The 144,179-nt window shown below is 37.7% G+C and overlaps 2 protein-coding genes across 3 annotated transcripts; both read right to left on the bottom strand.

Annotated features, from left to right (window-relative positions):
- Positions 1–22,668: 22,668 nt before the first annotated feature.
- Positions 22,669–50,140, bottom strand: LOC120539058. Its single transcript, XM_039768772.1, has 5 exons — positions 50,072–50,140; positions 42,626–42,934; positions 33,510–33,794; positions 23,865–24,005; positions 22,669–23,011 (listed from the first exon to the last, which is right to left on the bottom strand). The coding sequence occupies exons 1-4, from the start codon at positions 50,130–50,132 to the stop codon at positions 23,893–23,895; spliced, it is 768 nt and encodes a 255-aa protein (XP_039624706.1). The 5' UTR covers positions 50,133–50,140; the 3' UTR covers positions 22,669–23,011; positions 23,865–23,892.
- A 13,968-nt stretch (positions 50,141–64,108) lies between these two features.
- Positions 64,109–103,994, bottom strand: LOC120539057. 2 transcript variants are annotated; one of them, XM_039768770.1, is made up of 7 exons: positions 103,758–103,994; positions 88,762–89,076; positions 79,835–80,122; positions 76,944–77,069; positions 67,429–67,578; positions 67,263–67,330; positions 64,109–64,511 (listed from the first exon to the last, which is right to left on the bottom strand). In XM_039768770.1, the coding sequence occupies exons 1-7, from the start codon at positions 103,828–103,830 to the stop codon at positions 64,374–64,376; spliced, it is 1,158 nt and encodes a 385-aa protein (XP_039624704.1). In that variant the 5' UTR covers positions 103,831–103,994; the 3' UTR covers positions 64,109–64,373. The 2 variants fall into 2 exon arrangements, with proteins under 2 accessions (XP_039624704.1, XP_039624705.1); XM_039768771.1 differs by lacking the exon at positions 76,944–77,069.
- Between the last annotated feature and the right edge of the window lie 40,185 nt (positions 103,995–144,179).

Consider the following 144,179-nt stretch of genomic DNA (forward strand, 5'->3'; position numbering starts at 1 on the left):
ACAGTACACACATACATTTGGTTTGCGTCTGTAACAGTCCATGTACATTTATAGTACTGTACTTGTAAAAGTTACCTTTTTTTTCACTTTTATTCTCTCACTCAGGATCACCATACATACACCGCCCTAGGGATCTGACGCAGTTAATTTTTATTTGAAACTGGAAATAACTCTAGATGTGAGTGGTGTTTTGAGGCAATGGAACTGGACATTCTCTGATCTGGATGGATAAAAGCTGACACAAAAACGCTGGTGAATCTGCCTTCTTCATATTTCATCGTTTTTTATTCAGTTTTATTGAGTGTTCCTGCTGCACTGAATAAGCTCATGCCTTCTGGTGCACGATGTCAATGCAGCACAGAGAAAAAAAAAGAAAGAGACAAATATATGGGACATTGAGTATAAATTAATCAGAAAACATCATCACACTAATGCAATATTATTTGAAAACGAACAGCGTAAGATCGGGTGTGAATTTACGCTGGTGCTGTTACTTAGAGTCAGATCAGGAGAGGCTGTGTCGACATAGTGCACCAGAAGGCGTGAGCTTATTCAGTGCAGCAAGATCAACGCACATGTACTGTGCAAGGCATGCACGGAGGCCACTGTGAAAAGAAGAGTGTTCATGGCTCATATTGCAGAGGAACTACATTGCTGCATCTTACTAGAAAAGGCGATGGAAAAAGAAAAGGAGGATGCAACATCGACAAGCTTCTGTTCCAAGACTGCCGCTTCCCCAGGAAAGTAAACTGAGTCAGTGTCAGTTGCCCTTTCAATGTAATAGAAACCAAAGCATAAAGAGAAGTGCAACAGGTATACACGTCATAAATGTAGGAAAGATGGTTCTTGCAGCACGGAGAAAAAAAAAGAAGACAAATATATGGGACATTGGATATAAATTTAAGGTACTTGTAAAAGTTAGCTTTTTTCAGTTTTATTCTCTCAATGACGATCACGCTGTAACACCCCCTATAGCCACCCCGCCTTTCCTGATCCAACTCTAAGTAACATCGCTAGTGTAAATTCACACCCGATCTGACGCTGTTTGTCTTCAAATAATATTGCATTAGTGCGATGATGTTTTCTGATTGGTACTATTTAGGTCATAAAATGATTTCCTAAAAATATCATATATACCTACGTCTGTGTTTTTTTTTTTGACATCATACACCATAAGGTGCATACTAATTCTGCGTGAGCAGGAACACTCAATAAAACTGAATAAAAAAAATAAAGTGACGATGAGATACAAATAAGGCAGATTCACCAGCGTGTGTGTGTCAGCTTTTATTCCTCCAGATCAGAGAATGTCCAGTTCCAATACCTCAAAACACCACTCACATCTACAGTTATTCCCAGTTTCAAATAAAAACTAACAGTGTCAGACCCCTGGGTGGGGGAGCGGTAGTATGTATCGTGATTGTGACTGAGAGAATAAAAGTGAAAAAAAAAGGTAACTTTTACAAGTACAGTACCATAAATGTACACGGTCTGTTACAGATGCAAACCAAATGTATGTGTGTACTGTATAATATTAACAGTAAGAGCAGCTCACTACTGAAAATGGCAGATATACAGTAGGAGGCAACAACAACAACAACAACAACAACATTTATTTATATAGCACATTTTCATACAAACAGTAGCTTAAAGTGCTTTACATATTAAAGAATAGAACAATGAAAGACACAATTATAAAACAAAATAAATCAACATTAACATCGAATAAGAGTAAGGTTCAATGGCCAGGGGGGACAAAAAAAACTCCAGACAGCTGGAGAAAAAAATAAAATCTGTAGGGATTCCAGACCATGAGACCGCCCAGTCCCCTCTGGGCATTCTACCTAATATAAATGAAACAGTCCTCTTTGGATTTAGGATTCTCATGGAAGGGCTTGATGATGATGATGGTCACGTAGACTTCTGCCTTTTAATCCGTCCATCATTGTTAAAGCATCATGAAGCTTTGAGTAGGTGGAGGTGGCGCAGGCCACCACCACAAAGAAACTGGAAAAAGAAACAGAAGAGAGAGTAGGGGTCAGTATGGATTTTAGAGCCACCATGAATAGTTATTTTGAGGAGATTGAACATACAGAGTATCAGGATTAAGTTAAATTAAGTTAAATTGAAGTTATAAAAAGGCCATGTTAAAGTGATGTGTTTTCAGCAGTGTTTTAAAGTGCTCTACTGTATTAGCCTGGCGAATTCCTATTGGCAGGCTATTCCAGATTTTAGGTGCATAACAACAGAAGGCAGCCTCACCACTTCTTTTAAGTTTTGTTCTTGGAATTCTAAGGAGACACTCATTTGAGGATCTGAGGTTACGATTTGGAATATAAGGTGTCAGACATTCCGATATATACAGTAAGATGGAGCGAGATTATTTAAGGCTTTATAAACCATAAGCAGAATTTTAAAGTCAATCCTGAATGACACAGGTAACCAGTGTAGTGACATTAAAACTGGAGAAATGTGCTCGGATTTTCTTTTCCTAGTTAGGATTCTAGCAGCTGCATTCTGCACTCGTTGCAAACGATTTATATCTTTTTTTGGGTAGTTCTGAGAGGAGTGCATTACAGTAATCTAGGCAGTGGGGATCGAACCGGTGGCACCTTAATTACAAGTCAGCAAATCTTACCAGTACACCACAGAAGCTATTGTATCATCCTTGAACCTTTTGTGAAAGTGTTTATTTGATCTTTGGACTTCGGGCTTCACACATTCTATAGTTTATGCCTACATTTTGTAACATTTATTAGTAAAATATGCAAAAGTTTATGTTTTAACAATGTGTTTACACAGATTACTGTATAAACGGAACATACATGAAAAGCATGTGTTCCAAATAACGATCTGTTATTTCCACTCCACCAAAATGGTTGTAGAGTGTAGAGTATTCATCAAGAATGAGGCTTTGTGAGGTGGACACCTAATGGCACCATTCACAATTTGGATTTTGTCAGAATGCATTTTAGACAGTCTTAATTATGATATACTTGTAGAATATAAAATTTAGGCTGAAATATTATGCCTATCAACAATTTAAGAATAATATATTCCTGGAATGTTGAATTCCATTCCTTATGTGAAATTCTGATTGAAAGTCCCCTTTATCATCACTCCTTTGATATCATCTAGAGGTAAATTCCTTGAAATTTGCTGGTATCGTCATCACAGCTAGCCGATATCACTTCAGGAGTAGACACTGATGGAAGATGAGGAAAGTTAGGCAGTTTTGCTAAAACAGATTAAATGTCTAGTTTGCATATAGAAAAATAAGTAAGTTACTAGAAGATTGTACTGTATTTATGTTTCCCATGTTTCTTCATGGTCTACTTTACAACTCCTTTGGAAAGCTGAAATTCACAGTACTTGAAAATACAATCAAGTATTGACTCTAGTTCAAAGGAGTGATATAAATTCTGTAAGTGATGCAGCAAGTAAAAGTAAAAAGAATCATTTTAGCCTGAACTATAAGATAATAGATACTGTGTGATATTTCAAATGTATATATCAATATTTTGAATTGCTTCATTCAGTTCAGAATCACACAGAACCAATACCTATCCCACTAACATCGGGTAGATGGCAGGAACCAACCCTGGATATACGGCCACTCCATCACAAGGCACACTTGCACACACAGTTTCATGGCGTCACTTTGGATTCACTAGTCAATCTAACATACATATTTTGTATGTGTGGAGTACCCAGAAAAAAAAAATCATTTATGCTAGCTTCAAACTTGTGAGGCAGCAACACTGAAGCACAGGAGCTGACAATGTGAGGGAACAAAACATGAAATTCAGAAAGGGGGAAATTCAAATGGTGTATTTTACATTTCTTTACAGTGGAACTATACTTTTGAAATGTATCAGAACAGCTGTCAAATGTTGTAAGGATTACTCCAAAAGTGCATAACCATGACAATATTTACTATCCCTTAGGAAAAATGTTGCCATTATTGAACAAGTGAAACAACCTTTGTAATACAACTTACTCTTTATAATGTTTTCATATTTAGTTGGTTACAAATCTGTTTTTTTTTCTATTAAATGATCAAAAGACATTGTTTGAGGCTTTTCAAGTAGGCAATACAAATCTTTTTTTCCTCTAAAGCATTTTGGCATTCCTGGTTTATAAAGTGATGCACACAAGGAAGCCTGTTTCTGCTGGAGCTTTGGAACATGATGCATATTTATTTGTCTGTATACCTCTTTTCTCCATTTATTTCTCAGTTAAATAAACTTCAGTTAAACTGTTGAATGGCAGGTTATCTCTCTAGTTATAGAAGAAATCATCTCAATGGATGAGATTGCACCCTGACTGTAGAGTTTCATGTGTCCTGTCCCTTCACATTTCCTCTTCACAATTGTGAAATCTTTTAGTAAAACAAGATCTGACTGGTAAGCTGGTCAAGTTCTGCTTTACTCGGGTTATGCAATAATTGTAAATCTACAGTGTCATGTCCTGCACTGGATCTTGATGGAGAAAAAGATTACAAATAAGAAAATGCAACACTCAACAAGAGAATTGGCCCTTAATTGAAGATAGTATGGTCACAGTGGGCTGGAGGTGGTGTCTCACAAGTAGGAGGCAGAAAATGTGTGTTTGTGAGAGACATAAAAGAAGCACAGAGAAGGGTTCTTATTATGATAATAAAATATATTTTTCACTACTTAAAGCGATTTACATAGACAGAGGGGAAACACTTCAACTGCCACCAACCTCTGGATCCACCTGGATGATGTTATGGCAGCCATTCTTATGCCAGTATGCTTGCCACACATTAACTGTTTGGTGATGAAGTGGTGAGAGAGATAGTTAGCCAATTAGAGACAGCGGATGATTAAGAGGGTGAGAATGACCAAGCCATGGTGGGCAGTTTAACCAGGACATTGGGACCACAGAGAGTCAGGGCCCAGTTTGTATGTCTCATCTGAAGGACTGCACCATTTTGTACAACACAGAACATAGGGTAAGCTGCCCTGATGGCCTCACCAAACACCTCTTCCAGCAGCAACCCACGCTTTTCCTAGATGGTCTTCAATCTAAGTACTGGCCAAGCCCAAACAGTCTTAGCTTCAGGTGGATTACCTGTTCTGAAGTAGATGTGGTATGACTGCTGGCACTGGAGAAGTTGTCAAGTGGTAGACAAAGTTCAAGACAATGAAGAAATACTTAGTGAGGTGGCATGGTTGTGCTTTCTATTGCTTATTTGTAGTTTGTATGCTTGTTTTCATCATCCCTCCACTGTTCTGTACTTTAATGAAGACACTATTCTGTATATTTTGGCTTCTAGGATTACTAAAGGTTCACAACTAGTGAAGTTGGCACGATAAAGAACTTATTTGGTAGGCTAACCCAAAAAAACAAGAATCATTTTTCATTTGTGCTATTTTTTTTTTTAGGTTAAAGTACTTTTCAGTTGCCTTTAATGTTGAGAAAAATGTGAAAAGCTACAGCTATTAAGGAGTCGCACTGCATCAGATCTAGAATGGTGTGCATCATAACAGGAATGAATAACTTGAACACATTTTTGTATCGCGGGATGCCGCTATTGGTTTATTTTCTTTAGCACCCATTCAGCATATGGAGAGAATTTATTTAAAAAAAAAAAGATGCAATTTCTACCTCCTATGTGTATTTTTGGTGCGGAGTGCTGCCTTGGTTTCCCCTTCCTACCATACCAAGCAATTGTGTTTATTTATGTTGTATTTGAGCCTATTTAAACATATTAGACTTACTATGTAAGCAAGTGTTTAGTCTGTGCACATGCATGGGTTATTTCTGAGTTTTATTCTGCTGTTAGTTCCCATTATTTTTCTGTAATAACTCTTTACTTTTGCCGTTTGACTTTGACTACTTCCCATTTTTGTGCCTAGTCCTTAATTCAGCCTGCTCCTTCACATTCATCCAGGTGTCACATTTTCTAATTATCTGACTACGCCTCTGTATTCTCTTGTGGTCCAGTCTATAATATTAAATGCATCCATCTGTATTTGACTCATCCAATTCATCTATATTTGTAAAATATTGCTGTTCAGTGGGGTGTAAACAGTGGTGTGAAAAACTATTTGCCCCCTTCCTGATTTCTTATTCTTCTGCATGTTTGTCACACAAAATGTTTCTGATCATCAAACACATTTAACCATTAGTCAAATATAACACAAATAAACACAAAATGCAGTTTTTAAATGATGTTTTTTATTATTTAGGGAGAAAAAATCCAAACCTACATGGCCCTGTGTGAAAAGTAATTGCCCCCTGAACCTAATAACTGGTTGGGCCACCCTTAGCAGCAATAACTGCAATCAAGCGTTTGCGATAACTTGCAATGAGTCTTTACAGCTCTGGAGGAATTTTGGCCCACTCATCTTTGCAGAATTGTTGTAATTCAGCTTTATTTGAGGGTTTTCTAGCATGAACCGCCTTTTTAAGGTCATGCCATAGCATCTCAATTGGATTCAGGTCAGGACTTTGACTAGGCCACTCCAAAGTCTTCATTTTGTTTTTCTTCAGCCATTCAGAGGTGGATTTGCTGGTGTGTTTTGGGTCATTGTCCTGTTGCAGCACCCAAGATCGCTTCAGCTTGAGTTGACGAACAGATGGCGGACATTCTCCTTCAGGATTTTTGGTAGACAGTAGAATTCATGGTTCCATCTATCACAGCAAGCCTTCCAGGTCCTGAAGCAGCAAAACACCCCCAGACCATCACACTACCACCACCATATTTTACTGTTGGTATGATGTTCTTTTTCTGAAATGCTGTGTTCCTTTTACGCCAGATGTAACGGGACATTTGCCTTCCAAAAGTTCAACTTTTGTCTCATCAGTCCACAAGGTATTTTCCCAAAAGTCTTGGCAATCATTGAGATGTTTCTTAGCAAAATTGAGACGAGCCCTAATGTTCTTTTGCTTAACAGTGGTTTGCGTCTTGGAAATCTGCCATGCAGGCCGTTTTTGCCCAGTCTCTTTCTTATGGTGGAGTCGTGAACACTGACCTTAATTGAGGCAAGTGAGGCCTGCAGTTCTTTAGACGTTGTCCTGGGGTCTTTTGTGACCTCTCGGATGAGTCGTCTCTGCGCTCTTGGGGTAATTTTGGTGGCCGGCCACTCCTGGGAAGGTTCACCACTGTTCCATGTTTTTGCCATTTGTGGATAATGGCTCTCACTGTGGTTCGCTGGAGTCCCAAAGCTTTAGAAATGGCTTTATAACCTTTACCAGACTGATAGATCTCAATTACTTCTGTTCTCATTTGTTCCTGAATTTCTTTGGATCTTGGCATGATGTCTAGCTTTTGAGGTGCTTTTGGTCTACTTCTCTGTGTCAGGCAGCTCCTATTTAAGTGATTTCTTGATTGAAACAGGTGTGGCAGTAATCAGGCCTGGGGGTGGCTACGGAAATTGAACTCAGGTGTGATACACCACAGTTAGGTTATTTTTGAACAAGGGGGCAAATACTTTTTCACACAGGGCCATGTAAGTTTGGATTTTTTTCTCCCTAAATAATAAAAACCATCATTTAAAAACTGCATTTTGTGTTTACTTGTGTTATATTTGACTAATGGTTAAATGTGTTTGATGATCAGAAACATTTTGTGTGACAAACATGCAAAAGAATAAGAAATCAGGAAGGGGGCAAATAGTTTTTCACACCACTGTATACAAGAACATGAAGATCTGTCGTTTGTCATCTGCAGAACAATATAATATTCTCCTTTCAGTGTTAAAAGAGTCTCTCCGCTTGTCTCAAAAGCATAATCCAAATGAAACTTATTATCGTCTTCCTTCTATGATGTGCTCATAAGAATTACTTATAAACGCTTCGAAATGAGTTTTATACATGACTCAAAATGATTTAAGTATTTATTTTTTATGTCTGGCATGTCCAGATTCAGCACTATGAGTAAAACCCACATATGATATCATGTTCAATGTATCTTCTTGTCAGGTGCAAAATGGTGTGTGTGTTTAAAAAACTTCTACTTCCCCTAGTCATATTGATTTTTGTTGTGTGGGTACATATAAATATATTTGTTTTTTCCTGTTTCAGGCTAGCAACATATTTACTTCTCCATTTATCTGAGTAACATCAAAATGATAGATAACATGAAATGATAAGAGTAGTATAATGTCAGGCGGCTTCTGTCAAAATTTAATCCAAATTTGATTGATGAGATTAAACCACGCCCCTTTTTAATCGAAGACCGGAAGTCCCGCCCCCACCCACCATCTGTTGTTTGTTGACCTTTGTTGACCTTTCAGGAAGTCCCCTCCCCACACCCCCGGATGTTTTGTTGACCTTGGATGACCTTGATCAGGGTCCCTGTTGATTGATGACAGGAAGTCCCCTCCCCCAACCACCTGTTGTTTGTTGACCTTTAGCCCAGCCATCTGTTTTCCCCAGGAAGCTGTCAAGGGCAATTTGATGGATGCCCCCACCCCTTGAACCCCCACCACCCCGCCCCTGCTTGGCCACCGCCTAGCCCCATCTCACTAGGGCAAGTTCAGACATGCCCAAGGGCTGCCTAGGCCCCCTTGAACCCATCACCACCCCACCACTTCCCATCCCCCACCCCTCTTCCAAAGACAAGTTCAGGCATGTTCAGGCATGCTGCAGCCGGACCCTGGACAAGTTCAGGCATGTTCCTATCCATACCCAGACTGAATGGCCTGCCTAAGCCTCACCGATAGGCTGCACATGATGTCTGACCCCTCCACTTCCTGGGCCATTTTTCCGAGGACATACACACACACATGCTCCGGTCGGGCCGGTCTAACTTGTCACCGTTCCTGCCAATATTGCTTTGGGTAAGAATCCTGGTATCTATGTAACAATTATTTTTAAAATATCTATCTATTTAATCGATGCTATATCATTTGTATGCCACTTTTTATTTTTTACCTAAGCCCACTTACAGATCCAGCCTTTTCAATCTCACAGAAAGACAAGCAGTCAGCTTTTAGCAGGCTTGTGTGTGTAGTTCAAAGCACACTGAAATACAAGCTGCCCGGCTCTCTCTGTCTACACAGAGCGGACATCCCCCTGCGCGCGACCGTGAGTTGCCCAGGGCCAAAGCTCTACGCGGCTCCGAACAGACACGTAGATGTAAACTGCAGCCTGTAGGTCCCTGCAGCGCTGACGAGGATTGATTGAGACCCTACTGAAGCGTGCGCGATTGTCTTAACACAGCTGCCAAAACCCCACCTCCCCCGCCCGCTCAGCGCTGATTCAGTCCAGGAGCGTACAGGTTTGTCATCAGCTGAACGTAAGCCCCCCATCCCCATGCGCTTAGCACGCAGATACACCCCGACGCATGTTTCTTAAAAAGTTAAAGGCTTTCATGATAACGTGTAAAACACGTGATAACTAGTTCGCTATAAGCCCTTTAAAAATCACACAGTTAAATAAGATGCAGCAGTTCCCTTTTAAAGCACATTGGAGACGTCTAAATGCTAAATGAATTAATATATTTATAATTTGTATTAAAATCGATCTAAAACCAACCCTTTTTCTACCCCTGTTAATCCTCCCTCATGAAGAAAGGCGTTTAGTTTTTCTAAAAGTTTGAATGCCTTAATCAGAGCGGATATCTCGGGCTGTGGTCTTTGGGGAATCGGTGGCACTTCCGCATCATAAACGGCCTGAGCCGCTGATGACCTTTAGCCTCGGCGAAACAGAATGCGTCTGTTTAATCAAATCTACCAGTTACAACGGAATCTATTAATCAAATTCGGATAACCCTTAACTTTGTGACCGGATCAAAATTTTTGCAAAGGTGAAAAGGTCTTGCGGAGATACGTACAGATGTTTAAACAAATCTATTAACCAAATTCCTGACTTTTTTAGCGTCCGCGAAAGTGGTGCCTAGACACCGGACAAAGGCCATTATACGGATGTCCGATTAAAATGATTGGGGCACATTCCAAAACACCCAGCTTTTTGGGTCTATAAAAGTGTTCAGACTGGTCCATTACTCAGCAGGCCGTTAATACTGAAAGAGGACACCGAATCTCGTCGGAAACATCAAGGATCACGGTATGGCATATTTTTGATTATTATATGCGCCAAACAAGTATGTTTTTAGAAAACGGATGGATGAACCCTTATATTTTATTCTTACTATGAATAATTTCCAAGTTTATTCTCAAGTGCGTGCGTGCGTGCGCGCACTCGTGTAGACGCATGAGCGCGTATAATATAAGATGTAGCATTTATATCCATCTATCTGCGTGTACGACGATTAATGTACAAATTCATAGGACTGAAGCAAACAATATTAGCTTTTTCATACCGAAAAGGGCTTTACAATCAAGTAGTTTTGTCTCGGCGTCTGAAAATTCAAACAGAGCCTCTTCTCTGAGAATACTCAGGCATGGTTTAAAAGCGCAGGCCGGTTGTGTATCAGCGCTGGCGTAGTAAGAGGTCAGTATTCTGAACTACGTACAGAAGGGTCCCGTTTGTGAAATGCGTACTCTTTCGAATCGGGCTTACTGTAGCAGGGGAATGTCTGCACCAGGGTCCGCATGTTTTAAAAGTCTGGGATATTGAAACATTTTAACTTTATAAACTCTCATTTGTTACAACCGGTTGGAGACAGCCTCCAATGATGAACGGGATCCAGGAGCATATATCGAACGAATGCTTAATAGACATAAGGCAACTGTGTTTTCATTCATTTCGCTAAATGAAAAGTAATTATTTTAATACGGAATAGTAGCCCCACAAAGGCCGGGTGATTTTAGACGTGCGAGTAATATAATTAAGTTATTTTTAAAAGTAATCCCACACTGCACAAGAGACAGATTCCACGTGTGTTTTAGGATTTGCTGCGGTCAGTGATGATTTTAATTTTTTCTTAGCTCATTTCTATAACATAGGAGCCTTTTGACAAAGGAAAACTCTGTAAATACACTTGTGCATTAAAACGGAGATTTAAGAAAGCAGGTTTCTACCTTAAGACAGATTACTCACCTTAACCCAGTTTTGTACGTGCATGTAAAAGCACTCACTGTTGTTACACTAGCACAAAATTGATATTTTCTGTCTACTCAAAAAACTAAAATTATTTCTATTAACACAGGTGATAACTGGAAAGCATTTTCACTATTTTTAATTAAAAGTTAAACAGAAAAGCTCAATTATGATTTTTGTTTTGTCATGCTAGGGTCCTAGGGTGACACTTGTGCCCTTTATACTCTCTTATGTAGACCTTAACACATATTCTTACCAAAATAGTTCATCACTTCCCAATTCCTGTAACTTCAGGTAATTAGACAGAGTGAGCTCCATAACAGGCAAGAGAAAAGTATTATAGGTCAGATACACAGAGCCATAAAACAAAAGCACTGAACGCCACACAACCTGGTATTGCTAGATGTATTTTGTTACCTGGAGAAAGAAGAAAAAAAAAAAAAAAGAAAAAAAAACATTTTTAGTAGTCACGTAAAATGACCAGTTGCTTTAACATGAAAATAAAACATCTTTAGAAAATAAAGCATCTAAAAGCATCTTTGTAAAGGACCGATTTTAAAACATAAGAAAAATCCTTGTTTCCAAAAGAGTTCTGCCCATTTTTTCCAGCAGTTTTCTTGACTGATCTCATTTTAAATGATAATAGCCAGTATAAAGTCCGTAAAGGAACTGGGTAGGAACTGGAGACATCTGATATCTTCTAGCATATCTTTTTTGCGAACAGAGTTTTCATAACAGTTTTAATCGAGCCCTTAACGTTTTTTTGAAAGTAGACCACTATTACCAATATGTCCTTTTTTAAAATTAATGATATACCATAGATGCATATTTTATTATAATTACTTAACTTTTATCAACTTTTATCTAACTCAATATTTATTTTTCTAGTATCAGAATGTAGTTCAAGTTATTTTGTTTTCGGTTCAATAGATGTATTTTTCATATTTGATTCTTTGTTTTTCACATCTTTGCCCCTTTTTGTTACTTAGCCCCTAGGGGCCATCCCACAGTTTGAGAACTACGGTTGTAGGGGATTATTTGTAAAACGCTCTGTGGCACTTCAAGCTAAATTAGATTTCCTTGGTTATTCAGCCGTTCATCGGTGTTCCATTTTTGTTATAAATTGTATTTAGTCTCTCTTTATTTACTAAACATTTTATATTTTGAATAGAAAACAGTTATTTTGTTCAGGCTTTAATTTAAAACCGCATTTTCATCAACAGGCTATAATCACTTTGGTACTTAGGATGCTTTGTATAATACAAAGTTTTAGAAATTCTGTTAATGCTTGGTAATAGCCTTCCATTTTACATCAGTTATGAACCCCTGAAAATAAGAATGGTTATAGTAGGTTATAGGAGCCTGTACACTACAGGGCCGATGATTAGGCTTATACTGGACACGTTAGGCAAATCAGGATGGACATTTTTTAGTAAATAGTTACATAATATTATATGTGTTTTACAAGGATTAAAATTTTACTAAAACTTTGTGGTTTATTCTTTCTTTTAGTTAGTCCAGGTTACATAGGACAGCTATCATTGAAAACTGCTTTTCCCTCTGTTTGTGAAAAAGCACCCTTGGTTTTGGTAGCATTCAGGGTGAAGGGAATGTAAGTTTAAACTGTGATTCCAAGAGTCAACAAGTGTCTGCAAACGTCTTGAATACGAGTCAAAGGACCAGGGTTTGTGCAGGGATCATAGTCAGGGGCAGAGTTACGCTAGACATTATTATTCCAAAATGTAACATTGACTCGCCCATATCACAAATATAAGATAGTAAAACTAAAATTTACAAATACTAAGTCACAGAGGAGATTAAAAACATAATTAAGACCGGATCAACAAGGGATCACCCCAAAATCACAGCACACTACAACAGAACCTACGTTTTCTGAGGTATATTATCAGCTAAACTGTCATCTGTTTACCAGTTCCACGGGTTGCAAAGAGTTAGGGAAAAACGTTATTTAACATCTGCTAGTATGAGGCTGATTAACATGAGCGGTTATTGTTAGAATCTTATCTGGAACTAAAAGTCAGGTTTGTGTTCCTCCTGATTCAGGAAGAATATTAAATATTGGAGTTTAGAATATGAACTAGACTGGTAAGGACATTTATGCCTAAATAAATAAATAAAGTTAATTATGAAATAAATAATTACATGAAAAAGTGGATTTATAAAGGAGTTATTACAATTTGAAAAACTGCTGTGATGTATAAAAAACATTGATAGGTGACAAAACCAGCACGAAAAGAAACCTTTTGAAATAAATAAGCTTTTTTGACATGCGTAGTCTGGAATAGTCTGAATATGTCTTAAAGAGTTCATTTTTTAATAAAACAAAAGGCAAATTAAAAATAATAAATAGTAAACCCGAATAAAACACAGAAGTATCATTTAATGATATCAATTAGTGTTAAGTATTATCAAGCACCGGGATCTATTTATAAGGATTATTTAATTTAGTTATAAACAAAATGATTGGTTGCATTTTGCTTTGAAATTAACAATAGTTTGATACCGCTTTAAGAATTAGAATGCAAGACAAACCTATACACTTAATAACAAATATTGCGGATGCAATAGGAGTATCTCGGATCTCTGTTTTATTTTAACCTTTTGACAGGGAAGTATACCACCTATATTGAAAATGAACAGCGCCGACATGCTAACGAAATAGATATAATCGAAGATGTTTTAGAATATGGACCTGGGCACTAACCCATGATTCTGACCAACTAAAGGGTCTTTACTTAATTGTCGAACTTCCTGTGGGTGCTATGGATCTCGTAATGGAGAGTGCAAAAGATTCTAGAATCTTTACTCTGTAATGGTCCATATGACGGAGATCTAGCGCCTGTGTCCACAGTGTTAACCAGTCATAGGACATGATGTTCAAAATTCACCTAGGGTTTTTCAGAAGAGATAGGACAAGTGCGGTGTGTTTCTGTATTCTCTTTTCTGTATTAACTATTCACAATGACCATACTCCCGAGACCTTAGGTTTTTATGCAGAAGTACATTTCACAGACCCGAATAAGAGACATCCATCAAAATGTTCTTGACACAAAGGAGGCCCAATCAGGCCGGTGGGGTGGGAGTCTCTTTTCAAAGAGTCTTTGCCCCCAAGCGGCCTGGATTTGTTGGGCTATAAAAAAATTTTTCAACGACCCTCCATCCTTGACGTGAAAGAAATTAGGGTTAGAATTTAAAAATCAAATGGTACTTTATTGGTCATTTTTAAAAATATTAAAATTGAAAGAGGTTTTACCAACCACTTCAAAACATATTACAACTTAACAGCGTGATTAAAAGCAGACAAAAACTGGTGATCTCACCGGTACATTCAGTTCAGACACTTCATCTGATTTTCCAGGCTGTATACCCATAAAACCTTAAAGGTCCATCAGACCTATTAGGTCCATAAAATGGCGTTTAGAGAAAGTCTCAGCTATTTCAGGTATTTTTGAGTAAGAGTCAGCATCCATGTTATGAAAGGCTTGTACAATCAACTCCTGAATAGACTGTTCATTTTTCCAATCATCGACAGCACTTTGTACAAAGGCGTGAATCTGGTGAAAAAGTAGAAAGATGTTGAAGCAGCACAGAGTCTTTATGACTAGGCTCCTGAGCCACGGTTTGTGGAAAACAGACAGCAGCTGTTGCTGAGCGGTCAGTGTCAAACAGACACGTAGGCCGTGTCTGGCTGGGTTGGTCTATTAAACATCCCTGCCCGGTACTTTTTAGGTGCCTATGCGTTATTATATCCGGCAGAACTGTAATCAAACTCTTGAACAGCTATTGAGCCTTTCGAAATGTCTCAATCAGGGTCCGTCAGTTTGTTCAGGGGCCAGGTCTGCATAATCCCATCCTTGGGTGATATGTTCCAAACGGCTGGTGCCTGTACCAGGTCATCCACGGCCTGAATGGCTATCTCCTCACTCCCTGCTAGGAGCCCTGGAACATCATTAGCAGATACAAAAATGTCAGGTACTGCGCGGTTCTCCAGGAAACGATCCGACCAATACATATCACCATGGGTAGGTACCTGAGGCTCAGGATCCTAGATCTGGTCAGTTCAAGGCATAAGAAGGTCTGGCCAAGAAGATTGGTCTGGAGGTTAGCTGTTAGTCGTAGAGTACTCGGAGTCGGGCACGATAGCCTCAGGTCAAAACAGGCCATCGTAGGTGGCCGTCTGGTCCTTAGACCATCATGCCTGATCAGGAGCATAGCCGGAGAGATGTTGATTGTTAACCGTTCAAAAACACGTTGTTGAAAAATTTTTTTATAGCCCAACAAATCCAGGCCGCTTGGGGCAAAGACTCTTTGAAAAGAGACTCCCACCCCACCGGCCTGATTGGGCCTCCTTTGTGTCAAGAACATTTTGATGGATGTCTCTTATTCGGGTCTGTGAAATGTACTTCTGCATAAAAAAACCTAAGGTCTCGGGAGTATGGTCATTGTGAATAGTTAATACAGAAAAGAGAATACAGAACACACACGCGCACTTGTCCTATCTCTTCTGAAAAACCCTAGGTGAATTTTGAACATCATGTCCTATGACTGGTTAACACTGTGGACACAGGTGCTAGATCTCCGTCATATGGACCATTACAGAGTAAAGATTCTAGAATCTTTTGCACTCTCCATTACGAGATCCATAGCACCCACAGGAAGTTCGACAATTAAGTAAAGACCCTTTAGTTGGTCAGAATCATGGGTTAGTGCCCAGGTCCATATTCTAAAACATCTTCATTATATCTATTTAGTTAGCATGTCGGCTGTTCATTTTCAATATAGGTGGTATACTTCCCTGTCAAAAGGTTAAAATAAAACAGAGATCCGAGATACTCCTATTGCATCCGCAATATTTGTTATTAAGTGTATAGGTTTGTCTTGCATTCTAATTCTTAAAGCGGTATCAAACTATTGTTAATTTCAAAGCAAAATGCAACCAATCATTTTGTTTATAACTAAATTAAATAATCCTTATAAATAGATCCCGGTGCTTGATAATACTTAACACTAATTGATATCATTAAATGATACTTCTGTGTTTTATTCGGTTTACTATTTATTATTTTTAATTTGCCTTTTGTTTTATTAAAAAATGAACTCTTTAAGACATATTCAGACTATTCCAGACTACGCATGTCAAAAAAGCTTATTTATTTCAAAAGGTTTCTTTTCGTGCTGGTTTTGTCACCTATCAATGTTTTTATACATCACAGCAGTTTTCAAATTGTAATAACTCCTTTATAAATCCACTTTTTCATGTAATTATTTATTTCATAATTAACTTTATTTATTTATTTAGGCATAAATGTCCTTACCAGTCTAGTTCATATTCTAAACTCCAATATTTAATATTCTTCCTGAATCAGGAGGAACACAAACCTGACTTTTAGTTCCAGATAAGATTCTAACAATAACCGGCTCATGTTAATCAGCCTCATACTAGCAGATGTTAAATAACGTTTTTCCCTAACTCTTTGCAACCCCGTGGAACTGGTAAACAGATGACAGTTTAGCTGATAATATACCTCAGAAAACGTAGGTTCTGTTGTAGTGTGCTGTGATTTTGGGGTGATCCCTTGTTGATCCGGTCTTAATTATGTTTTTAATCTCCTCTGTGACTTAGTATTTGTAAATTTTAGTTTTACTATCTTATATTTGTGATATGGGCGAGTCAATGTTACATTTTGGAATAATAATGTCTAGCGTAACTCTGCCCCTGACTATGATCCCTGCACAAACCCTGGTCCTTTGACTCGTATTCAAGACGTTTGCAGACACTTGTTGACTCTTGGAATCACAGTTTAAACTTACATTCCCTTCACCCTGAATGCTACCAAAACCAAGGGTGCTTTTTCACAAACAGAGGGAAAAGCAGTTTTCAATGATAGCTGTCCTATGTAACCTGGACTAACTAAAAGAAAGAATAAACCACAAAGTTTTAGTAAAATTTTAATCCTTGTAAAACACATATAATATTATGTAACTATTTACTAAAAAATGTCCATCCTGATTTGCCTAACGTGTCCAGTATAAGCCTAATCATCGCCCTGTAGTGTACAGGCTCCTATAACCTACTATAACCATTCTTATTTTCAGGGGTTCATAACTGATGTAAAATGGAAGGCTATTACCAAGCATTAACAGAATTTCTAAAACTTTGTATTATACAAAGCATCCTAAGTACCAAAGTGATTATAGCCTGTTGATGAAAATGCGGTTTTAAATTAAAGCCTGAACAAAATAACTGTTTTCTATTCAAAATATAAAATGTTTAGTAAATAAAGAGAGACTAAATACAATTTATAACAAAATGGAACACCGATGAACGGCTGAATAACCAAGGAAATCTAATTTAGCTTGAAGTGCCACAGAGCGTTTTACAAATAATCCCCTACAACCGTAGTTCTCAAACTGTGGGATGGCCCCTAGGGGCTAAGTAACAAAAAGGGGCAAAGATGTGAAAAAACAAAGAATCAAATATGAAAAATACATCTATTGAACCGAAAACAAAATAACTTGAACTACATTCTGATACTAGAAAAATAAATATTGAGTTAGATAAAAGTTGATAAAAGTTAAGTAATTATAATAAAATATGCATCTATGGTATATCATTAATTTTAAAAAGGACATATTGGTAATAGTGGTCTACTTTCAAAAAAACGTTAAGGGCTCGATTAAAACTGTTATGAAAACTCTGTTCGCAAAAAAGATATGCTAGAAGATATCAGATGTCTCCAGTTCCTACCCAGTTCCTTTACGGACTTTATACTGGCTATTATCATTTAAAATGAGATCAGTCAAGAAAACTGCTGGAAAAATGGGCAGAACTCTTTTGGAAACAAGGATTTTTCTTATGTTTTAAAATCGGTCCTTTACAAAGATGCTTTTAGATGCTTTATTTTCTAAAGATGTTTTATTTTCATGTTAAAGCAACTGGTCATTTTACGTGACTACTAAAAATGTTTTTTTTTCTTTTTTTTCTTCTTTCTCCAGGTAACAAAATACATCTAGCAATACCAGGTTGTGTGGCGTTCAGTGCTTTTGTTTTATGGCTCTGTGTATCTGACCTATAATACTTTTCTCTTGCCTGTTATGGAGCTCACTCTGTCTAATTACCTGAAGTTACAGGAATTGGGAAGTGATGAACTATTTTGGTAAGAATATGTGTTAAGGTCTACATAAGAGAGTATAAAGGGCACAAGTGTCACCCTAGGACCCTAGCATGACAAAACAAAAATCATAATTGAGCTTTTCTGTTTAACTTTTAATTAAAAATAGTGAAAATGCTTTCCAGTTATCACCTGTGTTAATAGAAATAATTTTAGTTTTTGAGTAGACAGAAAATATCAATTTTGTGCTAGTGTAACAACAGTGAGTGCTTTTACATGCACGTACAAAACTGGGTTAAGGTGAGTAATCTGTCTTAAGGTAGAAACCTGCTTTCTTAAATCTCCGTTTTAATGCACAAGTGTATTTACAGAGTTTTCCTTTGTCAAAAGGCTCCTATGTTATAGAAATGAGCTAAGGAAAAATTAAAATCATCACTGACCGCAGCAAATCCTAAAACACACGTGGAATCTGTCTCTTGTGCAGTGTGGGATTACTTTTAAAAATAACTTAATTATATTACTCGCACGTCTAAAATCACCCGGCCTTTGGGGGGCTACTATTCCGTATTAAAATAATTACTTTTCATTTAGCGAAATGAATGAAAACACAGTTGCCTTATGTCTATTAAGCATTCACTTCGATATATGCTCCTGGATCCCGTTCATCATTGGAGGCTGTCTCCAACCGGTTGTAACAAATGAGAGTTTATAAAGTTAAAATGTTTCGATATCCCAGACTTTTAAAACATGCGGACCCTGGTGCAGACATTCCCCTGCTACAGTAAGCCCGATTCGAAAGAGTACGCATTTCACAAACGGGACCCTTCTGTACGTAGTTCAGAATACTGACCTCTTACTACGCCAGCGCTGATACACAACCGGCCTGCGCTTTTAAACCATGCCTGAGTATTCTCAGAGAAGAGGCTCTGTTTGAATTTTCAGACGCCGAGACAAAACTACTTGATTGTAAAGCCCTTTTCGGTATGAAAAAGCTAATATTGTTTGCTTCAGTCCTATGAATTTGTACATTAATCGTCGTACACGCAGATAGATGGATATAAATGCTACATCTTATATTATACGCGCTCATGCGTCTACACACAGTGCGCACGCACGCACGCACTTGAGAATAAACTTGGAAATTATTCATAGTAAGAATAAAATATAAGGGTTCATCCATCCGTTTTCTAAAAACATACTTGTTTGGCGCATATAATAATCAAAAATATGCCATACCGTGATCCTTGATGTTTCCGACGAGATTCGTGTCCTCTTTCAGTATTAACGGCCTGCTGAGTAATGGACCAGTCTGAACACTTTTATAGACCCAAAAAGCTGGGTGTTTTGGAATGTGCCCCAATCATTTTAATCGGACATCCGTATAATGGCCTTTGTCCGGTGTCTAGGCACCACTTTCGGCGGACGCTAAAAAAGTCAGGAATTTGGTTAATAGATTTGTTTAAACATCTGTACGTATCTCCGCAAGACCTTTTCACCTTTGCAAAAATTTTGATCCGGTCACAAAGTTAAGGGTTATCCGGAATTTGATTAATAGATTCCGTTGTAACTGGTAGATTTGATTAAACAGACGCATTCTGTTTTGCTCCGAGGTTAAAGGTCATCAGCGGCTCAGGCCGTTTATGATGCGGAAGTGCCACCGATTCCCCAAAGACCACAGCCCGAGATATCCGCTCTGATTAAGGCATTCAAACTTTTAGAAAAAACTAAACGCCTTTCTTCATGAGGGGAGGATTAACAGGGGTAGAAAAAGGGTTGGTTTTAGATCGATTTTAATACAAATTATAAATATATTAATTCATTTAGCATTTAGACGTCTCCAATGTGCTTTAAAAGGGAACTGCTGCATCTTATTTAACTGTGTGATTTTTAAAGGGCTTATAGCGAACTAGTTATCACGTGTTTTACACGTTATCATGAAAGCCTTTAACTTTTTAAGAAACATGCGTCGGGGTGTATCTGCGTGCTAAGCGCATGGGGATGGGGGGCTTACGTTCAGCTGATGACAAACCTGTACGCTCCTGGACTGAATCAGCGCTGAGCGGGCGGGGGAGGTGGGGTTTTGGCAGCTGTGTTAAGACAATCGCGCACGCTTCAGTAGGGTCTCAATCAATCCTCGTTAGCGCTGCAGGGACCTACAGGCTGCAGTTTACATCTACGTGTCTGTTCGAGCCGCGTAGAGCTTTGGCCCTGGGCAACTCACGGTCGCGCGCAGGGGGATGTCCGCTCTGTGTAGACAGAGAGAGCCGGGCACCTTGTATTTCAGTGTGCTTTGAACTACACACACAAGCCTGCTAAAAGCTGACTGCTTGTCTTTCTGTGAGATTGAAAAGGCTGGATCTGTAAGTGGGCTTAGGTAAAAATAAAAAGTGGCATACAAATGATATAGCATCGATTAAATAGATAGATATTTTAAAAATAATTGTTACATAGATACCAGGATTCTTACCCAAAGCAATATTGGCAGGAACGGTGACAAGTTAGACCGCCCGACGAGCATGTGTGTGTGTATGTCCTCGGAAAAATGGCCCAGGAAGTGGAGGGTCAGACATCATGTGCAGCCTATCGGTGAGGCTTAGGCAGGCCATTCAGTCTGGGTATGGATAGGAACATGCCTGAACTTGTCCAGGGTCCGGCTGCAGCATGCCTGAACATGCCTGAACTTGTCTTTGGAAGAGGGGTGGGGTGGGAAGTGGTGGGGGTGGTGATGGGTTCAAGGGGGGCCTAGGCAGCCCTTGGGCATGTCTGAACTTGCCCTAGTGAGATGGGGCTAGGCGGTGGCCAAGCAGGGGCGGGGTGGTGGGGGTTCAAGGGGTGGGGGCATCCATCAAATTGCCCTTGACAGCTTCCTGGGGAAAACAGATGGCTGGGCTAAAGGTCAACAAACAACAGGTGGTTGGGGGAGGGGACTTCCTGTCATCAATCAACAGGGACCCTGATCAAGGTCATCCAAGGTCAACAAAACATCCGGGGTGTGGGGAGGGACTTCCTGAAAGGTCAACAAAGGTCAACAAACAACAGATGGTGGGTGGGGGCGGGACTTCCGGTCTTCGATTAAAAAGGGGCGTGGTTTAATCTCATCAATCAAATTTGGATTAAATTTTGACAGAAGCCGCCTGACATTATACTACTGATAAGAAAGATGGTTTATACAGAGCTGCTGTGTGCTGAGAGGGTTGCTGTGGTTATAATATGTGATTTCTGACTCCTGGAAGTGCAATGAGCAGACTGTTGAATGCAGATAAAGTTAGACAAAAATAAAAGCTGTGCCACACCAAACACCTGCCATTCTCCTGTGTGTGCCCATTCAATACAGTACATCATTAAGGATTTTGCTTTGTTGAAGAGTCAATACTGGGTGGTGTGAGCCTCCCTTCGCAGCCTAATTGATTTTGAACAAATTTTGACCCTTTAAACCTGGAAGTTTCAGATGTTTTCAGCTCATCAAGGTTTGTCTTATAAAGACCCTCTGTGGGGGATTTACTCCAGGCACTCTAGTTTATCTATGTGGCAGCCTGGGCAGTGGCAAAGAGAGCAGCAGACTACACACTGGGCATCTCATAATTCAGGACCAATAGAGATCAGAAATAGACATGGAGGCACAGACACAAAAAGGTTGAATTTCAAAACAAAAGTGTCTGTACTACTAGGGTGTTGACCCATGTTAGCCATTATGAATATAGTGAGAAGTCAAGCAAAATGACACCAATAAAAGGCTAACTAAAAAGATTACAATTTGCAAACTTTCAAGGCAACTCGGGCCCCTTCTTCAGGAAAGATGTAAGCAAGTTTTTCTTTTATTTCTTCTAAAGCACTTTGAGGTACAGTTTTTGTATGAACAAAATGGGATATACAGTATGTAAATGTTATTATTGTTGCTTCTTCATACAAATGTTCTTTGGTAAGTTTGAAAAAAATCCAGTCATCCTTTAAAAGATCTGTGCACAGTAAATTTAAACAAATGTCAACACCCTAATAAGCAAAAAAAAAGAAAACAGGAAGACCACTTCAAAGAAAGGAGGAACTTAGATGAGATGTTTACTGATTACAGTCATTTTGTTGAACATACAAGGAATCGCTGTAGCCCTTCCACACTAACCCTAAAGCACAAATGGGAGTCTGTATCACTGAAGCAACTGGTCTTTCAACATGAAATTCACAAGGTAATGGTAAAGGCAGCATGCTCAGGAAAGTCACTTTATGGCCAAAATAAAGCTAACAATGCTCTTGAGCACATCCTCAGTGGTTTTCCTGGGGTGAGTACATCTCTTGGATTTTACAGCATTGAACGCACTCACCCACGTATCTCAACCATGGTTGGTCATGCCATGACCTGTTTTCAAGTGACATTATGGTAGAAGCACTGGTCTGACCTTGGTCATACAGTTGAATTCCAAGGTATTTTACCCTAAACTGTATTTATAATGACCAGAATAGTGATGTGATTTATAAAATTGGCCTTCAATGTAAGTAAAAGATGTATTTCAAATTGAAAGCACATCTTTCTAGGATTCAGAGGGTGTGCAATGAAACAAGATAATTGTTTGCAAAGGCTTATTTTTATTTATTTGTACCAAAATCTGTTTGAACGCCTTGTGCAAGTTTGATTACAATATGAAGAACAATGAAAATCATTGACAAGATGTACTGTATAATCATTTACCTACATAAAAAAAAAGAAAAAGAAAAGCAGTATTCATTACACATTAGAAGTCATATGTCCTAATTAATCAGATTACCAGCTTCAGAGGACAGGGAAGTCTTAATTATATAACAAGACAGTTCCTCCATTGTTTCACAGCCCAGTATGTCAATGCTTTTATTGTTCATAGAATTTTTCTACTATGCTACTTCTAGAGCATTCAAGCCCTGGATGTGTCGTCCTGAAACAGAGAAACAGAATTAGACACACTTAACATTAAATCTGCAACTCTAGTCTAAGATGATGAAAATACAGCCTTTCATGCAGCGCTCTTTTGCTCCTGTCCATAACAAAGGTCATTCCCACTGGAAATATTTACTACTCAAAGCTTGATCTTTGATGGTTTGTGACACTTAAAAGAGATTGTCATTTACCTTTCATTTAAGAATAAACTTTGTCACAGATGTATCTCCTAAAATTCCTTAGAAGAAATAGCCAATGACAGAAAAGAGACATGAGATACAACAGAGGTCAAACGTGCGAATTTGGTTTGAAAAGCATGTTAAATTTTGTGAGATCTCTTTCTAGACTTGTTTTCATCCCATTCAAGACTTCAACTCGTTTATTTTCTTTTATCCGAGATGACTTATAACATTTGAGATACAATTGGTTACATTTCTTTTGTTTTTCCAATGGGAGTACAGACAGGTGAAGTGACCTGCTGAAAGGCACAGTGTGTCAGCAGAGAGATTTGAACTCATCACTTCAGGCTTTGAAGTCCAACATCTTAACTACTAATCCACACTGCCTACCTTTACTTCCAGCCTGAGTATGATCCAATTGGAGCATAGCAATATAACTTAGATCAACTAATAATATTATTCTGAAGCAAGGACCACAGTAGAGTGATTGTTGTACACTTTACTACAATCATAGTAAAGTGTTTTATTACCACAACAAACTGTCCACACATTCCTTCATACATTACCACACAATTGTATAGATTTGTGTACCAAGGAAAGTTTTGTTTTTGAAAAGCAACAGCTTATAAAATGATCTCTTCACTGTATGGTGACATTTTTATTTTCTCATACCGTATTTTCAAACAGATCCTCCCATCTTTCACACCTGGCTTTTTCTTGTCTTCATCTCAACACAGATGACAGCGGAGACTAAAATTAGAATTCCACAAATCCTCATAGCGTTAAGTATCACTTGACTCATAGTGTGTTCATCTAGAAACACAAACATAGTAAAATTATTACAGATATACTCATAAACAATAAGGAATACATTAAATTCTTTCAGTCCCCAAATAATGTGATTTCTACAAAGTAACATCCCAGATATCCCATACAGATAACAGATCCAATAAGGACAAATGGGAAAAAATTAAAAATATGTTGTGTGCAATTTAAAATTTTACTTTTAAAATTTATCTTTCACAAATTTGACTTTATTATGTTTTAATTCTTTCTACAGTATGTGACTTTTGTTTCAAACAGTTTTTATATATATATATATATATAGAGCAGATTCTTACCTTAATCAGGGTGGTATTGTCAAGAAGAAATACCACACATACAGTACATTAGAATAAATGTATTTCTTTAGACAGCAGGCAATGTCCTGTTTTTAACTCGATGCTGTTAACGTTGGGTCATTTCTTAATATGTTATTTGACCCATTGTTTTATATATGAGTTGGCTCAAAACAAGGCATTGTATGACATAATTGAGACAGAATCTCTGCAAATATTCTGTTACCTATCCCTCTAATTACAAATAATTTTGGTGTAATTAAAAAAAAATCGTATCCTACTTTTTTCGCATATTCTGGGTAGTCAGCTAAAAGCTTTTGAACCTTGTATGAAAAAGGAGATTGATATGGTAGATTTGGGGGAAGGTGGAAAGCTGTAGAAAGGCCTTATTCAGATTTCAGTAAAAAGAATTGTAATGATACTTGTAAAAACTGTAATAAAGACCTCCTTTGTGATAATTGATTAATGTGGATCATTTTTCTTCCACTGTCAGAAGTGAGATCAGACTGCTCTGATAATTCTTTAAAGCAGCATGGGATGTGGGACTGCACTGTGAGAAGGAACAGCCGGTACCCCATAAGGTAGGCATGCCTTTTCAAATATGTCCCTTTTCGCAGGCCTGACTCAGTTCTGTCTGTAGGGTATTATCAGAGAGCTCTGAAACCAAACAGGTAGAGAGTTTGGTAGTTTTCTGTTTTTGCTCACGTACAGTGCCCTCCATAATGTTGGGACAAAAACACATTTTTCCTTAAAGTGCATATTGCAGACATCCATTTAAAGGGATCTGCATACATTTCATTCATGCCATGTAGAAATAGCACCACTTTTGATGCTTCTGATTTCAGGGCACCATAATGTTTTGGACATACGAATAGCAGGTTCAAATTACTCCATAGTCCCTTCAGCCTTCATTGGCCCAAATTTCACACTGTCCATCTCGTGTCAAAAAAGGGAATGTTTTCCCTTATTAAGCAAACTTGATTTGCCCCTGGTTTTGCTACACAGGCCCACAACACTCCTTGTCAGTGTATGATCTGCCAATTATACAACATTGGTAAAATCATGGAGAGAATGACAGGAGATTGGAAGCTGGAGACTGCGACATACTGGCGTGCTAACATCATCCTTGTGAGTGGAAGTGCAGAGAGTTTTGGGTTCTGAGAAATAATTAAAGGATACCTTTTGCTTCTTAAAAGTTCCTGGTGGGTATAGGTTTATGTTGCATTGGGACTTCTTTTGGAAGAGATCAGACTTGTTCTGCTGTGACAGGTTACATCTGAACCAGAGATGCACCAATGTGTCGTGTTTTACAACAGTGTAAAAATAAATATGCACAGCAATGTAAATTCAGACTGAAAGTTTAAGTGCAAAATGTAATGTAACACATTAAAAATAGCTTGCCTTATTGCTAGAGATATAAAAAACAAGTGAGATGGAGTTGTATGTACTGTAGTTGAGCATAATTGTGATATTATTGCAATAACAGAAACCTGGCTAAATAACAAAGACTGGGATGAGTATAACATAGAGGGATACACATTTTTAGAAAGGATAGACAGAACAGAAAAGGAGGTGGGATTGCTGTCAATATAACAGAATTTAAATGAAAGTTTTCTTCAATTGGACAACGAGTCCCGTCATAGTGAGGACATTTGGATTTTTCTTGAAAGCATTAGGGAAAAGCAACTTTATTTTAGGAATGTGTTATAGACACACACACACACACATACACTGCAGACAGTAATTTCAATGTACAGTACATCTTTTTAGTAATATTAAAAAGGCATATGTACAGGGGGGCAATATAGTCATGGGAGACTTTAACTACCTGAATATTAACTGGGCTAACCTTGCAGGTAGCGGAGCACAAATGCAGGAGATTTTATTTGTAATCAGTAATTGTTTTTTAGCACAGTATGTTAAAGCAACAACATAGGGTAAAGCCTGTCTGGATTTAGTACTTTCTAAATATCTGGGTAGAACTGAGGATGTAGACATGATTGAACTGCTAGGGTCAAGTGACCATAATATACTGTAGTACAATTTTCAGTGTTTTGGAAGAACAAGAATACAAAGACCGGAACAGCTCAGTTTGGTAGGGCAAATTATGAGCAGAAGCATTAAAGTCTAAGGAGGATGGATTGGGGTAAGCTTTTAAGTGTGGAGACAGTCAAGGAACAGTGGAACAGGTTTAAAAACATTTTACATATAATCCAGTAGAGGTACATATTAACATTTGGAATTATTAGTACATTTAAAAAAGCTCTATAGTGGGTTAATAAAGAATTGAAAAAGAAACTGCACAGGAAAAAACAGCTGTATAATGTTAATAACTCCAATGTGAACCGTAGGGCATATGACAACATGAGGGTAACCATTAAGAAGGATATTAGGGAAGCTAAAAAGGCAGATAGAGAGAAACATAGCAGATAAGGTGAAAGATGACCAAAAGAAATGAGGTGAAGTGCTTCAGTAACGGAACAGAATAGAATAGAGCAGAATGCCCTTTATTGTCATTGCACAAATGTACAATCAAATTTTAGTGTGTCCCCTGAATAGTACTGTACATACAATATAATAAAAATAGAATCTTCGAAAGATTCAGCACATACTCTGCATTTTAAAGTACACACATGCATTAATATAAACCAATAAAACTAATAAAATATTGAGTGCCTCTATATGCATATGTATATACAAGGTGGAAAATGAGTAAATAGTGGATTAGTTCCATTTTGCAGTGATTGCAATGAGTCTCTGAGATATTTCATTTTTGTCCAATTGATGTCATGGGTGACAGTGAAAGACATAATATCACACCCTTCCACTTGCAGTTAACAGTTTTTTAACGAAAATTTAGTTTTCTAAGGCCGGGGATGTACATCATGCATGCACTTGTGGATACTGCAGCTACACAAGTGGTGTACTGACTATACTTGTTCACATACTTTAAGTAAATCTGGAGAATTCTACCAGGTGGCAGAGGGAGAAATCATCACAGTAAGAAAACATCTGCTTTCACTGTGTTATGAACTGAGGAAAGAAAAATGTTAAAAATGAAAATTCTTTGCATTCTAATGCTGTTGCGAGGGTGCAAAAAAAAAAAAAAATGACAGCAACAGCAACACAGAATGCTGAGACAGTATGTGAACACTTTAAATGTATCGCGTCGTTGTGATGGGGAATGCATGACACTTGTATTGCTTATGCAAGAAATGGGTGAAGAAAAGCACCATAAAGACATTCATATGTCAGCATTTAAGTTTTATGGTTTACTTCACTGCATCGAACCATAAGTTGAACATCAAATACTCACATTGATCCTGATGGAGCTGCAGGCCTTCTTTCCCACGTTAATAGTAAACAACGATGCTGACATCTCAAACCAAAACTTGAATACACATGCCACTGTTATTTTTGCTGGTACTGCAACTTGCACAAGCGTTGTGTTAATTTCTGACCATGTGCTTAGAGGACACGTTAAAAGAACGCTGGGAAAGCATGACAGCCATGATATATACACATATGTGTTTTGAGTGTGAAGTATAAACCAGCCCTAATAGCACTCTGGTAGCAGCATTTCAGCATAATAGAACTATAATGCTTTCCAGAAGGCAGCAGATTGAAAAAGTGGTGGCCTGGGTGAGATGAGTCCCTAATGATTTTTTTGGCCTGTTGTAAACATTGAGTTCTATATATATATCCTCTAGTGAAGGTAACTGGCTGTTGGTAATGTTTTTATCTAATTCGATGACACCCTGAAGAGCCTTCTTGTCAGTCATGGAGCAGCCAGCATACCATACCAGAATGTCACAGGTAAGTATTCTTTCCACTGAGCAGTGATAGAAGGACAACAAGAGCTGCTTAGACAGGAGGATAGCCTTCCTCAGCATCCTTAAGAAATATACTGTATATATAAACCCTGGACACTAGGAAAATTCAAAGGAATGGGGAATGTCAAATACTATTATTATTGACCAGGTAGAACCAAGCAACTATAGGCCAGTAAGCTTAATGTGCATCACAAGTAATGAAAGGAATTACTGAATAGTCAGTCAGTCAGTCAGTCAGAAGAGGGAGGTCGTTTTTCACTAACATGCTGGAATTCTACGAGGAAGCAACAAAAGGATATGATCAAAGCATATGATTCAGAAAGAATGTGATAAGGTCCCACATGAGAGGTTGGGTATCAAACTAAAAGAAGTGGAAGTTCAGGGTGTAGTGTGTAGATGGGTGCAAAATTGGCTCAAACACAGGAAGCAAAGGGCTATATTGAGAGGAACCTTATCAGGATTGGCTGATGTTAAAAGTGTGTCCCACAGGGGTCAGGGCTAGGGTTGCTACTATGTTTAATATATAAATTATTTGGATAGGTATATAGATAATGGTTAAATTTGCAGATGATACCAAGCTAGGAGGATTGGCAGATAATCTAGAATCTGTTGAAACTATACATAAGGACTTGGATAGCATACAGGCTTTGGCAGATTTGTGGCAGATGAAATTTAATGTAAGTATAGGTAAAGTATTGTAAATAGGAAATACAAATGTTAGATTTGAATACATAATGGGAGGTCTGAGAATTGAAAGTTATGCCTTATGAGAACAATGTAGGACTCATAATGGACTCAATACTATCAGGTTCCAGACAGTGTTCAGAAGCCATTAAGAAGGCTAAGAAAATGTGAGGTTATATAGTATGGTGTGTAGAGTTCAAGTCCATGGAGGTTATGCTCAAGCTTTACAACACACTGGTGAGGCCTCATCTGGAGTTCAGTGAACCATTTTGATCTCCAGGCTACAAAAAAGACATAGCAGTGCTTTATCCAGAGAAGAGCGACTAGGCTGATTAAAAGAGCTAAGCCTTTTCGGTTTGAGCAGTGTCTAGATTTTTCTAACATTCTAATGTTTTAAACTTCTATTTAATAAAAACATTTTCCAGCAACACAAGATTTTTGCTATATACAAGTAAGACATTTTATAAAAAACAATATGCCTAATTTTCCTCACCTTCCACCAAACGTTATTCCATAAGCAATATTGGCTAGTTTTGATAAATATATAGACAGTATTTAGGTTAAATCAACAAAAAACAGAAAATGAAAAAAATTATTAAGTAATTTCAGATAGGCAATGCAATTATTCTTTACAGAGCATACATTCTTTTTCAATTTATGTAAAGTTTACTATGTATATTTCACCTGCAAATTGTACATGGGGCACAGATATCTTATTTAATATTTTTGAAAATGTATCCAGGACTTGACAACAGATGCCTGTCCTACTAAATTGTGTGTTCTTGGAAGCACTCCAAATTAAAATTTTTGTGTGTCTGAGACTGCACTAGATTTATAATTCCTCTGAACCCTTTGAAACAGAATTTAGAGTAACCTGCTTAATTGGAAGAATCCTAATCAGACTCTCATAACTGCTGGTGTAGCGAAATATTTTAGGGACCCTAACAGTAAAGGAAGTTATTTTTTAACACCTAAAAAAGCATTTGCTGTAACCCCCCCTGCCTCTCTACTGAAGTCATAAACATTTTAAAAACAATTTTTTTAGAATGCAAAATAAATTTAACCCATGCCGTTCCTGGTCAATTTGTTGCAATTTGAGGGAAAACTGGCATTAACATAATAATAATAATAAAACATTTTAAGACTTATATTTTTATTTACTTGTACCATGTTCAAATACTCCAGATTATTAGTTTTACCATGATGCTGGTGGGCTTCTTGGATCACCTTTGTTAATAGACCCGTTGCTGTCTGTAATTTGATATGTAGGTCCTGGCAATCTTGCCACTGTGGTTTGCTTTGTTGTTGCCACTACTCCATCTGATGATTTAAACAAAGATGTTAACTTTAATAGTTTTGGTTTGTTCTGGCAATTTCTTGGTAGCGCATTTTGAATGCCACTTGGATATTGTACTTTTCATATCATGATGGAAATCTTCATTAACTCTTTGAGGGCTGAATATTTTTTCGAAAATATTCCACACTATTTCCACAAAGCAACAATTTCACACATAAATCAACCACATGTTCACCATCTCTGACGCAGGGGCGGCTCGAAAGCCTGCAGGGATGAGCGGCTGCCTGGCTGGTGGCGGGTGGGCGATGATAAGAAGTCACAATGCGCCACAATCACATTTGTTCCTCTTTTCATTGTTAAGTGGCGAACGTTCCTGTAAGTGCATCAGCTACAAGAATGTTTTCAGTACCACAATCAGCTAAGGACCGATCAGCCGGTGCCGGTACCTCACTTTCGTTTTTGATGTCCAGATCACTTGCATTAAAATCAAAGTCCGGCAAGTCAATAGTCCGATTCAGGGATGATACACAAAACGATGCCCACAGAGTCTTTTGCTTTGGTCTTCTGCGGGATGTCGATACTGTGTTAGGCTACTGTTTGCTCTTTGCTACTCATGCACGCACAAGGAAGGTCAAATCAGCAAAGCTAACTTTACTTCTAGCAAAGAGAGTCAAACTAAAATGTAGCGGCGAGTTTAGTGGCCGTTTACACGCGGATTGCCATCCTCTACCCCGAATTTCAACAAAAGTCGACATCCACCCTAGAAGAGTTAATTTATACAGTTTTAAAGAATTATCACGCCTACCTGTCTGTTGCCTGTGCCATCACACAATTTGACACATCAAGTTCTAACTGATTTCTTTAGCCTAAAAATGTACAAAGCATTTCTATTTTCAAAAATTGAATACAAATTGATGTGTCTGTCTTTGTGGAAATCTGACGAGGGGAGCACTTTATACTTCAGTGCCTCACATGAGATATGTGGGCATCCTCTGTGCCTCAGTGCTCATAACGTAATGCAAAATAAATATCTTTCAATAATCAAAATCGGAAAAAAATAAATTCTCTTTCCAAAAAATAAATCAAGATTTTTATTTTATTTTATAATGTATTTATTAATGTCATTTTCAAATAATGATATGCAGCATATTGAGGGATCAAATTTGGCCTTCTTTTTGTTATACACCACTCTGAGATGTGGTTAAGGGAAAGAGGTTGTTTAATGGATTTTTTGTTTGATGGATCTTTTTTCATGTTAGTTTTCTTCTTTATTTCTCTCCTCTCTTCGAATCACAATGGTTGCAGTGCTATATTGCTCATATGAGTGTATATTTGACTGTATTGTGTGTTTTTAAGTGTTTTTATGTCATAAATAAAGTAACAGCTGCCATGGTTTTCACCTGGATCTGTTTTCTGACAATGGCTATGCCTATTTCTTTTTAAATATTTCTCTAAATAATAATACATTTCATTTTATTTTGGATTGCTGATTACTGTAGTTAAAACATATGTGCAAACCAAATTAAAGCCACATTTAAGAAAGATCTATAATAATTATTAAATACCCTACTCTGAACAGTAATGGGACCAGTCAGGCTAGCATATCCATTATATTATGGAATTATTATCTGGAGAGGCAACACACATGATGCTGTTGTAAATGGATTGAATGAAGGCACCCAGCCACCTGTTAGTGTGAATAATTCAGGAACCAGCAACAGATATTGTTATTTAGGGCAAGTTTAAGAAGGAAAACAAGTTATGAGAAAGTCACATCACTTCCAATAACCCAAAGTGGAGTAAAAACCTTGAAAAGAGCAGATCATTGGCTGGGAGTCAGCAGTGCATGAAATTATTGAGATACAAATTTACTGATGAATATGTACTTTATAGAATGAACACTTAAACAAGACATTCCATCTACTGTGGGAAGGTGACACAAGATTTGTTTTTCTTCATTTTATTTATGCTGTAGTATTTTAGTTAAACAACTGTTCATTGAGGAGCATGCCCTACTCTGACTAGGAACTTCATTCCCATAATCTGAAACGGAGAAGGCAGTGAGGAAACCTAATTCAGGTCTTGCAAATTTGCAATTGATTGATAAAGTTGGTCTAGAAGCAATACATCATGAATTTAAGAATATAGACAGAAACTAATGGGGAATAGTATGTAACAGAAAACTACATCAAAGTTACAAAGCTGAATCATGTATTTAAATTTGACACCTTGATAAATTTTTGAAAAACATATATAACATTTTGGGTTAAACTAGTTTTGTGTTCCATTATGAAAATGTACTTATTTTTATGTAATATAAATGACTTTTTTCTCCCATATTTTTCTAGAGACACACTGAATGATATGATTACTCACTTATTTAACATTATTGTGAATTTAATATGACCTTGCAGGTTTTAATTTCATCTAACTAGTCATTATGTTTACTGACCTGATTTATTAAACGTTACCTTAGCTATTAGAGAGGCTTCACTTCTGCCTTGGTTTATTTTATAGAGAAGCCTTTTTTCTAATGTGTAAAATTAAACAGCTTTATAGCTTTGAGACTTCTGAAAGCCCAATGCTGTGCTCAGATCTCTCAGGTATTTGATTTGAATAAAGACTGACACGCTGTGCTCAATCTGAGATTAGTTAGGTGCCTCCGCTTTATGTATTTGTTAACCAAACTAATCTGATGGTCTGAATGGTCTCCTCTCCTTTAAAAATCTTAATAAACCACACATTGTCTGTAATTGTATAGAAATAACTCAAGCAATTTCAATTTTTATGCAGACTTGGAAGAAATTTCTGTGATATGACAAAACTCTAGCAAGTCCCAAAGATAAACTTTTAAGTTTTTTAATGATTTCTCTCACCGAGGAGGCTATATTGATGTTTGATGTGGTAATTGCACTCTGTTCTAGGTATTTTTGTTTTATCACTCTTTTAAAATTTGGGGTTGATCTAACCTGTCCTATTAATTGTTCTGAGACTATACAGATAGAAGGCCTGGTTCTTTTGTCATTGTTCAGATAATGTCAGTTTATAGGACAAGGGTCATTTTAAAATAAGAAGGAGCCCAAAGTACTACAAATGTTGATATTTTGTTGGGTTGTGTTTTTAGAAATATTTAAGTATTGTCAATCTTATTCATTAGACCATTAGCATAATTGGTGATGTATTTCAGTTTAGAATGCATTATCTGCATATTTAGTGTGTATTATAGCTATAAAATAAACGCAAGGACTGTTTTTGTAGACCTGAATGCTTTGCTTTTTTTTGCTCTTCATAGCAATGCTAATAAATGTGAAGTGTGTTCCTTCTACACATTCTAGAAACCTTGACAAAGTACATAAGACATCTTATAGTGTAGATCTACAGATACCTTCCAGTGTGGACAGGTAGATCGCAGATCGTTCAGTCTTCCCATTTACAGTGATGTCACATCTCCAGCTTCTCTTGTGATCAGAGTTCAGTAGTTTTGTAGACAGTTGCAGGCAGCACTGAGGTTGAGCTGAGATCCAGTATCTGTCTCTTGTTAGAGGAGCTCCCTGTTCATCAGTCCATGAAAGCTGGTGATATCTTAAAGATGTGCATTCGTAGGTGGACAGACAGCAGGTCAGTATCGGCCGGGACTCTGTGTGCAGATGAGTATCAGGCGAGGCTGTAACTAAAAGTCAAAGTAAATAGAAAGGTGATAGTCACTTTATTGTTTCAACTGAAAAAGTCTTTTTTTTAATGGGCTTTATGAAAATGGATCATTTACACTGCAGTAGGTATATTTATGAATTTATATTTGTCTTTTAAACAATTTTAAAATCATAATTAAGCATTGATAATGTTTTATATTATATTTTGATAATCCTGGTTAAAAATGTACAAGTATTATTAAAAAGACAATAAAAATGATATCATAAATTTCAGCAAGTAAAATACAACCTAAAATCAAATTGGGAAAAAACAGTTTTTAAGGTGATTGAAGAAAACACCGAAACTACAAGTAAGAGTAACAATTCATGTTGTTATATGCAATATTTTATATAGCATAACATAACATTCTTGGACCTGCTTAACCCAGCAGCGATGAGTGCAAGAAGGAGCCAAACTAGAAAGGGTGCAAGTCCTGGACAGGGCCGACTCACACACACATTGACACTCACAATTGCACAGAGCCAAATTAGAATTGGCAATTAAACTAACATGCATGTTTTATAATGTGGAATTAAAATGAGAGTATTAAGGGGAAATACACATAAACACAGGAAAACATGTAAACTCCACATAAATAATGAGCAGGCATGGGAATCATATCCAAAGTGCTGCATCCTCAGCACTGTACCACTTTACTACCATGTTTTGCATAAACGTTATTCTATCCCCATTACTTTTGTTAAAAGTGTATCAATGCCAATGTTTGAATTAAAAAGCTATTATTTATTATATAAAGGTAGCCATGAAAAGTCATTCACTCGTCCATTTTTAAAATGTCCTCTTTGATGTAAATGCTTTTCACTTGTTTCATGTACGTGCTGTTTCTTGCTCAATCTATGCGTATACGATATAAAAAGGAGTTTTCAGGCCGGATGCCCTCCCAGACACTAACATTCATTACTGGTGACTGGCTGGGCCTTTGGCACAGAAGCCAACCTGCAAGAAAAAGGGCCCAGCCTTTTTTAATGGCTGTACTCTCTGTGTCACCAGGTCACCTTAGGGTTATTGGTATATTTTAGCAAGCCATAAGTGTACACTATTATCACAACCTAGAAATCTGATAACATTTGGTCCACAGTTCCTTGTTCATCACTTTCCCTTTTATTTGGAATGTATTACAAGTTATAGTTCTGCCTCACAAGAATGATGAATGATGTATTTATTGGTAGAAGGTTACAAAAATGACTAAGGAAGAGTTGCAGGGACCAGATTGAAAAGAAACTGAAAGTACTGGGACTGTGATCAGAGATTATAGAAGACAAGACTCTCTGGCAAAGGATAATCATTATAGCCGACTCTGAAAAGGAAATAACAGCCTGAAGGAGGGAGAGAGAAAGATCTGTATGCTGCCCCATTCATGTTTAATATGCTAAATGAAACTTTATGCTATCTTATATAAAGAACACGCATTAAAAATAAATTAAACACACTTTCTATGATTCTTTATATGTAAGGTGAATCAAAGTTACATAAGAGATAGATTCATATTGATATGTTTCACAAACTTTAGCCTTACCTGAGATGTCCTAGCAGGAAGGTATTCTATTACTTACAAGATGCTGGTCTAACATGAAATAACAGATGGAGTGGGAAATTAGTACCTGAGTAAAAGAACCAACTGGAAAGTTCTGCTAACTGCCATATCCAATGAGGAAATACGAAACACTGTCACACCTTTATTAGCACTGAGAATCTGCACATCATTTCTCGGGGGGGAAATCGTGATTTCCATATTTTGAATCAATGTCTATTTAGAACTAAGTGCCTCATACTATATGGTAATACATCCCCCTTCTGTACCTGATCACATCTCTACACAACCTTTAAAGGGACTTTTCATCAATTTATGCTTTTAATTGAACTCAAAGCTTAATCCACTGTTTTGCTTCTACGCTTAGTCTGTAAAGTCAGAAATTGAATATACTGTAGCTCTTTTTAAATGTGTGTTTTGTATGGAGTCACTTCATGATCATGCATAGAGGAAAATTACATAAAGTGAAATGCTTGCCATTATTATAAATGCTTTTTTGACATGTGACTGCTTATTTTTAATTGTTGTTATTACAAGGCACTGAAATGGGGGCCATTGCTCAGGTTCAACATGCAGACAACTGAACCAAAACAAATTAAAAATATTAGGTATTTATAAAGTAGTTGTTTAGAAATGTGGAAGACAAAGAATCACAGCCTTAGCTAAATTAGAATGTCTAAATAAATAAAATTCAGTAATAGGCTGGAGCAGGAATACAATTAAATTATCAGCAAATTAAAAACACACAAGGTACTGAGGACACCAATCTTTCGCCCGGCAGAACCACGCAATTCACAGATGATAGCCATTCTAACATTTGTAGCATGGTGTGATGGACAGCCATGACCTCTACCTGTCCGGGTTGCCAGCAGGGAGGAAGGACCAGGGGAAAGGGCATCGATGAGGCAATTCCTCCCCTGGGACACTAGAGGGCAGCCCTTCTGGGTGGCTGTGGCACCACGGATTCCTGCAGGGCATGTTGGGAACTGGAGTTTGGTGGAGCCCTGTTGGGTTTTGTGGGGGCCGCCAGGGGGAGCCGCAGAGCCCTGTAGGGAACCTCTTTATTCCAGGTAATAGTGATGAGCCACCTGGAACACTCCCAGGACCTGAATAAGAGGAGCCGCCTCACTCCATTGAGTCAGGAGGAAGGAGACAAAGCCTGAGGAGGAGTGGAGGTGGATGGACTGGCAGCAAGGAAGGGAATGGACTGTATATTGGTGTGCTGTTGGTGGTTTGTGTACTTTTAATTGTAAATAAACACGGGTGTTGAGTGCACCTGTGTCCTGCCTGTCTGTGTCAGGGGGTTAGGGTGGCAGTACACCCCATAGTGGCTTACACATGGATGTAGGAGAAAGCCAGTGTACCCAGGAAAAAAACTCCATGTGGACAAAAGAAAACATACAGATAATGAATGAGCAAGGATTTAGACTAAGGATTCTGGAGCGATAAGTCTACAGTGAGGCTAACCTATGCAAAAACGTGCAACTTTAAATAAACTATTAATTAAACATATATAGTAAAAATGAAAGTAGTTGAGCATTTTTTATTGACAATATTCCTCAGCTGACAAGGAATATGAAAGATTAAAACTTAGTCATCACAGTAAACATAATTTAATATTCTGTAGGACAAAGTTAGCATTGCCTGCTCTGTTAGGCTTTTAGTGGCACACCAGGCCTTTTAAGAAAGCAGATTTAACAGATATGCAAGCATCCAGCTCCACAAAATCCCTACTTGCATTTCAAACAAAGTAACTGAACTCCAGCTTGTACCAGGATCTGCCTGGACTTTATCTTATAAGAAAGATGTAAATCAGAGTTGCACTGACAGCTATCTAGAGACCCCTCTGCAGACCTTTTGAGCCAGAAGGCACAAAATGGACTCAAACAAGGAAAAAAAACTGTAATTCAAGGGATAACAACTAAGACGGATAGAAGAACCTGCCTATTAAAAGACACTGATTTGTTACTGGAAGGGACTTTAATCCAATCACATTCACCCCATCTCTCAAATTAAGTGAAAAGAGAGGAGAGAATGGACAATCGCTGAACTCCCTATGGAATCACTCAGGGTTCCCTTTCTTGGATTCTCTGAGGGAAGGGAAACTCTCCAAAATGACTTTCTAAAATCTGCTCTCAAACTAAACGCTACAAGTCTCTTGCTTGGAGAGCCAAATTCAACAAATTCTTATCTTTGTGGGCCAAAGCTGAGACCCAGTCTGTCAAGCCAAAGCTGTGTGGCATTAGTCTGATGAGGCTGGGAAGCCATGACTTCAAGAAGGGAACTAAACCCTTGAGGCAGAATGAGTAATGCATTCCCTATGAAATGGCAAAGACAGCAGAAGGCAAGCTGAGAAAGAAGCAGCACAGCACTGAGAAGGACCATGCAGCAAAGAGACAGTGCACATCAATGCATGAAAAATCTTCCACCTAAGCAGAGAGCAGCAACAAAGCAGCAACTCCACACAACATCTGACATCATCCATGAAGACTTGATATCATAAAACTGTTGATCTGAGCCAAGATAAAGCAGAACTCTAAATACCAATAAACAGCCAGCCTATATGTTTGTTTGTCTAGTCTGTCTGTGTCCAGTTGTATACAGTAGGTCAATATATATGCAGTTACTATATTTCTATAATCTTTGACTTTATCCAAAAATTGTAATATTCTGTTTCTTAAAACAAGTGTGCCTCAGTTACCTTGATATAAGTCTAAAGGCTGGACACCTGCCTCCTATAAAAGAGAAAGGTAAGATAAATAAAGTAGGACCCTTGCCAAATTATTGGATTAATTACTGGTATTGCCAAAGGCAAAACTGATGATTAATTAAAGATGTTACAGACTTCTTTTTCAAATCTCACATTATTATGGCATCCTCCTGGGTGTCCATCTTATTGATTATTAATCAGTTAAAATTCCTACAGTTCTTAAAACATACTTTATCTCCCAATTCAAGGTTATGTGGGGAAGTTATCAAAGTGGATTTAAATTTGTGTGTCAATTTAAAGGTGCATCAGCCTTGAATGATGCAGGTGCTTTATATAGTAAAAGAATTAGTGTGATGTATAACTTTTATCCAATTATATGATTACACAGGGCACGCAAGAATTTATTCCTTAATAAAATGCAGTGATAAATATAATTATATGACAAGGGGCTCAAATTTGAAGGCACACCCTATGAGAAAGACAATAGTCACAGAAGACTCACCACTGCCCACATCCAGATCATGAACAGAAACGATAAAGAAGTGTAATAAGATGTTGGTTTACATTGCACAGGTGTTGAGGACAATTCAAGTGAGGCTTTTCTTAAACTGTACAACCAATGTATGATGCCTCACCTGGAATACTGGCAGCATTTTAGATGTCCATATTACAGTATATACTCGAGTACAAGCCAACCCGAATATAAGCCGAGGTGCCTAATTTTACCTACAAAGACTTATTGACTCGAGTATAAGCCTAAGGTGGGAAATGCAGCAGCTACTGGTAAGTTTCAATAATCAAAATAAATACCAATAAAATTACTGTACTTTGATTGAGGCATCAGCTCATTAATTGACCACACAGCCCAGAATGAGTCTCACAGAGGCTGCACAGCATCACACAGAGCCCGCAGCAGCAGGATTGTATGTAAATACAATTAATCCATTACAGATCGTACGAACTGTATATAAATATATATCTTTAAAGATTTTTAAGCATAAATATAGTTAATTATACCATAGAATGCACAGCGTAATAGTAAACTAAACGTAAAAACATTGAACAACACTGAGAAAACCTTGAACAACATTGCGCTATAGCTCTATGAACCACTTGCTAAAAACTTTTTTTTAATGAGTTTTAAGCACAGGGACAAAAATGAACATTTGAAAAATGTGTAATTTAATAAAACCACCAAGAAAAGTAACATTGCAACAATGCATGCTACAAACCAATCACTATAAAGAGAAGTGAAATGGAGGTAAAATCCAATATTAAAAAGTCTTCATTAAATACAACGAGGTTAAAACAATGCTCGAATCTGTTTCTTTAAAAACAAGCCCGGTGCATTCTTTAACTGCCTTCTCGGCCTTATGCGGCCAGCTCTCTCTCTCTCTCGCTCTCTCGCGTGCGTGTGTGTTTGTGTCTGTGTCTCACGCACGCATGTGTGTGTCTCTGTGTGCCTCTCACTCTCTCGCGTGTGTCTGTGTGTGTCGCTCGCTGCACAGGGAATGCACAGGGAGAGACTGAACACATGCGGAAATCATCGGCGTGCACAAACCAAAAGGGAAACAGGCTTGTTTGTATACCGAGTGTGTGGTCGTGAACAGATGCAAAAGTTTGGCAAACGTTTTGGTCATAACCCGATTTGTATGTGTTCAGAGACGTTCGTGAACTGAGGTTCCACTGTACTGTACACTCCAGCTTTCTGTCTGGTTGGCGGGGGCAGCAGGACCTGACTCAAATATAAGCTGAGGATGACGTTTTTCAGCATATTTTAGGTGCTGAAAAACTCGGCTTATATTCGAATATATATGGTAATAGAAAAATTCCAGAGAAGAGCTAGCAGCCAATTCCATTAGACTTCAGAGTCCTGGTGCTCCCTGTTTTGCTATATGATTGTGAGACATGGATGCTATTCAATGACCTGAGACAGAGACTGGACTCCTTCAGTACTGTGTCTCTTCGGAGAATCCTTGGGTACCACTGACTTTGTGTTGAATCAGCAGTTGCTCACAGAGTCCCAAATGAGGCACAATACCTGCACTGTGAGGGAGCGTCAGTTACAGCACTACGGCTATGTGGCGTGATTCTCTGAGGATGATCCAGCTTGTAGGACCCTCATTGTTGAGCATCCGAGTGGCTGGACCATGCCAAGAGGACACCTATGTAACACCTGGCTGTGGCAGATAGATGGTAATTTCCAGAGACTGAGACTGGACTGTATGTCTGCCAGGGGTTACCAAATGATATCCCAAGCTGTTCTGTCGTGTGGTGGGTAATTCAATGGGCTGTACCAATTTATGCTTCCCAAACTGACCTGTTTGTTAAGAGAAAAACTGAAGGAGTTAAATCTTTTTGGTTCAAGTAAATGAAGAAGGAAAGGTTTGTGTTACAGTTGTTGAAGGCGTAGGTGGAGGGAGGGATGGGAGGTTTATGGTGTGGATGCCAGGTGTTAACAATGAGTTCTTCATCATAAAGATAAATGCACAGGAAGAAACTGATTATGAGAACATTTCACCCAAACATCACAAAATATTTATTTTATCAATAACTATTAAATTGCCAAGCAGACAGTAGTAGTTTATTGATCTTTTTATGTTAACTTAATCATATTTTGCAAACATTATATGAATATAGACAAATGAACAATTTAAAACAGAATGGCTATTACCATTAGAACATTTCTTATTAGCTTACAATAATTAAATAATCAGTGTAGTGTTTAAGCTTTACAATGCATTTATTAAGACTTAACTGTTTAATATTTTATATACTGCATAGTTAATTTGCCTATTTTTGCTAACTTGCTGTTTCATATTTTATCTGTATATTTCTGGTGATATTATTAAGTTATTTAAACTCTTCTGCTTGTAATGCCTCATCTTAATTTTTTTTTGCCCAGTGTCATTTTCTGTACATAATTGTTATTCTGTTTTATAAAGTACCTTGAGTAAGTGATTATCCATTCATCTATTATCCAACCCGCTATATCCTAAATGCAGGGTCACAGGGCTGTGCTGGAGCCAATCCCAGCCAACACAGGGCGCAAGGCAGGAAACAAACCCCGAGCAAGGCACCAGCTTACCACAGGGCGCACACACATGCACACACATACAGACCAAGCACACACTAGGGACAATGGAGGATCGCCAATGCACCTAACCTGCATTTCTTTGGACTGTGGGAGGAAAACGGAGTGCCCGAAGGAAACCCACGCAGACACGGGGAGAACATGCAAACTCCATGCAGGGAGGACCCGGGAAGCAGACCGGGTCTCCTAACTGCGAGGCAGCAGCGCTATCTACTGTGCCACTGTGCCACGTATGTGATTATGCATTCTATAAATATAACATTATTATTATTATTATTATTATTAAGCAGTATTAAAATCAGCTGTTTTTGACAGCTCTCTTTCTATAGCAGAAAATAGACACTATGATTAGAAATATTGGGAGTGGCTAAGGAAATAGAAATTGTTAAAGCAAAAATTCCAAGGATTGTGTGGTAGCACATTAGAACATGTGAAAAGAATGGGCCATTCAGCCCAAGAAGCCCATTCTTTCCTATTCATCCACATTTTCTAAAATAGCTTCAAGTTGAGATTTGAATGTCCATAAGTCCTGCTCTCTACCTCTCTGCCATGTCTTTTTTGTAGTTAGGAGAAAAAAATTGAATACACTAGTGCATATACAGTAAAACTAATGTCTGCATTATGGAATATATAACACGCTTGATCCCTAATACTGTCTAGTCAAATCCAAACATCCTCACTAAGCCATGGCTCACCATCTAATTGAAGACGACTTGCATTTAAATTTTGTTTTATATACAAGACGACTTACCCACCTTTTTAGTTTTTAGTTTTGCCTGTCTTTTTTAACAAAGAGTTTCAAAATCATTGTGGCTATGCTGTATAGATGTAACGTAAACATTACATAAAAACAGAAAACACATATAAAGTATAATTATCAATTATACACAGCACTTGTAGAAGAAACAAAAGTAGGAAGGTGCAACACATCTTACATTCCTCTTGTATAAGCAATATAAGCAAAGATATTATCTGTACAAAAGCTCACAAATAAAACAATTTTTTAGCTGTGTAGAAAATATATAGTTTCTTCTACTAAAATGAAGGATGACTGCAGTTCCTGCTACGTCTTGTCTACTGATGTGTGCTGTTGGAGGTATAAAATTTAAATTAAATAACCTGAATGTGTAAAAATGGTTAAAAACATCAATTTTCAGGATCATATGGACAATATTGGGCACAAGGCAGGAAACAACCCAAGAAGGGACACCATTACATTATAGGCAAAGTTAAGCACTGACCTAAAACAGGAACCAGCCTCATCAGTCCATCAAAATATTAGTAGTATAGTTGTGCTGAATAGGCATTCAAGCAGTCATTAGCAGAAAGAAAGAAAGAAAGAAAGAAAGAAAGAAAGAAAGAAAGAAAGAAAGAAAGCGAAATGCCAACCTTACCAGTCCATCAAATTATTACTAATGTACAGTAGAAACACTTTAGCTCAATGGAACAACTTACTTCTCAGGAGGATAAGAGAAATACTTGTTGTTTTAATGGGTTGACCTTGGTCATTTTCAAACATCAGACAAGTGTAGAGGCCCACATCCTCAGGCTGTGCATTTTGTATCTTCAGAGTTGAATTTTGAAGCAGCTCCAGTCTCTTTGCTCTCTCAGGCTCATCCTGTCTTATTTTTCCTCCATCTACTATGGTAACTGAGGATGCTGTTGATCTCTGAGCTAAAATCCAGGTGAAAGTAGGATTCTGGACTGTGGGCACAATTCTACAGGGCAGAGTCAATGTCATCCCAGGAGTGTAGTACTGCAATACTGCAAAGGACAGAAATACAACACAATATAACATTGCATTCTCACTAAAACAGATATAAATAATAAACAATCCAGACAACTTTCAGAAAATAATTTTTGTTTGTTTTCTCCCTTACAAACAGAGGTACATTTTTTTATATATATTTAACCAGAAGTGGGACATCATCTCTTTCTAATGTTTTTACCAATGGTGACTTTTAGAAACAGGCTAAAATAATCAAAACTTTTGTTTACCTCATTTATCATTATAAATAGAATGCAAACTTTAAAACATCTAACACATTCACATCAATAGTGGAGACATCTGTTCAGGAATTGTTCAGTCATGAGGTAGAAAGAGGCAATACTTGTAAATTAATTAAATCAGCATAAGCAACTGCTTTTGTTTGTATAGCTATGTGGTGTATGGGGTATGGAAATCTTTGTCTTAGTTATTGCCTGACTCTTTTATATTCTATAATCCTCTTTGTTTAAAGGCATTCTCATTAAAGATTCAGGTTTGTTAATTTTGTTGACCACTGTCACCAGCCCAAACTACAATAAGTTTTTGTAATTTGCTTGTGGACCAGTCTATTTGTGACTCCATTACACAAACAAGCAACTGAATAACTGTTTAAAAACATCCATTTAAAAGAGAATACATATAAAATGGTAATGCAACATAGGTTAAAAGGTATTTTCCATTAAACTAAGAATCAGTAAATATCAAGCAATATGTAGAATGAAAGTGTTTATAGTAATCTAATGTACCAGAAAATAATGCCACACTTTAAAGTAGTTTTAAGACCAGCCATGACATTCCACTCCTTAAAATTCTGATGGATGTGGGAGCTCCGATTGTTCATTAGGCTTTTACACCACCAGTACCAAAGTTGTTAAAGGACAGCACAGACCACTTAGCATTGCCAAGTCAGCTTGCACTGACCAGTGTGCAGACAGTTTGCATCAGTTGTCACTTCTTTTAATCAGACACATTTCCGTACAGTTGGTGACAGAGAGATTCTTGAAAAGGCGTTTCAGGAGGTATACCTTATGTTAAAGCTATTTCTTAATATTTTTGTGGTGTTTTCTGTCCACCTTGACATTCATATAGTGAAACTATGTCAAATGCATTTACCCTTTTATTAAACTTCTATCAGAGATGGTAAATACTAATCTTTAGGATCCTTAATGTCATAAATACGTTACACTGTGCTTAAGTGCAAACAGCAGCACCACCAGAGCCCACAGGGACTGACTATGGAAACTGTAAAATTTTCCGTAAAGTTTAAAGATAAGTCCTTTTAGTGAGTATGTGCAGTTGTATTGTGACATCAGTCATTCTGATCAAGACAAACTGCTCAGCCCAAGTGAGGTCTTACCATCAGTGACAACAGCTGAGGTTATCATTTTAGTAGCTAACAGGACAAGATATGTTTACATATAAATGTCTACTGTAGTCATTCTAAAGAATGTCCTTGTAATTAAATTTCACTTGTTGCCAAGTGTGCTTCACACCACTCATGTTGGTATTGCATAATGCCAACGATGCGTTAAGGATGACATTCACAAACTAGTAAATTTACATTTGAAATCGTCAATTCAAATTAAACTTTTAAATTTTTAATAATACCATTAAAATGTAATCATGCAATAAACAACGTCAAAACTGTAATGTACAGTATGTAGGTATTTAATCAGTCTGCTAGAGATTGTCACTCATTTTTTAAAAGTAGACCGTTTCCATTTGTGTTATTGCATATTTGCCCCTTTTGTACAACTCAAATGTTACTACTTGTTCAGTTGCTCAAGGCACTCTCTCTATTATATGTATGTCTATTTTATATCAAGTAAAAAATAAAATGTTAATAAATAAAAAAAAATACTCCAAACAATATGGTGGTCTGCTGCTTGTCTTCTTTGCTTATTAAAATAGGTTATTTTTTAACAAGGGGCAATTACTTTTTCACACAGGGCCATGTAGGTTTGGATTTTTTTCTCCCTAAATAATAAACACCATCATTTAAAAACTGCATTTTGTGTTTACTTGTGTTATATTTGACTAATGGTTAAATGTGTTTGATGATCAGAAACATTTTGTGTGACAAACATGCAAAAAGAATAAGAAATCAGGAAGGGGGCAAATAGTTTTTCACACCACTGTAGTTCTACTACTACAATTACTTCTAAAGTAACACTAGTCTCTTCTCAATTTTTTAACATACCCACTTGAAATCTTGAATTCCATTTTACAGTTCAATTTAGTACTGGAGTTTTATCCATTAGTCTTGTTACCTACGGGTATCTATTTTTCTTAAACTGCAATTTTCTTTATAACTTTTATACTTGTGCTGTTATCATTGGTATTTCTCTTTTTGATATTTTCCATTTAAAATGCCTCCAACCTCTTTTGATGTTTCCAGTTCTTCATTTCTTTTATTTGGTGCATTTTTATTTTACTTTAAGCTTGTTGATGTTTCATTTTAATTTTGTTTGGCCTATTAAACAACTTGCAAAGTTGCATGCTGATAAAGGTACTATATGAATAACTTTTAACTGATTCAGGTTTTAGCAATGGCAATGCAGTGATATCTTGCTGTCTCCTAGTTTATCCTCCATGCTTTTGAGACCTTATTGCGACAGTATGTATGGATGTGCCAACTTGGAAGAGCTGGACTACCTGTGCAACCTGAATCAGCAATAGGTACTGCCTCATAGTACCGGTACAAAGACACTAGCAAAACACAAAACTAGAGAAAAATCAGTCAGGAAGGTTTAGGAGAGAGTAATTGTCTGTGGGCACCATCTACAAAACCATTCTCTTTTGGGAAGTTATCTACCTGTTGCCACTCCAGTGCACCTCTTGTTACTTTCATTTGCAGCAAAGCAGGTGAAGTTGACTCACACTTGCTTATGCTAACTAACTGGACAAAGTAATATCCATGAAGTTTAACTGACTTGATGATGATCAAGTGTTCCCTTAATTTTTGAGCAGTGTGTTAAGCTTTAAATCGCCAAGGTCCTGCTTGCTTATCTGAACTTAACATTACTTACAATCCAGAGCTCACATTAAGATTTCAATATGCTGGTGACTCCAAAGATTAATAAAATAAAGTGGGTGGTGGAGCTTTGAGTTACAGAGCCCTGAAGCCATGGAATGGTCTGCCTGCTATTGTAAGAGGTGTACATTTAGTCTCAGTTTTTATATACTGTCTGAAGACTCACTACTTCAGTCTAGCATACCCTGAGTAGAGCTGCTGATTAGCTGTGCGTATTGCATCTCTATTGTTAGTCATTAGTACTAAAATATAAGTAATATAATTGAAATTGAATTTGAAGAAATTGTTACTAATTCTGATTCTCTTCTCAGTATTCTCACTGCTCTATGTATTGCCAAATTGTTTGCCTGCCTATGGAAAAGTCATCTCACATAAAGGAGCACTGAAATCATTGGACAGAACGTGTCCTTTCACGAGACTGGCTGGCTCATAACTGACTCAGCTGTATAATGACCAATACGGGGCAGCTTGTTGGTCTTTAGTACATTGACTGTATCTGGCTTGTGAATGAATGAATGCCTTTTTATTGTCACTATACACATGTACAATGAGATTAAAAGTAGCTCCTCCAGAGCAGACTTATATGTAGAACACAACAAATAAATAAACAAATGGTGCAAAAAAGTTGCAAAAAAAGTTCTGTGACGCTATATACATATGGAAAGAATAATTAACTATTGCACTATTGGGTTATTGCACATTATTTAAATAATATAAAAAATATATTGCACAATAATGATGATCATGTGCAGTGAGTAGTGGATGTTGGACCCTGAGAGTAATGATGTTGTGCAGTATACAGATATTGCACAGTTATTATCAATACCATTTAGATACAGGATATTGCATAGTTGATGGATAGAAGGAAGTCCACTGGTTGGGGGGTTAGACTGTTTAGTCAGTGCATGTGTGACTTTAGAGTGGTTATGGCTTTTGGGAAAAACTGTTCTTGAGTCTGTTTGTACTTGTTGTGATGCTCCTGTAGCGCCTCCCTAAAGGCAACAGGTCAAACAGATCAGAGCCAGGGTGGGAGTTGACCTTGAAGATGTTTTTTGCTCTGCTGAGGCAGCGGGAGGTGTAAATGTCCATCAGAGAGGGGAGAGGGCAGCTGATGATCTTTTGTGCTGCCTTTACTACTCTTTGAAGCCCCTCCCTGTCTGCCATGGTGCAGCTGCCATACCATACTGTGATACAGTACATCAGCAGGCTCTCGATGGACGAGCGGTAGAAGGTCAGTAGCAGGTTGGAGTCCAGGTTGTGCTTTCTGAGGACCCTCAGGAAGTGTAACCGCTGCTGAGCCTTCTTGATGACTGCTGTGATGTTGTCTTTCCAGGAAATGTCAGTGGAGATAACGATGCAGAGAAACTGGAAGGTATGGACCCTCTCCACACACTCGCTGTTGATGTAAAGGGGGTCTAAATCGGTGCTGTGCCTCCTGAAGTCGACAATGATCTCCTTGGTTTTCCTGGTGTTCAGAGCCAGATTGCTCTTTGGATACCAGGCTGCCAACTTTAGGACCTCCTCTCTGATTCCTTTTCTACAAGCTGGCAGTTGGTCTACAATTAGCAGGTTTTTTGATATATTTAAACTAATCGGTATCCTCATGTGTTATAGTTCTGTATTTAGTGAGTGGTATAATCTATTCTTGCATTTTGTCTTGTAGTTTGTACTAATGTATTGTTGTACTTCTGTTGGCAATGATAAATCTAGCTCTGTGAAGAGGATTACTTGTGCTCAGTTTTGTGTATTGTATTTACTCAATTTTTTTGACCCATTGCACGCCCAACCTACCTGGAAGGTGATCCCACTCTAAATTGCCTTTCCCAAGATTTCTGTCATTTTTTTCTCAACAAGGATCTTTTTTTGGGAGGTTTTTTCTCATCTTCTCAGGGAGACAAGGCTAAGGGGCTATCAGAAAACTGGGCCTGTAAAAGCCCATTGTAGGATTCCTTGTGTGATTTTGGGCTATAAAAGACATACATTGTTGTTGTTGATGTTATTCTGGCAGCATTAGGTGTAACATAAATGCCAACCCTGTACACGGTGCCCATCCATCCCAGAGCCTCCTTTTGCAGGTAACTACAAGGCCAAGTTAGAATGATTAATTAAGGAGATGCACAGTACCCATGGAAAACATACAGACATTGGGAAAATATACAGACTCCAAACAGGCAACAAATGGGTGAGGGAATTGAGTTGTAGGGCTATTCATGAAGCCATAGTGACGTTCAGATGATATAATATATTGTAATACAATATTTGATATGTACTAAGAGTACCTGATGTAGCATGTTATGGTTTACTTTAGCATGTTAAGGACTTTATGCCTCAAGAAGTGTTTTTGCACAGCTGCTACACAACTGACCAAACTGTTGTTTTTTTTAAAATAGTTGTTCATTTTCAGTGGTGACCTAAACAGCAGTCCTGCTGAATTTACAATAATAAAACAGGCTTTTAACTTGCCGTGGTTTAAAAATATCTATGCGGTATCTGCTCCCAGCTCTTTGTAGTCTCATGTTGGTAAACCTACATAATGTTTCTGCCGAATGAAGTCTTTTTTGTTCAATACTAATTCTTTAGTCAGCTTAGATAAGATGTCTCTTTTGTTATAATGACAAATGGAATTGATTTAATATCTGTTTGAATAAATTAATGTAAAGGTCAACAATTCCTTAAAGATTGTGTTCAAAGCCATCCTTAGGTTGGTTAGTTCTTTTAAAAAATTTAAAATGGAATTTAATATCACATTTTCCCAATTTCACCACCACCACCAGATGACATAATATTTTAAAAATGTGATATTTAAAAATGATTGGTGCACATTATTTGAATTAAATTCCCTTCTGCCACACCATGACAAACAATAACCTTCACTAAAACACTACTTTAGCTATGCAGGCAACACTCAAAGCAAACACAACCTAACTTCACTAAATACCACAGCCTCTCTGATGTCATTTTAAAGTGTGATCTTTTCTTTTTCTTTCTATTCTATTGTCACTTAGTTCAAGGTTTTTAATTGAAAACCAAATATGTAGACCTGGGATTTTGTACTTTTGAAATGGTCCAGCCAATGTCCTACATAAAAATAGCAGCTTTAAATACACCATTGAAGCAATTTGAGTATAGATTCATACATAAAGATGGAATAAACAAACCATCAGCACTTTTCTAGGGATGAACCCCCCCATCATACACCATATTGTAGCCTGGTGTTTACTGTATAGCAAGACATTAATGTCTTTTTTATTTGATCTATTTTGAAAAATTTTAAGGTTAGTTTATTTAGTTTGTTTATAACTTTTATTAGTCTGTGCCTCATATTCATGATTTAGTTATTTCTTTATATGTATTATTTATCTTTTACATTTGGTGCCACTATTTTCTTTAATGGTTATATTTAATGTTACTAAATAATACTAGACTAATTCTAGTTAGGGGTTCTGACTAAAACTACCCGAGTTATGATGGAGTATTTAATAATTAATCTGACACACATCTTTGAAATGTAAAAGTAAAGCTGGAATATCCTAAGAAAAAAATACTATGAAGACAGAGGGTGGCCACGCAAACTCCAGACAGACTGCAGTTATACACAGGATTCCAACTCAGGACCAAGGATCAGCAAGACAACAATGTTAATAACTGTTTCACCATGCTGACCCTATATTAATTTATTTAAGAATAAAAATATGTATAATTATATAAAACATTTACAAAATATTGCCCCTGTTATAGCAGCAAGAATGCATAAAATTTTGAAAAAATAAATATTTAATCAGTTCAGTTTGTAATAATTACTGTTGGTGTATGTATAATGTAATTAGCAATATTCCACATATTGTTTTTTTCTTATTTTTGAATGTTTAAAAGATAGATAGATAGATACTGTATGCTGTATATCTAGATATGTAGAAAGCTTCAGTAAAATTTAGTTTAATTTGGTATTACAAGTCTTCATTCCACTTGTGTTTCAGAATTAGATTAAAAAAGTTAATCTAATAAATCTTGTTTTTAAGCTTTGTCATCTTTACATGTGCAAACACAATTCCATGTTTATTTTAAATGGAAAGTAAAACTGTTTAAAATATTTACTCACCATATGCCGTGGTGTCCACAGACAACCAAATAACAAAGAAATAAAGATTCCAACAACACATTATGGTGTTCATTTGATGTCACTTGTGCTTCAGTTTTTGTGATGATTTTCTTCAGTTAACAACTTCTAAAATGTGGAAGTAATATGCAGATGGCTCTATTTCCTACTAAGCAATGCAGGGTAAAAGAGGATCTTCATAGATATAAGTGTTTGCCATTCAGTGTAGGAGCATTTTGGTTGACATTGAAGCCAATACCACAAAATGGACGTTTTGGGTCTCACTATTTACTTTCTTGTTAGAATTTGCAACTCCTCCTTCAAAATGGCTACAGGAAATAACTCTTCAGGATGGCCTTTAAACAGTTTATGAAGTGTATTCTGAATGGGATTGGTGTTCTGTCCAGATCTGATTTCTGCTTTTGTGCCATGTGCTTATTGCAGCTAAATTAAGTGGGCTCAATAATGAGTGGAAGGATTCTACCAGAGGCATGTGCCACATAAGAAATCATTCTGTTTATCACACACACATTTGAAAACCACACTGTCTTACCCATACCCAAAATAGCACTGGGAGAAACTGTATCTAGTTTTGTTATAGGTTATATTCAATGTATTGCTATTGTGCTTTATTTTATAATGAAATGTACAGTTCATGCACGATGACACTATGGACTCTGATTACAGCAATACACATCAGTAAAATTACTGAAGTATCAAACTAAAAATAGTTACATTTCAGATATAGTAACAACCAGAATAAGCAGCAATTAGACATTTAAGTAACTGAGCTACAGAAAGTCAATAAAATTGAATTGCTAGTATAAACCTATTGGCTGTGCAACTGCTTGCATAGTGAAGTCTCAGTCACAGATCAGGCAGACAACAATATATGAAGTAAGAGTTTAATGACTTGGAGTCTGGTAGTACAATATTGAATTTTTCCATGATGATTGCTGGATGACAAAGCAAGAAAAGTTTAGTTGTTGCAGTGTGTTAGGTCTGTGCCAATGGAAAGTTTTATAAATATTCTGTCAGAATGGAAGTACTGCTCCAGTGAAAATCTGCTCTGTTTAACCACCCACTGCAGAAGCTTACAGTCCTCGCTTAAGAAAGAAGTTCTCATACTTGATGATGATTCAGTTGTCTCTCCACTGTGCACCCATGGGATTCAGTTTGGATCTGGTGGGACAGACTGTCCTCAAAAGGTGAAGGTGCTGTTGTTGTGATGTAGGATTTTGCATATAACTTGATAAATGTTTTGTATGTCTTTATTTATAATTTAGGCAAACCAAGTGGTGAGAGGTATTCATGTTTGCCTTCCCCCATCCCCCTTTTTACGACTGTCTCTTTGTAATTTTATGACAGGATTTGGGGGGATGTGTCTTAAACCAGTTTGATCTCCCACACAAAGCCAGGTTAGTGTAATAGATGGTCTTGCAGGAGATAAGATATTCTATTTCACCCATTGGTCTGAGGTATGGCTGTTTGGAATTGGCTTGTCTCAGAGGCCTTCAAGTACCATGATATCCTATTGGTTCTAGGAATTGGAGAGAACATCTATAAATGTACTTGCTCAACCACATTCTCTCTCTCTCTGACTGACTCACATATGATGAAGAAGCATCTCTCTTGCTAACCTGTGAGGATGAAGACAACACAATGAAGAGCACAGCTCAGCAGCCATATTGAACAGACATGTGGCTGAAAGCTGAGCACCAACGATGCCTTAACTAGAGACATTTTAAGTAACTGCAAGTCTGTGTGCCACCTGAATTACACATCACCATTTTATCAGGTTGTATGGTTGCCAATATTCAAATGTACTTTGCATTTTGTTATTATTTATGAATATTATCAGTAATACATTATTTTATGTGTAACTTAACTCCTGCTTGTCTTTTTACTACATCTAATTGCCTGAGGTTATAGATATAGAAGGGAAGGTGGGGATTAGTTATATACAGTGGTAAGTCTGTGAGATTAGGTATTCTAAGGCTACATATTATTAATACAATAGGGACAGTAGAGCAATATATATTACTCTACCAAGATAAAACAATTGGCGTAGTCGGCAGGATTTGGGGTAACCAAGTTTTGCACCCTGTTTGCAAATACTGTTTTGATGTATGTGTTTGTTTATGCATGTGAATTTTAGGGCACCCAGTGTACAAATGCGGTGGAAGTAAAACATTGTTTGGTTGCTGAATGGAATATAACCAACAAAGTGTAGAGACTTCATGTGTGTCACAAGGACACCCGCATGTTTGTTAGTGCTGGTGTAGTGAGTCCCTAATTAAAGTGCTAGGGAGTGGTGAAAGATGCATGCGTCATTCATACGGCATTTAAGTGGTTAAAGTGCTAGGGAGTGATGGGACATGCATTCGTCATTCATACGGTACTTATTCGTTTAGGATCTTTGTGTATGTATGTGTATGTTTGCTTACAGGGGCAAAAGTAGGCCAACCCATAAAGAATTTGGCAAATTGTATTAGAGTAAATTGTAGACTCAGAAATGCCTAAGTTCATTTTAAAGTCAGCCATCTTCCAGTGGAGTGGCAGAGGGAAGCAGGCTAAAGCTAGGAAACCTGTAGTTCAGGTAGAGAAAGCAGAAGCTGAGCTGAGTGTGCCACAAAATGGAAGGGGCTGGAAGGATTAAAAGCAAGAAAACAGAGATCAGGTTTAAAGAAGACAGCTGCTGTTATAAGAGGTTTACTAGCTTGTATTATTGGTAATAAGGAAGATCATGATAAGGAAGAAAATAGCAAAGTGAATGAAAGTGAAAGTTACGGAATGTTGAGTGAGAGTTTTGAAAGATGTAACAGTTGGTGTGATAATTGTGAAGTGTTAGCATGTAGAACACCCGCTGCTAAAGTAGAAAGCAGTGAAAGAAGTGGAAACAATGAGAGAAAACCACCCATGGTAAAAGTTAGGGCAACAGTAACCAGATCAGACTGGAACCCTAAAACATGGGTGGGTGACTTACATGAGACAGATGAGTGCTCAGATAAAAGTGGGAATGTGAGTGTGAGGAAAAGGAGAGGGATGAAAGGAAGGGAAAACAGCAAGGGTGTTTTCTTCCTTTATTCTCCACTGCACCACAATCTCCAAGTAATTCTGAGGCCTGTCCAGTATTTAAAGAACATGCTACACTGATAGATATTTCACCACTGTTAGGAAAGGTAACCAGTGCTGCACTGAAATTTGATTTAGGACAAAGAGATCAGATAGAAGGCAGAGGAGCTGGTGAGTGTGAATGGCAATTGTTGACTAGAGGGCATGAACTGGATATTGGCATATTGGTACTGAGTAAAGAAAGTGTGGAATTAAAACAAAGAACAATGGAAATGAAAGGAATTCAAGTGCTTGTGTGTGAAAGGTCTGAATGTGCTAGTGCAAGAATGGCTGAGTTGGAAAGAAAGTGCACCAGTTTAGGAGTTGGTTTGAATGAAACAGGACAAGCCAAAGAACAAAGGATGGGGGATGGTGCAGCAGGAAGCTCAGCTAGCAAGTCAGGAATGCACAGGGGTGTGAGGGTCCTAACAGCTGTGCTGGGGCCAGCAGTAATTAAAAAGCACACACACTTAGGTTCAGTAATTCGAAACCTGACTGACCAGTTGTTCAAAAAGACAGCCTATGACTCTCCATGCAATAAAATGGAGAAAAGTGAGCTGGTCTTTAATAAAAAGCACAGGTCAGTTTTAGAAGCGATGCTGGATTTAGCACTTGGATTCTGGAGAGGCTTCAGTCCACACTTTCAGGTAGTAGTTACCATACAATAAAAAAAGGACACACAGGCAATGAAAAAATAGAAGGGTAGCGCAGGAAGACAGGAAAGGGAAAACAGTTATTTCTGTTTCAATTTTCTGGCCTTTTGCAATAGTGCTACTTCTATTGTAAGGTTTTTATGGACTTTGGTTTGGTGCAGGTAATAAATAGTGAAGGCAATTAGCAGAGTAAAATCCATGCAGGAGATCGGGTTACCATTGGCACATTGGAGTGGCGTGGCACTAGTGCCAAGCTGTTCCAATGAATGCCTGGAAGCAAAGTTTGAGTTTTGGCACCAGGTCGACAGCCAAGAAAATGAGATGGACAGAAACTGCTTTGTCACCTTCCATTTTGCAGACCTGCCTACATAGCAGAATGAAAGAAGAAAACATTAAAGACTAAAGACAAAGAAAAGACAAAGACATGAAGAAGAACTGAAGAGACATCAAGAAAAGACACTTACTGGGGTTTAAGTGAGTAACAAGTCCACAAGTCATGCAATAATAATAGGACTAGTCACAATAGCTATAGTTTAAAAGGAAAGGTTTGTTCATTACTGCAGCAAATTTATATTCCAAGGGGTGGAAACTGAACAAACCAGTTAGGAATGCCAAAATAAGGGGATTAATTTTGGGCTCATAAAGTATACATTCTGGGTATTAATTAATTAAGTGGGATAATTAATATAATTAATACTATTAAGGAAAATGTATACTAAGAAAATTGGTGAACTTTTCAGGAAAGCAGGTGCAGCTGATACATTTGCAAGACATATGGGCTCCGATGTTTAGGTATAGTCTAATTGGGAAAATACGGAAGCCCTGCTGAGATTGTCGGCTGTGGTACAGGCACAGGACCAGTGGGCCAATTCTAACCTGAGGTGTTTAGCACAATGAGTATGCATATGGTGAGCAAACAACTCTAGGGGTGGCCTACGGGGGGAATGATGAGAGTTGCAAAGCTTTGATGTCTCATGGTGGTGATGCCAGCCTATACTGGTAAAGGCTGATGGCAGTCAAGAGTTGCACCATGGGTAGGAAAGCACAAGAGGCAACTAAGTCAACCCCAAATGTGTGCAGAGGGCCACAGATGTTGGTTTGTGAACAGTTTATGCAGTGGCACATGTGCTCTCACTTGGGCAGAAGTGGTTGTACTGGCACCTGTGGCATGTTACCTTTCAAATTTTGATGTTAATTGTACAGCTGCATATGCTTAAACAGATAGTTTGGGACAGGGGTCTAATTAGCAGTTAGACAGAGAACAAGTACAGATTAAAAATTCACACAATAGACTCAATTGTAGTGGGCTAGTTTAGTGGAAGGTGTGGACTTGTCTCATTTTGAACCACCAGATCTGATGACATATGGAGACTGCAGAAAGAGTTGACGCAAGCTGGAGCAGATACAAGTCATCAGGAGCGCTTCCAAGTTCTTCAGATTGTCTTTGAAATAAAGAAGATATGTAATGGACAAATGGTCACGGACAACTTTTAACACTGGGAGAGCAAATACTGCAAATCAATGCACAAGTTATGCATCAGACTCTTGAAACAATTTAAAGACATTGTGTATAAAGACACTGTACAAAACATTCATCGGGGTGGAGTGTTGTGATGTAGGATTTTGCATATAACTTGATAAATGTTTTGTATGTCTTTATTTATAATTTAGGCAAACCAAGTGGTGAGAGGTATTCATGTTTGCCTTCCCCCATCCCCCTTTTTACGACTGTCTCTTTGTAATTTTATGACAGGATTTGGGGATGTGTCTTAAACCAGTTTGATCTCCCACACAAAGCCAGGTTAGTGTAATAGATGGTCTTGCAGGAGATAAGATATTCTATTTCACCCATTGGTCTGAGGTATGGCTGTTTGGAATTGGCTTGTCTCAGAGGCCTTCAAGTACCATGATATCCTATTGGTTCTAGGAATTGGAGAGAACATCTATAAATGTACTTGCTCAACCACATTCTCTCTCTCTCTCTGACTGACTCACATATGATGAAGAAGCATCTCTCTTGCTAACCTGTGAGGATGAAGACAACACAATGAAGAGCACAGCTCAGCAGCCATATTGAACAGACATGTGGCTGAAAGCTGAGCACCAATGATGCCTTAACTAGAGACATTTTAAGTAACTGCAAGTCTGTGTGCCACCTGAATTACACATCACCATTTTATCAGGTTGTATGGTTGCCAATATTCAAATGTACTTTGCATTTTGTTATTATTTATGAATATTATCAGTAATACATTATTTTATGTGTAACTTAACTCCTGCTTGTCTTTTTACTACATCTAATTGCCTGAGGTTATAGATATAGAAGGGAAGGTGGGGATTAGTTATATACAGTGGTAAGTCTGTGAGATTAGGTATTCTAAGGCTACATATTATTAATACAATAGGGGACAGTAGAGCAATATATATTACTCTACCAAGATAAAACAGCTGTTGATAATTTTTTAACAAGATATTGTTATGATTAGAGCTTTCATTCATTTTTATGACATTTCCTAAAGTGTTTTAAACCTACAATGAACACTCTCATAAGACACACTCATTATTTGTATCTATCCACTTGGCCTTTCTGTAACTTCTGGGAGTTTGTTCTACTGCACATCTGGCAGATTTCAGAGCAAGAGTGAAATGGTGAGTCTTTAAGTGATTGTTTATGTAGAAAAGTGACAACTTAAAAATGCAAAATTATACATTTTGAGCACATGTTAACACCCTATATAAACAGCAATTATACAGATTTATCTAAAATTATCTGAGCAGCTTTGTGGTTTATAAAATTAGGCTACAACCATGTTATTTAAATAGAAGACCTACCTCAACTACTGAGCAGATCTTCAGAAGGCAATTATTTACAAAGTTTTAATTTTTAAATACAGTGTACCACAAGCTTTACTTAACAATATAAAAAAACAGCTGGAATGGCCAGTAATAAAACCATCGACAACCATCAGAATTGACTCTTTATAAGTGAAGATCGAGTAAGGAGACAACTGTGGAAGCTACACACAGGAAGTGCTGCAGTACCAGACAGAATAGTCCTTGATGCCTTATGGACTGTGCTGACCAACTTTGTCGTATCCTCTGTCACCTGTTCAGTCACTCCCTTGGGCTCCAGAAAGTGCTGCTGCTGTGGAAAACATCCTGCATTGTTCCTGTTCCAAAGAAGGTAGATGCCTTGTCACCTAATGACTACAGACCAGCGGCACTTATGTCTCACATCAAGAAGACTTGAGGTAGACCACCTGGACCAACTTCAGTTTGCTTATCAGACAAAGATTGGAGTGGAGGATGCAATTATCATTCTGCTATATAAGGCTTATTCTCACCTGGACAAAGCTGGCAGCCCTCTGAGGATTATGTGCCTCAATTTCTCCAGTGCCTTCAGCACCATCCAGACATCATTATTAAGTGGTAAACTCAGAGATATGCAGGTGTATGAGCCTATGGAGTCCTACATAATTTACTATCTGTCTGGCAGACTGGAGTTTGTGAGGCTCAAGGACTGTGTTTCTGATACAGATGTGAGCAACACTGGGGCATCACAAAGAACAGTCCTGTTTCCTTTTCTTTTCACTCGGTACACCTCAGACTATAAATATAACACCAGGTCATTTCACTTGCAGAAATTATTATTATAATTAATGCTGCATTAATGTGGTGTATTGATAAGGGGGATGACACAGAGTATGGGAGTCAGATGGAGGACTTTGTTTTTTGGTGCAGATAGAATTGTCTTCAACTTGACATCAGCAAAAACAGAGGAACTGGTTATTAACTTTCATTACACCAGAGAGGCGTTATATCCAGTTACTATTCATGGAGTGGACGTAGAGGTGGGAAACTCCTACAGATACTAGGGGGTCCACATCAATGGGATTTAATACTGGTCTCATATCACAGAAGCACTATATACGAAAAGGCAAAGCAGGCTCTTTTTTCCTTAGGAGACTGTGTTCATTTAATGTGAGTAGGGACATCTTTCACATCTTTTGCAACTCTGTGGTATCCAGTTCAGTTTTGTGTGCTGTGGTGTGCTGGGTTGGTAACATCACTTCAAGAGAGGCCCACCGAATCAAAAAGCTAATTAAAAGGACAAGCTCAATTATGGGATGAACTCTTGACCTGCTGGAGGTATTAGTAAAGGAGAGAAAGAAAATAAAACAAAATGTTATTATGAACAATGATGCCTGAGGACTTTCAGGAAAAGAATTATTGAGCAGAAATGTGTCAAGAAACACTACTGGGGCTTCTTTATACCAAAACCAATATGTCTGCATAATACCTCACTGTGACTATGACAAGCAATATTTCTTTTTCAGTTTTCTTCCTTTTGACTTATTCTGGCGAGTGTCCAGACCATAGTGTGTGTTTATTTATTTATTTAATGAGCTTATGTAAGGAGAAAAATGACCCCATGAAGTAATAAAATTCAACCTAATAAAGTTCTGTCTAATAGAAAAAAACATTAAAACTGAAGATCATTAAAAAGTATACATAATCCTTTAACTCCATTAAAGAAAGAGGTAAGAAAAAGTGATATACATTGTTCGAATTAATCAAATTATCAGCTTCAGGGAGCAGGGAAGAGTTAACTCTATGATAAGACAGCGCATCCATTGTTTAACAAACAAGTGTGCCAATGCTTTTGATGTCAATAGAATTCTTCTAATGTGCTACTTGTAGAGCATTAAAGCCCTAGATTGTCATTCTGAAACGGACAAACAAAATTAGATACAACTGATATTAAATCTGCATTCTAACCAAAGATTTATGAATACAGTCTTGCATTCAGTACACTGTTGCTTCTGTCCATAACAAACATCATTTTGAAACACAACATTAATTATGCAATAGTAATGGGCTGTCACACATGTGCATTTAGGAGGCCATCAAAAAGCCTAAAGGTGAGTGAAACATCACGAGACAAGAGGTTGTCACACGGTACTAACCTGAATCTCTCATTCTTCGCACCAGGAAAACCAAGGAAAAATAAATAACTTACTTCCGGGTTCCAAAATGGCATCTGGGACGTCACTTTCGGTGCCAGAAAAGACAACACTTCCGACACTCCCTCATTACATCACTTCCGGTTTTCTATTAAATGACATTGCTTCCATCCCACAGCATCGTGGTTTTTTCCTTGTCTTTTGAAAATATATGGGGATGGTCCCCAAAACTTTGTTTTATGTGATGCTTCTTTTTATTTTTAAAGAAGAGTATCACATGACTTCATCTCAGCAAATAAAAAACACTGTTGCACATGTGGTAGAAATTTAACATCTTTTTAAAGAAAGAAAAATCCTCTAACAGGACAAATCAGTTATCAGGCAGGAGAAAAGCTGTTCATTGTATCTATTAATTACTCCACTGTTACAGCATGGTCAGAATGATCCAAGAAACAAAGAATAGAGGTTCATTTTATAAACTACTGAATTTGCATACAGTGTAATCAATGTAAACATTTACTCTGGTTAGTTCATTGGTTTACACCCAAATGATTTATATAAAATAAAAGTCTAATATATTATATTCTGGTTCTTCTTATACCTTTGAGTTGAGCCACCAACCTTGCAATTTCTGTGCATATAGCAACTGTCCATTCTGCTTGTTTACAGGACATCTACTGATTTCTTAGTTATCTTTCAGTACATTTAGTTGTCCACTCAACCTTTATCTGGGTTCCAACATTTATTAACCCTTTATACTATTTCTTTAAGATGAATGCTATTTTTCCCTAAAATTATTCTTCCACACACACTATGATCACTAGGGAGTGCATGTAAGTTCTGATTACAAGTACACAACTGTACACAGTAACAACATTACATGATATCCTTAAACCCACCTAAAGTGTTTCAGGAGCCAGTCCTTGTAAGATTAGGTACATGGCAGGAACTAAATCCGGACATGTGTCAGTCCAGCACATAACCAACACATGGCTGATTTAAAATCACCAATTAATCTGTGAAGAAGCAGTCTGTTGCTACTGTCCTGCCTTTGTCCAGTCTGATAGCGGTCATGGGACATCGTATCTTTGATTGCCGGTACAACAAACATTTCTGAGCAGGCATCAACCACAACATAGCTCTTGTGAAAAGAATCGAGATAAATGCCATCAGCTCAAAGAGGGAATGGCAAGTTCGTTGAACGTCACTGAGAGAATATAACTGAATAATAAAAAAACAAGCACTAACTTTAACAAGTAGCCAAAATTTACATCGGGTGCTACAGACTCAAATCAAATATATGTTTTTATTATATTGTAGAAATAATAATAATAATAGAAGTTCACTACTCAAAAGACAAAACTCCCAGTCTTGAATCCGGGACCTTCGGGTTATAAGGCAGCAGTTCTTACCTCTGCACCATTCAAGAATACGTGTAAACTCCCTGTCACACGTGTAAACTTCCTTTCATGCTACACTTACTCAGATCTTTGTAGATATGGAACACACATGAAATTCATGTATTCCAATTAATGATGTACTGTATTATTTACCCAATACAACTCCAGGAACTTCACATGCAGATAAGGAGCCTTGGCTTGAGCTGGGAGAACTTTTAGCCCACGAACTGAGCTCCATCAAGGTGGGGATGAGACAGCAGGCTGCTTGTGCTGATTGACGCATTTACATCGACGCATCTCACTGGTGAAGAGGTACAAAGGAATTTAAGGTGGACCAGGATTACAAGTTTTTTCATAGGCCTCAGGAATTCTAGTGTTAAAGGTTATATACAGTGTGTTTTGCTATGAAATGCCTTATGCCCGTTATTGCTTATGCTCTGGTAGTGCAAATGAATGAAGACTTGAAGATTTCTGTTGAGGTGGTAATTCCTGGCAAATGTTTTTTCACTTATTACTATAAAAGAAAACAAAATTCACATTACTTTTGTTTTACTGGAAGAGAAGTACAAATGGGACCCATCATATAGTATGAACATGCATAGTAGCAGAATTAATATAAAACCAAGAAATAGCAAAGAGCTATGAAAGTGTGCATGAGATTTGTTTATAATATTCACACAACAAATTCAAATTGTACTGTGGTGGGAAATGGACAGGTTAAAATAAAACAGGTTGCCAAACATGATATAAAAATTTAATATAGTAACACTTTTTATGACAACACACCATTCAGCTTCCCAACCCCTATTCATGTAAATGTTTCTTATTTTTGCAAAATACATATAAGTACCATTAAGTGAGATCTTTATCGAATCTTGTTTTAACTTGTTTCAAGACTTCATATAATTTACTTTACCCAAAGTGACTTATGAGATACAATTGGTTAAATTTTGTTTGTTGTTCCAATTTCCCATTGGCATCTGAAGTGACTTATTTGTGGACACACAGTGGTGTTAGAAGTGAGATTTGAACACACAGCTTCAGGGTTTGAGGTCCAAAGTCTTAACCACTATGCCACATAGTCTGTCTTTTCTTTCAGAATGAGTATGATCTAATTGGAGCACAGCAATATAAATTACAGCAACTAATAGTTGTAGTTTCCAACAGGGCATGTTGGGTATTGGAGTTTGGTGGCTCAGCTCTGTTGGGGTCCAAGTGTGCTGCCAGGGGAATGCTGCAGGAACTCCTGAGCACTACGCCATAGGGCTACCCCCTTACACGGAAGTGCTTCAGGACCAATTCTACAGGACAACAAAAGTGCTCCCAGGGATTATCTAAAAGGAACCAGATGCCACTGCTCCAGAAGCCATATTTGGGAGGAAGGTGATGAAGTTTGCTGGAGAAAGAGAGGCAGAGAAAGAAAGCGAAGAGTGTTACCTTTGCTGTAGTACTGTGTTTTAGTACTGTGATGTGGAAAATGATTTGTTTCCCATGAATAAAATCACTTGTGTGCTGTGCTGAACTTATGCCTGTGTCTGTCTGTGTTGAGTTTGGGGAGCTGGTGCACCTCCTGGAGGCCATATAGTATTATTCAGAAACAAGGACAACAGTTTTGTAATCACTGTAAAGCGTTTTATTACTCATAAATTTCACCATATATTACTGAGCACACAATGTAAATACTTTCAAATTACAAAAAAAAAACCAAAACAATAATGTCAAGACACTACCTGGAAGATCTGAGACTATTGTGTGACTTTTGTAAGATCTGTATTGAAACTCAAGAGGAGACACTAGGGTATTTTGTCTCAGGAGAAAAGTACAAAAAATATAAGAGAACATTCTCCATTTTATTTCTTTTTCATCTCATTGTTGTCTAGGAGAAACCAAAAAAAAATATGAGAGAATAATTTTGAGGTAAAAATATTTAAGAATTTCAGTTTGCAGTACACATTGGAATATATAAAAAATGTTTTAGAAATGTCACAAAGACAACTACTGAAATCTTAATATAAGTGAAAACAAGAATGTATTAGGGGAATGGCTGATATAATGCACAAAATGTACTAGAAGATGATTAAGAGATCAGCAGATATCCTGTGAATAAGAAGACAGGACAGTTATCACGTACACAGAGATTTCAAGGGTAATAACTAAACATAAGAGATATGAGACAAGCAAGAGTGTAGTAGGATAGACTTTTATTTGGATGTAAGCCAATGAATTAATCAGAGTAAATGTATGCCTTAGTCAGCACTGTTATGTAAATTCAGTTGTTTTTAAAATGGAACTCTGCCCTTTTTTTTTTTTACCATTCTGTAATGGGCTTCTGTGATGAGTGCTCCCTCTTCAGCATTTGCTGTAGAGTAAATAAAGAACACAATGGACAAGTTTTCCTCCTGCCCAGTTTTTGTCTAAATCCTGCCTGTGGAGGTTGGGGCCCATTATCAAATTGGATAGTTTTAGGGGGAACTAGATACAGCTAGACATAGGTTTGAACTGAGGAAAAAGGACAGAAACAAATGAATGCAAGGGTTGAAGTGGAAGACGGAAAGAAAGTGGGAAATCACCTGCAAATGAAAATAGAAGGAGATGGAAGGAATAGGATACATAGACCAGAAAGAGAGAAATGAACTTTTTAAGCTCTAAAATATTGAAAAGAAAAAAAGGGTGGTGATACCTGACTGACACAAAGTGTTGCTGGGGAGTGAGATAACCTACAATATTTAGGGCAGAGGATTGTGGTATGCCATTTGAGAAGTGGCATATTTTTTTTAACTTATCTCCAAGTGTTAAGGGCATAAAGTATAATAGACCAACAATACAAGGGAGAGATTGTAGTTAATTAGGAAGAAAATGAAAAAAGACTGGATAATGGAGGAACCCTATTTATTTTTATGCAAAGGCAGTAAGCAAGGATGTCATTTAATGCAAAGTCAGGGAAGGAGACTGTGTTCAATCTAGCCCATCATGGAATGGAGTAGAAATGTTTGATGAACAGTCTCTTGTGATTTAAGAGGAAAAACTTTTAATGAGATTAGTGAGCCAAGCCACTGCTAAAATCAACAGTAGTATCAAAATTATTAACAATAGTAGAACTAAAATATTAATGGATATCCTTTATAAGCCAAATCCTTGTGTTGACCTAACAATAAAAGAAATAAACTACTCAAGTTTAGTGAGATAAGCGACACATTTAGGTTTATAGAGCAAGAACATGTTGGATTTCTACTTGATGCACAATAAATTAATGTGCATTAGCATGTGTTAGCATGTGAAGCAGAGCACGCTTATAATCTGACAGGGAGGTGGAAAGGTAAAAGGTAAAAAAATGTAATCTATATAGAATTATGACTTTAAGTAAGAAGAAAAAGGAGTATTCTCAGGCTTTCAACAAGATTAAGACTGTCCATACTGGGATCAAGTAAAAGAGAAGTCCCAACACACCAGGGGCCTCATGTATAATGCAGTGCGTAGAATTCACACTAAAACATGGCGCACGGACAAAGCTGGAAATGTGTGTACACACAAAAATTCAGATGCACTTAACTGTGCATAAGAACAATTCCATGCACTTTTTCTTTATAAATCCCAATCAACATGAATTTTAGCGTACATGCACAAGACTGCAGCCCCCCCCAACTCCTCGCTGAATTTTGCATATTTGAATATGCAAATCAACATAAATAGCCCCTTCCATTCAGTATTTTGTTAAAAGACAAAGGCAAAAGCACACGGGGAAAAAAGAAGAAGAAAACATACTTCTTGTTGACTTAAGCAGCAGTGGTATAAGCAGCAAAAGGAAATTAACGGAGTGATTCAGTGTGGTGGAGATACTCAAAAGTTCAAGTTCAGAAAGTCACACAGTGCCCGAAATAAAAAAGAACTGGTCAGATATCAAAGTCGACATTAAAAGGCAAGTCACAGACCATTTATTCTGTTTCAGACAATGTTACAAAAGCTGACCCCCGTGCCAAGGACACACCTCCAGGTGGTGATGGCACTGTGCACACACCTCTGTCTCTGAAACTGCTGGGCAACCATCTGGCTGTGTGCTGACGGACGCTGTTCTGGAGTCACAAAATGCAATAATGGATACTGTAAGAGATGTGGCCAACGAACTAAGGAATATATACAATCCTGTTTGCCAAGATGGTTGAGGTTCTCTCTTTTTTTATCTGGCAGTCCGGACATCAGAATAGATAGTACTTTCTTCATTCTCTATTTGTGGTTTTACAGCTTTAGGGGTTTTCTTTGAGTGAAATTGTAAGACGGCATAACTGTCTCCAGGGAAATCCTGAGTGTCCATTGCCTAGAAATTTAATAAATGTTAGTTTAACAATTTATATTTACTCATTTAGAAAATGCTTTATTCCAAAGAAACTAACAAAGGAGTTTAACATAATGAAGCAAACATCAGTCTGGGTGCTGTTTTGAAACAAGTAGTACAGAATAAGGTTACGAAATTGACCATCAGAAGTGAAGAGTGCTAAACCAAACAGAACAACACAAGACTGGCTACTCTTTCCTTAGCAGCTTAGAACCTAGAATCAATACTCTTATTATTTAGACAGAAAAAAAGAATTCTTCAAACACTTCTCAAAGCAGTGAAGGAGTGTGACATTTTAGACAAAGGTAGGCAACTTGTTCCACCATATATGAGCTACACATGAAAAGGTTCTGGATTGAGATTTGATGCCATTCATTAGCAGACCCGAGTGGGCAAGGAGGAGCATAGGGTCTTATGAGTGCCTTCTTATAGATTGCCTAGCTGCCTTATGCTTCAAGTCATGGATAGATGGCCTGACATTGTTCAGGAAATTTTCATTCATGGTATTGCCTTTGAAAAGTTGGCTCAGATTGGACGGTTGGGAGACAAAGTCAGAGAGGCAAGATTGCATGGGTTTGGACCTGTGCAGAGGAGAGATGCTGAGTATATTGGGAGAAGGATTTTAAAGATTGAGCTGCCAGGCAAGAGGAAAAGAGGAAGGCCTAAGAGAAGGTTTATGGATATGGTGAGGGAAGACATGCAGGTGATGGGTGTAACAGAGCAAGATGTAGAGGACAGAAAGATATGGAACAAGATGATCCATTGTGACTCCCTTAATGGGAGCAGCCGAAAGAAGAAGGTATTGTCTTTGAAAAGCCACGCAGGTTCTAATTCAGCAAGGCATCATCAAATCAGCTGGCGCCCTGCCAGGGGTTTGTTTCCTGCCTTGCGCCCTGTGTTGGCTGGGATTGGCTCCAGCAGACTCCCGTGACCCTGTAATTAGGATATAACGGGTTGGATAATGGATGGATGGATGGATCATCAAATCATGACCCTTCAATTACAATGCTTGACCTTTGGTATGAGGGTCTTACTGCAGAATGCAATGTTACATTTGCGCATTTCCACTTTAAAACTGTCATGAGTGGTCTTTGTTTTTAATCTTTCTACATAAATCCCACGTATCTAAAAATAATGTATTTTTATAGTTTTATAGACCAAGAAATCTAATGGTTGCATTTATTTTAATTTCAGTACATTTTTATGTACGTTAAAAATTAATTATGTTTTATGATGCGACATTTAGCTTTTCCATGGGCATAACCATTTTGAGGCACTTTGTATGTATGTTTCCATGCCAAAGGAAAGGTCAACTGGAAGTGTATGGTGCATGAAATCAGCAGATAAAAGGTGTAAAGGTCAACATTTTACACTTCCTGGAAGTCTAAGATTGTGGATACAACTTAAATAGCCTTGAATACATTTTTTAATCTAATATAGATTTCTGGCTACAAACTCTTTTCTGTCTCTTTGTCCGCAGTCTTCAGTTTAAGTTTTGTTTCAGTTTGCATGTCAATTCCTGGTTTTGACTCTCTCATTTTGAATCTAAACTTTAATTATTGTTTCCTATTCTAGGCTCTGTTACTTGATTCACACTCTCCCAGTTTTGAACTTGACTAGTTTTCATATACAGTAAACATGACAGTCTACTGATTCAATTATCTGTCCAAACTGCTGCCATCCATTGAAGTCAGTACATGAACAATTTCACCATTAATCATTGATCCAATGCATTTAGGAATCAGCTTGGTACATTTTGGGACACTTGAAGTGTGTCATCAGTGATCTGTAGTGTCCATCTTGCTACAGTACTCTATCATGGAACCCTGTTTTATCCAGTGTCTACCTGTTAGTGGAAGCATGAACACAGAGTTTAGTTCAGATGAGATGGCTAGATGTTAATACTGAGTTCTTTGTGATTGCATGTTTTGTTTTTGGTAGACTTTTCCAGACATACACATCACCATTTTTTTCTTGAGATTTAGAGTCATATACTGTACTTTGATTATTATATGGTCTTCCTCTAGAATCTTTGTTCTCACAACTTCATGTTGATGTTAAGGACCAGAGATAGTCAGATTTATGTTGTGCAGTGCTGATTGGTAAGCAAAGAATTTAAAGTACCTGATCACAATTCCTTTCATTTAGTGCAGTTCACAGGAAAGTGAGATTAAAGGTTACAAGATTGATTACCTTCTTCTCCGAAAAATAAAAGAATAATAACCAAGCTTTGGTGTCATTTTTATCTCTTAAACCTTTTTTTCCCTGTTTATGCTGATATCCATTTTCATCCTCTCCTTTTTCAAATCAGGCTGGTGTAGGGTGGGAGCTTCTCCTAGCACCACTGAGTTCAAAGCAGGGATTAAATATGTACAGGTGCCAGTCCATGAAAGGATACATTCACTCATATACCCTCACTCTCTCGAATCAAGCTAATTTAGAGTCACCTAACTTAACCCTAAACATTTACTGGATCAAGTTTAGCAACTAGCCACTATTCAATTAAACAATACAAATACAGGTTAACTCCTAGGCTTCCCCAGGGGAGCTCAAGAGGATGCAGTTTTATCTTAACCTAAACTAACCTAAGATTCAATTCTCAGGGATTACTCCTAGAATTAAAGCACTGAAATAGATGGAGAACATCTTTTGAACACCTGTATAGCACTGAAAATAAATCAAAGGTCCATGTGTGATCCATTTTTCATACCAAATTATTCCATTGGGTCTTACCTGCTTGGATGATACATCTGGTCTTTCTTGCTGGTTGGACTCAAATGTTTGCTCTTGATCATTAACATCTGAAACAAAAGAAATGTAAGAAAGGTTTCAAGTTTAAAGGGAAACATGCTAAACTACTTAAAATAAATTAAATCAAAATGGATGAGGGCCATCTTACCACAGCCATGGATGGATAAATCATGGTGATTGGTTGTGTTCAGCGTCTGCCCTTTTCTTTTTTTCAGGTACACAATGAGAATGACCAAGGCCATTATGACCAGAACTGATACAGATGATGCAACTATTGCTATATATTTTGAGTTCTGACCTGAAAGAAAATGTATTTTAGTCACTTCAGGGATAATATGAGTCTTTAAAATGTAGATTATCCTTAAACATATTACATTAAAAAGAAACAAAAAGTTAACATAAATTAATAAAATCAATTTTTATTTTTTTTTATAAACTTCAGTAAATGGCAGTGCTGGGGCAATTCATGACTTGAAGTAAGAATGCATGGTAAACTGCAAGTCAATTTCTGGAACTGGAATTGGAATTTGTAATGCGGTTTAAAATTTGTAGCTTTATAATTGGTTAAATAAAATGTGTAATATTTAATTTGTGTCTCTTATGTTAGATAAGATATAGCTTTTAAGTGAATAAACCATGTGACCAAGATGATAGCTATACTATAGAGCTTATACGTAAGGGGAAAAAGCATTACTTTTAATTGTATGCATTTAACCAGGAGTTTAGTAAAAAAAACCTACTGTATGGAGAACATTAAATATTAAATGCAGGCACAGCACAAGACATGCTGATAAGCAGGTGATATAGCTCAAATATGACATTAAACTGCCAGGGATAACCCAGGGAAGACGGCAGCAGATACAGGTGAATGAAGACAATTGTTTGAACTGCTAGCGAGAAAGGTAAAAATTTCAGAAGACATTGTGGGTTAGGTTTATAAGTGGTCTGCTAGATCTGTTATTCTTTTGAACCAAGGGAATAAAACTGTATTTTAACATAGCATTGAATTCTGGAATACAAATAAACAGGCTGATACAAAGAACTACGCAAATGTTCAGCAAACAATAGGACATGGGGTTATTTGCTAGGTTTAAGCTAGTGTGTGTATGCCTGTAAGAAAATGTGGAATGGAGACTTTGTTATTCAACTTGTACCTCATAATCAGTTTGAAGTGACGTAAAGTTGACAAATAAGCAAGACCAAGAGTAAATTCTCAGTTGTCCTATTTTGGCTAATGTCAGTTACTAAGAATAGCCATCAGGCCATTGATTGGTGTGACACAGATGTATAATCAGCTCTGGGGGTAGACAGATGTAAGGCAACTTACCTGCTTTCAAAATAGAGGAACGACGTAGATTTTTAATATGAAGGACACAGTGTCTGCCATTATGGAAAGGTAAGTTTCGAGGAAGTACCGAAAACTACATGTTGTATAAAAATGAAAATGCAATGCAAGCTACAAAATAAAAATGCAAGTGGACACCAAGCCTGCTTCATTATGGCATATTTTTTTAATAAATGCCTTAGTTGGACTAAGATGAATGGACTCTTTTAACTTACACAGACATCTCTCTCTCTATTAGTTATATTGAAGCAAATCTTGCTGTTTCTGACACTGATTTAAATCATTCAGGTTGTATACTTTCTTCTTCTTTTGACTTCTAGCATTCAATGCCTGGTTTCTCTACACATAACCATGAGTAATGATTAAATTAAAGGTTGGATATTTCCTTCCTGAAACTTGCCTCATTTATTGATATTATCTGCCCCCCAGTGTGCTTGTTCGAGTGATTTGTTATTTGTTTTAGGTATTTCAAAGGTAGTGAACTGGCCTTTGTTGGAATATCTTTTATGTTTGCTCAGGTGTGAGCCATGCTCATTCTTTTAGAAATGTGCAGTCCTTTCAGGGGATGAAAGAGCTGAAGAATATAGTCCTGTGTTTGGACCCAGGTAAAGTATTCTGAAGCCGAGGTCTCCAGTCTCAATTGCTCTGACTTGTGCAACTTTTTCAAAGGTAATCTATTTGGTATGTTCCAGCAGGAGCATAGCTCTGAAAAAATTGTCACCAATCAGCTTCACTCTCACCTTACGCATCACAATTTATTTTAGAAATTCCAGTTTGGCTTCCCTACCATTCATAGTACAAAAATGGCACCAACAGGCTTTATTACATTTTAATCCTGCTGAAGGAAGTTCCACTGTAAATATGGGGTTAGACGTTAGCCCAGCTTTTGACTCCATTTAACATTCAATTTTACTACATAGGCTGAAAAATGACATTGAGCTCTTAGGCTCTGTACTTGCCTGGTTTAGTTCTTATTTATCAAATCAATTCCAGTACAGTGCTCCATAATTATGCACAGAAGTGAGATGTGGTGTCCCACAGGTCTCAGTACTGGGACTTTTACTGGTTTCACTTTACATGCTTCCATTGGGATGTGTCATTAGAAAATATTATGTTACTTTTCACTGTATGTTGATGATGCCTAACTATACCTTTCTTTTAGACAAAGTGACGTTACTCCAATGTTGTCCTATGTGTTAGTAAGTTAAAGGAGTGGATGGGTGAGAACTACTTGTCTTTAAACAAAGATAAACAGAAATGTTAAACATTGGAGGGAATGATGCTGATCGCAATAATATTTTGTCATTATTTAACTCAATTTGAATCACCATTAGTTTTAGTGAATCCTCCTACAATCTAGAGTAGGCATTATCTTTAACACTAGCATGTCATTTAAAGCACAGATTACAAAACTATCCAAAAGGTGTTTTTCTCATCCTAAAAATGTTGGAAAATTAAGGTATATTCTAAATATGCAGGATACTGATAAATTAATTCAGGTATTTATTTCTAGAAGGATTGACTACTGCCATGTTGTCTTTACTGGCTGCTCAAATTGTACTTTATACAGCTTTCAATTAATTCAAAATGCCGCTGCAAGAATTATTAAAAGAACAAGAAAATATGAACACATAATTCCAGTTCTTAAATCCTTACACTGGCTCTCAGTTAAGTTTAGCGCAGAATTCAAAATCCTACTTTTGGCCTTAGATGGCCAAGGCCCCGCTTACTTATCTGAACTTACCACTGCTTACAAACCAGGGTGCACATTAGGATCTGAATATGAAGGTCTGCTTATCAGTCCAAGGATTAATAAAATAACAGTGGGAGGGCAAGCTTTTAATTACAGGGTCCTGAAGCTGAGGAATGGTCTGCCTGCTACTATAAGAGATGCTCCTTCATTCCCAGCTTTTAAATCCAAGTGCAAAGGCTCACTACTTCAGTTTAGCATACCTAGAGCTACTGGTTAGCTGTTCACCTCTGTTGTTAGTCATTAGTTCTAAAATATAAGTAATACGATATTTACAAACTGTTACTAATGCTCGCCTATTCTGTTTTTCTTCTCCGTGTCCTGATGTGTGTTACTGCCAAGTTGTTTTCCTGCCATCACTGGAATCATGGGGTAGAAGGGTCCTTTCATCAGATTGTCTGGCCCAGCACTGACTCAACTGTGGAATGGCCAGTAGGGGGAAGGCGGCTTATTGGCCGAGGTCTCCAGGACTCTGTGCCTGGTTGGTGTGACTCATTTTCTACAATTAGCAGATTTTTTTGATGTATTTGAGCAAATCTGTAACTGTGCATGTGATAGTTCTGCATTTAGTGTGTGGTATAATCTATTGTTGCATTTTGCCTTGTAGTTTTTAATATTGTATTGTATTTCTTTGGTAGTAATGATAGACTGTCCATCTAGCTGTGTAAACAAAATTACTTGTGTTCTGTGTTGTTTATTGTATTTACCCCATTTTATGACTCCCATTGCATGCCCAACCTACCTGGAAGCGGGGGTCTCTCTGAAATGCCTTTTGGGAGGCTGTCAAGAAACAGAGTCTGTTAAAGCCCATTGTGGCACTCCTTGTGTGATTTTGGGCTATTTGTGAAATTAATTTTGGGACAGGAAACTCATTTGTTTGGGGCCTAAGAAATCGCTGTTGGTTTCTGGAGGTTGTCACTTCTTTGATTATTTCTACCAGAACACACTGGGATCATTGTTACCTGGTGTGTTGGTTGTACAGGATGTGTTATGGGAAAGGATTTGTGACATCTAAGGACAGGATTCTGCACTCAAATCAGTGTCCAGTTTTATTGTTTTTAATTTCATAGATTTTAATTGCTGGATATGTTAGTTAATCAGAAACGGCACTAGACCCTCACTCCTCGTACATACTGTATTTTCTTAATATCACACATCCTAAGAAGATGAAACGGTACTGTATATAAAACAATTTTAATCTAGTTACATACATTACCAGATGCAGTTTCTTTTAATCTTAGCAGTATAACATAGCACATCAAATAAAAACATTTTTAAACTACTTATTGTGCTTCAAAAATTCAAGACGCCACTAAAACTGAACATCTGGTGCCACTGATCACCATTAGACGTTTAGCAAGGAAAAGTAAAATTATAATGATCCCAGCACTATGAATTTCAATGTAAACCTATGTTATATGTCCATCCATTATCCAACCTGCTATATCCTAACTACAGGGTCACGGGGGTATGCTGGAGCCAATCCCTGCCAACACAGGGCGTAAGACAGGAAACAAACCCCGGGCAGGGCACCAGCCCACTGCAGGGCACACACACACCCACCCACTAGGGACAATTTAGGATCGCCAGTGCACCTAACCTGCATGCCTTTGGACTGTGGGAGGAAACCCACACAGTCACGGGGAGAACATGCAAACTAATAAGAACCTGGGTGTTCTAACTGTGAGGCAGCAGCGCTACCCACTGCACCATCGTGCCACCCTATATTATATGTAGCCTACTATATGTATTAACATCTCTCAGTATCAAAAACCAAAACTAATCTGCAGTCTCTCAGAGCCAGACTGAAGACAACCCAACCATGAGTTAAACTGTACTCTGTACCTCAGATTCATCCTGTTAAACTATGTGAAACATCGTAGTTTGTGCACATGTGTTTGTTTGCAAGTGACTTAGCACAGACTTCCACAGTGAGAATCACAAGTTAATTTTCAATTAAATTTCCTTGTACATCACTTACAGCAACATTTATTGATAATCTTGTCATTGCTCCTTTTAGTTGATTTTTCAGAATTCTTTAATTATTAAATATAACCTTGATGAGTGTAATAAGCAACTACTACCGCTGTTGCTGTCTTATAACAGTATTAAATAAAATGAAGGTGCTGAAGCATATTGGCTTACATACTGTATAGGCCAGCTACCTGAACACTAAAGTCCTCCAGTAATTACACAAAAGACTGCATTGCCATGATTAGAGTCACAGGTAGCACCTGCCCCTTCAGCGGCCCCAAAAACCCTATAGAGATAGCAAAGTTACATTGGGGACCCACAGAGCTTTTCTGTGAAGTAAGATAAAAACAAAAATATTCAATATGTACAATATACCAAGCAATTAGACTAAAACAAGTTGTGTGAACACATCATGGAAAAAACAAAGATAATAATGTGTCAATTTCACTATACAGACATTTGAAAATAAACATTGTATTGATCCAAAGAAAAACTGACTGCTGCAACCTCCAAACATGAAATAAATGCCATCTCGGCCCTTACACAGAAGTCAATGTGTGAAGTTTATCAGTTTAATTTTAACGCTTAGTTTGCACAGAGAGAAATAGGTTACTTCTTATTAAATGTAAGCACTTAAAATTTTTGCCCATGTATGGTCAATGTCAGTGGTATTTTGGCAGAAGTTGTGCTGATGCAAATTACTGTTGACAAGTGGTTTGCAGAAGAGCGGAAATTGGTGTTAAAGTGGGAACATCCAAAAATGGTCATCAATCCCCCAAACTACATGTCATTGTGTTTGAACCTTTTTATAACAGCAAATAACTGGCATTGTCCCATTTGTTTGCTTCTTACCAAGCAAGAAAACTCCATTTGGGTCTGGATGTAACCGTGCTGTCTTTGTAGTTCTTTTCTGGAACCACTAAAGAGATGTGTGTTAGCTGTGACTCTTCATTTGACAGATTGTAATTTGTGTCATTACTAGAGAACTGCAGTGTTCATGTGCCTGATTCAGATGTAGGCCAACATGCCTAAGCGCTTATACTTTATTTAGCACCATTGACGGACAGTAACAAAAGTCATTGTGGCCTTCAATGCTCACCAAGTTTACATTTGATAACAGATGAATTCTAAAAAATTAATTAAACAGAAGCAATGAAAATGTTATCAGTAAATACCCTTTGACTTATTTACAAGGAAATTATTTTGAAATTAACTTTTAATTCTAACAGTGAATCCTGGTATTGTCACTTGAATACAAATACAGGTCCACATACTGCAATGTGGCATGCAGGTTAGCATGATGACGTTTTGGACTGGTGCAAAGATTCTGTTTTGCAATTAGTATATTTAAATATATATATACTGTATATCCAGAAGAATATAAAAATCCTTTATCACTTTGATTAACCCATGCTTTCATATGGCTTTCTGTATGGTAAAATAACCTGTGAGGTTTGGATTTGTACTCACATAATAGAAAAATGTTGAATAAACATTCTTTATTGCAGTAGTTCACACCATCATAGGTGGTGCCACCCAAATGACTGTCTAAATGAACAAAAATGGTAACGTAACACATGAACAAAACAAACAAATGTAACAAATTGGGGTGGGGGGAATACGAATACTGTGATGTCCGTGAAATATGGAGGGGATTAAATGCTTAAATCCTCACACATTTAGCCTTTGCCCGTTCCAACAGCTGCAATGAGGATTACTTGGTTGACTGTGTCAGAACAGTTTAAATATTTACAAGTAACTGTCACAAGAAAACTTAAAAGTTTATTTAACTTAATTTTGGCAATTGGTAAAAAGTCTTAAACAAGATGTTAAAATATGGTCATCTCTGCATTTCACTGTAGCTGGAAAAATTTATATTTTCAACATTAATCCTATACCTATTTCAGAACATCTGCACTCCAGCCACCGTAAAAAAAGCCAGTGTGGTTCTGAGGTGTCACCCTCTGCACTTGGGTCCCAATCCAGGTGGTTTGCTGTGTGGTGGGTGTGGCAACGAGATATCAGCACATACTCCCCACCTCCTCCTCCTCCTCCCTCTTAAATATTTGCACATATATAAGACATACTTTGACCTTAGTTTATTTAAAATTCAGAACAGCCATGTATAAAAAGACGACTTTATAGAGACCTCAAGAATAGGGTAGCTTGCTGTTCTGTTACTCAGCTGCAAACTTACTTACGCTGAAACTTTGGATATGAGCAGAAGTTAATGAAACCACACCTGCTAGACTGGCTATGGAAATGCGTCTGTTAATTCTAACTGCCTTCAGTTTATCACCATTCTACTGTAGTAGAAGATTGAGCAAGACATGACAAAAACACATATTTCATGGAACACTCAACAAGTGTTTAGATGAAGGAGGTGATGTTTTACTTCATGCTGGAATTCTATAAGGAAGCAATAAGAGGATACAATCAAAATGGTACATATGATAGTTTTCATCTTGACTTTTAGAAAGCATCTGATAAGGTGCCACATGAGAGGTTGGGTATCAAAAATAAGAGTGCAGGGAGTAGTGTGTAGATGGGTGTAAAATTGGCAGATAAAATTTAATGTAAGTAAATGTAAATTATTTCACATTGGAAGTAAAATGTTAAGTTTGAATACTCAATGGGAGGTCTGAAAATCCAAAGTTACATCTTATGAGAAGGATTTAGGAGTCGTAGTGGACTCAACACTATCAACTGTCAGGCAGTGTTCAGAAACCTTTAAAAAGGCTAACAGAATGTGAAGTTATATAGCACAATATGTACAGTACAAGTCCAAGGAGGTTATGCTACAGATTTGTAACACACTGGTTAGACCTCATCTGGAGGACAGTGTGTAGTTTTGGTCTGCAGGCTACAAAAAGGACATAGCAGCATTAGAAAAGGTCCAGAGAAGAGTGACTAGGTTGATTCCACGACTGCAGGGAAAAAGTTATGATGAAAGATTAACAGAGCTGAGCCTTTTCAGTTTAGGCAAAGGGAGATTAAGAGGAGACATGATTGAAGTGTTAAAAGTTATGAAGGGAATTAGTACAGTGGATGGAGACTGTTATTTTAAAATGAGTCCATCAAGAACACGGGGACACAATTGGAAGCTTGTTAAGGGTAAATTCTGCTCAAATATTAGGAAAGTTTGTCTTCACACAGAGAACCATAGGCACATGAAATAAGTTGCCAAATAGTTTGGTAGACAGTAGGCCTTTAGGGATCTTCAAAACCAGACGATGTAATTTTGGAAGAATTAAGTGGTTAAGACTGGCAAGCTTTGTTAGACTGAATTGCCTGCTTTTGCCTAGATTTTACTAATGTTCTAATGTTTTAAAGTGCTATTTAATAAATCAAATTTTCCAGCAACACAATATTTTTGTTGTATTCAAATAACACATTTTATAAAAAATAATATGCCTACTTTTCCTCACCATCCACCACACTTTATTCCACAAGCAATACTGGCCAGTTTGATTAATATATGGGTAGTATTTTTAAGTTTTATCAACAAATTATGTGGAATACGGAAAAGGATCTTACAAATAGAAATTCCATCCATCCATCCATCCATCCATTATCCAACCCACTATATCCTAACTACAGGGTCACGGGGTCTGCCGGAGCCAATCCCAGCCAACACAGGGCGCAAGGCAGGAAACAAACCCCAGGCAGGGCGCCAGCCCACTGCAGGGCACACACACACACACACACCAAGCACACACTAGGGACAATTTAGAATTGCCAATGTGCTGTGGGACTTTGGACTGTGGGAGGAAACAAAAGGACCCAGAGGAAACCCACTCAGACACGGGGAGAACATGCAAATTCCACGCAGGAAAGGCCCGGGAAGCAAACCCGGGTCTCCTAACTGCGAGGCAGCAGCGCTACCCACTGCGCCACTATGCCGCCCCAATTAGAAATTCAGATAGGCAATTCAATTCTTCTATTTGGAGCATACATTCATCTTCAATTTATGTAAAGTATACTACATATACTTCACCTGAAAATTGTACATGGGGCACAGATATCACATTCAATTCTTTTGAAAATGTATCCATGACATGGTCCAGCCTGTGAATGCAGTCAGCAGGTGCCTGTCCTACTAAATCGTGTGTTTTTGGAAATACTCCATATTAAAGTTTTTGTGTGCCTCTGAGACTGTACCAGATTTATAATTACTCCCATCCTTTTGAAACAGAATTTGGAGTAACACCAAAGAAGCTCACATTATATAAGTGGTATCCTATCACTCACACAAACACTCATCCTGCCTAATTGGAAGAATCCTAATCCACCTCTCATAATGCTGATGTAGAGAAAAATTCTAGGGACCCTAACAGTAGAGGAGGTTATATCTTCACACCTAAAAAAAGAATTTATAATAACCTGTCCTGCTTCTCCACTGAAGTCATAAATATTTTAGATAAATGTTTTTTCAGAGTTCAAAGTCCATTTAACTCATGCTCTTTTAGGTCAATTTGTCGCCATTTGGAGGAAAACTGCTGTGTTGTTAGCATAATAATAATGAAACTTTTTAAGACTCCAATATTTTTTTTTTACTTATTTTATGTTGAATACTCAAAATTATTAGCTTTACCTGAGTCTGATGTTGGTGGGCTTCCTGGATCACCTTTATTAATAGACCCGTTGCTGTCTGTAATTTGATATGTAGATTCTGGTAATCTCGTCACTGTGGTTTGCTTTGTTGTTGCCACTACTCCATCTGACGATTTAAACAAAGATGTTAACTTTAGTAGTTTTGGTTTGTTCTGTCAATTGCTTGTAGTACATTTTGAATATATACATGGATATTTTACTTTTCATATCATGATGGAAATCTTCATTAATTTATTCAGATTTCAAGTATTATCACGCCCACCTGTCTTTTGCCTGTGCCATCACACAACTTGATACATCAAGTTCTAACTGATTTGTTTAGCCTAAAAATGCACAAGATATTTCTCCTCTCAAAAATTATATAAATGAATGAATGTGCCTGTTCTTGTGGAAGTCTGACGAGGGGAGCACTTTACGCCTCACCGCCTCACATGAGATGTGAGGGCAACCCCTGTGCCTCAGTGCTCATAACTTAATGGAAAATAAATATCTTTAAATAATTTTCAAATAATGATATACTGTATATTGAGGGATCACATTTGGCCTTCTTTTTTGTTATATACCACTCTGGGGTGTGGGTAAGAGAAAGAGGTTCTTTGATTTCTTATTAGTTTGATGGATTTTTTTCATGTTAGTTTTCTTCGTCATTTCTCGTCTCTCTTTGAACCACAATGGTTGCACTGCTGTATTGCTCATATGAGTGTATCTTTGACTGTATTGTGTGTTTTTAAGTGGTTAGATGTCATAAATAAAATAACAGCTACCTTACCTTTGACCTGGATCTGTTTTCTGATAATGACTATGCCTATTTTGTTTTAAAATATTTCTGTAAATAATAATTACATCTTGCCTGAAGAAGGGGCCTGAGTTGCCTCGTAAGCTTGCATATTGTAATCTTTATAGTTAGCCAATAAAAGGTGTCATTTTAGTTGACTTTGAAATAATAATAAATTAATTTTATTTTGGATTACTGATATTTGATGAACAGATGTAACTACTGTGGTAAAAAATACAAATATGTGAAAACCAAATTTAAGAACAGTAATAGGACCAGTCAGGCTATCATATCCATCATATAGTATTGTGGAATTATTATCTGGAGAGGCAACACACATGATACTGTTGTAAATGGAGTGAATGAAGCCAACCCAGCCTCTTATTCGTGTGAATAATTCATGGATATTGTCATTAAGGGCAAGTTTAAGAAGGAGCACAAGTTCAGTCACATCACTTCCAGTCACCCGAAGTGGAGTAAAAACCTTGAAAAGAGCAAATCATTGTTTGGGAGTCAGCACTGCATGAACTTACTGAGATACAAATTCACTGATGAGGGGCTATAATTTGAAGAATGAAGAATGAACACTTAAACAGGCCATTCCATCTACTGTGGGAAGGTGACACAAGATTTGTTTTTCTTCATTTTCTTTATGCTATTGTATATTAGTTAACTGCGGTGGGCTGGTGCCCTGCCCGGGGTCTGTTTCCTGCCTTGCGCCCTGTGTTGGCTGGGATTGGCTCCAGCAGACCCCCGTGACCCTATAGTTGGGATATAGTGGGTTGGATAATGGATGGATGGATGGATATTAATTAAACAATTGTTCATCACGACTTTGTATTTAGGCATCCAAGTGCATTTTTGGATTAAGGGGCATGCCCTAATCTGACTAGGAACTTCACCTCCATAATTTGAAACAAAACTGGAAACTTAATCCAGATCTTCAAAATTCACAACTGATTGAAGCAATACATCATACATTTAAGATTAAAGGCAGGACCTAAGGGGAAAAACACAGTAGCAGAAAGCAACTATTGAATCATGCATTTAAATTAGACAAGAGAGAAAAGTTGTGAACATGTACATATACGCTGCGTTGCTGCATCCACCACACAACAAACCACCTCGGGATCCTAAATTAGGACCTGAGCACAGCCGTGTAATGAGTGACACCTCAGCACCACACTAGTTTGAATGGAGTGAAACAGTGTGAGGCTTTTTACAGAGGCTGGAGGGTCAATCCTGCCGCCAACGCCCAAGGTTACACTGCAAGTTGGAGGACCTGCTTGCAGGTTAACGTCATACCCAAGACAGAGCAATTGCAGGTTAAGGACCTGGTGCAAGAGCCCAACGGAGTGGAATCACTTCTGGCATTAATGGGATTCAAACTGGAAACCTTCCAATTGCCGGCACAGAACCCTAACCTCAGAGTCACCACTCTGCCCTGGTAAATTTAAAAAAACATAGAAAATTTTGTGTTTAATTAGTTTGTCTTCCATTATGAAAATGTGGCTATTTTTTATGTAACTATAAATTAGTTTTGTCTCCCATATTTTTCTAGAGACTCACTGAATGATAAGATTAGTCACTTACTTAACTTTGCTGTGAATTTAATATGACCTAAGTTGTAATTTCATCAGACTAGTCTTTATGTCCACTGATCTGATTCATTAAAAGTTACTTTGGCTATTAGGTAGGCTTCACTTCTGCCTTAGTTTAATTATTGGAGAAGATATTTTTCTTATGAATAAAATTAAAGAGCTTTATAGTTTTGAGATTTAATTGCTTAGATCTCTCATGTATTTGATTTGAATATAGACTAATGCACTGTGCTCATTCTTTAATTGCCTACATTTCAGGTATTTGTTAACCAAACTAATCTGATGATCTGAATGGTCTCTTCTCCTTTCAACAAGTTTAGTAAACCACACATTGTCTGAATTGTGTAGAAATAAGTTAAGCAATTTCAGTTTATATGTACAGACTTTGAAGAAATTTCTGTGATAAGACAAAACTCTACCAAGCCTAAACATTTATGTTTCTTAAGTATTTAATATTTATATTTAAGACATCTTATAGTGTAGGTCTACAGATACCTTCCAGTGTGGACAGGTAGCTCGCTGATCCTTCAGTCTTCCCATTTACAGTGACGTTACATCTCCAGCTTCTCTTGTGATCAGAGTTCAGTGGTTTTATTGACAGTTGCAGGCAGCACTGAGGTTGAGCTGGTATCGTGTATCTGTCTCCTGTTAGAGGAGCTCCCTGGTCATCAATCCATGAAAGCTGGTGATGTCTTAAATGTGTGCAGGGGTCATAGCTGGACAGACAGCAGGTCAGTGTCAGCCGGGACTCTGTGTGCAGACGAGTATCAGGTGAGGCTGTAACTAAAAGTCAAAGTAAACAAAAAGGTGAGAGTCACTTTATTGTTTCAACTGAAAAAGTCATTTTTTTAATGGACTTTATTAAAATGGATCATTTACACTGCAGTAGGTATATTCATGTTTGTATAGTTGTCTTTTAAACAATTTTCAAATCACAATTAAGTATTGATAATGTTTTACATTATATTTTGATAATCCTGGTTAAAAAAGTACAAGTATTATTAAAACACAATAAAAATGATATCATAAATAGCAGCAAGTAAAATGCAACCTAAAATCAATTTTTTAAGGTGACTGAAGAAGCTGCAAGTAAGAGAACAATTCATGCTGCTTTATGCAATATTTTATATAGCGTAACATAACATTCTCAGACGTGCCTATCTCGGTAGCAGAGTGCAAGGCAGAAACCAGCCTGGAAAGGGTTCCTGACAGGGCCGACTCACACACACAATGACACTCACCATTTGCACAGAGCCAAACTGGAATTGGCAATTAAACTAACGTGTGTTTTTGTGATGTGAAATTAAAATGAAAGTATTAAGACTAACCACACATAGACACAGGAGAGCATATTAAGTCCACATAAATAATGAACAGCCATGGGAATCAAACCCAAGATGCTGCATCTACATTACTGTGCCACCTTATTACCATATTTTGTTTAAAACCTGTTTTATATCCCTATTACGTTTGTAAAAAGATCAATTAACCAAATGTGTGAATTAAAAAGTCATAATTTAGTGTTAACACAGCCATTAAAAGTAATTTATTCATTCATTTAAGAAATTTCTCTTTCATGTGAATGCTGCTCCCTTTTTTTTGTACATGGTATTACTTGTTAAATTCATTCACATACGGTGTAAATTGGAGTTTCCCAGCCAGATGCCCTTCCTGACACTAACATTCAGTATTGATGATTCGCAGTCATTGGCCAAAAGCCAACCTGCAAGGAAAAAGGGTCTAGACTTATTTAACTGTTCGACTGCACCTCTCTGTGTCACCCGGTCACCTTAGGGTTGTTGCTATTTTTTTTACAAGGCATGAAAGCACACTTTCATCACACACTCAAAATCTGGACAACTTTTGTACTCCCTGTACAACTGGAGCAAAAGCTTGCATTGCCAGCAGTAAGTCAGACTCATTTGTGGTGGGTATGGAACTCTGCCAGGGCTTCCCTTTGTCACTGATTCAGTTCATAATTTTTATGACACAATTTCTAGGCACAGCAAAGGACTGGAGGAAGTCCAGTTCAGAGGCCTCAGGATCGCATCTCTGCCTTTTGCGTATGATGTGGTTCTGTTGGCTTCGTCGGGATGTTACCTTGGACATGCTAGGGCCAGTTTTGCATTTGAGTGTGAAGTGGCAGAAATTTAAGGTCATGGCTCCAAGCAGGTGGAGTGCCCTCACCAGACTGGGGATGAGAAGCTTCTACTAGTGGAGGAATTTTAGTACCTCAGGATTTTGTTAATGGGTGAGGGGAAGAAGGGAGTGAGAGATGCACAGGCAGATTGGGGCAATGCCCACAGTTATGTGGATGCTGTACTAGTCACTGCTGTCACTGTCCTGCTCCACTGACAGACTGTGGAGATCGTTCCTCCATACACTATGCGACTCTTCAATTCCACCCGGGGGGGTAAACATTATACAAAGTTACTGTCTGTTTTTACTTGCATTTTTATTACTCTTTAATTAATTTTTTTTTGTGTCAGTATGCTGATGCTGGATTATGTGAATTACACCTTGGGGATTAATAAAGTATCTATCTATCTATCTATCTATCTATCTATCTATCTATCTATCTATCTATCTATCTATCTATCTATCTATCTATCTATCTATCTATCTGTCTATCTATCTATCTATCTATCTATCTTCATAGTGTAAAGGAAGTAAAGCTCTCGATTTACCGGTAGATATACATTCTTACTCTACCTTATGGTTATGAGCTTTGGGAAGTGACTTGGAAAACTAGTTTGTGGATATAAGTGGCAGAAATCAGTTTCCTTCGCAGGGTGTCTGGGCTCAGCCTTAGAGATTCCTTGAGAACCGTACACATTCCGGAAGATCTCGAAATACAACCACTGCTGCACTGCATTGAAAGGAGACAATTGAGGTGATTCAGGCATCTGATAACAACTCCTCCTGGACTCCTCCCTGGTGAGGTGGTTCAGGCTTGTCCAATCGGGAGAAGACCTTGGGGCAGACCCAGAACAAACTACTAAGATTTAATCTCTTGGCTGGACTGGCACCACTTAAATATCCCCCTGGAAGAATTGGAGGAGGTGGTGAGGAAAAAGGATGTCTCTGGGCATCATTTCTTAAATTGTTGCCCCCACAGAATGAATGAATGCATGGATGGATTTGCTTTCTTGACTAAATTTAAGGTCAATTTTAGCCTTATCTGTGATGTTCTAGCAGGATGGTATTCATTTCATTACTTTACAGGATTCCTTTCCATTTGTGGTGAACTGCTGTGACCCTTGCCTGGCCAGGATGCCCGTATTATGGAAGGACCATGGGAGAGGCAATACCTTCCCTGGTGCACGAGATAGCAAACCACCTGACTTGCATTGGGGTCACCGGCTTGAAGTTTGGAAACTCAGCCCTGCAGCAGCTTATGGCCGCCACCAGAGGGCACCTGGTCAGTTCCGGAGCCCTGGACCGCAGCACTTCTGCCACACTCGGAAGTGCTGCTGGATGATCATCAGAGGGCACCTGGAGTGCTTCCGGGTACAGTATAAAGGAGGCTGCCTCACTCCATTCAGAGAGCCAAATTCAAGAGGAGGAGGTAAAAGCTTGTGGAGAGGAGTGTAGGTGGCAGAAGAAAAGAAAGAAAGAAAGAAAGAAAGAAAGAAAGAAAGAAAGAAAGAAAGAAAGAAAGAAAACAGGGAACAGGGACTGGGCAATAGTGTTGTTGGCTACTGATTTGAAGCTTGAAAATTTGAAATAAAAGCATCTGCTTTAGGACTCGTGTGTCTCAGTGTCTGTCTGTGTCAGGTTATATTCCACACGTTATATTAAATGCTGTCCCAACATGAAATAACAGATGAAGCAGGAATTTAGAGAAAAAGGACCACCTGGAAAGTTTTGCTAATTGTCTATTCCAATGGTGAAATATGAAACACATTCACACCTTTAGTAGCACTGAGAATCTGCACATCATTTCTGGGGAGGACATAACACACTTTGAGTCAGTGTCTTTTTAGTTCTAAATATTTCAGACTAACTACATGCTGAGCTGATTACCAATCTTTAAAGGCACATTCTTCTCAGCTTTTGACGTGAAGGACTGCATGTGGTCCTGTGCATGTTCTGGTACTTTTACTTCCAATCAATATATGCCTTTTAACTAACCTGAAAGCTTAATGAACTATTCCGTTTCTACACTTAGTCTGTAAAGTCATTAATTTGAAGTAACTCTTTTTAAATGTATTTTTATGCACTCACTTCATGATCATGCATAGCGGAAATTACAGAAATTGAAATGCTCACCTTTATGAAAAATGATTTTTTTGACAAAAGGCTGCTTATTTTTGATGATTGTCCTTACAAGTCACTGAAGTGGGGGCCATGGGTCAGAGTTTAACATGAAGTACATCTGAACCCAAACAAAATCAACACAAGGCACTGAAGACACCAGTCTATCACAGGGCACACCCACACAGTGCTAATTCACAGATGATAGCCAAACTAACTTTGGCATCGTGGATGTAGAATAAAGCCAGAGTACCTGGGGAAAAATCAATGTGGACACGAGAAAACAGGTAAACTAAATACAGATATTGACCAAGCCAGAGTTTGGACCAAGGACTCTGCAGTGATGATGATGCTACAATGAGGCTGATATGCAACTTTAAATAAACAATTATTACATTTGTAGTCAAAAGAAAATCATGTGAGCAGTTTTATTGACAATATTCCACAGCTGAAAAGGAATATATAGAATAAATCTTAGTCCTGTTCAAGGTCATGGGAGGAAGAAGCCTTTCCTGGCAGCACTAGACAGGGTGGCAGTCCATCATGGGGCCCAATCAAGCACACATCCACACAGAGGCCCACCTGGAATTATCAATCAACTTAAAGAAGACACAGACAGAGAGAAGGAAATGTACTTCAGTGCACATCCAAGTGGCAAAAAGATGTACAGACAGGCGTTGTTTGGTGAAGCAAGCTCCGAAGGTGCTATAATCCCTTTCATCCGCTAGTGGGCAGCAGCACATTCCTACTGCAGTATGTAAGCCTTCTGCAGTGAGCTCTCAAAAGTGTAGTGCTTCCTGGAGTCTCTGCGGGAATAATGGTGAACCAGAAGTGTTTCATTGCAAAAACTGAGATCTAATCAAGTGAATTTTTTTTACATCAAGATTTATTTACTTATAAGAAGATTTACGTATGAGATTATTTAGCATATTTAAAAAAAAAGTAAATTTTGCTTATCCCATTTTCAGATTTTTTTTTTTGCTAAATAAAAGCAAAACAACTCCTCTTTCGTTTTTTTTCTAACATTTTGCAAAAGTATTCTTTGCAGTGTTGCCAGTAGGCTGGAGTGATGTTGGATCTGATTCTAGGAATAACTTTAAAAGTCAGTCAGATGAGCTTGGAGTCAGGAGTGGAGTGGAAATAAGGACTTGCCTGGTGAGGTAGAAGAAGAGGCCAGTATTTTTGGAAAGTGGTACAAAGCATAGTAAGAAGAAGATATTTATTATATCATCTAAACTACCTTCCAGCCCTTTAACTAGTCTGCCCTGGAGTTTATTCTGTCTATTTGGCTTAATAGCACCCTTCACAGTCACACAACATAACCAGGATGTCTTTGAATTATATAACAGCTGTGACTCAAAACTATACAGTATACAGCATCAACAAAATACAACACGATTCTCAGTGCCTTGCAATGCACAACCATATCACAAACTGTAAAATTTCTTGCATGCTCCGTATCCTTCTTTGTACTTTTAAAAAAGTTACAAAAGTGAGTATAAATGTGTGTGTTGATTTAATGGTACAACAGCCCTGAATGAAGCAGGTGCTTAATATAGTGAAGAAACTAGTATGAGTGATCTTTTTTGAAAAGTAACATGGTTACAAAGATGACACATGAAATTATTTTGTCATAAAATGCATTTTAAAGTCCAGTGTGCATTACCAGACCAAAGTGATAAATTTAATTACAGGTATATAATAAGGGGCTGAAATTTAAATGTACACCTGAGAACGACAGGAGTCAAGGAAAACTCATCACTGTCCACATACAGATCATGAACAGAAATAATAAAGAAACGTAAGAAGATGTTGGTTTACATTGCAAAGGTGTTGAGGACAATTTATGGGTTATCATTAAACTGTGCAACTCACTTGTGATATCGCAGCTGGACTATTGAGAACAGTTTAGATGTTCATATTCATAGATGATGTGTAAAGAAGAACTAGAAGACAATTCCAGGACTGTGCGTTATAAGAAAAATTAAGAACTTTTTAAAACTTTTTCAGTCCCAGCAAATGGAGATCAGGTGGTGGTTTGTGTTACAGTTGTTGAAAATATGAAGGAGGGATTAATGGCGTAAAGTCCAGGTGTTACAAATGAGTTCTTTATCATGAAAACAAGTGCACAGGTAGAAACTGGTCCTCAGTAAAATTTAGTCAAAGATTAGAAAACATTTATTTAATCCATAGATGTGAAGATTGAATTGCTAATCAGACAACAGTAATTTACGTACCTCTAAATCTCAACTTAATGATATTTTCAAAGTTTATGTGAATATAGACAAATGAATCATGTTCAACTGAGTGGCCTGTTCCCATGAAAAAATTCTTATGAGCTTTTGATAATTAAATCATCAGCAGAGTTTTTAAACTTTACCATACATTTATTAAGGCTTAACCATTTTATACTTTCTATATAGTCACTTTACATTTTTTGCTATCTTTTTGTTTCATATTTTATCTGCATATTTCTGAAGTTATTATTGTTATTTAAACCTCTGTGTCTGTATTGTATCATCTCAAATATTTAGTTTTATCCTGTGGTTTATGTTCTCAATTGTTATTCTATTTTATAAAATATCGTGAGTTTGTGATTATCCATCCATCCATTTTCTAACCCGCTGAATCCGAATACAGGGTCATGGGGGTCTGCTGGAGCCAATCCCAGCCAACACAGGGCACAAGGCAGGGACCAATCCTGGGCAGGGTGCCAACCCACCGCAGGACACACACAAACACGGGCCAATTTAGAATTGCCAATCCACCTAACCTGCATGTCTTTGGATTGTGGGAGGAAACCGGAGCGCCCAGAGGAAACCCACGCAGACACGGGGAGAACATGCAAACTCCAAGCAGGGAGAACCCGGGAAGCGAATCCGGGTCTCCTAACTGCAAGGCAGCAGCGCTACCACTGCGCCACCTTGCCGCCCTAGTTTGTGATTATGCACTTTATTATTATTATTATTATTAAAGGGTGGTGGTTGATTTGTTTTCAATTTCTATTTTTGTAAAATTGATCTGTTTGTATGTAACGTTGTATGATTTCAATAAAATCAATAAAATTATAAAAATGTAAAAAAAAAATTATTATTACAATTATTATTATTATATAGGATGAATATACTCTCTATAATAGAAAACAGTAGATTAGATTTATGGTAGCACATTAGAACATTTAAGAGTTTAAGACTTCACACTATGCGCTCAAATCGAATATGTTTACTTTTTACATTTAATACTTTGCATTTACTTAATTAAATTTCATCTGTTGCAAATCTGCCCAAGCCTGTATGCTATCCAAGTCGCTAAATAACAATGTAGCTGATTCTGATTCTTTGCCATTCCACCTAGTTTAGTTTCATCTGCAAACCTAACCATCTAATTGATTATTTTGTAGCGCCAGTACTAATCCCAGAGATACATTACTTTTATCATCACCTACTGTAATACTAAATCTAAACAGGTCTCCCCAATGTTGATCCTACAACACACTGTGCTAAAAAATCACTTATAATATATAAGAAGGCTCCTGTTGTTGTGTTCCACAATTTGTAAGGCTAACTCAGATATTATTTGGGTAATTAAAATCTGCTATGACTAATAACACCCCCCTCTAAACTCAGCTTTTTAATATTAATAAAAATATGTAAATTTAAACTAATGTCTGTATTAGAGAGTCTATAACACACTTGATCCCTAATGCTGTCTACTTGAATCCAAATATTCATACTAAGCTGTGGTTCACCACCTAACTGAAGTCTTTGAATTTAAGTTCGGTTTTACATAAATGATGATTCTGCCACCTTTTCAGTTTGTCTGTCTTTCTTAAATAATCTGTCTGTTATACTCCTAACCATGTTTATTATTAATCCAGTGTTTCTCTTATTCCTGTTATATGCTATGCGCAGCTACATATAATTCCAACTTATTTATTTTATTCTTAATACTCCTAGCATTAGGAGCATTAAAATGGGCTTGTGTGGTAGTTGGTATTGTTCATATATGGTAGTAGAAGTTTTTCATTCAATCAGACAATAAAGTAACAATACAGTACAGGATGGATATGCATTTGCACTTTAGTAATAGTTTGTAAACTTTTTCATGCAAAGGTACAAACCATCTAAGCTAAGAATTCACCAGCCAACCAATTTCAGAATCCTTGTCGCTATACATCATAGAGCCATTCATCCATTATCCAACCCGCTATATCCTAACTACAGGGTCATGGGGGTCTGCTGGAGCCAACCCCAGCCAACACAGGGCACAAGGCAGGAACAAATCCCGGACAGGGCACCAGCCCACCACAGGACACACACACACACACCAAGCACACACTAGGTACAATTTAGGATCGCCAATGCACCTAACCGACATGTCTTTGGACTGTAGAAGGAAACCCACGCAGACACGGGGAGAACATGCAAACTCCACGCAGAGAGGACCCGGGAAGCGAACCCGGGTTTCCTAACTGAGAGGCAGTAGCGGCCCTACATCATAGATGTAAAGTAAATATTGCATGAAAACAGAAAACACATGTAAAGAATGATTAGTACTTATATATTACTGTCAGCACTACAAAAGTCAGCAATCCCTTGCAGAATAAACAAAACTGGGACCGTGTAACACATGTGGCTTTATCTACTGAACCTCGAAAATGACTCCCTGTTCTTGAACCTCACATTACTTTCTGAATAATGACACAATGATATGGCATGATATAAATTTGACACAATACAGTAGTTGCAAGTTCACATTAGCATGCCATTATACAATAATACACAAATGATCTTAGAGATTGGTTTAATAAAGGAGTTTGGCTCATTCTCATTTGCAAAATTGCACAAAAGCTCACAGATAAAACAATGTTTCAGCTGCACAGAACATACACTTTCTTTTACTAAAATGAAGGACGCTTCCTGTTCTTGGGGTCTTTGTGTCTACTGATATATACTGTAAATATTTGTTAAAGTTAGATGATTTATATTAAATAATATTTATGTGGCAGCATTAAAAAATGATTACACACATCTATTTTAAAGACCACAGGGAAAATATTGAGCACAACGTAAGATCTAACCCTGGAAGCAGGAGCCAACCTTACCAGTCCATCCAAGTATTACTAATGTACAGTAGATACTCAATTGCTCAATGGAACAACTTACTTCTCAGGAGGACAAGAGAAATACTTGTCGTGTTAATGGGTTGACCTTTGTTATTTTCATATATCTGACAAGTGTAGAGGCCCACATCCTCAGGCTGTGCATTTTGTATCTTCAGAGTTGAATTTTGAAGCACCTCCAGTCTCTTTGCTCTCTGAGGATCATCACATTTTATTTTTCCTACTTCTGCTATGGTAACTGAGGATGCTGTTGGTGTTGATTTCTGAGCTAAAAGCCAGGTGAAAGTAGCCTTCTGGACTGTGGGCACAATTCTACAGGGCAAAGTCAATGTCATCCCAGGAGTGTAGTACTGCATTACTGCAAAGTACAGAAACACAACACAACATAAAATTACATTCTCACTAAAACAGATATAAATAATAAAGAATCCAGAAAATTTTCAGAAAATAAGTTTTGCTTGTTTTCTCCCTTACAAACAGAGGTACATTTATTTGATATATTTAACCAGAAGTGGGTCGTCAACCCTTTCTAATGTTTCTGCCAAGGGCGACCTTTACAAATAGGGTAAAATAATTAAAACCTTTGCTTACCTTATTTATCATTATTAATAGATTACAATCATTAAAATATGTAACACATTCACATCAATTGTGCAGACCTGTGGTCAGGAATTGTTCAATCATGAGGTAGAATGAGGCAGTATTTGTAAATCAATTTAAATAGGCATAAGCAACTGGTTTTGTTTGTAAAACTATGTGGTATATGCAGTATGGAGGAAATTTATTTTTCTTAGCTGTTGCCTGACTTTTATATTCTATAATTTCCTTTTTTAAAGGCGTTCTGCAAACTGTTTTGCGCATTTCTACCAGCCTGCTTTTAATATTTTTCCATGTAATTTCTCATTAAAGATCCAGGTTTGTTAATTTTGTTGACCACTGTCATCAGCCCAAAGTTCAATAAGTTTTTATAATTTGCCTGTGGACCAGAGTATTTGTGACTCCATTACACAAACAAGCAACTGAACAACTGTTTAAAAATATTCATTTAAAAAAGAATACATATAAATTGTAGTGCAATATAGGTTAAAATGTATTTTCCATTAAGCTAAAAGTCAGTAAATATCTAGCAATACATAGCATGAAAGTGTTTACAGTAATTTAACATACCAGAAAAAATGCCACAATTTAAAGAAGTTTTAAGACCAGCCATGACATTCCACTCCTTAAAATTCTGATGGATGTGGGAGCTCCGATTGTTCATTAGGCTTTTACACCACCAGTACCAAAGTTGTTAAAGGACAGCACAGACCACTTAGCATTGCCAAGTCAACTTGCACTGACCAGTGTGCAGACAGTTTGCATCAGTTGTCACTTCTTTTCATCAGGCACATTTCCGTACAGTTGGTGACAGAGAGACTCTTGAAAAGGCATTTCAGGATTTTCACAGAGTATACCTTATGTTAAAGCTATTTCTTAATATTTTTGTGGTGTTTTCTGTCCACCTTGACATTCATATAGTGAAACTATGTCAAATACAATTATCCTTTTTTCAAACTTCAATCAGAGATGCTAAATACTGATCTTTAGGCTACCTTAATGTCATACATACATTACACTGTGCTTAAGTGCAAACAGCAGCACCACCAGAGCCCACAGGGACTGACTATGGAAACCGTAAAATTTTCCGTAAAGTTTAAAGATAAGTCCTTTTAGTGAGTATGTGCAGTTGTATTGTGACATCAGTCATTCTGATCAAGACAAACTGCTCAGCCCAAGTGAGGTCTTCCCATCAGTGACAACAGCTGAGGTTATCATTTTAATGTCTAAAAGGACAAGATATGTTTGGATACAAATGTCTACTGTAGTCATTCTAAAGAATGTTCTTGTAATTAAATTTCACTTGTTGCTAAGTGTGCTTCTCACCACTCATGTTGGTATTGCATAATGCCAACGATGCGTTAAGGATGACATTCACAAACTAGTACATTTATAATTGAACTGGGCAATTCAAAGGAAACTTTTCAAATTTTAATAATACCATTTAAATTTAATAATGGAATAAACAACTTCAGAACTGTAATGTTTTTAGGTATTTAATTGGCCTTCTAGAGATTGTCACTCAGCTTCTTTTCTTAAAAGCAGACCATTTCCATTTCGTGTTATTGCATATTTGCACCTTTTGTACAACTCAAATGTTACTACTTGTTCAGTTGCTGAAAAGATTCCTGCTTTGTCTGTTATATTTATGTCAATTGTACATCAAGAAAAAAATGAAAAGTGGATAAAATAAACTCTAAACAATATGGTGGTCTGCAGTTTTTTCTTTGCTTTTTCAAGCTCTCTCACAATACACCATACACTCCAACAGTCACAGGCACAAAGTCTACAGTAGTTACACTTTCATCTGTGCTTTTTGTGAAACAAAAGATGTTTTCCATTATTGCTTCTCTGGGCTGCTGAAACATCACAAGTGTGCACATAATTGGGAATTGGCTAAAACCATCTTCAGTTAATTCGAATTACTTATGTTGAAACCTTGCTCTTTTAAGTGGGACATGTTTAGCTAAGTCTCTATTTTATAAATGTGCCTCAAAGAATACTGCTCTGATTTGTAGTGGAAAAGAGCCGTTACCTCTTATTACTGTTTGGCAAAAAAAAAAAAATCTAAGATACAACAACATCATAAATTTGGTCAAGTTTTTGGGGAAGTCAAGTCCATCAGCATTTGCCAGAAGATTAACTTGGACAATGTAACTTCACCTTCAGAGTATTCTACCAGAGCAGTCCTATTGATAGAGCAATGCCTGTCCAGACTGCTGCAAAATTCATGTCTGTCTTCAAGACTTTTATATATAAAATGAAAAGAAAAAGCAGACACACATGGAGAATGTACTTCATTCTGTGAGGAACCAACAATAAATCAGTAAGCAAATACCTTTGGTATCCCCAATCACTCTACCCTCACTAACAATACTCTGCATGGAGCTCAAAGGAAAAGGTTTAATTGAAAATAGCTAACAACACTACTACTACTTCTACTAGTACATTTAATTTTAAAGTGACATTATATTAACTTGTTGTGCCAGTCTCTTTTCAGTTTTTTTAACACACCTAGTTGAAATCTTAAATACCATTTTACAGTTCAAGTTAATAGTTGAGCTTTATCCATTAGTCTTGTTACCTTCTGGTATTTTATCTGATTATTGCCTTGCTCCTTGCTTTATAACTTTTTACTTGGGCTGTTATCATTGGTATGTCTCTGTTTGATATTTTACATTTAAAATGCCCCCAACCTCTTTTGATGTTTCCAGTTCTTGATTTCTTTCATTTGGTGTATTTTTATTTTGCTTTTAAGTTTGTTCATACTTCATTTTAATTTTGTTTGACATACTAAACAACTTGTAAAGAAGCATGTTGATAAAGGTAATATATGAGTAACTGCTAAGTGATTGACTGATTCAGGTTTTAGCAATGGCAATACAATGGCATCTTGCTGTCTCCTGGTACCTCCTTCGTGCTCCTGAGACCTAATTGGCATCCCGGAGGAGCTGGACTACCTGACTCGGCTATAGGTACCATAGCCAAAAGTGGGTTGTCATCCATTTCTAATGCTTCTGTCAAGGGTGGCTTTTAGAAACAGGCTAAAATAATCAAAATCTCATTATTCAAAACATGCAAATATTTAAACATCTAACACATTCATATTAAAATTTCTTGAAGGACATTGTGTTGGTCTGTTTCCAGGAATTGTTCAGTCATGAAATAGAATGAGACATTACCTGTATATTGATTTAAATAAACATAAGCATCATGTTTTTATTTGTATAGTTATATGGTATATACAATATGAAGGATTTTCACTGTGTACGCTATTGTCTTTAATACTCTTTTAAATTTATATAATCCTCTTATTTAAAAGGGTTTCTGCAGTTTGTTATACACTGCACATAATGCCAAATTCTACCAGTTTGTTTTAATATTTGTCCATCTAATTCCTCATTAAAGATCAATGTTTCTTAGTCCTGATGAACACTGTCATTAGCCCAAAATACAATAAGTGTTATTGCAATTTGTCTGTAGACTAGTGCATTTGTTACTCAAAACAAAACATAAAAACGGATTGCACAAAACAATACCCAACAATTTAAACAATTGTTTAAAAACAGCATCCAGAGCAGTAATGTTTCAACTACTGTTTTGTCACCTGCATTATGAAACAGGATGATAATGATAAGTGGACACAGTTTAACATGGCCTTGTTGAAGGCATTGACAGGTTCCCACATCAGCACGCACTGAGCAGGGGACAAGCAGGCAGTAATATTTTACAGGTAGTTCTAGGAAACTTTGGCAAAAAAGGTAGTAGAAATGAACTTTGAGCGAGACTTAACGTGGTTACACTTATTACTCACTTAATTTGACAAACCAGGCTTGTTCCACCTAGTTTTGGCTCCACCAAAGAGGATTAGGGCAACTCATGCTCAGTGACTGAGACGAGTGTCAAATCTTAGACTAATAATGAAGTTCCAAAAAATTTTGTGGGTAGAAAGTTAATGATACTCCCATTTAATGAATAACAAAGCCTCTGAATAAAAGTTCTGACTTTATGAGCATGTCTAATGATTTTAGTTACAATATTGTTTAAATGAATCTAATATGTTCATTTCAAAAATGGTAAAGAATTAAAATGTATACTGTCTATTGAAAATTCTAAGAATGTCATTTAAATGTTGTCTATGAGGTATAAAGCAACAAATATATAAAATGGTAATGCAAAATTGGTTAAAAAGGTCTTTTCCATTAAGCTAAAAGTTAGTAAATGTTTAGCAATAAGTAGAATGGAGGATTTTACAGTAAATTAAAATACAAGACGAAAGCCACACTTCAAAGACCTTTTTAACCCACCCATGACATTCCCACTCCTTGAAACTCTGAAGTATGCTGGAGCTCGGATTGTATATTAGGCTTTTACACCACTAGTCACAACTATAACTAGTAACACTAGTTATAAAAGGACAGAACAGGCCCCTTGGTTTATTTTGTGTATGGTGTTTCTATGAGAGATACAGGTGTAATGGGCAATGAACTCTCTGCACAGATCATGGAGCATACAAGTACACTGGGATTTTGGGCTTTATGGAGAACTGACTTAAACTTGACATGCCTGACACTGTTTTAGAGGTCTACGATCTGATGGGCCCCAACAAATTATTGGTTTTTGGGTCATGTTCAGGCCTTTGTTTTAATATTAAACAATGGGCTCAGGTTTTTTACTCAACTTTTTAAAATGAGTTTTTTTTTTAATAGCCCCTCTCCTGTAATTTTTGCCACCACCATTTTCACCACAAACAACCCATGACCCCCACTCCTCATTTGATTCCACGGGCATATTGAACCTGTTTGTTGACCAATTATAGTACGTCCTGTCAATGGACAAAATAAGGCGTAAAATTGCAAATAGAGAACTACTCAAAATGCCATATATGTTGTAAATGGCATAACTAGGAAACAGTTATGACCTTGTTATAACAAAAGAGAAACAACTCTCTGGCTATGTACAGTATAAAGCATCCTCTGCTCTTCTGAGTTACAATAACAAAAGAACTGGCACATCTCCTCCTCAGTGACATGTGCATTGTGGGTGAAGCCGCTCAATTACTAAAGCATGTATTAGCAATCAGAGGCAAACTTCCATGTCACAGTACTTCTTTGCATCTGTTAAGTCAAGGCAAGTATTTCTGATAAGTGCATAGACTTTTGCCATCAGGATATTAGACCTTTTGCCATAATAGCAGGAAAAGGTTTTATTGATCTAGCACTGGAAGTTATAAACTTGAGAGCTAGCCATTGTCAAGTTCCAGCCGAAAGTATGTTACCAGATCCTACTCCCATCTCTCATAAATGTAAGGAGATTGCAGTGACAAAAATCAGGGAGTTGTCAGAGAAATTTAAGAGATCATGGCTGATATTATTTGCAGAATGACCACAGACATGTGGTCCGATGATTACTGTAAGATCAGTTACCTCACAATTACCTGCCACTATGTCACACTAGAGTATAAGCATAAAAGCAGGGTGCTTACTAGTGGAATATTCCCCCTTTCAGAAGCAGGTGGCAACATATGGAAAGAGTTTAATCGACAGTTTGTCCATGAGCTTCGATTTAATGCTGTTGTTATGAACAAAGTTGCCTGGGTTACTGATCAAGGACCAAACATCATTTCTGCACTCATACTCTATTGTCACTTGGACTGTCAGGATCATGTACAGTATACAATACTGTTCTCAAATATGCACTAGATGTTAACAAGCTTTCAGATGTTGTCCCAGAAATTGCAGGGACATTGCTGGCAGTAAAGGCCTTAGTGAAATACGTGAAGCAAACAGGTCTAGTAAACCAGCTGACAATAAACAGGCATATGTCAGACACCAGGTTTAGTACAGTTTTTCTCACCTTGAAGTCAAGGATATGTGCATTGAGTTTTGACAAAAGCATCAAAGCCGCAGGAAACCCAAAGAATTGATAACATACTGTAGCCCCAGATGTCCTAGACTTCCTTATGGAATTTTTTTGCCCATTTTAGCAGGCTCAGAGGGAAACTGGAAGGTGACTCATACAATACACTTCATCTGGTCATATTATGCCACAAGATACTTAAATGTCTTACAAATGCATGGATAAAGACAGACCACATCAAGCAATAATCCACAAAAGACATCTGGAATGGATAAATAAAAAGTTAAACATAGGGCCAGTGCAGAAACTTAATATATTCTTATAGCTTATAGAGCATCTTCATCCTTCACATCTTATATAACTCGGTGATGGCCAATGCAATTTTTTATACTGTGGTGTGCTGGGCTGGTAATATCATTTCAAAAGAGGCCCACCTAATCAACAGGCTAAGAAAAAAGGCAAGCTTAGTTATAGAACACTGTCTGGACCCCCTGGAGGTAGTAGCCATTATGAACAGTGCTGCACATCCTCTCTCTGACACACTAACACTGAGGACTTCCAGCCAATGAATTATTCAGCAGAAGTGTGTCAAGAAACGCTACTTGGGCTCCTTTAAACCAACAGCAATAAGTCACTGCAACTGTAACTGCCAAGTCAGAGGCTTTCTTTCTTTTCAATTTTCTTGATTGATAGTCATTCTGGTGTGTTTTCAGACCTAAGTACAGTATATGTGTATATTGATTTATTTACGTATTAATGTATATATTTATTTAAAGAGCTTCTGTAAAAAGTCAAATTACGCCCTATAAAGATCTGATCTATCTATCTATCTATCTATCTATCTATCTATCTATCTATCTATCTATCTATCTATCTGTACCTTTTGCAATTTGTAACACCTTCAAAGAATTGGTTTACTATAATATTACATGCTACATCATTTTGCATATTACACGGTCATTCACCTACATGCAACTTCATTGATTCAAATATTTATTGTAGAATGCTTTCAAATCAATGTCAAATTAGTGTCTAAATAAAAAAATGCCACAGGCAATCCATTGCTGTTACAGAAATAAAAGCATTAGTATAACAGCTGTTAACAAAGCACTTAACCAAATGTTGTTTTTTTTTTAATTTGAGAAAATACTGAATTTTGTCACAGTGAATTACAGAATTAGCTGAATGTCACTGTAATAATTCTAACAGCAACCAGCAGATATGTACCATAAATTTATAGCTCACTGCAAAGCCGTACGATGCAGGCCTCTCTTCTAAATGGTGGCTAACACACAAATTCCAAATATCATGTGCATATCAGTGGTAGTCTGAGTTCTGCACGTCTCCGTCTTCAAATGCAATATGCATAAGGACCCTCTTCAATTTATCATCAGAGGTGTGAGAAACATTTGAAAAATATTACCTTATAATTTAATCAGCTTCTGCCTGCTTATCCTGGTGACAGTAGTATTATAGTTAAGACACATTATTTTTTGTTTGATACTTAACAGGAATATAACATGATGCATATACAATATTACTAAGGCATACAAATGATTCAAAAGGTCCTTTAAAGTTAAAACAAAGTGTGAATCCATCATTATGGTATACATCTCTTACTGGAACAAATGATCTTTGATGGCAAGCTGGTAAGCCATAACTGTACAAAAGTGTATAAGAATAATACCGAGTACATTGTTTATTTTGTTGGTATGCAGGCTCATCTTTATGTTGGCTGAGTGAGAGGCTGAATTTATAAATTCAGTGAAAATGAACAAGCATTAGCTTGAGGATAACTGCATTACAAATGTCTCAAGAAAAAAAACCAAAACAAAATCTAAATGTAATGTCCACTGATAAAAAAATAAAATATATAGGGTGTTAACAAAGGAATGTTCTAGTATTTCAAAAAATGTATTTAGAGTAATTTGTATGTATGATACTTGCTTAAATAACACAATATACTGTATTTACTTCAACAAAACTCAGATAAGACAATGTTGCATTACAGCTTCAGTATACAATGACCACAAAGACATCACAGTGAATGGAACCCAACTGTCTAGGATTACTGTATTAAAAAGATTAAAACTGTCAAAATACCAGTGTTTGGCAGCATTAATACTGGAATCATTGAATGGTGTAATCAGTCTTTCAGTAATTTTGTAACCAACTTAGTCCTGAACAGGGTAGGGTGCTTCAAACTATCCCAGCTAGCACAGGGTACAAGGCAGGAACAAACCCTGGACTGGGCGCCAGTCCATCACAGGGCAAACACACACATACAGACACAACCCCAACCACCCACTAGGGCCAATTTAGGATCGACAATTCACCTAACCTGCATGTCTTTGGACGGTGGGAGGAAACCGGAGCACTCAGAGGAAATGCACACAAATACGTGGAGGACATGCAAACTCCACGTAGGGAGGACCCAGGACATGAACCTTGGTCTCCTGACTGCGAGGCCACTGCAGTGTGCAATATCAGTAAAAAGCAAAATAAACGAAAAGACCTCCTGTGAAGAAAAAACCTTTAGAGGATTGTTTTCTGTTTTAAGTTTAGGTACTAAATCATTATTTACTGTCAAGCATCCTCCAGCATATAGATGGTCACCGCAAACTTTTCATGGTTCTCTACATCATGGGCCTTGTAGGAATGCTTTTATCACTCTCTCAACATTTTTTTAGATTTTTGTTGGTGGAGAAGAGAGATGCCATTAACAAATTGTTTTATAGATACACTTCTGTGTTTTCTGATGGCATACATAGCATTGACCTTTTCCACTCTACAGTTGTAGGAAACTTCACGCTGACCACATGCTGATATATATATCCTGCCAAAGAAAGCTCAGAATAAGAAGTAGTCATCTCTTGTATTCTTTATTTATTTTTGTCTTTTCTAAACCAGAAGTAATACCCAGGTTAGCATCTTTTCTTCTGGGAAAAGTGCCTTCTTGATAACACAGTTATAAAAGTTCAAAGATTTAATATTGCTGCTTTGAAAAGGCAGGATGCACCTTCTCAAAGCAAACTCTGCATTTCTATTGTATTGATTTATTTAGAGGATGTACAGTGGTGTGAAAAACTATTTGCCCCCTTCCTGATTTCTTATTCTTTTGCATGTTTGTCACACAAAATGTTTCTGATCATCAAACACATTTAACCATTAGCCAAATATAACACAAGTAAACACAAAATGCAGTTTTTAAATTATGGTTTTTATTATTTAGGGAGAAAAAAAGTCCAAACCTACATGGCCCTGTGTGAAAAAGTAATTGCCCCCTTGTTAAAAAATAACCTAACTGTGGTGTATCACACCTGAGTTCAATTTCCGTAGCCACCCCTAGGCCTGATTACTGCCATACCTGTTTCAATCAAGAAATCACTTAAATAGGAGCTGCCTGACATTGAGAAGTAGACCAAAAGCACCTCAAAAGCTAGACATCATGCCAAGATCCAAAGAAATTCAGGAACAAATGAGAACAGAAGTAATTGAGATCTACCAGTCTGGTAAAGGTTATAAAGCCATTTCTAAAGCGAACCACAGTGAGAGCCATTATCCACAAATGGCAAAAACATGGAACAGTGGTGAACCTTCCCAGGAGTGGCCGGCCGACCAAAATTACCCCAAGAACACAGAGACGACTCATCCGAGAGGTCACAAAAGACCCCAGGACAACGTCTAAAGAACTGCAGGCCTCACTTGCCTCAATTAAGGTCAGTGTTCACGACTCCACCATAAGAGAGAGACTGGGCAAAACGGCCTGCATGGCAGATTTCCAAGACGCAAACCACTGTTAAGCAAAAAGAACATTAGGGCTCGTCTCAATTTTGCTAAGAAACATCTCAATGATTGCCAAGACTTTTGGGAAAATACCTTGTGGACTGATGAGACAAAAGTTGAACTTTTGGAAGGCAAATGTCCCGTTACATCTGGCGTAAAAGGAACACAGCATTTCAGAAAAAGAACATCATACCAACAATAAAATATGGTGGTGGTAGTGTGATAGTCTGGGGTTGTTTTGCTGCTTCAGGACCTGGAAGGCTTGCTGTGATAGATGGAACCATGAATTCTACTGTCTACCAAAAAATCCTGAAGGAGAATGTCCGGCCATCTGTTCGTCAACTCAAGCTGAAGCGATCTTGGGTGCTGCAACAGGACAATGACCCAAAACACACCAGCAAATCCACCTCTGAATGGCTGAAGAAAAACAAAATGAAGACTTTGGAGTGGCCTAGTCAAAGTCCTGACCTGAATCCAATTGAGATGCTATGGCATGACCTTAAAAAGGCGGTTCATGCTAGAAAACCCTCAAATAAAGCTGAATTACAACAATTCTGCAAAGATGAATGGGCCAAAATTCCTCCAGAGCGCTGTACAAGACTCATTGCAAGTTATCGCAAACGCTTGATTGCAGTTATTGCTGCTAAGGGTGGCCCAACCAGTTATTAGGTTCAGGGGCAATTACTTTTTCACACAGGGCCATGTAGGTTTGGATTTTTTTTCTCCCTAAATAATAAAAACCATCATTTAAAAACTGCATTTTGTGTTTACTCGTGTTATATTTAACTAATGGTTAAATGTGTTTGATGATCAGAAACATTTTGTGTGACAAACATGCAAAAGAATAAGAAATCAGGAAGGGGGCAAATAGTTTTTCACACCACTGTATACTGTACATTGGTGATGTTGACATGCTCTTATATCCTCCTTAATACCAATGTGTTTTCATTCAAAATGGGTTCTCAAATTAGTTTTTAACTTTCCACTCCACTATGTATTTACTTTACTCTTGTCTGCTTCTGTCATTATACTTTAGTTGTAGATGGCATTAAGGCCATTGTTGAAAAATGTAGTAGTAGAAAAGACCCAGTTAATGATTAAGGAAGGGGAACAAATACCTATGAAGGAGGTAATGAAGAACCATCCTATGATGAAGTTGAAGGTCATGGATGTCGAATAAAGAGACAACACAGGTGTGATTGGTAATAGAGGCTGAGGTGTGGATAACTGTGAAGGAGGCCGATAAACGGACTAACTAGTGTTGGAACATCAGACATCAGTACCTGTGAGGAGTGTAAAGCAAGTCCTGCTGGTGATGGACAAAAAGGAGTGTAATGTCAGTGACAGGGTCTGCACAGCGTCCGTTGATGAGGGTTGTCAGTGTGGGTGCTGTTGAAGGATGTAGTGCAGGCCTGGCTGAGGACTGAGGTTGATTGTATTTTGGATTATGATGTTTAAACTGTGAGGCAGCATAGTGGTGTAGTAGTAGCACTGCTGCACTGTAACAAGTACTGTAGAGTGAGGATCAAGTCCTTGCTACTCCCTGCATGGCATTTCTGTGTCCATTTCCTCCATGTGCTTTGGTTCTTTCCTACAGAAAGACATGCAGGTTAAGTGAATTTATGATGCTAAGTTGGCACATGCTGAGTGTGTGTGTGGGTTTCACTGTGGAATGGACTGGCATCCTCTCCAGGTGTTGTTCCTGCCTCGTGCTTTATGCTTGCTGAGAGGCTCCAGCTGCCCCACAACCATGCCCTGGATAAGCAGGTTATGAAAATGGATGAATGAAAATTTTAATTGTACCCTTTTAATTACAGTGGCTGAATAACAGTAATAATGAAATTGTGCTTCTTCACAACAATTCAAGTTACATATTATAATAAAGTAAGTTAAAAATAAAAAAAAGTTAGTGGCATTGATCATAAGATTGGTGTTATCTACCTATGTTGTTGAATATGTAATTAAAAAAATGTATTTAAAGAAAATAGCGTGGCATACAATCAAGTTGAACATACAGAACAAATGACTTTATAGTAAATCTAGGAAAACAAAAATTAAAAGATACCCCCATAAAAAGAAGAAAATTAAACTAGCATCAGACTAATCTTAAAGATTTTGTAATAAATTCATTTTTTCCATATCAATCAGTATTTTTCGCTTTGTATCATTTACTGACAGAGAGAGTATTTTAGCAAATGAAGGAAGCTGTCCTCTAAATTTACTTCTATAACAACACCCATACAAACACCAACGATGCTTTGAAGCTGATGGTTTGGCTGCATTTAATTTGTGAAACTGCAAGGATTGTTCACTATACTTATTATTTTTGGTCAAAAACACTTAACGTATTACTAAAATACTTAAGAAATACTTAAGTCATACATGTACAAGCATAAAATAATAAGCATTAAAAATATATGAATTAGGTAATATGTAAAATAAAAATATAGGACATTAGCATGCTATAAAGTGAGAAACCTGGTCAAAGGTCCTGTATGTACTGTAAACCTAAAGTAATTACAATTAGAGCAATTTTGTAAGTTGACATAATTGCAATAATAGTTTCCAAATTTTCCTGGTAACTCCATGCTTAATCTAATGCAAGCTCATGTTAGCCTGGAGCCTAACCCGACAGCATCACTGTAAGTGGAGCCATAGCAACATAGTTCAGGTGATATGATATACTGTACTACAATATCTGATATGTGCTGAGACCACCTGGTTTTGCATGTTAGGACTGACTTGAGTATGTTAAGCACATTATGGATCAGGAAGTGTATTGAAAAAGCTGGCACATAACTGACCACATTTGTTTGGTTTTTGTTTTTATGATAGATATTTTTTCTCAGTTTCAGTTGTGGCTTAAACAGCAGCTCTGTTGAATTTCCAAAAAATGAGTCCTAACTTGCTGTGTGATATAAAAATAGCTTTGCAGTATCTGCCCCCTGCTCCTTTGACATCTTGTTGGTAAACCTATCTAACGCTTCGGCAGAATGAAGCCTTTTCTGTTCAACTCTGAGTTTTCTTGGTCTACTTGGTAAGACCTTGTTTTTTTGTTTTAATCAATGTTTAATATTTTTTTCAAAAAAATTAATGTAGATGTCAACAATGCTTTAAAGACTGCTTTTAAAGCCATCATTAAACAAATTACTTCTTTTCAAACTGTTTTCAAAATTGACTTTAAGATCTCATTTTACCAACTTCATCAACACCACCTGATGACATAATATTAATAAAATGTGATGTGCTAAAATGATTGGTGCACAATATTTGAATTAAATTCCCCTCTGCCATGACATGGCAAGAATTAACCTTTACAAACTTTACTTTAGAGCTATGCAGGCATCGCTGAAAACAAATACACCCAACCTTACTGAATACCATAGCTTCTCTGGTGTCAATTTTTATGTTGGATCTTTTCTTCTTCTTTCTGTTCTGCTGTCACTTAGTTCAAGATTGTTAATTGAAAAACAAATGTGTAGATCTGGATTTTTGTACTTTTGGAATGGCCTAGCGGCACTACATAAAAACGGTGGCTTTAAATGGTTCACAGAGGCAAACTGAGTAATTATTCATAGTTACAGGTAGAATACTCCACAATTCTAAGGAAGAAATCTCCTTCTCAGGGCAACTGGGTCATAGCCAAACACCGTGGATCACCATATTGAAGACTTGTTTATCATTATTCATTGTTATCTGTGTCTTCAACTTACCTGTGTAGACAAGTTTTCAGTGATGTTTTTGGTCCATTTCAATTTTTTTTAAAGCTGATCTCTTTCTTTTGTTTAGGATTTTTATTAGTGTGTGCCTCTTACTCGTATTTTAGTTATTTCTATACATGTATTATTTATCTTTTTCATTTGGTTGGTGTTATTTTCTGTTATGGTCATATTTTATTTTACTATATATTTGTACTAATCATATACTAGATTACTTTGTGAAGTATGCTTTACTATTGTACAAATTTTAAGAATATTCATGATGATGACAGGGTAATGCTGGTCCATTCAGATGTTTACTAGACTGGAATTCAAACCGAGACCACTGAAATTATAAGGGAGCATTTGATAATTAATCTGACAGACGTCTTTGAAATATAAAAAAAAAGCTGGAGTACCCAAAGAAAACGTCATGAAGACACAAGGAGACTATGTAACCTCAACACAGACAGCCATTATGTACAGAATGCAAACCAAGGACCCGCGATCAGTGGGACAACAGCATTAATAATTGTTTTGCCATGATGACCCCAAAATCTTATATATCAGATTAAAACCTAATTAAACACAGTACAATCATATACACATTTTCAAAATGTTTGCTCCTGTTACCACAGCAAAAATTTGTACAAATTGCTAAATAAATATGTAATACTTAATCACACCAGCTTTTAATAATTAGTGCTGGCATATTTAAAATATAATTAGCAATATTCCACATCTAGTTTTTTCTCATTTTTAAAGATAGATAGATAGATAGATAGATAGATAGATAGATAGATGTAAGAGACACTATAAGACAGACAGACAGACAGACAGGCAGACAGACAGACAGATAGATAGATAGATAGATAGATAGATAGATAGATAGATAGATAGATAGATACTTCATGCAGAAAGCTTTACCATAACTTTGTTTCATTTGGTATTACACATCTTCACTCCACTTGTGATTCATAATCAGAGAAAGGCAGATCATTGTGTTCAGAAGAAATCTTGCTTACTAACCTTTCATTCTTTACATGTGGAAACTCATTTTTTAAAATGAAAATTTAATATGTTTAAAATTTTTACTCACCATATGCCATGGTGTCTAAAACCAGCCAAATAGCAAAGAAATAAAGAGTCCAACAAGACATTATGGTGTTCATTTAGTGTCACTTGCGCTTCTGTTTTTCTGATGCTTTTCTTCAGTAAAGAACTTCTAAAATATGGAAGTAATACGCAGATGGCTCTATTTCCTATTAAGCAATGCAGGTTAAAAGAGGATCTTTGTAGAAATCAGTGTTTGCTTTATGGTGCAGACATCTTTACAGTGCAGACGTCTTTTGGTTGTCATTGAAGCAAATGCCATAAATGGTCTTTATATGTCTCACTGTTTTCTTTCTTGCTAGTACTATACAACTCCTCCCTCAAAATAACTACAGCAAATAGATATTCAGAGTGGTTATTTAACAGTTTAAGAAGTGTATTCAAGAGAGAACGAACATTCTATTCTAAACTGGATGACAAGGTGAAAAAATATTTGTTACGGCAGTGTGTTTTGTCTGTGACAACAGAAAGTGTTATAAATTTTGTGTGAATTAAAGAATTGCTTCATTGAAAATCTAGTTTGTTTAACCACCTACTGCAGGAGCTTACAGTCCTCTACAATGACGTTGCCATACCAGATGATGGTGCATCTTGATAAAATTCTCTCCACTGTGTACCCATAGAATTCAGTTTGGATCTGGCGGGACAGGATGTCCTCACAAAGTGAAGGTGCTCTTGGTGCTTTTTAACAGGATATTGTTATGATTGGTGTTTTTCAATCACTTTTTGTGAGATTTCCTGAGGTTTTCAAAGAAAGTTTGTCTGTTGTAGAGAATTATAACCTAAATGTTCTGTTTGAATGGAAGTATTGTTTCAGCAAAAATCTGGGTCTGTTTAACCACCCACTGGTTCATTGTGTGGCGGGTACATGCTCCCAATCTCTGATGGTGGTTACAGTCCTCTACAGTGAATTTTCCATACCCGGTGATGATGTCTCTACTCAGTATTCTATCCACTGTGAGGATTTGGCAGGACAGGCTGTCCTCAAAAAGTAAATTGTTTTTGATCTTTCTTAACAAGACATTGTTGTAATTGGTATTTTTCTTTAAATCTTTATAATATGTCCTGCAGTGTTTTGGACAAAGTATGCATCCTTTTGGGGTTGTATTATCTCAAGAACTCAATTATGGACTTTTCATCTAGAAAAAAGAATTATTTCACCATTATGCCAGAATGCCACTTTGTTAAGTTACAGGTGCCTCCATTTTGAAATGTTAACATTATTGGTTGCAATGGCAATCGTCCCAGAGTACTCTGGAACATCATTGGAGTGAAAGTATAAAGGTTGACATATGCATGTAGTAAAAATTTATAACCGGTTTCTTGGTTTTTCCTGATGTTAAGGTGCAGACAATTATCTTTGCACCAAGAAACAAAGTTCTCCACCTGACTCCAAAACTGTGTCTTATCTCCTTATCAATACACCCCATAAGCGCAAAAACTATCTGAGAAATTCTGCAAATGAGGTTACTTGATGTTGTATTTATATCTGTAGGTGTAGAGAGTGAAGAGAAAATGTGACAGGACTGTTCCTTGTGATGCTCCAGAGTTGCTTACATTGGTATCAGAAACACAGTCCTTGAGTCTCCTAAACTGCGTTCTGCCCGACAGATACTCCATTATCCAGGACACCATAGGCTCATCCATCTACATATCTCTGAGTTTACCCCATTAACAGTGATAGTTGGACGGTATGGAAAGCACTGGAGAAATCAAAAATCATACTCCTCACGGTTCTTTGTTCAGGTGAGAAGAAGCCTTGTTGAGCAGATAAATGCATCCTTTGAACCACTGAACATTAACTACAGTACAATAAAAACAGTACATTAAATAACAAAACTGATAGCAATAATACATGATCAAGAATCTATTTTTCTTAAGGACAACAAGTCTTTAATTTCTTTTACACAGTCTAGATACTAATATAAATATGGTTTTACATTTAAATAACTTGGCTTCCATGAAGTTATGAAGTGTCCACTCAACCTTGAAAACAAACAGCACTCTGCCAGTTAAACTTTTACAACAACAAATTAAAAATTTGAAGTGATTCTGATCTTCATGGCTGTTGGGGGCTTTGGGTGGTCATTTTGACAGAGGTGGTATAAACATACTAAAATCCACTTCAGCTGCAGTCGATTAATATTGCCCAATGCCAAATGCAGTACCATGCACACCATATATAAGTGTGATTTTATGATTGTTGTAGGCTCTCCTAATAGGTCAGAATCAATCAATAGCGCTTGCATATTTACATTAACAAAGGTAAAACAATACATTTATTGTAAATTTTTTGAATGAATGACATACGTAGGACGAGGTCTCATAGTGTGAATTCGGAACAACACCTGGCGCTGTGTGTTGGTGCTTTGAAATACAATTGAGTCTCGATAGTGTGAAGTGAACCAGAGAAAAAGCACCAATGAACAACAACGACACGCTGGCCACAGGGAGATCCACTCGACCAAAGCATGTCGGTGAGTTGACTGACATGAACGCACAGCTCGCTTCCAATTCAGGTCACGTGTAATAACCGTGAGGAGCAAACGAAAACTCATATGTTCTCTCTGTCGCTCAGTGATGCTATTCTGAACTTGTTCGACTCTTACTTGAAATGGGTCTAGCTGCAGACGACACTCTTGTCCAGCTCCAAGTAGATATTGCTGCATACCAGAGTAAAATGTATTGTGGCAGCCTGGAGATCTCTAGCTGTCGTTTTTTATGTCGTCACGAAAAACGTCATCATATGACTTGCTAGAAGTAGTTGAATAGGAGATTAATAAAAGGTAAAGTATCACTTCCAGTTGAAGCCCAAAAGTTGATTGAAATCTACATTTTGTAGTGTAAAAGATAGCCCAGCCACAGACAGACCCGACAGCACAGTTCAAAACACACGGGTTTATTTCTGCTTATTATTTACAATTTGGTTCCCAACACTCACGATTCCTCAGTCCTTTTAACTCTCGTCTCGCTTAAGCCGCCTCCACTCCTCCTTTGCAAGCTCCATCTATCTCCTCCCGACTCTGGCTCGTCCACTGGAGTGAGGCGGCCCCTTTTATCTTGCCCTGGATGTGCTCCAGGTGCTGATGATGGTCTTCCGGCAGCATCTCCTGGTGTGGCGGAAGTGCTACCCTTGCACCCGGAAGCACTCCGGGCATACACAGTTCCTGGAGTGGCAGCACTTCCTCGTGTGGCGGAAGCGCTGTCCTCCAGGGCTCAGGAACCATCCAGGCAGCCCCTTGATTGGACCACGGACCCTCCATAGTCGTGGTCCTGGATGGAAATCTGGGTTGCCCTCTTGCATCCAGGGAAAACACTGACCCCCCTTCCCGCTCCTTCCCTGACCCAGGTGTCCCGGTGGGGCAAGGTCCTTGGCCACCTGTCACAGTAGCTAATACCTGTATGCAAAATTTGGTTGACCTAAGTGAAAGCGTACTCAAGTTATCATGTTTACATACACACACACACACACACACACAGACATAATTAAAAAAAATATATTTTTGGACTCAGGGAGGTCTAAAACATCGAGATTCATCAAAATCTCAAAATGGAATTTTGGGATGATTCCAATACTTTACCTATACTTTGTGTACAAGAAAGTCAGGGAGGTCTAAAATGCTGAGATTCAACAAAATTTCGACATTGACACTTCGGACGATTACAATACTTTCCCTATACTTCCTATATGAGAAAGTAAAAACATCAAGTCTAGTTTTGAAAGTCCCTAAAGTCTTACTGTCTGCCACACTGCTTGGTAGCTTATTTCAAGTGTCTATAGTTCTCTTTGTAAAGAAAAACTTCCTAATGTTTGTGAGGCATTTACCCTTAGCAAGTTTACAGCTGTGTCCCTGTGTTCTTGATGAACTAATTTTAAAATAAAGTCTTGATCCACTGTACTAATTCCCTTCATAATCTTTAACACTTCAGTCATGTCACCTCCTAATCTTCTTCTTATTTTTGATACTTTTAGCATTAAGGCAAGCTATTTTTAATATGTTACTCCATCTACATTAAAATGTTGGGTTAGAATTTACTTTACTATACGTTTTTATTTCTACACCGTTTTTTAATAATAATAAATAATAATAATACATTTTATTTATATAGCACCTTTCCCATGCCTCTCCGAAACTCCCTGTTCTCGTATTCCCTAGTTTAAAAAATTCTCGACTAGCCTACTCATATTCTGTACCTCCCCAATACACTGGTGCCCCTCTGGTTCAGATGTAACCCATCGTGACGGAACAGGTTCCATCTGTTCCAAAATGTGTCCCAATGCCCCATAAACCTCTACCTCTCTGCTTTACACCAAGATTTGAGTGACGCATTAAGCCTTCTAATCTTCTAGTCTTACCTGGACTGGTAAAACAGGTAAAAAGTCAATCTTGTCAGTTCTGCTCCTCAGCCTGGCACACAACTGTTTGAATTTGGAGCACAGAACTGACAGACTGCCCTTATATATGCCATTTGTTTCAACATGGACAATGACAACTGGATTCACCCCCACTCTGGCCAAGAGCCTATCTACCCTTTGAGGGAGGTTCCCCACTTGTGCACCCAGAAGGCAACACACCATATGAGACTCTTTGTCCCTGGAGCTAACCTTCACTTCAATCCCCCCTAATGATTGAGTCCCCAACTATCACTACCTCTCTCTTCCTGGGAACTGGTTTCAAGGTGGCCTGTTGGGGCTCCTCAGTCCTGCCTACCACCTCAGAATCATCAGAGACACTGTTTGATACTTTAAATTGTGCGGTTAATTTTCCCAGACTAGTCTGCTTGCTTTACCTTACACCTTGTGACCGTGACACACCTATCTCTACCTGTTTGGTGTGGAATCACTTCCTGCGCCACTTTAGGGGTGCACACTATCTCTAAAGGACACCTGTGCCAGGTCCACCAACTACAATGCAGGCCAGCCAATTCCTTCTCCTGTTCAATGACCCTGAGCTTGAGGTGCTGGATCAGCTGGCATCTCCTGCAGCTGTAGCTCTCATAGATGACTGGCTCCTCCAAGCCATCATCTTAAAAGTCCAACTTACAACAGGACTTGCATTATACTGGCCTCGTTATTAAAATTTGATTTGGGATTACTAAACCTGCCTTAAGTTTTTCTTTTTTTAATTAAAATTAAATGATTTAACTTAAATGGTAAAACTAAAAAATTTAAGCCAGAGAAAATTGATTATGGATCTTCTATAGCTATTTTACACTTTCTGTCCCCTCAGGCTCCTGTAATATACTCCCTCTCGATTGCCCATCCTTGCCTTTGTCTTTCTGTGAGATTAACTTTACTTTTCTCTGTCTATTTTTCTAACTTTGCACTCCTCTTAGTCCTTACTTAAAAGCTCTCCACGCGCACTGTTTGTATTCCCCCATATTAATGAACTCATACCTAGTTGCCCACTTAACTGTTCTACCTCTGAACCACTAAGAACTGTTCAGTCTAAAATAATTAAAAATAAAACTTGCTTAGTGAATATCTGCTGCTAATTAATTTCTTACTGTCTTATCTGCTCCTACAGCCTCTTGTGCCTGAACAGGTGTCTTAACGTTGGCTGCCTACTTACAATAGCTTTGAAGTCAGCCAGGGCCTTTTTTTAAACTAAGGAATTACTGTTTCAGTTGCTGATTAACTATTTTTTGCAACAACACAGTTATTTACTTCCAGATGGTGGTTTCAGTTACTGCTGCTTTCTGCCCTGCTTCCTCCACTCTATTTAAAATACAGATAACAAGAACAAGTACACATACAAGTACAAGTAACTTTTCCTAGAGCACCTCCAAAGACTCAGCTACTTTTACTCCTGTGCGGGCAAAAATAAAGCAAAAAACCCTTCTAAATGGAAAGAAGCTTCAAAATATCCCTGCACAGTTCCTTAGCAGCAACCGAAACCCAAGTTTATAGGAGCAAAATATATTTTTTTAAATTAACTCTGATACCACAGAAAACACAAAAACTCTCAGCAACTCTTAGCTGCCTGTCTCGTCAGCACATCCTCCTCAGCACGTACAGGTTTGTCATTTCTTTTTTACTTGCTTTTCTATCTATGACTAAACTTTCCAGCATGGTTTGTTACAAATATGACTCCCTTCTTGATATGCTAAATAGGTGGTGTGGTGGCTCTGAGGCTAAGGATCTGCACTGTTGACTGGATGGTTGGTTGTTCAAATGCCATTACTGCCAGAAGGGATCCTACTTGGTTTGGCTCTTTAGTTCTTAACCTGAAAACTGCTCGAGGGGCACTGTACAATGGCTGACTCTATGCTGTGACCTCTGTTAATTTGTGAAAAAAAAATGTGAAGAAATGCCAGTAAGAATACTTCCTTTACAAGATTTACTAAAAGAAAGAAGAAAAATGATTGCACTTTGGCAGCGTATTGTTACTGCTATGTTTACATTTAAGGATGCATTCACAAAAATTAATCGACAAACACCAATTAGTAATCCATGAATTCCAAATGGAAGAAACTGTGGGTGTAGTTTTAGTAAACAGGAAGGTCAAAGGAATTTGAGTTACACTCTTTGCTGTTAAACTTGCTGGGTTAACTAACATCAGCTACAAATTGTACATTGGGTACATACATCACATTAAAAACTTTGTAAAATGTATCCATAACAATATCTTTATCATGAAAGGTGCAAACAGTTGCCCACCTCACTAGGTCTCTAACCAATATACCTTAAATTTATTAACTTGTCTCATTCACCCTAGTATAAGAAAAGCCCTTTAAATTAGCACTAATCTCGATAAATACTTTCCTAGAAGACATCTTAAACTAGATAAATGAATCACTTATATAACTTTAACAAATGAATGCTATTGTGGATGTGGAAAGGTTGGGCAAACCATTTGTAGGTTTTTTATCAAAAAAGAAATACTCTATAGGGTTTTCCTTAATTTGCAGCAAAGCGAGTGCCAGTGTATGTGTGGGGCTGCTGCTGTCGAAACAGACTGACATGGGTACCCTAAGCCCCAAAGAAGACACTCAGAGTCTCAGGACAGGCAGCAGCATCAAGATTTATTGTACAACGTACAAACAGACTCAGCTCCAAAAGGATTAAGCAAGCAACCACAGGCATCTCTTACATTTATTACAATTCTTATCACGCAAGCCATTATTCATCCTCATCTGATTCCAAACATTTCACTGCTCTGATCTTGCCTCTAATTAATTCTACCAATGAGTTGTCAAAACCCCTCTCTGTCCATCATTTCCGTTTCACAAGGTCTATACTCACTCCCTACTATGTCAGCACTTGCTACTATAATTTACAGCCAAAGAGTTCACATTCCCTCTCTGTGTGATGGGCCCATTCCTTCCAGCTCTCCTGCACGTCTTACTTTTGGCTTAATGACCTATTGATGGTTTCTAGCTCATACAGAATAATAAAAATATGCAGGCATAACTCTTTCTAATCCTAACTTTTACTTCTTAATGCTTAGTAAAATATAGTGTCTGCTTTTCTCATGTGCTTATAATACTTTTCTAATGCATAGAGATTACCAATTTTAAGAATACATTTTTCTATATTACTTGCCAGGTGAGTCTAGGACTTCTGAATGATGTGACTGCATGAAATGTCCCCCACCACAAGATTCTGGTGGGCATAGCAGTGGATCAGAACACCAAGGTAAATGGAAATCAGAATGCTTTTCTCCTAAAAGATTTGTAGGTTAAGCTTTTTGACATTGCTAAATTATTCCAATATAACTAAATGATTACTTTGAGTAATTCTGGGAATCAAGGAATGCTCCTCCAAGCAAAGGAAGAAAATCTGATTTTATTTAGATTTAAACCAGTCCATGCCATCACTTTCCCTCTGTTGTCTCATGCCACCTGCTACCTGAAATTAGACCTTACACTGTCTTCTTTCTTTTGATATTGTGTCTGTTTCTTAGTTTTTTGAAATTTTCTTTTTTGCTGGCACATTACTGTCCCTGTAAAAGTGAAAGCATTGTACAGCAGAGACTTCACTCGTGTTGTAGGGCTTTCCATAACATTATTTACTCCTTAGGATGTTTGAACTGTAGTCTTTATTCCACCTGTGATTTTGGAATCCTGTTTTATTGGTATGAACATAACCAGCTTAAATTCCATGCAGCTGATGTTGTTATAGAAATAAACAGTGAACAATATTTACAGTAAATCCTTATTATTTTGAAGTATTGCTATTGATTTATTTGGCAAATATCTTTAAACAAGGTCACAGTACAGATATATTGCAGTTTTAAACTCTCTCCTCCACTATGCTGCTTTTTTTCTTCAACATAGTGATAGCAAATAGAGCCTACCTACCCATTGTCACAGGTGGCTGGGGGGGCGACCTGGCTGATACGCCCCGGAGGACCGGAGGAGAGCTTATGCCTCCCCCAGACCACGTGGGGGCGACCACCCTGGTGCAGAGATTTGAAGCTCAACCCTGTAGGGGCTTGTGGTAACTGCCAGGGGTGCCCCAATGCCTTTGGAGCCCTGGGTCGCAGCACTTCCGCCACACCCGGAAGTGCAGGGGAGAAGAGGAGCCAGCTGCGCACCCGGAAGCACTTCAAAGCTCTGTACCCGTGGTCCACATAGGTACCAGGGTGGTCACCCCCACGTGATCTGGGGAAGGAGTAAGCCCCCATCCGGCCCTCTGGGGTGTCCCGGCTGGGTCGCCCCCCCCCCCAGCCACCTATGACTACATCAAAATAAAGTGTAAAGCATTCATTCACCCAGGGAAGAGCACCAGTGTGTCTCAGGGTGCTTTCATCCATACACCCACACTCATCCATGTTCAATCAATTTAGACTTTCCAGGAAAGTTCACAGTTTTGGGGTTGTGAAAGGAAAACTTGAATGCTCCAGTAAAAAGTGTACAAGTGGAAAATGTAAAAACTGCACTCAGATAACAACTGCCATGTTGCAATGGTTTTATTTTTGTAAAAGCCACAGGTCACAAATCAATTCTTTGCATGACGTTACTGCTGATGTTTGCCAAGCCTCTGTGGAGTCAATAGTTCCTCTTTGACAATATATCTCACGAACTAAGCAGAAATTTTGTTGCACCTACCAATACTTTAATTTCCTGTTGTGCAATCCTAAAGCTAAAAATGCCCAAAGTTGATTTTTTTCTTAGAAGCTTGCATCAGAAACTACTAAAAAGCATGTATAGTGGCATTCAGTGAGAATCTTAGATCCCCATACCCCAGACACAATTTCAACACAACAGTCACAAGTTCAAACAAAAATTTTTTTTAAACATAAATAATTCCTTACAGGATTACTTCATATAATCTCAAAAATAACCAAGTACCTCTCATTTTTTGAGAACTACAACTCTTATGCAGCTCCGTGTGTGTCTTAATGGAAGCTATGCCACAGGGATGCTGCCACCCATTGTACAGCTGAGTCCTTTTAAAGTCGTCGTTCCGAAAAATGTCTGGGTCATCATTTCTGGGAGTTCCTTGCAGTGGCATGAAAGGACCCCAACAGGACTCCCTGACAAACCTATATCTTTTATGCAGCCCTGTGGGTGTCCAAATGATAACACCATCAGAGGAATGCTGCCATCCACTGTATTAGAGGAATGTATGTCTCTGAAAGGCATTCTCTCAATGCCAGTCAGTCAGTCATTTTCCAACTTGCTATACTCTAACACAGGGTCACGGGGGTCTGCTGGAGCCAATCCCAGTCAGCACAGGGCACAAGGCAGGAACAAACCCTTGGCGCACGCAGGAAGGAGCCACGCCCACCAACTCCAAGACCATTAGATACGACAACTCGCAGGGCCATGCCCACCAACTCGGACACGATGACACAGAAAAAATGGCGTCATTTATATTCGTCTGTCGTAGAGGCCACATGCAGTGCAGGTCAGGTTAATGTCATGTGCATGTCATGCACCTCCGAGCTACATTGACTGTTAATAGAGGCATGTTTCTCGCGGAGGTGAATCGCCATATGCAGCGTGTGAAACGGTTTGCAAAGGGTATCCCATGGGATCCTTAAAACAATCCTTTACAACTGAGGTTAAAGCACAATGAAGTTTGCACCATAGCAAACTGGTTTACATGCTACATACAGCTAGTCGCATCCACGACAAACATGCGTCTTCTTAGATGCTCCTGCAAGAACACGGAAGACGTTTTCCTGCCCACCAACACTCCTTTTTCACCGGCTGGCGTCTACCCTCGCTCTCTAGGCATTCACACTGCCTACCCATTTGCCCGGACGCAAAAACTCCCCGACCACCCAGTTAGTCCCTTTCATCTGTGGTAAGAGTCCACATGCACGTCTGAGCCACGCGGCGTTTGTTATGCCGCGGGTTCACTATTGTGTTGTATTTTGCTCTCTCCAGAGTTCCATCTTTTCATTCACTTACTGTTGTATTCACACACCAACCCGTTTTATACATCCATGTCTTTCCAGAAGTGTTTAGCATTCAATAAATAATTATGCATGAGATTGACCGTGTGTCTACCCAGCGCAAAGAGGCATGGGTAAGCCGTTGAACCTCATTCGGGCTGCAAGCCATGGAATTCCCACTAAGTGTGACTCATACGCTCCCACTTATTACGTCCCTATCCTTTTTGCACACCCCCCTCCTACCGTGGTCGGGTATCTTGGTGGATTATATACCTGTATAGAAAAGCAGCCAAAACCGAGGGGTATCCCATGGGGTCCTTAAAAGATTCCTTTACAACTGAGGTTAAAACACAATGAAGTAAGCAGTCTTTAAAAAACGAGTTTTCGGTTACGACACATGACCGCGTGCACCATAGCAAACTGTTTTACACGCTACATACAGCAATTCGCATCCGCGACAAACATGCGTCTTCTTAGATGCTCCTGCACTTTGTTCATACCCCCCTCCCACATCGCTACTACCGTGGTCGGGTGTCTTGGTGGATTATATATAGAAAGGCAGCCAAAACCACACAGAGCAATGAAAAGTCTAGAGTTCCATCTTTTCATTCACTTTCTGTTGTATCCTCAAACCCTCCCTTTTTAGACAATTGTGTCTTTCCAGAAGTGTTCAACCATCAACCGTGGGTAAGCCGTTGAACCCCATTCGGGCTGCAAACTGTGGAATTCCCACTAAGTGCGACTCATATGCTCCCACTCCCAACCCTTTGTACACACCCTCCTCCCACCTCGCTACTACCGTGGTCGGGTGTCTTGGTGGATTATATATACAAAAGCAGCCAAAACCACAAAGAGCAATGAAAAGTCTATGTCAGTCACAGGTACATCTACACTGTGTAAAGACGACGACTCAAGTGACAAGTAGGAGGTGGGCACCTGAGCAGGCAGTGCATACTGAACGAGAAATCAGCAGACTAGCATGACAGACAGAGCTGAATGGATGTCCTTCTCCTCTCCTCCCGTTCCACACTCCACACTGTGCACCCCCATCCCTCCGTCTGGCAGGAGAAGGTGCGAGGGCAGTCCGCCAGTTTTCAGTCACGGACGATTGTGTGTTGGTTCGTTCCGTGCATTGTTACAATGTTGCTTTTCTTGCTGATTTATTACATTACCGATTTTTCAAATGTTAATTTTCTCCCTGTGCTTAAAAATCATTAAAAAACTGGCCTGATTATGCGGCATATATATATATATATATACAGTGGGATGCAAAAGTTTGGGCAACCTTGTTAATAGTCATTATTTTCCTGTATAAATCGTTGGGTGTTACGATAAAAAATGTCAGTTAAATATATCATAAAGGAGACACAGTGAAAATATTAACTATTTACTTTCTATGTGGTTGTGAAGTAAGTAAGCTATCAGTTTTATTTCCAGACAATGACAACATATTTCCCCTGAACAATCTTAGTTAATGTCAATGGTGAGAAAGGGACCTACCAATTTAAATATCAGATAAGGGACACAATTCAGCATTTTTCTGTACAAAGCAAGGTGTAACTCACCATAAAATTCTGTTTGATTCAATTAATTTTTGTTATTTTTTGTATAGTCCTTTTCACTGCGTTCAGGCAGCAGAGCAGTGTGGCAAGTTCTCAGGCAAACTGAAAATACACATAAAGACACAGATTTAAAGTAATTTGAAACCAATTAACATAAATATAGCCCAGAGATTTCTATCCATTGATCAATTGTTGAAATATGAAATAGGGTCAGTTGGAAACATTGAAAAGAAAACAAAAAACTCCAATCAGCAACATAATATACAGGAAAGTCTATGCTGGGCCGCCTAATCTGACAACAGAAAATTTTCATCCGTTGTTAAAAGGATCCTAATATTTCATGTGTCTTTTCAATTGGCAGAAAAACAACTTGGCAGTGGAGCAGTGGTACCAAAAAAGAAAAACAGGATAGAGTAGGTTAGTAACAGTTCACAAATATTGAATAATTTATACTTTTGTACAAATGACTAACAATCAGAAATGCAATAAGAGCAGATAATCAACAGCTCTAGTCAGGGTATGTTGGACTAAAGTAGTGAGTCTTCAGCCTGGATTTAAAAGCTGAGACTGAAAGGACATCTGTTATATTAGCAGGTAGATAGATCACTCCACACTTCTGTGTTCAAAGAACTATTTTGAAACCAGTCCTAAACTTAACTGGAAGCCAGTACAAGAACGTAAGAACTGGAGTTATGTGTTCATACTTTCTAATTCTTGTAATGATTCTTCCAGCATCGTTTTGAAATAACCGAAAACTGCATAATGAATAATTTGAACAGCCTGTGAATTACAAGATTGCAGAAGTAAATCCAACTAGAAATAAATACATGAACTAATTTCTCATATCTGGCATATTTATTAAAGTCCTCATTTTCCAACATTTTTAAGATGGAATTTTAGGTTTTGTATTTTGTATTTTTAATGCCTTACAAAAGTCAGCATGCCTAAGGTGCATGTTTATTCAGTAAAACTAATAATTAGTCCAACTGAATTAAAAGGTGACAGAATATTGTGGTCTGAATCATTCCCTTCAATAAGGAATGTTTCTTTTTTGTATTAAGAGGCAAATAGTACCCATCAATCCACTCCTTTCACTCACTGACACTGTTAAATGAAGACCTCATCAGAGAAACATCATTTGTTTTAAAAGAAAGGAATAGGTGGGTATTGTCTGCATATGAGTAAAAATGAATGTTATGTTTTCTAATGATAGTTTCCAAAGGAAGTATATAAAATGAAAACAGTAAAGGTCAGAGAACTAAGCCCTGCAGGACACTGTATATAACTACGGAGTACGATATTGGAATACTGTCAGCACATTTCTTTATGTACTAAAATCTAATTGATAAATATGAACTAAATCACACAAGGACAGTGCCTAGGCACCAAACATAATTTTTCATCATATTTAAAAGAATCAATTGGTGAATGGTGTTAACTTCTAATGGTGTTTAATTCTAACATCATAATCACTGTTGAATTTCTTTCATAAAAGTTAAATCAGAATGTTTGCAACAATTCTGTGCTTTGACTGGCGAGAAATTAGAAATTTGACTGGAATTAGTCATATAAATTGTGATGCTGTAAAGGAGACAAGAACACAGGATTCATGGTAATGGGCAAAGCTGAGATGTCTTTGAAATCAGTTAGTCTGTCGAAGATGGATTCTGGGAGGAAGACGCAGATCTTGATAATCTGACAGCGGATGTGATGTCACAGTGTCAATCTTCCTTTCTGTAGCTGGGAATGAGAAGAGAGAACATTATTACACAATACCCCCTCATGTGAGGGCATGATTTCAAATAAGATGAAATCAAACAAATCACCAGGCCCAGATAATATTTATCCTCGTGTTTTTAAGGAGGCTAGTGAGTACATATATAAACCCTTGACACATATTTTAGAAAGTCACTGTGCACTGGAGAGATTCCAAAGGACTGGAAAATGGCAAATATCATCCCATTATATAAAAAGGGTGACAGGGCAGATCCAAGCAACTATAGGCCAGTAAGCTTAACAAGCATCACAGGAAAATTAATGGAAGGAATTATTAATGATAAGATTGAGCAACACATGACAAGGACAGGAGTTATTCTGAACAGTCAGCATGGGTTCAGAAGAGGGAGGTCGTGTTTTACTAACATGTTGGAATTCTATGAGGAGGCAACAAAAGGATACGATCAAAGTGGAGCTTATGATATTATTTATCTGGACTTTCAGAAAGCATTTGATAAGGTGCCACATGAGAGGTTGGGCATCAAGTTAAAAGAAGTGGGAGTTCAGGGTGATGTTTTTAGATGGGGCAGAATTGGCTCAGACACAGGAAGCAGAGGGTGATGGTGCGAGGAACCTCATCAGAACTGGCCGATGTTAAGAGTGGTGTTCCACAGGGGTCAGTGCTAGGGCCGCTGCTATTTTTAATATATATAAATGATTTAGATAGGAATATAAGTAACAAGCTGGTTAAGTTTGCAGATGATACCAAAATAGGTGGATTAGCAGATAATTTGGAATCCGTTATATCATTACAGAAGGACTTGGATAGCATACAGGCTTGGGCAGATTTGTGGCAAATGAAATTTAATGTCAGTAAATGTAAAGTATTACACATAGGAAGTAAAAATATTAGGTTTGAATACACAATGGGCGGTCGGAAAATCGAGAGTACACCTTATGAGAAGGATTTAGGAGTCATAGTGGACTCCAAGCTATCAACTTCCAAACAGTGTTCAGAAGCCATTAAGAAGGCTAACAGAATGTTAGGTTATATAGCACGATCTGTGGAGTACAAGTCCAAGGTGGTTATGCTCAACCTCTATAATGCACTGGTGAGGCCTCATCTTGAGTACTGTGTGCAGTTTTGGTCTCCAGGCTACAAAAAGGACATAGCAGCACTAGAAAAGGTCCAGAGAAGAGCGACTAGGCTGATTCCAGGTCTACAGGGGTTGAATTACGAGGAAAGATTAAAAGAGCTGAGCCTTTACAGTTTAAGCAAAAGAAGATTAAGAGGTGACATGATTGAAGTGTTTAAAATTATGAAGGGAATTAGTACAGTGGATTGAGACTTGTATTTTAAAATGAGCTCATCAAGAACACGGGGACACAGTTGGAAACTTGTTAAGGGTAAATTTCGCACAAACATTAGGAAGTTTTTCTTTACACAAAGAACGATAGACACTTGGAATAAGCTACCAAGTAGTGTGGTAGACAGTAAGACGTTAGGGACTTTCAAAACTCGACTTGATGTTTTCTTGGAGGAAACAAGTGAATAGGACTGGCGAGCTTTGTTGGGCTGAATGGCCTGTTCTCGTCTAGATTGTTCTAATTCTAATTCTAATGTCTCGGCAGTAAATTACATTCATGCATACCCTTAGGTTGTTCCCCATGCTCACACGTGTGACAATACTACCCCCCATTAGCCCAGATCCATCGGCTTGGGCAGCCTGAGCCGTGAGGTCATGGGAGCAGGACAGCGCATCTCCATTGGCATGGAGAGAACCCCAATGATGTTGGACTGTAAACCAGAAAGGCTATAGGTCAAGAAACCACCTGGTGACACAAGGGTTTGACTCCCTGTGCAGGGCCATCCACTGTAGAGGGGCGTGGTCCATCACAATAGTGAACTTGCATCCCAGAAGGTAATACCTGAGTTGGATAATAGCCAATTTGACCTAAAAGGCTTCCTACTCCACAGTAACATACCTTGTCTCCCAATCCAGTAGTCTCCATCTGAGGTACATAAAGGGGTGTTAAATATCATCAATGCTTTGGCTCAGCACAGCACCCAAACCTGTGTCCAAAGTATCAGTCTACTAAATGAAAAACAATGAAACATCATGGGTTATTAATACAGGTGTTGAAGTAAGGGTCTTTTTTAAGTCACAAAATGTGGCTTCTGAATTTTCATCCCACACCACCAAATTAGGAGCCCTTTTCTTTGTGAAATTCATTAAAGGGGCAGCCCTCTCAGAGAACTGGGTTATAAACCGACGATAATACCCCGCCAAATCTAAGAAAGCCTGGATTTGCCTCTTGGTTATCAGACAGGGCCAGTTAAGTATGTCATTAACTTTGTAATACTGGGGACATACAGTGCCTCTACCCACCAAGTACCCCAAAATATTTTCTCAGAACCAAAGAAGCACTTTTTTGCATCAAAGAAGCACTTTTTTGCATCAAAGAAGCACTTTTTTTGCTTTAATTCTTAATAAGTTCACATGGTACACCTGCTCTACCGGTCAGCTATTGGGTTGTTTCATCAAATAATTGACCCAACCTTTATTCTCCTTAATTGCATAAGGGCCTTACCAATGGGCCAATAATTTGAAGTGAGTAGTGGGACTGAGCACCATAACATGGTCCCTGGGACAAAACTTACAAAGAGTCGGATCCTGGTTGTAATAACAAGACTGAGATGATTGAGCATGCTCAATGTTCTTTTGTAAAATGGGTCTAATTTTGCCAAATCTATTGTGTAACTGTGCAATATATTCCAAAATATTTGTGGAAGGATTGGCCTCCTCTTCCCAACCTTCTTTTAGAATGTCCAAAAGACCATAGAGTTGTCATCAGTTTAAGGGGAATTAACTAATCCCAGTTTTTTTCTGTCCTTGCTAACCACCTTACAGAGCATTTGTTTGAGCATTTGGTTTAAGCTCTCTACTAAGCCGTCCATTTGAGAATGGTACAGTATATGGAGGTTGTTAAATGATTTTCCCCATCAATGACAAGTCTCAGGGGTTTCTTATAGGTGGAAAGGATACTTCTGTTGTTATTGTCCGACTACTCCCACCGGTCTGTCACAAGAGTGAACTTGTGTCCCAGAATTTAATACCTGAGTTGGATAATAGCCATATAGTACATCAAGCAGACAGATACCATCAGGTTTCCCCATGGATACAGATCACAATTGTTGATCCAGACTCCCATTGTCATGTAAGTATATATCGGTGAACAACGATAGAAGCATTGCTGCCAATAAACAAGGCCAACTTAAACCTATTTACAAACAACCACCTTGTCTTATGGAAAAGAAGAGGGTGCACAAAACAACAATACCTCTCTCCCTTGGCCCAACTGTCGTCCATGGGTTTGGCAAAACAGGGGCAGTTGGGAATAGTCTGGCCAAGCTCCCCGCATTTGTAACAGCAGGGTGGTGTAGATGGCTTCTCCTTTGGGTGCATCTTGGGGTCTTTGTCGGGCTCCGGTGTAGAAACTAGTCCCTGCTGAGACATGTATTGCTCAGTGCTTCTTTCTGCTTTCTCAACTTGAGAAGCTGTGCGGTATTGCTTGAGGGCTGAGATTAGGGCATCCATAGATTTGTATTCTTGCCTCTGACTCAACGGGTGAGATGTTTGTGGAGGGCTTGTATGAGGAAGTCACAGGCAACAAGCTCCATGATGTCTTTAGCAGATTTCCTTTTGGGCTTTAAACAACGACCCACATGGCTCCAGATTTCATAGCCCTGAGCATGTGAAGGTTTTTTGGGAGTCAAAGGTCCACTCATGACAAGCCCTAGCCTGTTAGTCCGGCAGCACCTTGGCCTTGAGTTTATTGTAATCGCCAGCTACTTCCGTGTCAAGGTCGTAATAGGTGCGCTGTGCCAGTCCTGCAGGAAAAGTGCTAATATGTGTGTCCACTTTGCATGGTCCTAGTAATGACATGTGGCTATACACTCAAAAAGTGAGAAACAAGGTTCAATATTGTCATCAGCCTGCAAGGATAACAATACCTGGGACGGTCCCATATATTGGTCCCGTTGGAGACCCATGTCAACTTGTCTACATACCTCCACTTGGGTCTTTTGTTATCCCACCTGGAGTTTAAAGACTTGGATCTCCGCCATCATGGTATGTATAAATTCGTCTACGTCTTCTGCCTCGCTCATAGTCTGAATTTTCCTGCCAAATCCTGCTTAGTAGGCCAGTGTAAAGGAGACTAGAGCACAAGATAAAGGGTCTGGGGCACACAGATGCAAACCTCATACATTAAAGTTACTCAAAAGGCGTAAAAATAAAATGCATAGTAATGCTCAAAGCTGAGATGTCCTTGAAATCAGTCAGTCTGCCCAAGATGGCGTTGTTTCCTCTTATGACCCCGGAAGTGACATCACAGTGGGAGAGGTGTCAATCTTCCTTTCTGCAGGAGGGGAAGGAGAAGAGAGCACTATTGCATAGTGCCCCCTCATGTTTTGGCGGTAAATTACAGTCACACAAGCCCATAGGTTGTTCCCCAAGCACACACGTTTGACATGCATAAGGTGAGATTGAAGCTACATAGCAACTACTTTCTCAAGAATTTTAGAAAGAAAGGTTAAATTGGCATGAATTTATAAAGTCTTTCTCAACTAAAATTTTTGAAAATATGTGTTAAAGCTCGGATCCTAACTACGAACAAAATGCCTTCAAGTACCAGGTAATATGTTTTGAGATTTCCTCACACTGAGCATTTTTTAAAGAAAATATTTGCATATTTTGTCAGATAGTGCTAGACTTTTTCCAGTCATATAATTGCATTATTTCAAATAACATTATGCAGTGAAAAATCTATTGCCAACTCATATGTTGGTAATGTGTCACATTATGAATGAATGCTATCCCACCCTACATAACACTCACATTTTCCCTTTATAGCCCAGTGTAAAAATTCCTCAGAGTCAAGCTTCATGTTTGTTCTTGTTCTAAAGAATTATCTTAAGATGTATTTTTTTTTATTCAGATAGTTCTCTGAACTTGGTATCCAGTGTTTACTATGATTTAATGTGTCTTAATTTTAAAAATTAATGTCTGAAATATTTTATTTTTCCATCCATCCATCCATTATCCAACCCACTATATCCTAACTACAGGGTCATGGGGGTCTGCTGGAGCCAATCCCAGCCAACACAGGGCACAAGGCAGGAAACAAACCCTGGGCAGGATGCCAGCCCACCGCATATTTTATTTATTATTCAATTTAAATAAATATTTTATTTATTTTATTTTTGACCAAAATCTGCTTTACCTGTTAAAAAGGGATCTTTTTATTAGTTTAATAAAACTTCCAGGAAGCTTTTAAACTTTTAAACTTTTAAACCAGTAAACTCCCCTATACTTCCCATCATGTGACTTCTGGTTAACTGGAATAAATAGAAGGTGAAAAGAGGAACCAGGAGAGAAGGCAGTGTGCAATTCTCAGAAAGAGTACCTAATAAGTTACTGGAAGTGCACTTATTATTGTATAGAAAAATAAGTAGCAGATAAAGAATCTGTACTGACGTAAACTTGTGCCGAGGAACAGGTCAGGGAGCCAGATTCATTATTGCTGTGCTGCAAGATTTTCCATAGAAATCGAGGCATGTAGATTTTCCAAGTTTATGACTTTATTACAGACATATGTTAGTTTAATTGTGCCAAATGGTAACTTGGTGCATCCATATCACCCTGAGCAAAACACTGTAAAATTAGTAGGTGTAGGTAAAGAGAGAACCCCCTTCTTAGCATCATCCCCTGAAGCCCGTGTTACAAATAGTGAGTATCATAGTGGATTAGAATCATTTAAACTCTTGGGTACCATCATCTCTCCAAGCTTTCAACGAGACAGATGCATCTCTTCTCTTAGAAAGAAAGACGAGTGAGGATGCTGCCTTTTCTGCCAGGGTGAATCAGCCTTTGCCCACTTTTATAAGATTAGCAGCACATTCTGTTAGGTGGCCTGCATTCTCACACCTACTTTTGTTCTTCAGAGTCTCTCCACACTGTTCATGCTAAATGGATTTACTTTCACTCTGCATTATTTTCTATTGATGCTCTACCAAATGTACATGCCTTGTCAGAGTGTATTTGTTTTTGGTTTTAATGCATAAAGATTCTCATGGCATTAATAGAGCACTGAAATGAAGCATTTGCAAGACGCTGGGTCCTTCTACTTTCAATGGTTTGTGTGTATCCATTTATTATCTTGGTTGTGGAATTGTACCACCCTCATAGCAATGGATATTTCCCAAGTTAATGAAACTGTTTGTTAAAGAAACATTGGTAATGGAAGTTTGTTAAGCATTGGCTTCAGAACTGTATGTTCAAGTCCTGTTCTAGGCTGTTGTTGTTGATTTCTTTTAAATAAACGTTATAAAATGTCACTCTGCAAAGGGACCTGTGTATATATATTTATGTATTCAATTGATTTATTGTATGGAGACAAGTGAAGTGTTCATTCTGTTAGAACCACTCTGACTAGACCAAGACATTCCTAAGCTTATGTTAACATGGATACGACAACGGCAAAAAAAGAGGAAATCATCCTATAGACTTTGGAAATTATTTAAGTAATCAGTTTTGCCTGAAAGGAGCAATTACATATATATTTTAAATTCAGTCTTATGTGTTACACAATTTTTTAATCAAATAAAATCTGTTTTAAAACAATATTTCTTTAAACATTAATTACAGTTTCAAGAGAACTGTTTTTCTTTTTATAAATTATCTCTACATAACTGAGAGCAAATTCATGTTAATGAAATGTTAAAAAAACTGCCACTTATTGCAAAAAGTTTCTTCCACTTTTCTTTTATAAATTGTTATTGTGAACATAATGTTGTGTATTACCTTTGCATAGTGTATTTGATCCAGAAAAATGTATTTTCTTTTATTTTTGTAGTAAAAGCTTTGACAGTATTTAATATAGATATACAGAAAATATTTAGAACAATTTCTGCTCTGTAACAGTTACTTTTAAAATTTCTTGTGTCACCCAAACATTAAAAAGCATGGTCTTGATGCTGACAGTCTGAACAATATTTGTCCAATCTCTCACTTACCTTTTCTGTTGAAAGTTCTTGAGCATGTTGTGGCCTCCCAACTCACCAGTTACTTAGCTTGTAATAGGTTAATAGAACCATTTCAGTCTGATTTCATAGCACTGCACAGTTGGGAAACATCTCTGCTTTAAATACTAATGATTTACTTATGGCAGTAGACTGGGCAAAGCGGAATATTAATTCTGTTAGATGTTAAACAGCATTCGGTGCCATCAAGCATGATATTCTACAATCCAGAATGAAGAACATTCTTGGTGTATCTGGCACTGCCCTCCAGTGCTTTAAGTCCTGTCTGATTGATAGCCAAGAGTTTGTTAGCCTTGGCAACTGCAGATCCAGCTCAGTACACAAAGAGTTCCTCAAGACTCTGTTCTTGGCACTTTGCTGTTCTGTATCTACATGCTTCCCCTTGGACATATTATTAGTTACTTTGAACTGAGTTATCATTTTTTATGTTGATGATACTCAGATCTGTTTCACTGTTAGAAAAGGAAATTCAGCTTACAACTTGCCTCTATGAAATTAAAACATACCTCTTTCAAAAAAAAAATTAGCTCTGTGATCTTTCATACTGTTGGTGGATTTGTGTTTACACTAGTTTAATTGCTTTATCGGTTTTTAATATAAGTTAATAAATTTAGTAGTCATTATACCTTTTCACTTTTGGCAAACAACTTTTGTTGCCTTTCACAGTACACTTGCTGAACAAACAGGCCCTAGTCTAATATTATTCGATTATGTTTACCTCTTCTGTAAGTTATTTTGGATAAAAGCATTATAAATGCAAATGTAAATGTAAAATTAAACTGCAACAAAATCAAAGTCATGCTAATTATCACTAAAGCTCAATTAAAGTAAATTAGCTCCTTTTCAGTTACTCTTGCTGATGATGTCATCAGATCTTCTTCTTCTTTTGCAAGAAAACGTTATTTTTGATTCCTTCCTTTCCTATTCTACCCACATACACCAAATTAAGAAACTTTGTTACTTCCACTTTTGAAACATTTTCTATGTTAGCTCACTCCTCTCCTTTCCTAGTGCTGAGAAATGTTTTCATGCTTTTGTTACATCCCAAATTGCTGAAGTTAAGTCCCTAGCTGCCCATCCTAATCTGTTATCTCAGCTCCAGTTGCTTCAAAGCTCTACTGCAAGAGTCCTTACACAGACTCAAACCTTAGATGACATAACACCCACCCAGTCCCAGTGTCTTACAGGACTGAATATAAAGTTCTGTTGCTAACCTGTAAAGCTTTAACTGACCTCTTCCATCACTATGCCCCTGTCTACCCACACTGATTCTGGAAATCTCGTTGTGCTCCAAATTAAACCTGTGTTCTATAGGTGATACAGCCTTCATCACTATAGTGCCTAGACTTTGGATTGGCCTCCCTAAATTGGTTAGACTCAATTCACTTCAATTCACGTAAAACTCATATGTTCAGGAAGGCATCTAACTTACCCTGACATTCTGACCTTTTTTTCAGTTGACCCTGTTTTCAATATTCAATACCAATATCAAAAGTATTTATGTGGCACATCTAAAAACAACAAAGCTGACCAAAGTACAACCAAGAATAATACAGCACAGAAGGCAATAAGACAACAAAATAGACAAACACAACTCAAGTAATTAATTAAAAGTCAAGGAATAGAAATGTGATTTAAGAAGTGATTTAAGAATAGGTACAGTAGGGGACAGCCTAACATGAGGTGGTAACTCATTCCAGAGTCTGAGGGCTACAACTGCAAAGCCACACTCTCCCCTATACTTTAGTTAGTTCAGGGATCACCAGAAGCAACTGATCAGTAGACCTGAGTGACTGAGATGAAATATATAATTGTAAAAGATCAGAGAGGTAAGCTAGAGGGAGCTAGGCCTTTTAGTACTTTATAAGCAAACAATAAAATCTTAAAAATCAATCCTAAAATGAACGGGGAGCCAGAGCAGAGAGGCTAGCACAATGAAAATGTGTTCTTGCTTGTGTGTTCTTGTTAAAAGACGAGCTGCATCATTTTGGACCAACTGTAAAAGTAAGATGGAAGCCTGGCTGACACCCACATAAAGTGTATTAAAGTATGATGAAATAAAAGCATGTATAACCCTTTCCATATTGTGAAACGATAAGAAGGACTGATCTTTAGATAAAAGATCTGCGTCACCACCACCTACTCAAAGCTTCATGATGCTCTAACAATGATGGACGGATTAAAAGGCAGAAGTCTACGTGACCATCATCATCATCAAGCCCTTCCGTGAAAATCCTAAATCCAAAGAGGACTGTTTCATTTATGTTAGGTAGAATGCCCAGAGGGGACTGGGCGGTCTCATGGTCTGGAATCCCTACAGATTTTATTTTTTCTCCAGCCGTCTGGAGTTTTTTTTTTTCTGTCCCCCCTGGCCATTGAACCTTACTCTTATTCGATGTTAATGTTGATTTATTTTGTTTTATAATTGTGTCTTTCATTTTTCTATTCTTTAATATGTAAAGCACTTTGAGCTACTGTTTGTATGAAAATGTGCTATATAAATAAATGTTGTTGTTGTTGTTGTAAAAGCCTCAGTTGAAAGAAACTACCTTAAATTACTGAGTTTATCTGTTTATCTAATTTAAAATCACAATCCTTTATTACACCCCGATATTTTACAATGGAGCTTACATAAGGTTTCAGGGAGCTCAAGTCCATATGAGGGGCACAGCTGATACCACCTGGCTTGGCCCAAACATCAGGACCTCAGTTTTGTTCTTATTAAAATTAAAAAACGTTTAAATGCCTCCAAGCTTTAACATCCTCAAGGCTGTCCAACAAAAGTTTTAAAGAATTTAAAAGAAGGACTGTGCTTCCAGTGTAAATAAATCTGTGCATCACCTGCATAGCAGTGAAATAAAAAAACAGACCCTAAAAGAAGCAAATGCAGAGAAAAAAGGAGCGGCCCAGAAAGAGAAACCTGAGGGACTCTGCAAGTAAGAAGCACTGAGGAGGAGACCAAAATCACCAAAGCTAACAGGAAAACTTCTGACAGACAAATAACTCCAAAGCAACACCTTTATTGCCCACAGAGTGCTCTGGATGATGAATGAGGATTTTGTGATATGTAGTATTGAAAGCAGCTGTGAGATCCAAAAAATCATGAGATTGACAGGATCCCCAGTGTCGGTAACTAATAAAAGATCATTCAAAACCTTCAAAAGTGCAGATTCAGTGCTATGAAGGGCTTTAAAACCAGACCAGAATACTTCAAGAATGCCATGTATGTCTAAATAAAATTTCAACTGAATAAATAAAGCAAGATTTTTGACAGAAATAAGATCTGTGGAAGAGGCTGAAGGCCTCAAATGACCAATAATTTCCATTAACAAATAAAAGAGCACAGGCTTAACTGGTTAAAAGTAGCAGAGCATGTAGCAATGATGGATAACTCATATGAAGGAGATAAAATGAGTTCTGTAATGTTTGTTACCTTTTCAACACAAAAAGGAAAAAATCTTCATAGGTTTTTGAGGACATATCAAGACAAGCAGTTTGACCAGGTGCTCAGGATGAATTGTGTGTGTATCATAAATTATGCTGTTCACTCAGGGTCTCTTGTAGAATACAAGCACATTTTGGTTCTGGTTTACTATCTTTTGTTCTATTTTAATTCTTAGTATAGCCTGGATTTAATATTTTATGCTGATATTGTTTGCATCCAATGCTAAATGCCCAATTCTTCTTTCTGAGTTTCTATTAAACACTTTGAGCATGGAGAAGATAAAGAAAATGATTAATTTATTATTATTATTATTATTATTATTATTATTATTATACAGTAGAGGGAGCCAGTTTTCCAATGTTGTTAAATTTCATGGTCATTTATGAAGAGCCCAGCAGAAGGAGCTGCAAACTAAGCTTTCACTTTGGTTTGATGGCATGCTGCACTGAGCGGCTACATTTGGTTTTATAAGTTTAAGAATATGTTGATCCATTTTGTCTATCTGAAGTTGCAAGAAAACAAAAACAATTCTGTAGTTATCATCTTTGCTAAACAACCAACAGTGACAAAACAAACAAAAAATGGTGAGGTGCAGACTGGCCAGGACTACATGTATATTACTTTCTAATTGTCCGAACATTGCTGCTACTCCCATTCTCCCACATCACTTTGATGAATTCTGTTAATTTACCAAGCCTAATGTAAAAGTATGACCTGAGTTTAGTTTTTAAGGACATTACTTCATAGTATTTATTATTACCTTCTGCAATTGTTACATGACAATGCACAAATCAGAGTAACCACATCATTTCAGGTTTGGACATGACATGCCAAAGTTAAATCTTCTCTTATTAAAGTTAGAAGTCAAAGATGTTGGGGCAAAAAAAAAAAGATAAAATATGTTCAGCATTGCCTCTGCGGCCATTGTCTAACATTGTGCATTACTTAAGAGATGTGATGTTTAGACATAACAGACAAATATTCATTTGGAAGAGTGTTTTGATGAGGTTAGAAATGAGCTAAACGTCCTATAGAGACAGAAATGCTTGAAGAAAACCACAGTGCCTTCAGTGTTTAAAGAATTCTGTGGCTGGAGACACAGATAAATGGCTGCCATAAGATGAATAATTTGTTGAAGTGCTGAGAGAGTGACAGGTTGTGTTATTCCTAAGACACTTGTGTGGTTTAAAGTGTCAGAGGTTAACCAGCTGTGTGTTTGTCATTCATTGGGCACTGTTGAGTTTCTGCAGGTATTCCTATAGCTATCTATGCGTGTGTTAATCTTAAGGTGCAACAGTAGATCAACCCAGTAACGAATCTGATGCGTACACTTACCCCTAGGTAAAGGGCAAGTAGTGGGGAATATCACGATAATGCAACTTGTTTCATAATTGTGGTGCATTTTTGACTTTTTGTGTTGTCACAGTTTGCCTTTCAGTTATTTGTATGAATTCAATTATTAAGCAACTGTTCTTCTAAAGTGTAATTTTTAGTATTCTAGTTTTGACATGCTCTTTTATTTTGACATATTCTTGGCATTTTGTCTCAGGCTGTAAAGTATTTTGATGAAGGACTCTGCACAGTTCTTTCATGACAATTCCATTTAAACCCTCCAGTTTAGAAGAACAAATGTCAGTGCTCAGAAAAGTTAACTTTTGGTTTTCAATTTTTGCCACACTTAAGTTATAATTCATCCCCAGTAGCATTTCTTGACACACATACATGCCATAACATCAGTCTGACTTTGCGTTTATAACTTTAATTTAAACAGAGATATGAAGTGTGGGCAACATCTGCAGTTTAGCACATGTTAGCCAACATGGACAGTTTTGAATATTTCATGTTCACCTATTTTTCCGGTCAATCCAATCTTAAAACAGCAACAGTCAAAGAATAAATGCCATTACCGCTCTGTTGATTTCAACACTCAGATTTCTTGCCAGATACCATTATCATCACAGTGCCTTCATTGTTTAAAGAATTCTGTGCCTGATTTCTTCCTGGAGACATAGCTAAATGGCGGCCATAAGATGAATAATTTGTTGTTCCAAAATCAGTATAGACATTAATATGCATCAGTCTTTTTTAGACGCAACCTCCAGAGCTCAGTTCATGTATACATTGTACAATTGTTTAGGTTATTAGCAGGAAGCTCATCCTTTTGACGTAAAGCGTGTGCACATTATAGTAGTCATCAGGTTAATGTTTATACACAAATATTTTTTGATTTTTACAAAACTTACAGTTTTTCTTCTAAATGCCCAGTGTCAAAGTACGCTCAAAATACATAAGACATCTTTAAAATTTACCTGTGTACAGTGTGTCATTACATTTCTAAAGAATGTTTAAGAAATATAAGTAGTTAAAAACACTTACAGGGTACTGGTGTTACTGCGATTAGCTTTGCTGTCACTCAGCGCCAGTGTCCTCTATTCAAACCCCAGCCAACACACTAGCTGACAGACAGGTAGCAGAGGAATTAGGTCCAAAAGAAGCATATTTTTTAATGAAGTGTTATGATCCACAAGTTACTAACTAATAACACTTGTGTGTATCGAGCTTGCATATTGTCACTGTGCCCCTTTTGGTTTCCAGCCTTCCTCAAATGTTTCAAAGAATTACAGGTAACTGACAACTTCAAGTTGGTGTTATATTAGTGAATGAGTCTGTACACTTAGGTATGTCAGACAATTACTTGGCATCTTTTTCAAAGCTGCTGCCTTCCCATCATCCCCAGTTTGGACATAACACAACAATGTTAAATCTTCTCTAATAAATGCTGCAAGGCAAATAGATAAAGTATATTTAACACCTTTGTCCAGCACAAGAGACAAGAGCAGCCAAAGTTATTTAGGCATTCTTAGGGCTGTCATGACCATGAAATGGATTAAGTTAGGTATACTGTGCATTAGATAGACAGTTAAAGTTGTATGTCTTTCTGTCTACCATATCTTCTTTAACTCTTTTCTTTCATTCAGTGCACACAGGTTGCAAAGTGAACCAGTGTCTTATCATTTATTAGCATAAGCAGAACTGAGGGGTAGGACACCACCCAACAGGTCAATTGATTCACAATAACATCCCCACATTGAAAGCTATACATTGTGCTGCTATATTATTATTTCCTATATTACAAAATTTAACCAACAGAAAATCAGATTACATTTTATAAGAAAAAGTGCAGCAATATTAATTTACAGGGTCTGTTCTTAAGGTACTCTGTATGAAGATGTTTTAACATCTAGTTAATTTGGAGCCTGTGTTTTGAACTCTAGAACAATTTCACCCTGTAACGTGGTTCATTTAGGTAGATGTGAACATGTCAGTTGAACACTGGTACACATCAAAAGAACACTTTAGAAATGATGGTCTGGTAATGGACCCGAGTAAACCCTGGAGTAGTTTGAGTGAGGTATGAATGTGAATCAAAATAGAATTGATCTAACTAAAAGTAATACTGTGCATTATGGGTAAAAGTTGCATTAAGCAGCCTACTCAAATACCAGCTAGTCAGAACAGATCTAGTACTTGATTAAGATTCACAGCCTCTCTGTCTCTGTCATGATGAGATAGCAGTTGACCAAATTTTAAAAGGTGTAAATTCACTTGTGACTGTGTCAATCAAACCATATACTGAGATGGTGAGAAACAAATAGCAGCAACCTGAGCGAATGATGATCAGTGAGGTGCCATGCAGATGGGGAATCCACTTAAAGAGATCATTCTTAGGGCACAATATGGACACTGGAAGCACTTTAACTTTGATACTACATAGAAAATGCTAATGAAACATTCCAAAAAGAAAACTAATAACAAATATTTACAGGTTTAAACACTGCTAAGGTATACCCTTTCATGGAGTTGTCAATTAAAAAATGGAGTTTCGGTTTCTCTGAGTACTCTGCTTTTTCCCTCACATCTCAAACACATGGAGGTTATGCTGACTGGGGACTATCAATTGGCCTTGCCTGTCTGTGAATGTGGATGTGTTAATGAGACCTCCAATGGACTGGCACACTGCCTGGGACTTTCCCTGCTTTGTACCCAGGGTTACTAGGATTAACTTCACTTCCAAGAAACTCTGACTTTTTGAAATGAATTCCACAATCAATGGATGGACTCTGTGTAGCTGGCAAGAAAACATTTGCTTCCCTTCAAGGTTCTACTACTACTGGCTTCTAAGTGTGTAGGGTATAATAGCTGTCTACTCTCACGTTTTTGTTATTTATTGCATGTAGGTATGCACTTCTTCAAAAAGCATGGTACCCTTGAAGTCTGATGTTTTTTAAAGCAGATAGCAGTTTTGTATTCCATCTGTGCTATTGTTACATTGCACCAAAGAGCACCCATCTGTTACAGAGAAGTTCAATGACAGACACAAAGAACTTTTGAGCTACTTGTGCTCAATGCAAAATAGGAACTCAGCTCACATTAAGTCAAAGGGTAGATCTGTAGTGGACATGTTTAGAGAAACCATTGGATCCCATTTCATCGATCATAGCTGCTCAGTCACATCCCAAAGCAAGTATCTACATATGGTTCTCCGCTTTATGTTTTGTATGCAGCAGCAGTAGTTTTGCAAATAACATAGGACTAAGTAAAGATCTACAAAAATGCTTCAGGGTCTATACTTAATGATTGATTTTTCTGCCAAAATGAACCTTCATATGTTCATCTGTTTTGCTGGAGTTACATAAAATAAATAAAAACATAAGAAGAAATGAAAAAAGAGAAAAGAAATTCTAAACCTCCTTGGTGAGTATAAAGTTGACAAATACTCCTTTTTAACCATACCAGAATAATGTGATATAAAGGGCTACCCATTCCAAACCATATAAGCAATAGCCACACGTCACCTCGTTGGTCTCTCATAGTGCTGTCTGAATCCTGGCGAACAACATTTGTCTTTCCCTGCATACTTGTTTTCCCAAAACTGCCAAAACCTCACATGTGCCTGTGAGACAACTAACTTTTTATATTTACCAGATAACACTCAAAATGACATCTGAGATATTTCTCTATTCTATGAGGTGAATGTGATGATAGAAAATCTATTGATTTAACTTTAAAATACTGATGAGTCTGTGGACAAAGCCAAACAGTCGTTTTTATGTGCTGTTATCGTGGGTTTGTTTCTCATTGGAACATATCGTGATTGATGATAATTCTAACAGGGCAGCCAGAGCTAGACAGAATTTCTGCAGTCTTGGTTATTTGAGTAGAGGAATCACAGTACATTGGAAAACGTTTAATCCATCCATTTTCTAACCCGCTGAATCCGAATACAGGGTCACGGGGGTCTGCTGGAGCCAATCCCAGCCAACACAGGGCACAAGGCAGGAACCAATCCTGAGCAGGGTGCCAACCCACACCCACACACGGGCCAATTTAGAATCACCAATCCACCTAACCTACATGTCTTTAGATTGTGGGAGGAAACCGGAGCGCCCGGAGGAAACCCACGCAGACACGGGGAGAACATACAAACTCCACGCAGGGAGGACCCGGGAAGCGAACCCGGGTCTCCTAACTGCGAGGCAGCAGCGCTACCACTGTGCCACCGTAAACGTTTAATACAATATAATAATAATAATAATTCTTTGCATTTATATAGTATACAATAGAATGTTCAGTTTTTTTTTGTTTACTTTTTTATTTTCCACTGATGTTCCTGCAATTACAAGATAACATAACATAAATATAAGTTTAACAAATCAAACCAAAAATGTAAATAACACAACATTCTCAAACCTGCTTAATCCAAAGTTGCATTACTGCCACAGCAGAAAAGGGAGACAGCTGAAAATTTGAATTTAGGGTTTATTTGATCAAATGAAAACTAGTAAAATTAATTTTCAATGATAACAGAAAACCATGCTAATTGATTTAGTCATTTAGCAAACTATTACATTTAATAATGTAATTTTCAAACATTCAGCTAATCTATTAATGTTATGCTTTATGTACTTCTGTGCCTTAAATTATGGCTTCATCCCAAATAGAACACTTCTCTTTCATAAAACAGAAGATCCAAATTACAAACAGTGTTTCTTGCTTTTTGTTTATGCTTAGTCTTTTTAATATTTATAATTTGTGGTTTTACATTTTTAAATATATCAGGCTTCTAAATATACTTTCTTAATCATTCATATATGGTTACTGCCTTTTTGTAGTATATACAGTACATTGTGTGTGTTTAGATACATGAAGTTAAAAGGATGATATTTTTTTACAAAAGCTCCACCAAGGCCATCTTTTCGGATCTTTGAGGTCGGACTTCAGAAGGTTTAACAAATGCTTTTCTTCCAGATCAGCAGCGCTATGTGACCATGACTTTTGTGGTTGAAGCACATTCACCAAATCATAAAGTAAAAGCGTCACTGCTTCCACCTCGCGTGCTTGAACTCTTATCATAAGCACAATCTTGTGTGCTCGGGCAGTGTGTGATGGTCAGTGATGTTCATTTTTTGAAGCTTTCTGTTAACCCTGATAAAGTAGGTAAACATTTGGTTTACATTACAGGGTTAAAAATAGTGTATATTTACTTATACATTTTTTAATATTTGTAAATGAAGACAGAAAACAGTCATTTTTTTTTTCATTTTTAGTATTTTGGCTTTCATTATTTTGCTTAATACAATTGCCACTATTCTTAAATTAGATTATATTATAAACCACACCTGATGAAAGCTAAATTGTTGATATGTAATTTCACTTACTTTCTTAATTACTCATACTTGAAATAACATTTAATGACTTTATATTTAAAACAACAATAAAGAAGTCAGAAAATCTGAACAGTAATGAACATAAATGCGTAATGAGAATATCAAATACTTTCTATTACATTCATCTGCCATATGAATAATTCACAAATTACATGAGTCTCTCAACATTAATATATTTTAATGACTGCAACATTTCATATGTTTTTCAAAATGTTCCTTCTTTTTTCATTAATTACAGTTTTTACCTTTTTCTTGCATTTCTGAAATAAATCAATACATCAATAGTAATGTTTAAATTGGACCTAAAATGTTCACTCCATTTAGTAGTTTTCAGTTTTTAACAATTTTTGGATATATCTTGTGGAGCCGACCCGGACACAGACAGGCGGACATGTTGAATTTCACCACCACACATTTTATTACAGTGGTGTGAAAAACTATTTGCCCCCTTCCTGATTTCTTATTCTTTTGCATGTTTGTCACACAAAATGTTTCTGATCATCAAACACATTTAACCATTAGTCAAATATAACACAAGTAAACACAAAATGCAGTTTTTAAATGATGGTTTTTATTATTTAGGGAGAAAAAAAAATCCAAACCTACATGGCCCTGTGTGAAAAAGTAATTGCCCCCTGAACCTAATAACTGGTTGGGCCACCCTTAGCAGCAATAACTGCAATCAAGCGTTTGCGATAACTTGCAATGAGTCTTTTACAGCACACTGGAGGAATTTTGGCCCACTCATCTTTGCAGAATTGTTGTAATTCAGCTTTATTTGAGGGTTTTCTAGCATGAACCGCCTTTTTAAGGTCATGCCATAGCATCTCAATTGGATTCAGGTCAGGACTTTGACTAGGCCACTCCAAAGTCTTCATTTTGTTTTTCTTCAGCCATTCAGAGGTGGATTTGCTGGTGTGTTTTGGGTCATTGTCCTGTTGCAGCACCCAAGATCGCTTCAGCTTGAGTTGACGAACAGATGGCCGGACATTCTCCTTCAGGATTTTTTGGTAGACAGTGGAATTCATGGTTCCATCTATCACAGCAAGCCTTCCAGGTCTTGAAGCAGCAAAACAACCCCAGACCATCACACTACCACCACCATATTTTACTGTTGCTATGATGTTCTTTTTCTGAAATGCTGTGTTCCTTTTACGCCAGATGTAATGGGACATTTGCCTTCCAAAAAGTTCAACTTTTGTCTCATCAGTCCACAAGGTATTTTCCCAAAAGTCATTCCAATCATTGAGATGTTTCTTAGCAAAATTGAGACGAGCCCTAATGTTCTTTTTGCTTAACAGTGGTTTGCGTCTTGGAAATCTGCCATGCAGGCCATTTTTGCCCAGTCTCTTTCTTATGGTGGAGTCGTGAACACTGACCTTAATTGAGGCAAGTGAGGCCTGCAGTTCTTTAGACGTTGTCCTGGGATCTTTTGTGACCTCTCGGATGAGTCGTCTCTGCGCTCTTGGGGTAATTTTGGTCGGCCGGCCACTCCTGTGAAGGTTCACCACTATTCCATGCTTTTGCCATTTGTGGATAATGGCTCTCACTGTGGTTCGCTGGAGTCCCAAAGCTTTAGAAATGGCTTTATAACCTTTACCAGACTGATAGATCTCAATTACTTCTGTTCTCATTTGTTCCTCAATTTCTTTGGATCTTGGCATGATGTCTAGCTTTTGAGGTGCTTTTGGTCGACTTCTCTGTGTCAGGCAGCTCCTATTTAAGTGATTTCTTGATTGAAACAGGTGTGGCAGTAATCAGGCCTGGGGGTGGCTACGGAAATTGAACTCAGGTGTGATACACCACAGTTAGGTTATTTTTAACAAGGGGCAATTACTTTTCACACAGGGCCATGTAGGTTTGGATTTTTTTCTCCCTAAATAATAAAAACCATCATTTAAAAACTGCATTTTGTGTTTACTTGTGTTATATTTGACTAATGGTTAAATGTGTTTGATAATCAGAAACATTTTGTGTGACAAACATGCAAAAGAATAAGAAATCAGGAAGGGGGCAAATAGTTTTTCACACCACTGTATATACACTATTTACAATTATTAAGTCACTCAGACTCAAAATACAGTGCACAAACCCCAACACACAGTCCTGGCCACACAAATGCCTCTTCTCGGGCCGCCTCCACACCTCTCTCGTGCCTTGGCCTTCTTCCACCCAACTCCAGCCTCGAATGAAGGGAGATGGCCCCTTTTATACACTCCCAGATGAGCCCCAGGTGGTTCCCGGCATTCCCTCGTTGGTCACGCCCCAGTGTGGCGGAAGTGCCGGCTGTTCTCCCGGCAGCTCTCCAAGTGCCCTTCTAAATCTTCCCCCCAGCACTTCCTGGTGTGGCGGAAGTGCTGAGGTCACAAGTTCCCAAGGCATTGGGGCGCCTCCTGGCGGTGACCACGGGCCCCTACAGGGTGGGGCTTCCATGCCCTGAACCCGTGGCCCCCAAAGCAACCAGAAAGGCGGCCCCCACGTGATCCCAGATGGGCACACGCCCACTTCAGGTCCTCCAAGGTGTCCCGGCCGGGTCGTCGCCCCTGGCATCTGCGACAATCTGTATATTTTTATTTGGAAATTCTAAATTGTATTTAATCATGCAACAGTGCATTTATTTTCACTTACAAAAGAGTTCAGCTTATTAAACAGTTTCAGTTTTGATAAGCCTGTATTAGACAAATTAAATGTCAACTTTGGCCATTTCATTTTTACGAAATTACTAAAAAACACACTTTTTAATTTTTACACATAAAGACACAAACTTCTTTCAGCACTCTTGACTACATGTCATCTGGGTCAGTGTATTTTGTAGGCTTTAGCAAATAAGCTTCTATAATCTCCCAATCACGTAGCATTCAAACATTTCCTCTAACTAGTGGCACACTAGTGACTTCATCACAGATAAAATCTTAGAAAAACATAAAGTAAAAGCTCATGATATTTCAGGTACTGCATTTTTTATTTTCTGCTCACTGCTTTTAATAAGTATGCTCTTCTCCTTTGCTATTATCTTAGAGGTTTTATATTGAAAGAATCAAGTTGGATTATCTTTAGCACTATTGATAATATTCTACTGCAGGTAAAATCTGCCATTTCTTGTTTCCCTTGGAACTGTAAAACTCATTTGTTTCTAAACTATAAAGTGTCACTTATTTTCAATGCTATTGAGTGATATAGCTGCCTCTTCCATACTTTTTTGTCTTCCCTACTTGTCTAATATGAACAGCAGCTTGACTTTTTAATGCTTTAACTTTTTGGGTATAATCTTGCTTTAAATGAGGCACATAAATACATCTGCCCTTTGTGCCTTTCTTTAAGACTGACACATTTGGTTTTCTGAAGTTAATCTAAATAGTTTGACTTTTTTTTTCTTAATTTAACTGAGGCACAGTAGATAGCACTCCTGCCTCATATGTCCAGTAACTTTTGTGTAAATCTCATAGCCAGTCGTTGTCCATGTTTCCCTCTAAATGTATCTTGTTAAGGCTGCCATTATATTGCTCTTGTGTTTTCTTAATTATAACTGAGGTAATCAACAATATGAACAGGTCCAGTGTCTTCAGTTTCAATGTCCTGTTCAGTCAGTTTGTGTGTGGAGTTTGCATATTCTCCCTGTATCTGCTTGGGTTTTTCTCCTACATTCCATAACCATACATGGTATGGTTATTGGCAATTTAAAACTGTCCTGTATCTGTGAATGTGTATGTCAGTAGGCTCTGAAATGGAGTATAACGTTGTCCAGGTTCGGTTTCTGCCTTAAACCTAATGCTGTCATGATAGGCTCTGTGACCTGAAATTAGACTAAACAGGTAGAAGAAATTTGTGTAAAAGAGACCACTTCTATAACATACAAATCTTAATTTTACTATAAAGATTACAATTGTGATCCTCTACACTTGGGGTCTATCATTGAATTTTTCACATCTTGATTTTTATTTATTATCATAATGTAATTTTGTTTATCTAATTTTGGTTACAAGTTGTGCCATTTTGTTTGTAATAATAACACTTATGGGATGCCAGTTTCAAAGATGATGACGTGCAGTAGGTTATTGTCCAAGACTGTGGGTAACAGAGCAAATCTTTTAACAAACACACTTTAAAATGTCTTCTGTAAAAGACTTCGCTTTTGGAGTTTAGTTATCCAATCTCTGTTTAATTCCAGGTATATTTTCAGTTACAGTTCAATCTCCTGGTTTTTTGTCTCTTGCAATGGCTGCCTGCCAATTCTTCTCATCTCTGGCAGAAAACTACCATATACCCATGCTGCCATGATAGGCTTTGGACCACAAAACTCTGATCTGAATTAATCAGATTCAAAAACAGACGAATGTGACTTCTATATCTGTTTAATCCCTCATGATAAATAATCTAATTATATTTATTTTATTACATTTCCATTTTTTTATTGAAAATAATTTTACTGTTAAATCTCATATGACCTAAATTGCATGTCAGTAAGGTATACAATCTACAACACTCTGATCACTGTTTTAATGTTTCTTTACCCTCAAATGTGTGTTTACAGTGGTGTGAAAAACTATTTTCCCCCTTCCTGATTTCTTATTCTTTTGCATGTTTGTCACACAAAATGTTTCTGATCATCAAACACATTTAACCATTAGTCAAATATAACACAAGTAAACACAAAATGAAGTTTTTAAATGATGGTTTTTATTATTTAGGGAGAAAAAAAATCCAAACCTACATGGCCCTGTGTGAAAAAGTAATTGCCCCTTGTTAAAAAATAACCTAACTGTGGTGTATCACACCTGAGTTCAATTTCCGTAGCCACCCCCAGGCCTGATTACTGCCAGACCTGTTTCAATCAAGAAATCACTTAAATAGGAGCTGCCTGACACAGAGAAGTAGACCAAAAGCACCTCAAAAGCTAGACATCATGCCAAGATCCAAAGAAATTCAGGAATAAATGAGAACAGAAGTAATTGAGATCTATCAGTCTGGTAAAGGTTATAAAGCCATTTCTAAAGCTTTGGGACTCCAGCGAACCACAGTGAGAGCCATTATCCACAAATGGCAAAAACATGAAACAGTGGTGAACCTTCGCAGGAGTGGCCGGCCGACCAAAATTACCCCAAGAGCGCAGAGCGACTCATCCGAGAGGTCACAAAAGACCCCAGGACAACGCCTAAAGAACTGCAGGCCTCACTTGCCTCAATTAAGGTCAGTGTTCACGACTCCACCATAAGAAAGAGACTTGGCAAAAACGGCCTGCATGGCAGATTTCCAAGACGCAAACCACTGTTAAGCAAAAAGAACATTAGTGCTTGTCTCAATTTTGCTAAGAAACATCTCAATGATTGCCAAGACTTTTGGGAAAATATCTTTGTGGACTGATGAGACAAAAGTTGAACTTTTGGAAGGCAAATGTCCCGTTACATCTGGCGTAAAAGGAACACAGCATTTCAGAAAAAGAACATCATACCAACAGTAAAATATGGTGGTGGTAGTGGGATGGTCTGGGGTTGTTTTGCTGCTTCAGGACCTGGAAGGCTTGCTGTGATAGATGGAACCATGAATTCTACTGTCTACCAAAAAATCCTGAAGGAGAATGTCCGGCCATCTGTTCGTCAACTCAAGCTGAAGCGATCTTGGGTGCTGCAACAGGACAATGACCCAAAACACACCAGCAAATCCACCTCTGAATGGCTGAAGAAAAACAAAATGAAGACTTTGGAGTGGCCTAGTCAAAGTCCTGACCTGAATCCAATTGAGATGCTATGGCATGACCTTAAAAAGGCGGTTCATGCTAGAAAACCTTCAAATAAAGCTGAATTACAACAATTCTGCAAAGATGAGTGGGCCAAAATTCCTCCAGAGCGCTGTCAAAGACTCATTGCAAGTTATTGCAAACGCTTGATTGCAGTTATTGCTGCTAAGGGTGGCCCAACCAGTTATTAGGTTCAGGGGGCAATTACTTTTTCACACAGGGCCATGTAGCTTTGGATTTTTTTCCTCCCTATATAATAAAAACTGTTTTTGCCCAGTCTCTTTCTTATGGTGGAGTCGTGAACACTGACCTTAATTGAGGCAAGTGAGGCCTGCAGTTCTTTAGACGTTGTCCTGAGGTCTTTTGTGATCTCTCGGATGAGTCGTCTCTGTGTTCTTGGGGTAATTTTGGTCGGCCGGCCACTCCTGGGAAGGTTCACCACTGTTCCATGTTTTTGCCATTTGTGGATAATGGCTCTCACTGTGGTTCGCTGGAGTCCCAAAGCTTTAGAAATGGCTTTATAACCTTTACCAGACTGGTAGATCTCAATTACTTCTGTTCTCATTTGTTCCTGAATTTCTTTGGATCTTGGCATGATGTCTAGCTTTTGAGGTGCTTTTGGTCTACTTCTCTGTGTCAGGCAGCTCCTATTTAAGTGATTTCTTGATTGAAACAGGTGTGGCAGTAATCAGGCCTGGGGGTGGCTACGGAAATTGAACTCAGGTGTGATACACCACAGTTAGGTTATTTTTTAACAAGGGGCAATTACTTTTTCACACCACTGTATGTATATAACTGTGTCAAAGTTTTGCACTTTGTCACTTTATTATATTGTTATAACTGTATTGAGTGAAAGATACAGTACCATATAAAAATTAAATTAATTGAATTTGATTTGCTATTGAATCAATACCTTATGTTTGTTTTTTTGCATGAATGCCAATTTATTTTAATAACAATGTCTTTTACTTAAAATTGATTTTGCTAACATATCTACTTGAACATTTTTCAATGTATATACTATTTTCTTACATGATTATTAATTTCACTAGTATACCACTTGGAATATCACTTGTTTTCTGCAGACACTCATGAAATTTCAGTCAGTCATTTTTTTACTCGCTCAGTCCTGAACATGTTCGTGGGGCGATGCTGGAGCCTATCCCAGTTAGCATAGAGTGCAGGGCAGGAACAAACCCTGGAAAAGGTGAACACACACACACCAAAGCCAATTTAGGATTTCAAATTCTTTGCACTGTGGGAGGAAACCAGAGCAGAGGTCCCCAACTCTGGTCCTGGAGGACCACAGTGGCTGCAGGTTTTCATTCTAACCCTTTTCTTAATTAGTGACCTGTTTTTGCTGCTAAATAACTTCTTTTGAATTTATTTTAATTGATTTGTTTTTTTAAGATGTGTTCCCATGAATGTCTTCATTGTTCCTCTGAATTGCTTCATGTCTTTCCTTAAATGGCACCCAAACAGAAATGAAATGTGAAGTTTGTGAGCCAACAGAAGACCAACTAAGTCTGGACCTCAAACTCCAACCAATTTCACTCCAGCCAGTTGCTTAATTAGGCACAGAGTCTTGTTATTAATTAAACCCAATCTTTAATTCCATGGCATGTTGCTGCTGTCATTGTGCAACAGCATACATTTATGAAGTTGTTTATTTTCTCTTTTCTATGAGCACTTTTAAAATGTTTTGGGGACCCGAGCAAATCATCATTCCTGGGACCTTCATCTTTCTTTATTTTCAGATATTGTATGATGAACAAAGATTGCTGGTTATGTTTTTGTGCATTTTGTATTTCATTATTCCAGCTAATTAAGGGAAAAAAAGCAATTAGACACAAAAACAGGTCATAATTAAGAAAAGGGTTAGAATGAAAACCTGCAGCCACTGTGGTCCTCCAGGACCAGAGCTGGGGACCCCTGACCCAGAGGGAACCCACACAGACATTGGGAAAACATGCAAAACCCATGCAGGGAGGACCTGGGGAGTGCTACTACCGTGCCGCCCCATTTATGCATTCATGCAATTTGCCTTGCATAATTTTCAAATGCTTAAAATGAAATCTTTCCTGCACTAATACAAAAAACAACAGGCAAGAAGTTAAATAAACATAAGTATTGTGTGTCATTTAATTAAAACATTATTAGGTGTTATGTAATGAAACCGTGGTTAGTGCTGGTGCCTGACTCTTAGTCCTAGCAATGCCAAACTTTGCATGTACTGTTAGTATCCTTGTCCGTCATGTTCAGTTTATTCCCACATTTGATAAATATTCAGGATAGGTTCACTGGTGACTCTAAATTGGCTTGGCAAAACTTAAAGAAGTTTTAACCCACTGACAATTTATTTGTGCACTGTCAGTAATACTAGTATGATATGCTCCAGGACTTTGTCATTGAATAAGCAGATTCAGGAAATTTATCCATGGAGATTTGAATCTATCTATAGGAAGTCTGAGCAGGAGTATTTAAGTCCTGTCATGAAACAACTTCATTCTTCTTTCTTTCAAAATGTACACTTATAATGCAAAATACTTTGATTGAAGCTGTGAAAGAAAATTAATTTCATTTGCATTGTTTAATTTAAACACCACATTTAAAAGAACAACAAAGGTTGCAGGTTTAATTACTGCCACTATCCTACTGGATGATAATAACCCAATCATAGAACCATTGCTGCACAAAGTACCATTTCCTTCTTTGCATATCAAATAGGCCCTTTGGGCTTTGCACTGGTCCCTAATACAGGTATGTGGAAAGATAAGGAATCTTTAATATATAATGTAGCAGGCCACTGGAAGGATGCTAACTAATCAAGAAAACCTGAACTGAATCTGTGTGATTACCTGCAGTAACAGTCATCTTAAAATGAGGAATCCACTTGTGTTTCAGAAATATGTTATTATCTAGTCACAGTTATTTATAAAATAACAACAACAACATTTATTTATATAGCACATTTTCATACAAGCAGTAGCTCAAAGTGCTTTACATAATAAAGAAAAGAAAAATAAAAGACACAATAAGAAAACAAAATAATTCAACATTAATTAACATCGAATAAGAGTAAGGTTCAATGGCCAGGGGGGACAGAAAAAACAAAAAAAAACTCCAGACGGCTGGAGACCATGAGACCGCCCAGTCCCCTCTGGGCATTCTACCTAACATAAATGAAACGGTCCTCTTTGGATTTAGGGTTCTCACGGAAGGGCTTGATGATGATGGTCACGTAGACTTCTGCCTTTTAATCCATCCATCATTGTTGGAGCATCATGAAGCTTTGAGTAGGTGGAGGTGGTGCAGGCAACCGGAAAAAGAAACAGAAAAAGAGAGTAGGGGTCAGTACGGATTTTAGAGCCACCATGAGTAGTTATTATGAGGAAATTGAACATACAGAGTATCAGGATTAAGTTAAATTAAGTTAAATTGAAGTTATAAAAAGGCCATGTTAAAGTAATGTGTTTTCAGCAGTGTTTTACACTGCTCCACTGTACTAGCCTGGCGAATTCCTATTGGCAGACTATTCCAGATTTTAGGTGCATAGCAGCAGAAGGTCGCCTCACCACTTCTTTTAAGTTTTGTTCTTGGAATTCTAAGGAGACACTCATTTGAGGATCTGAGGTTACGATTTGGAATATAAGGTGTCAGACATTCCGATATATACGATGGGGCGAGATTATTTAAGGCTTTTTTTAAGGCAGAATTTTAAAGTCAATCCTGAATGACACAGGTAACCAGTGTAGTGACATTAAAACTA

This window comes from Polypterus senegalus, chromosome 11 (genome assembly GCF_016835505.1).
Source record: "Polypterus senegalus isolate Bchr_013 chromosome 11, ASM1683550v1, whole genome shotgun sequence".
NCBI classification, from domain to species: Eukaryota; Metazoa; Chordata; class Cladistia; order Polypteriformes; family Polypteridae; genus Polypterus; species Polypterus senegalus.

Coding starts and splice junctions, on each gene's coding strand:
- LOC120539058 (XM_039768772.1), bottom strand. CDS start 50,132: ATGTGTTGTTGGAATCTTTATTTCTTTGTTATTTGGTTGTCTGTGGAC. Junction 42,935..50,071: donor TGTGGACACCACGGCATATG/GTGAGTAAATAT, acceptor TGTCCTTTGCAG/TATTGCAGTACTACACTCCT. Junction 33,795..42,625: donor TTCTCTTATCCTCCTGAGAA/GTAAGTTGTTCC, acceptor TTTGACTTTTAG/TTACAGCCTCGCCTGATACT.
- LOC120539057 (XM_039768770.1), bottom strand. CDS start 103,830: ATGAACACCATAATGTCTTGTTGGACTCTTTATTTCTTTGCTATTTGG. Junction 77,070..79,834: donor CTACCTGTCCACACTGGAAG/GTATCTGTAGAC, acceptor TTAAATCGTCAG/ATGGAGTAGTGGCAACAACA. Junction 67,579..76,943: donor CCCACCAACATCAGACTCAG/GTAAAGCTAATA, acceptor ATTTTCTTTCAG/GTCAGAACTCAAAATATATA.